General features: G+C 37.5%; 4 protein-coding genes across 8 annotated transcripts; 3 read left to right on the top strand and 1 right to left on the bottom strand.

Annotated features, from left to right (window-relative positions):
- The first annotated feature begins 3,325 nt into the window (after nt 1-3,325).
- On the top strand, nt 3,326-19,229 carry klf3 (Kruppel like factor 3 (basic)). Its single transcript, XM_079615142.1, has 7 exons — nt 3,326-3,813; nt 10,896-10,947; nt 11,835-12,191; nt 12,753-12,897; nt 13,504-13,648; nt 15,035-15,183; nt 16,920-19,229. The coding sequence occupies exons 2-7, from the start codon at nt 10,915-10,917 to the stop codon at nt 17,099-17,101; spliced, it is 1,011 nt and encodes a 336-aa protein (XP_079471268.1). The 5' UTR covers nt 3,326-3,813; nt 10,896-10,914; the 3' UTR covers nt 17,102-19,229.
- A 1,190-nt stretch (nt 19,230-20,419) lies between these two features.
- Nucleotides 20,420-28,594, top strand: fam114a1 (family with sequence similarity 114 member A1). Of its 2 annotated transcripts, XM_079615605.1 has the most exons (14): nt 20,420-20,467; nt 20,548-20,666; nt 21,555-21,872; nt 22,002-22,086; nt 23,821-24,002; nt 24,205-24,339; nt 24,585-24,737; nt 24,873-24,999; nt 25,453-25,538; nt 25,635-25,832; nt 27,285-27,424; nt 27,506-27,578; nt 28,260-28,313; nt 28,456-28,594. In XM_079615605.1, the coding sequence occupies exons 3-14, from the start codon at nt 21,561-21,563 to the stop codon at nt 28,579-28,581; spliced, it is 1,671 nt and encodes a 556-aa protein (XP_079471731.1). In that variant the 5' UTR covers nt 20,420-20,467; nt 20,548-20,666; nt 21,555-21,560; the 3' UTR covers nt 28,582-28,594. The 2 variants fall into 2 exon arrangements, with proteins under 2 accessions (XP_079471731.1, XP_079471730.1); XM_079615604.1 differs by lacking the exon at nt 20,420-20,467 and having other exon boundaries at nt 24,873-25,038.
- A 279-nt stretch (nt 28,595-28,873) lies between these two features.
- LOC307000194 (uncharacterized protein) lies at nt 28,874-41,762 on the bottom strand. Of its 3 annotated transcripts, none has more exons than XM_079615606.1 (12): nt 41,425-41,762; nt 39,053-39,253; nt 38,526-38,939; nt 36,669-36,770; nt 36,446-36,517; nt 34,984-35,031; nt 34,088-34,135; nt 33,908-33,946; nt 31,346-31,372; nt 29,842-29,889; nt 29,274-29,333; nt 28,874-29,161 (listed from the first exon to the last, which is right to left on the bottom strand). In XM_079615606.1, exons 1-12 carry the CDS (start codon nt 41,501-41,503, stop codon nt 29,118-29,120), a joined length of 1,182 nt encoding a protein of 393 aa, XP_079471732.1. In that variant the 5' UTR covers nt 41,504-41,762; the 3' UTR covers nt 28,874-29,117. The 3 variants fall into 3 exon arrangements, with proteins under 3 accessions (XP_079471732.1, XP_079471733.1, XP_079471734.1); XM_079615607.1 differs by having other exon boundaries at nt 28,875-29,161; nt 38,526-38,936; nt 41,425-41,759; XM_079615608.1 differs by having other exon boundaries at nt 28,875-29,161; nt 39,053-39,176; nt 41,425-41,578.
- Nucleotides 41,763-43,680: 1,918 nt separating this feature from the next.
- Nucleotides 43,681-105,138, top strand: klhl5 (kelch-like family member 5). 2 transcript variants are annotated; one of them, XM_079615141.1, is made up of 11 exons: nt 43,681-44,048; nt 71,069-71,251; nt 82,008-82,144; nt 83,023-83,219; nt 85,363-85,575; nt 96,835-97,021; nt 98,911-99,135; nt 100,212-100,374; nt 100,475-100,687; nt 103,754-103,925; nt 104,479-105,138. In XM_079615141.1, the coding sequence occupies exons 2-11, from the start codon at nt 71,109-71,111 to the stop codon at nt 104,533-104,535; spliced, it is 1,707 nt and encodes a 568-aa protein (XP_079471267.1). In that variant the 5' UTR covers nt 43,681-44,048; nt 71,069-71,108; the 3' UTR covers nt 104,536-105,138. The 2 variants fall into 2 exon arrangements, with proteins under 2 accessions (XP_079471267.1, XP_079471266.1); XM_079615140.1 differs by lacking the exon at nt 43,681-44,048 and adding an exon at nt 60,114-60,825.
- The last annotated feature ends 16,758 nt before the right edge of the window (nt 105,139-121,896 follow it).

The raw sequence follows: 121,896 nt of genomic DNA, 5'->3' as shown, positions 1-121,896 counted from the left end.
AGCCATGTAGGCATATCTCGTCGTCTGCTTTTGCGCTTGGCCCCGTAATGGCTGCTTGCAGCTATATTTTCTAAGCTGTTTTTCTCATGTGAAACACTATTTGACATCTATTTGAGTCGTATGACAATGATGCATTCATATTCATAGATATTATTCTTCAAACTGTCTTGCTCTGTGAAAGTAAGTGATAGTTTTTGCCAGCACAACTGTAGAATGTGCAAAAGAATACAACAACTTGTTAAGCATAAAGTGAATCTTGCATTGTCTCACAGAGAACCAAAAGAAGAAAAACATTTCCCTTAACCAAGCATCACTGCCAAATACTTTTTGCCCATTGTTTTGTAAGACAGAACTAGCTTTTGTTTGACACATTGTGATTCAACTGTTATACATATTTTCTCCAATCACTTGTGGTCTTCGTAAATTACATAAGAATCCATGAAAACATTCATTGGCTGTAGATTGTGAACTTTCCATTGTGTGTTGTTTCGAATCTATTCATTTTATTGTCTCAAGTGTATTCATTTCTATTCAATTCGTTTCCTTTTTTAATTAAAAATCTATAATGTTTAAACAAATCCAGTCAAGGACTTTCTGTAAAGTTCTTTGAAACGATGTGTATTGTGAAAAGCACTATACAAATAAATTTGACTTGACTATTTACAATCTAACAAAAAGCAATCATACAAGTAAAACTACACTGTTAACTGCCTATGGTCACGTTTCAAATATTTGCATTTTTTTTTGTCACCATCTCATTTTCTTATATTTTTCCAACATCATCTCAGCCGTGGGGGTTTTGCTAGTTTCAACAGAACATTCCACTGTGCATGTTTTACAAAGTAATGTGGGTGTTTGTTTGGTTTCATGTATATATGTGATAAACGTGTATGTGCTTGTGGACACGCGTGTTCAGATATGTCTATGTTCAAATAGTTTCAAAATAATTGGTTATTTTTTTTACAAAATATTCACTTATTTATTAATGGATTTAATTTAGAAACAGTTATTTCAACAAATATACATCAAATGTGAAGTGTCACGCAGGGAATTGAATGTCAATTTATGTTTTTTGTTGTTGTTTTTTTTACTTTCAAAAACTGTAAATTTAACGGTATTTTACAGTAAAATAACATTAAATGTACCATTATCTATCATAGTTATTTACCATATATAGTAAGGAAAATTTCTGTTAACCAATAAACAGTTTTTCACTGTAGCATTTTTTACCATTAAAATCATTATAATTTTTTTAAATTGACACTACAGAAAAATTACTAGGAAAAATACTGATTATTGAAAATCATTGGAATCTTTCTTGTTGAAGGCATTTTATTCTGTCGTTATTGGCTATTGAGAAAGACAGTTTTATTGTTCACAAAGCCCTGAATGAGATAAGATAAGTGCAAATGTTCCATCCTCCATGACATCATGAGATAAATTGTCATTGGCTGGAAGAAATTAGTCTATGATGACATCATGTCCTTCATGAGATCATGCTTAAAAAACAGTCAAAAAATATTTTAGCATTCTATTTTGGGCTCACAGAAGTTGTAAAGTAATTAGCTAACTCATTTCAAGAGTGTTTAACTTTTACTTTATTTATTTGATGGTGTAAACCAGATGAAAGCACAGAGTTTCCAGGGCATGTTTTCTATTACAGATTTTTGCCCAACTTAACTGACCTGAAAATATTTTAGTTTACTAAATACCTTAGTTTACAAAGCAAAATGGCGCCATTCGCTATTGTTTCACTAATTAATTATTGAGAAACAGGCTGTCACACAAATATCAGAATTCTGAAAATCCTGCCTATAGCTATAGCTTCTCCATAGACATAATGTTTTTTATACTGTACAAATATTATCTTCCCTTACACTTACTCTACCCATGAACCTATGACAGAAAACTTTCTGCATTTACAAAAAAAAACTAATTGTGTATGATTTATAAGCTTGTTTCCTCCTCACACACACACACACACACACACACACACACACACACACACACACACACACACACACACACACACACACACACACACACACACACACACACACACACACACACACACACACACACACACACACACACACACACACACACACACACACACACACACACACTTCATAATCAGTGCACACCCTCTTGAATTAGATGAAAGTAGGCAAAAGCACAGACTTGTGTACAATAATGAATAGCATGCATACAAACAAACTTGCTTGGAGTTTTGCCAGTTCCACTTCCACACCCCTAACTGTCAAAAGAAATATTCACAGTTGTGCAGTATTGGTATTGCAGATGTTTGCGAAAAAGAGATAGAGAGATGTGGGTGAGAAGGTGAGAGTGTTGGGTGCGAGAGTAATTCAAATTCTAAAATGTTTGCTTTATTATTACGGGTAAATAGACACAGGTTGGGTTTATGTGCACTGGCGTCATCAGGTATGCAATATGCTATTGTTGCTGATGACTTGGCATAACTCCAGTCCATTACAGTATTATGAACTTTACAGTAATAACAACACCTTTGACTGACAGGTTCAATAATCTTAATGTGTGTTACAGTAGTATACTTTCACTAGCTATATATTGTATTTTATATATATATATATATATATATTTATATATATATATATATATATATATATATATATATATATATATATATATATATATATATATATAGATATATATGTATATACTGTATATATATATATACTGTATATTGTATATATATAATACAATATATATGCGCGGCCTGGTAAACCCATACATTATGGTGACAAAATGTCCCCACAAAGATCACAGTATACAAGTCCTGACTCCTTGTGGGTAAATTCTTTGGTCCCAAATGTGATGTTTTTTGAAAATGTAAAAATGCAGAAAGTTTTCTGTATGAGTTTAGGTGTAGATTTAGTGATAAAATATACAGTTTGTACAGTATACAAATCATTTCAAATCATTAAGAGAGAGTGTGTGTGTGTGTGTGTGTGTGTGTGTGTGTGTGTGTGTGTGTGTGTGTGTGTGTGTGTGTGTGTGTGTGTGTGTGTGTGTGTGTGTGTGTGTGTGTGTGTGTGTGTGAGAGAGAGAAAGAGAGAGAGACAGAGAAAGAGAGTAAGTGATGAACTCGAACCTGACCCCCTGCATTCTTTATGCACCTTTTATTAACATGATCAAACATTTAACAATAAAGAGTGTATAATTAGTCAATTATGTAAGTAATTTGTCTTCTTTCATTGTTGCAGAACCAGGGGACTTTTCGTTAGATCTTTGAAACTCTGTGAGGCGTGTCTTGTCAGGAAGGGAAAGAGGAGAGATAGAGAGAGACAAACAGAGAAGGAAGGAAAGGGCGGAGAGGGAGAGGCAGGCGCACACACACACACACACACACACACACACACACACACACACACACACACACACACACACACACACACACACACACACACACACACACACACACACACACACACACACACACACACACACCCAGCCCTTTCTCTTCTGCCCCTCCTGTCTCCGGCTGAGCGAGCGTATCTGGAGCCAAGAGCGCGCCCGTGAGCGCGCCCCACCCTCACCTCCCGCGAGCGCCCTCCCGCCCGGCCTTAATCATGTGATAGACGCTAAATTCACTCAGGACACTGTGAACGCTTGGAGAAGAAGTTGTGTCGTAACACTCGGGCAAGTTTTCGTCCTCTGCCTTAATGCAAGTGTGACATTTGGATGTGTTTCATGCTATCGTGATTCGGGTCGTCTGTCGTCTGTGGTCTTTCATAACGGCGTACTTTTAACTTGAGGAATATTTACTGACATGTAAGTAGGCTATGTTACTCTATTCCGTCTTCAAATAAGTAAAAACAAACATATCTGCTGCTCCTGCTGTTGTAGCTAAACTAGCATTTCAGTCCATCTTAAATTCGTATTTATTAAATTATTAAAATATATATTTATTAAATTAAAACAAGCTACTAACACACGTGTGTATAAGTAACATAGACCTAACGTTACACGTGTCCTTTTTAGAATGTGGACTTTTCTACAATAGTTATTCTGACAAATGGCCTGGGTCAATGTCAAATAACGTTAAGGATGTCCGAGATGATGGCAACGAGAAATCTTTGTTTTACATATGTGCCAATCTCTCATAAATGTCATCTTTGTTTTTCATGTTTGGATGGAGACTTTTTTTAGACAATTTTCTACACACACAAATTGTCAAAATAATAATAATAATATAGCCTAATAATTTAATTATTGTAAAATGTCGTGTAAAAAAAGTTTCAAAACAACGCGTGTACACAACTTTATCATTATTCAATAAACGTTTTATAAACATTCTGACATCAAGTCTGTAATAAGAAGTTTAATTGAAGCTTGACCCGGCAACATATTCGTAAAAGGTTAAAATCTGTGATATTTTTAAACAACTAGGCTAATGACTTTGACACACAATCAAGAAAGGGGTCCTTTCTATTTTACAGCAGGCTACTTTTCTTTTTACAATCCTCGGACAGTTAGGCTACACCACCTAAACATTTTTACTTTAACAATATCACAAAGGCAAAAATACTTGAATAGAGAATTTGTCCGGCAAAGAAGAATTCAAGTCATTTAAATTTTTTATTGTATTAATTGCATTTTTGAACAACTTTAAAACAATAAGGGCCATGTCATGGACATGTAGGCATCTCATGTGTTTGTTTTGATTAGTGTGAGTTATAATATTGCTCTTTTGGCACTTTTTGTTTTATTGCTGAGATCAAGCTGTACCTACTGTCACTGATGTACTGTGTGTTCTTGGCTGGACTTTAACTTTAATCTTGTATCAGCAAAATTAATTGACACAATTTACAGTCACCCAGTCCATTTATGATCAGTGCCAGAGCATAGGCTAAATGCAAATGTAATACTCAGGCAAATTAAATGCACTGTACAGTCATAGCAACATAGGATCACGTTGATGTGCGACTATGGCTTAGTTAAATTTTTAAACTAAACATTTATTTTGTCACATTTCTGTGTTAGTGAAGATAATTTCTCTTTGACTCCTTATAATAAGTTTAAATATTAACAATAACAGTATTGCATAAATACTTGTCAGGTCTTCAGTGTATGTACATTCAAACAGTTAAAAATGTCATGACACCTTGTTTTATTAGACCTATATATACATTTTTGAATATGCATTCAATTAATTTGGCAAGATTTTTGTTGAATATACATTCACAGGCAAAATATGTCTTAATGTGGTACCATTCAACTTTTTATTTAGTCAGAAATATGATTTACCATGGCTTCAAGCCCAATTCTGGCTTATGCAGTAATTTATTTGGGTTTTGATCAGCTTGGGCTATATTTGTGTGTGTGTGTGTGTGTGTGTGTGTTCAGCTATTTCTAATAGGCCAGCAGCCTGCATCCACACTTTGGACTGTATGAGTGCACTGTATGTGCATGGTTGACATAGCATTTTAGGTGTAAAAATCAAATACAATAAAACTCATAGTCCAAGGCCCAGGGTCAGCTGTATTTTGAGCTTTGTTTCAAGGCTGAGGTTTGCGTCAGACATTCCATCTGCATATGGAGCCTCTTTTCCTGTTTTCAGCATTTGAGGGGAGGCTGCCTAGGGGAGTGAACACACACACACAACTAACACACACACACGCCTGGACCCTCCACCCACTTACAGACTCTTTCCTTAGATCAATACTCTGATGTTATCGCAATACACACACAAACAACCCACTACAAAAGAGGATCACTTTCAGAGCCGCATTCCATTGTTAAAATGCTCTCTCTCTCTCTCTCTCTCTCTCTCTCTCCTCTCTCTCTCTCTCTCTCTCTCTCTCTCTCTCTCTCTTTCTCTCTCTCTCTCTCTCTATCTCTCTCTCTCTCTCTCTCTCTCTCCTCTCATCTCTCTCTCTCTCTCTCTCTTTCTCTTTCTCTTTCTCTTTTTCTTTAGTTTGAGAAAAGGCAAGAAAGGAAAATATGGCCCCCAGAGCAGAGCTCCTCTATGTGTTAATCTCACTATGGAAACAATAACAGACACATTGTGGCCTTCTCGCTAAATTTGGTCTTCGGTCTAAATTTCTGTCTAATCTGATCTAATCTTTTAGTCAGATAGAAGCCTGCCCTGTAAAGTTTTCCACTTTGGGATCTCTTTCAATTTCAGGTCTAGCTTACAAAAATGTTCTGAGAATGTTTTTGCTCACATTTCCATTAAGTTATAAAAACATTATTTTTGAATGTTCTTTAAATTCCAGTTTTGAGAATGTTTTGAGAAGATGATTAAAGGGAGAATTGTAGAATTCAGAACCCCTTATTAGCGACACCGTTGGCCGTTAAGTGAAACTGCAACTTACAAGAGACTGAAGCGCTAACCTTTAACCCGCAGAAAAACAACAACCCTCAGCAACAATTTAAAAGTAGCCCAGTTACGCAGGAAAACTTACAAAGTAAAAAAACCCCGTAAAGTTAGTTGCCAGGTGTTGGCACTTGGCAAGCGGTTTTGGCAACACTGGAAGAGTGGCTCTCAGGAGCTCGCGTGAACATCACATCCTTTTGATTTTCCCGGCAAAAGCGTCCTGAGTCCTTCACATAAAAATCAGTTTAATAGACAACCTAGGAAGTTTTAAGTTTCATTACAAGCTGTTCACTGGCAATAAAAAAGCTATTAAAACATGAAAAATCTTACATATAGCCCCTTTAAAGACCAGATAACTTTGAAAGAGCGTTCTGTTAACGTTACTGGAGGAAAGTTTGTTCATAACTTTGAGAGAACCTGGCCAGAACATCCAAAAGTTCTGAGAACCTTCCCTGTTAGCTGGGCGAGCATTTCTCAGACACCTGGCAGAAAAAGCTATCTGTTATCTGAGAGCGGCGGTTATTCACTGGTTGTGTGCATTGAACCAGTGCTGTTTAGTTTGGTTTTGGGTTTTACATGGGCTTGCTATTAGATTCTGCACTTTGTAATTTTGGTTTTCGTATTTTCTCCATGTCAGCAAGCTGGACCATTCCTCGCCACTAGGAAACTGCATTAGAGCGTAACACTGCCGTTTATTGGTTTTGAGTGTGTGTGTGCTTTCTTTGCCTACTTCACTGGTCTGCAATGTTGAGTGAAGAGCGTGTGTGATTTATAAAGTATCACACATGGTAGATTTGACAGAGGAACAGTCTGAACTACTCATTCACACCGCCTGAGGTCAAGAAAAAGAATGAATAGTCACACTAAACTCTAAAGAGACTGGAAATGTGAAGTTAAAGTGATAATGTGATATGACAGAGGGTAGAAACAGATTGAGTTATTAACTTACACAAACTATAATTATAGGCAAATTAAGTATTTAAACAACTTAATTTAATTGGTTGTAGAGAATGATAATTATTGTATTATGATTTATGAAGTCTTGCGCAAGTTGGCACACCGTAATAACTGCATCTATTGAAGCGTGTACCAACCTCAGCATTTTATGAGACTGTTAAGTTTAATTGCCGGTTGCGTGAGTTTATCTGTGTGTGTGTATGTGAGTATTTGTTTTGTTGTTTGTTAGCAGAGTAACAGGTTAACTTAAACTCTGCCAAGCCTGGAGGACAGTTGTGATTGTGAACAGCTCTTTATCATTGTCTCATAAAGAACTTCTTCACTCCTTTGAGAAAAACACAACAAAATCCATATAGAAAACTCACACATAAAAACTGTCCCCGTTCAACTACGATGGCGATATAAAAATGGTCTCTCTTATTTGGAAAAGGACTGTTTGTTTGACTAAGATTTCCTAAGAATGAGCTTTGCAGGCTTTGATGCTTCTGCAGACAAGTTGAAAAGAAAAGCTGTGCTTTGATAAGTGTACACTATCGTTTAAAAGTTTGGGTTCAATAAGATGCCTTTAAAAAAAAAAAAATTATACTTTTTTTCATTGCATTGGATTTAATGCATTGAGTCGATCAAAAGTGACAGTAAAGTACATTATTATTAAAAAAATGATATTTCCAATAAATGCTGTTCTTTTTTAATGTTCTATCTAATAATACTGAAAAAACATGTCTCACGGTTTCCACAAAAATATTAAGAAGCACAACTGTTTTCAACATTGATAAGAAATCTTTCTTGAGCAGCAAATCAGCATATTATAATGATTTCTTCAGGATCATGTGACACTGAAAACTGGAGTAATGGCTGCTAAAAATTCTGAATTCCCATCACAGGAATAATTTACATTTCAAAATGTAACCGTTATTTTAAATTGTAATAATATTTTCAGAATGTTACTGTTTTTATGGTTTTGATCAAATAAATGCACCTTTGATGAGCATAAGAGGCTTCTTTCAAAAACGTTAACAAATCTCACTGAACCCAAACTTTCAAACAGTTCTTTCTTACAGGACTAACAGATACAACCCTTATTTTCATCAAATTCCTAAAGATGGTTCAGCTCATGCAGTTTTATAAATGTGAGGTTAGTTCAGCCAATTATTTTGGCAAAACCTAAAGTATGTAACTTTAGCTTGTCCCCCCAACGATCCATCCATCCATTTTTCAAACCATTTGTCCTGTGTAGGGTCGCGTCCTATAGGGTCACATACAGTATGTGTAATTACAAATGAAATATGAGAGGACAGTATTGCTTTTTTTTGTCATTTTTGCAGCTTGGTAGCATGTCCCCATTCACTTTCATTGTATGGAAAAGAATAGCCTGTACATTGTTCTACTGTGTCTAATGAAAGAAAGAAAGGGGTAAGTTATGGGCAGGTTTAGGGGTAGGGATAGGGTTAGGACTAAATGTTCCAGATAGGAATGTTGTTCCAAGATCAACAAAATTTGTTAATGCAGGAACATGTCTTGCATGGCAAAATCACAGGGATAATTTCTAAAACTCTATACTGTTGATCTGAGGTTTGGATGAGTATGTCCGCATTTGTGTGTATGTTCTAGTATGTTGTTTTCTTAATCCACACCTGACCCTGGGGCCAATGTGCTTCCCAAGCCTGTGTGCGTGTGTGAGCGCCATTGTCTCTTGCAATAGTAGTCCTGTTTACAGGTATATGTGTGTCTGAAATCTCAGAAAGACTGAATTTGCTGGGAGTGTATCTGTAGACCTACGAATTGTTCTGCGTGTGTGTGCGTGCATGTGTGTTACCAGCACCGCCCTGGGTTAATGATTGTAAAAAGAGACTACATTCACCCCTCTCTCTTTTTCTTCCTCTCTCTCTATCTCTCTCTCTCTCAGACTTTGGACTGTAAAAGCACTCACATACGGCTCACTGATGAAGTGTGTGTCCCACATCCCGTTTCTGCCTTATGAGTCCACGCACTCCTCTGAATTCGAATGAAAACAAGTCCTGTGGGTCATTTTACTTGAACTTTTGGAAATAGAAATGGTAGCCAGTACCTATAACACCTGTAGACTTTAGCACCTGCATTTTTGTGTTGGCCTTTGTGCGCTCAGACAAAACGCACAGAAAGTTCAGCTAAATATATTTGTCTCTTTTGTGTTCACAAGAACTCATGCTCATATGTACGGTGTCTGATGTGCTGGTGCTGCTGTAGACCTTTCATCTCTTTCCTTTGTGCATTGCAGACTTGTTTGTTAGCTATATTTGTCTTCTACTATGGGCACTTTTGACCCTGTAGACTTTTAGAAAACAAACTTTCTTTAAAATACACTTTTCACACTCTCACTAGTTCATTTAATTTCAGCTTACAACATCAAATCAGGCATCACATAATTTTTTATTTTTTCCATCACATCCAAAAACATGTATCTTGTTTAATAGCATTCTGTGGTGGAAAACGACATTTTAACATATTTGGAATAAAATAGTAAAAATAGACTCTTTAGTCTTGCTGAGATTCATTTAATATCAGATTAATATCCTTTTTCATGCCTCATATTTAATTTGAACCATGCTTTGAATACACTAAGTGCAGATTGTGGTGGAAATTATGAACTGAGAGAGTAATATGTTGTGTAAAATTGTTTATTTTATCTGATTCATTTGTTAAATTGCTATTTTTTTATAAGTTATCGTAGTTTACAATTAATATAATTAATATATTTTATTGAGCTATGTGAAATTTTTATTTATTTATTTATATACACTATACCGTTCAAATGTTTGGGGTCAGTAAGATTTTTCCTATTTTTGAGAGAGAGCGAAAGGGTGTATTAAAAGTGACAGTAAAGACATTTATAATGTCCTAAAAGATTTATATTTTAAATAAATGTCTGAAGGATCATTCATGTGACACTATGTAATGTCTGCTGAAAATTCAGCTTTGCCATAAAAAATATATAATTAAAATAAATCATTCAAATACATTAAAAATAAAAACCAGTGATTAACAATATTTCTCCATATTACTGTTTTTACTGTATTTTTTGATCAAATAAAAGCAGCTTTGTTGAGCAAAAGAGATTTCTTCCAAAAACATTAATATCTTCTGACCCCAAACAGTAGTGTATAGTTTATTATTAATATCTTTATGATGAATGATCATATTTCAAGACTGAAAAAACCCCGGGTCTGATACATTAGTACCTCAATAAAATACACAAAGACACAATAAAAAAACAAAGCTTCCAAGACAGTTTTAATGCAAACCTTATGTAACACAAAGGTTCCCCAAGACCATACTGGGTAAGTGGGTCAGGTGGAAAAAACTTTTTTAATAGTGTTGCAATCTTATGTCCAACCACACACAAACAGTGTCCATTGCCCTGGGCATTTGCACTTCCCCTGTATTTTAAGCGATTAGTGTTTCAGCACTTCTCTCATGCTTCTCTGCTTCCGTGTGCTTGGAATGAAGAATGACTTCCTGATGGCTCACGACACGTCTCTGATGCAGGATTTCTTTGCCACTAACTGATATACTAATGTTTGTTTTCTGTATTTCCCAGAATTCCAGTGGCAGCAGCCATGCTCATGTGTGACTCAATAAATACAGACATGGTGAGTACAGTTTTCATGGTAAATATCCGTAAATAGTTGTAAAGAAATGGTTGGTATCGTACAAATAATTTCTCAAAAGTTTTGTAGAGGTCTCTTCTACAGTGTTAAAAAAGAACATACTGTTTGACAAGCAAACTACTTTAAAATTACTCCCAAGTGTTAATTGCAGATTCTTTGTAATTCTTTGTCAAATGTACTTATTTCTGAGTGACACTTGTTTCTACAGAAACCAATTTTTTTTTAGTGTATTAGCCAAAATAAGTTTTTTTTGACTGATTTGAAATGTTTCTTCACTTCCTGATGCTTGACTAGTTCTTTGCATCCGGTTTACGTGATTTTAAAGAAAACAATGCTTCACTTTCCGTTTCCAATAACAAACCTGCCTTACCAACTAACGCACAATGGGCTGCCTGGCACATGGCCATCTGAACGCCCTGGTCTTGGGACATCGGAGTGTTTGTTCAAGTGCAGAATCCCCATGCATTCTTTGAATTCTGGGTAATAGCATGAGACTCATTTATAGAGACTAATAAGGATATTGTTGAATTGCATGTGTATATTATTTTAACATATTTTTCTAAATGTATGGTATCTCGTTAAAACTCATCTCGTACTCGCTTGCTTTCTCATTTTCTCTCTTTTTCTCTAACTGCAGATGGACATGCATTCCTTTCTTATTAGGTTATGGGTTTATATGGGGTGGGAAGTTGAATTTGGCTCATACTCAGTCATTCAAATTTAGTCTTTTTTGTCAGTTTATAGTCCCCAGACTCAACTGCTGCTCAGCACAGCTGCTTTTTATGAGTGCTTGTGTAATTATGTACATGCAAATGTGTAAATATGCTAGCAAGTTCACAGCGTGTTGAAAGTCTCTCTTTCTCTCGCAGTCATTATACCAGATGAAACCACCATCTGAGGCATTTGGAGTCGTATCATCCGTGGTCACTTCTTCCGCAGCCCAGCTGTACCATCCTTTCTTCCCCAGCTATCAGCACTACGCCTACGGGAGCCCCTCTCACACGCACCCTCAGTCCCAGGAGGTCCATTACTCCCAGAACGAACCTGTCGACTTAACCGTCAGCAAAAGATCCTCCGTTTCGTCACCTTCCTCATCTCTGGCATCGTCATCACCTAGAGCCAGTCCAGTCTCACATCATCTCTACAGCTCCGGCTCTGTAACAGGAAGCACTTGCGGGTCATCTCAGACAAGGCAGCTGTCCCCACCACTGGCCCTTTCCATGCCGGTAAGAATAGGGGTGTTGCTTTACCGTTGTTGGTGCCATGGTGCTGAATGAAAACTGTATTCACATGCCTTGGTATATACATGATAATACAACATGTGTAAAAAAACATGGTATTACCATACATAAAAACAATCTATAAATGTCTAATTTTATTAGCTAGTTCACATGATATGACACTAGTTTAAAAAAACATAAAAAATTAAATTCATAGATACATTTACTTGAATACGCATCTTCTAAGCATGTTCTTAATTTCTGATTTAAAATAGATGTTGTTATTATTATTATTATTTAATATCTTAACATTAACACGATTTGGTGCTTACGTTTTTCCCCCCGTTTTGAACAGTTTAATGGATCCTTGCTAAAAAAACAACAACTTTTGAACAATATTGTATATCATAGAGAGGACCCCTGTAATGCACTGACCCATGTATTAACAATTAATGAAGGCATATCATCAACCATGAAATAGTCTTTGTGGCTCTTTGTCTAAAACTTAGAGGCTAACAGACATTTCTTAAGTCATATATTTATCCGTCTGGGTTTTCTGGTTTACAGTTGACGCAGGTCTTGACACCCATTGTATCGAGTCCTGGCATGATTCCAGTAATTCCATTATCTGTGCTCTACCCCTCCTCCCTCCTGCCTTCCTCCATCATGATTTCACCCATCACACCTGAGGATCCTGCTCACCACAAACAGTGTAAGGGGATGACGCACAGTACACACAGGCATAATCACATTTGATTCTTTAAGGTTGTGTAGGTAAGAATTGTCTAAAGAACTTTTTTTCAAATTGGCTTAAACTGTCTTTATATACCAATACATAATTAAAATGTAAGTACTTTGAAAAAAAGAGTATACAAATTTTGTGACTATAGTGTATTTAATCTTCAAAAAACACAGCTCATTAATTCCTACCGGGACGAAACAAGTGATTGGCTTGCGCGACTGTCACTCTCCGTCGCCATGACTACCGCCGCTATTACTGGCTCTGCCCACGTGCGCGCACTCGCGCACCCGTTTTTAGGTGGGAGTGAATGGAATTAATGAGCTGTGTTTATTGAAGATTAAATACACTAGAGTCACTCAGTTTTTTATACTCTCTATTTCAGAGTACTTGCATTTTAATTATGTATTGGTATATAAAGACAGTTTAAACAAATTTGAATAAAAGTTTTTTTAGACAATTCTGACCTACCCTACCTTTAAGCAAACAATCATGAGTTTTAATGGGTGACAGTTGTATTAATATAGCCTTACATATTTTGTGTGTTTGATTGATTTCTCTCCTGTGTCTTGTCTTCAGTCCATATAATGAAGTCAGAGAATCTCTCAAACAAACATGAGCTCCTCAAGCCAATCAAATCTGAGCCCCACTCTGAACACGCTCAGGATCCCCGCAGCCAGGAAATAAGCTCATCCGTCATTACTGTCGCACCAAGTTATAATGAGTGAGTCCTCAAACCCTATATGCTTTATCTATCTATCTATCTATCTATCTATCTATCTATCTATCTATCTATCTATCTATCTATCTATCTATCTATCTATCTATCTATCTATCTATCTATCTATCTATCTATCTATCTATCTATCTATCTATCTATCTATCTATCTATCTATCTATCTATCTATCTATCTATCTATCTGTCTGTCTGTCTGTCTGTCTGTCTGTCTGTCTGTCTGTCTGTCTGTACAGTAGACGTATAAACATTTCCTCTCTGCATTTAAATACAGGAAGAAACTGCATGACCTTTTAAAAAATGGGATCTCATTTATAGTGGGTTTGGCCTACAATTCTCTTTCAATCCTGAAAGTATGTGTGTTTCTAGATCTCATATTTCTTGCTGTGGATCTGATAAAATCCCCCAGCATGCACTTCAGACAGTGTGTCTCCAAGTATTCTTCAAACCCTCATGGGGTGGGAACGTATCTGTACGTGAGCGTGTCCAACTGCATGCTTTAGAGTTGTGTTTTTTTTTTCATTATTATTTTGTGTGTATTAGTGCACTTCTTTTACGGTGTATGCATATGATGTCTTCTAATGGGTGTGGTGTTATCATCAGTTATGGAGGCATACTGTGTGACTGAAAGAAAAATAAGTGGTAAAATAAAGAAAATGGAGCAATGTTTACGAGGAAGGGTGGAGAGAGAGCGCTTGATGGAGAGAGGAAGGGAGGAGTAAGGTGGGAGTGATCATTTTATATTGGGTACGGAGCCAAAAAAACAACTAATTTTAGGACAAAATGTCAGTAAGTGGGAGAATAAGTGGCATACTGTGTAGACGATATATAGCTTAACCCGACAGGGAGGATAAGGTGTATGGAGAGACGAGAGAGAGAAGCAGGATGTATTTAATTACAGGGCGTATTTAGGCAGAACTTACAGTAAGAGGTATTTCTGTTGAGTAAATGCATGGACATTTTTTCAACTGGTTTATTGTCTTCCAGTCGGAAATTGTAAGTCCAGTCACAGCCTTTCCTTAACAAGTTGCACAACATGTTTATAGCACAAATGGTTCAGAACGAGTTACGTGCTTAAGTGCCTTATTGTGGTTAAGGCCTAAGTGTGAGCAGTAGCAATTGAGTCTTGGTTCAGCAAGCCATGCACTACTAATAAAAATCACGAAGAAAGCACATAACAGCACCAAAAATCATATACTGTGTAATTAAACAAAATCTAATGTAGAGCTAAGGTCACCAATACATACAATACTCAATGCTTTGAGGTCGACTGAATGTTATGGCTCTGACCCCTGGTGGTTAAAGAAAGAGCTGCACTCCAAACAAAGACCATTACCGGTAATAAACACATTCTTCTTTTTTTGTCTTTAACAGGGTAAACACACACTCTGTGATTGTACGTCGAAAGGTAGAATCTCCAGATCCATCGAAGAAGCGTCGAATTCATCGCTGTGACTTCAACGGCTGCAATAAAGTTTATACCAAAAGCTCCCACCTGAAAGCTCATAGACGCACACATACAGGTAAATATATATGCACATCCATCCATCCATCCATCCATCCATCCATCCATCCATCCATCCATCCATCCATCCATCAATCTAATGTTTGAAATAAACTTTTTATTATTATTTTTTATTACATTTTTACACTCATCTATTCAAGGTTCAAAAATACTTATTTAGACTTAAAGTTTAAAACTCTTCACATTTTTTAAATCTTTTTGTAGAAAATGGTATCAATATTTTTCATAGATGCATGAAACCAAAACAATTGCAAAGACTTACACATGTATTTTTTAATCATCAAATTCTCTTTTTACAGTTTTTCTCAGTCGCTTTGGTGCATTTCTCACATCACTATTTACATTTGCACAACAGTTAATGCAGTTCTCAAAATAATTAGTACAAACTGCAAAACCTAGTTGATAACCTGCAAAAGCGTGTCACTTGCTCAAAATGGATAGTTCATTCCTCAAAAGCAAGTATTCATTTCAATGAAAGTGTCAGTGTCATCAAGATGAAAAGTCTTGACACCATTGCTTATGAACAAGATAGTCAAATGGCTTTGTCATGTTTTCATTATGACAGTTTACTCTGTAAATGTTTTCCAATGCAAAAAAGTCAGATATTGGTGACACTACCTGAAAATGCTCAAGACAGCACTATATACTATTTGCACAGCCATTTGAAAAATACAGTAAAGTTACACATTACTGTATTTAGTGAGGTAACTACAAGACACTGAATGTTTCACATTTTTACTGCATATGCTCTTTGCAGTTCTAATTTGTTCACAGCATTGTGCAAAAGAAAAAATACACCCTTATTTACAACAAACATAAACTCCCTTTGGGTAGAGCTGTGCACAACTGTAAACAATATTGCAGTACATATTGGAACTGAACATACAACATACATAGTACTGTAATCATTCATGCACATCCAGACGTTCCTCTCTGTCTGGCCACATCATTTCATCTGCATCACAGCGAATATCATCTCTTGCAATGCAATCCAAAACAACAACATGCTTGCTCAGATGGTCTCCAGTTAGACCCCTCTCATTCTCAGGGATTATGTCCCTGTAAAGAGTGTCTAACAAAGTCAGCAGATGTTGTGTGTTGTATGGAGCAAGTGTGATTGTAGAGAAGTGGCTTATCATTGGTTGCAACTAGTAATGCTTCACACACCCCTTCGCATCAGTGAAAGTTGAGAGTCACCTATAAATTGTTCAATTTAGGAGACATTTTCAGGAAAAAAAAAGATTATTATTATTTTTTTTTAATTTGCTTGACAGATTTTGACAACTAGTTCAACATTTTTGTATGTAATGACTCAAGCAATGAAACGAGGACTATTGGTTTTATATGGAATGACTATTCAGCATTCACAAGTATAGTTAATTTTGACTGACATGACATAAGCAAATGATAATGTTAGAAAACAGCAGAGAGTTGTATGAAAGCAATTGATGCATGTCCAAAAGCATTTGTAATTTGTTCGAAGGAATGAGAAACTGCTACTATGATGTGCACAAATGTCTAAATGTTTTGGAGGTTGAACTAACTGTTGTGCAAATGTAAATAGTGATGTGAGAAATGCACCAAAGCGACTGAGAAAAACTGTATTATCTTAGAGATCATTATTGACCCATATACAGATAAAAATACTAATTTACTCTTACGCTGATACTATTCTTACGGATGAATAAATGCTCTTCTAAACGGTCTTTCCCATCTCTTTGTGTGTCCGTTTAGGAGAGAAGCCCTATAAGTGCATGTGGGAAGGCTGTACGTGGAAGTTCGCCCGCTCTGATGAGCTGACCCGTCATTTTCGGAAGCACACGGGAGTAAAGCCATTCCAGTGCCCTGACTGTGATCGCACCTTCTCTCGCTCCGATCACCTCGCTCTGCACAAGAAGCGCCACCTGCTGGTGTGAGCTCAGCACTGCAACACGTGAACGGAGCAGAACTCGCACCTTCTTTTATGCCGTTGCTCAACTGGAGTTTTTCATCTTCATGATGTTAAAGGCCGTTTTGTGTATCCCGTCTACTCCCTGACCAGGAAACAATGCGTATGGGCAGAAAGAGTGGGACTGATGGATTATACCATGCTAGCTCTTACTACAGGAAAATAATTAGGCTATTGTCCAAATGGATTTTGTCAGCGTTACTATGGATATGGAGAAATGCTGATAGTGCTGTGGATATGACCCTTATAAATACAAAATCAAATGGCATTTAAATTCAAAGCAATAGGCACCTTTAAGTCTTTTTCTTGATACCAAGCACTCTCTCCTCTCTCTCTCTCTCTCTCCCTCCCTTATCTCTCTTAAACACGTCTCTTTCTCGTTTTGTTTTGCCCTCTGCAGGTCAGAGGGCCCATTGTGCCAGTTACAGCACCACACAAACAAGCAAATGCACATGCAGTATGTCAGTAGCCAGTCACACACACAGAACTCAAGACAGTTTCACAGCGTCTCACTTATAATGTTGTTTTAGGCTGCAACTCGGGTCAAACCTGCACAATGTGAATTTTTTCACCTTTTTTTTTTTTTTTTTTAATATTACTTGGTAAATGAATGTGTATATGCAGATCCTGTATATGTATTCAGCATCTGTGTTTCATGTTTCAGTGTAAGGACCAAAGCTGATTGACCATTTGATTGGGTCTGTCAGTCATTACTTTGACATTACTTAAGTTTTGACAAAGAAATAGTTTTTGGTCCCGAAAGAAGCTTTCCGAGCACCTGACCCTATTACTAAGTAAAACAGTGACATGTTTTATTAATTGTAATCATGAATTAATACTGTATTATTATTACCGTAAGTACTATGTACTGTGTAAGTTCTTGCAACATGCACAATTTACGATTTAGTAATGAAATTATAGTAATGATTTTACCCCACACATTCTAAAAATACAGGTAATTATGTTTGAGAGCTCAAAATAGTGACTTAAACGCGAATAGGCTCGCTTGATCCTCCAACACATACATATTAGTTGCAAGGACTTATAGAATGCTTCAGTTTGCTTAATCTCACCGTTATTCATATTTGAATAAGTTCTGTAATCATGAATATTCATATAATCCTAAATATTTTGTTGCGTCTTGTGTTACTTTGATCAAATCCAGTGTCTGAGGCTCAAAAAGGGTAAAATCTTTATTTCACTAAGGGGTGTTTAGGTGGAGAAGTTTGATAAATGTGAACCATTCAATAAAGGGCATTATTTTATTAGAGTGAGTTCATCTAGGTTATGGGTGACATTGTCTTACTGCTAAAACTTTGTTTGTGAGAGATATGTTAAAACACGTGAACAGTCATGGATACATGCAGGGATGAGCGTAGCCTACTCTTGTTTTTCTGTTTGTAGGTTTTGCGAATCATTTTTACGTGAACAAATGTTTGTAAACAGTGCACTTTAAAAATTGATTTGAAATGGCAAATATCTATAAATGAGGGGTTATGAATAGCTTGAAGCTTTGAGCTACATCTCTGTGTTTTTCTCTTTCTTATAGTAGTTTAACAGTTTTAACAGATTCCTTGAACAGATAACTGATTTCTTTTATCAACTGAAGGACATTTTTGACATTTCGAAGGAGGAAAAGAACAAGGGGGCACTTACATAAGTAAGGAAAAAGTCCGTAATGAGACGAAAGAAAGAATTACAGAAAAAAAGGAATGAAGCGTTTGTTTCTCGGTCTGATATAAACCTTGTTAATATACATTTCACAGAAATGAACTAATCAGATAGGATAATGGAAATATTAATATATATATAGTCTATATTTTTAAAGCAATAATATGACTGAATGGGCAATTTATAGAAAGCATGATTATGATATATTTTTAATCCAAAACAAATATTATACATTTTTATAAAGATGTGAATCTTCTGTCTTTTTTAATTTACTTATATTTTTCACAGTTCAAGGGGAATATTATGCTGTGTCATTATATCAAACTGTGAATTTAAATACAAATTGTTCAGACACTTTTTTTTTTGTATTATGTAGATTTAAATATGCATCATTCAATAAACTTTTTATGGTGAATATTTTGTATAAATGTGTTGTCATTGTGTTTGATTTCAGGGGGACAGAAATGTCAGGTCTAATACCAGCATTTATCTGACCTTTGTCTAATTGACAGATTTTATTTTTATCCCAACTTTTGATTTTGATTTGGTAAGATATCAAATACACTATGCTAAACTACAAACACAAACAATGAACTACAAACACTTGTGCATTAAGTCCTCGTGTATTTTATTCAATGTAAAAATTATAATATATATATCACCGAATAAGGCAGAAAATATACAGTGAAACATTACAATTGTTTAATGTTTTTGAAAGAAGTCTTTTCTGCTCACCAAGGCTGATTTTATTCAAGAAAAAAATGCAGCAGAAACTAATATTGTGAAATATATTACAATTTACATAGTCTGTGAATATATTGTCAAATGTAATTGATTTACTTATATATATTTATATTATTTACTTCAGTCTTCAGTGTCACATGATACTTCAGAAATCATTCTAATATGCTGATTTGCCGTTCAAGAAACATTTATTATTATCTATTTTGAAAACAATTGTGCTGCTTAAACCATGATACCATTCAAACGACGATTAAAAAAGAGAGAAATTAACACTTTAATTCATCAAGCATGCATTAAATTGATCAAAAGTGACAGTGAAGACATTTTTATTGTTACAAAATATTTCTATTTACAGTAATAAATTATTGAATACATTTAATGAATAAATGTAATATGCAAAAGAACAATAAACTATTTATAATCAAATATTGATGTTTTGAATATGATTTCAGAAAAAAATTCAGACTTGGAGGAATCATTAAACTGCATGCATGCATATTTCTGTATAGAAACTATTACGTGTAACCTGTGGTTTATAATTCCCTGTTGCATGTCAAAAGAGAGGGCTCGTCCGGGATTTGAACCCGGGACCTCTCGCACCCTAAGCGAGAATCATACCCCTAGACCAACGAGCCGGACCGATCTCACTGAGTCATATGACAACTCACAAAAGTTTAAGGTAGAACGCGAAATTACTAATTATGTTTTATTATTATAAACAGATTTACAGTGACTTATGTATTTTCTTAGTGATAGGAAAACGTGTTTGTCTATTTTTCTAATGATTCAGTTATATCTCATTACTTCATCACATTCCCAGTTTTCCTATTCACAAAACCAACTCTGAAACGCATCGCCATCTTAAAAGCCTAGATCAAACAGATTAATACCTCACTCACTCTGTCAGTCCCAAACAGGAGTTAGTACTACACAACATTTTACTACAATGTTTACGCAATCATGTGATAGTTTGTCCTTTATCTATTTCCCTATCAACAGAGTGCCAAAAGTTCAGGTGACGTCACCGGCCAGGCTGCCACAGCCGCACGCGACCCCGCTGCCGACGTGGCGCGAGCTCGAGCGGAAGGGTTGCGCGAGCGCGACTGTCAGCAAAACTGGTAAGAAGGGATGACTCCATGATTTAACTTAATTGTGAAGAAATAGTACTACAAATGTAATTTTGCATATATCTATCTTGCGCTTTAGCCCTATGCTCTTCTCCATGGAGTACTTGCATATGTCGCGTTTGTTGTTATTCTTTTGGATGATATTTAAGTTAAATTCGCTTCTGCGTTCCCTTTGAAGTCCTCGCAGACTATTTTAAATACTTTAACTTTCATTAACGTTACATATAGAAGAGACAATAAAAAACTGCAAATTATAGGGAAACGAATAAATGATTTATGGTCAAACATAGACGTTTGATTTCAGCTAGTAGAAATGGAGCCTTGGAGTATCATAAAACTGCTTGTATATTTTTGTATAGAAACTGTAACTTGTCACATGTAGTTTATAATCTGCCTTATATACAGTCTGTGTATTCATTTTCTAATGTTTGAATGTTGCTTAGTCATTTACTGAACGTATATTTACAAACTAATGTTTGAATGTTGATTGTACGTGTAAAAAACAACAACCGCTAGATGGCGCCACAATCCGCATCAAACAAAGGCGCTTGACAGTGCGGCACCATTCAGGGACAGTACTGTGTGTGAATGCTGTTTTGTGTGAATGCTTTTCTGTACACACACACATACATATTGGTTTCACAATAATAATAATACCAATAATATAGTGCTTTTTATACAGAAATGAAGATAGTTGCTAAACCCAAATCCTAAATTCAGGACCTAACCATAACACAAACCTGCTGACATAATTAGATAAAAAATAGAAAATATAGTCACACTTTAGATTAGGGTCCAAATCTCATTTTTAACTGACTATTAACCATGACTCTTGCTTCAATAAATTCCTACTGCTTATTATTGATCTCTTTTTATCAGAGCACCATGTCGCAAGATGAGACCGTGGAAGACCTCACTGCAAAATCTCCCCCTTCCCTCCACCCGACTGCATCTGATGAAACTGGCCCCATAGTTGCAGTCAACACAGATGAGGTCCCATCTTTATCACAACTTTCACTAGGCACGTCGACCCCTGACCCAACTAATGTGGCAGCAGAAGAGCACGGTACACCCAAAGCTACTGAAGAGAAGCAGGTACACCAATCAGAAGAAAAACCTGAGGGTCAGATGACTGAATGTGTGGAGTCAGTGAGCTTGGACCCAGATGTTACACAGGAAGAAGCAGATCGAACAGAGGTACATTCAATAGTGTTGAGCTGTGTTTGGTCATAGTAGTATTTTTTGCCATGATACCAAATCCATAACTCAATTTTTTTGTGTATTTTGTGACTGTATCCTTCGGCTGTTGTGGATGCATGTTATCAGCCCCTGGATGAGTCTAAATCTAAAGGCTGGAGTAGTTGGGGCTCCTGGGGGAAGTCACTTCTGACCACTGCTACATCCACTGTGGGTAAGTCACCATAGCAACCTGTCACTACAGTGAGATTGCCATAGTTAAACCTTACAGTAGATCCTTCCACAGTTAACTGTTAGATAACAGTCACAAAAGCAAATTATACATATGAGAAGGGCTGCACGATAGTGTGTAAAATATAATTGAAATTATTTTTAAATATATTTAAAATCCTAAAATGATAAAACCAATATACGTTTCACATTTTATTATTTTCTCTAAAATTTGATACAGAAACTATTTAAATACCAACAACTCAACTTGGTCATATATAGTGATATAAACCTGACATCAAGAGCATCCAGGTAAACAAAAATACCTGAAACTAAGGGTGGACAATTAGTTATTCTATTGTTAATTTATATTATCTCTGTTATTAAAAATAAAAAAACAAAGAGGCAAATTGCAAACAATAGTACAAATACAATACATTAGACCCGGATAATCAAGTGTAAAAATAAAACACTGCATAGCCTTCACATTAATTAAATATACATTGATTCATATTAAAGCTACAAAATGTATTCAGTCAAGAGCAGTGAGTGATTTTCTCTTTTTCTTTTGTTGTTTGACAGACAGCAGCAGGTATAGTTTTTTTTAGACCGCAATCTCTTTAAGACCTAATGCAAAGATCCTATAGGCCCCTTTTGCGCCAACGTCACAATTACGTCATGGCACTAGCTGGTTGCAAAACAAAGTGAAAACTGGAGGCGGCCAATACAAACCAGCACAGATTTGACTACATAATAAGGAGCTTAAATTATTATTATTATTAATAAATGTCATCTTTTTGGGTTTTAGAATCGACGGAGTGGCCATTCAGCACAAAGTTATAGGCATCTAAAGATGTATTTGCCCTCAGTTTCTCTTTACGTTCGGTTTCTCTTTACGTTCGGTTTCTCTATCGGGTAGGTGTAGATGTCAGGCTTCTCAACCAGAGGTAGCGTTAACGATAATTGTGTCAGATCGTCCATCGCTGAGCGTGTACGGGTCAGCCAATCTGGTTCCGTCTGTTAAAATGAATTTGTGCAAATAACAATCGCGGTCCTGGACAGTGCAGTGGACCTTGCACATTAAGATAAAATCGGATTTTCTCCAGTCATTGTTAAAAAACAAGCTAACAAAACTTGCAAGCTAACGTTAGTGAAGCGGCCAGGGGGATCGTTCTGCAGCCAACTAAGCTCCGCCCACAAAAAATGTCACCATGTTTACTAACTGAAAAGGGGTCTATAGACACGCATCCGATTTCTTTCACAACTGTTTACTTTCACTTAAGACATAACCGACTGTGTTTATGTGAATATTCTCCAAGACATGCATTTTGACATAACTCTGTGTAGTTGACCGTTCGAGTGCAATAAGCCGCGAAAGAGAATTGAATGTCCGAGAGGCGGCTTTCTGTACGCTCGCTTCGTGTGTGTCAGACAGCACGAGAACCGCAGTGAGTTGTTTTCCGCACTTTATTGCACTTAATAACTTTTTAACATCAACCAATCACACGTAAGGAACAGTCGCGTGCCCAGTCTGTTTTCTGCTATATGCGAATGTGAGACATAATGCTAAAAACCCCCCGATCTTAGCCTAATAGTAGGTATTATAGTAAACGCAGTTGTGTGAATGTAAACTTTTGGGACAATAAATCAGATTATTTGTCAATATCTGTTCTGTGCATCAGGCCTCGCAGAGTCAATTAAGTCCTAAAGTTTAATAATAATTTAATAATGTCCTTAGGTCAAGGGTTAAGCTCTGTAAAAGAGAAAGCAGGCGTGGCGTTCCGAATTCGTCAGAGCTCATCGTGTGAGGAGGCAGAAGAGGCCCATGAGCATTCTGGGACAGAGTTGGCAGAACACGTTCATTCAGAGGAGGTGCACAGAGGAGTACTGTCAACCATCAGCAGCGCTGTTCAGAACACTGTGAGTCAGCACAGGGACATAACACACTTCATTAGTTTTAACATGAATTACCATGATCACAGAACCTACACTTGATGGTGCATTTAAGATAGCACGGGTTTCGGCTGACAACTTGTGATTGAATCACCCAAAATTAATTCATCTTTCTTGTCCCTCCATCTTGGACACATTTTCATGCACCATTTTTTTCTCCCTCTCGCAGGGAAAGTCAGTAATAACAGGAGGTCTTGATGCTTTGGAGTTCATTGGAAAGAAGACCATGATTGTCTTGGCAGAGAGTGATCCAGGCTTTAAAAAGACTAAAATACTGATGCAGAGAACTGTCTCTTTGTCTCAGGTAAGATGGTCAACAAATTCTCAAATCTTTCTTACATGATGTAAAACCCTAGCCTAATGTTACTTTACAATAAGGTACAGCAGAGGCTATGCTATATTGTGAATATAGTCCTACAACTGTCGTACTGTAGAAGATTCTTGCATTATTGACTTTAACAGTGGTTTTGTGGGAAAATCCTGCCATATTTTCAGTATGTTTGTCTGATACTTGCCTCATGTATGTCTTTCTGGTGTGTCTGTCTGCAGATGTTAAAAGAAGCAAAGGAAAAGGAGAGAGAGAGACTGAGCAGTCAGATGGTTTCAGAACCAACCGCCCACTATGGGATCTTGTTTGATGATTACCAAGGCTTGTCTCATCTCGAGGCACTGGAGATTCTTTCCAATGAGAGTGAAGGAAGGGTTAGTAACACTCACGACATACTGTACATTCACCCATAGTATCTGTTACTGTCCAAAAACAAGCTGAAATGAGCTGTGTAATACAAAAAAGGTCCTTATATATTCCTCTTTTCATTGTGTTTCTCTCTATTTCAGGTGCAAGAGTTCTTGTCCTCTTTGGAAGAGGAAGATTTGGAAGTTCTGAAGAAGGAGCTGATTGCGATTAAAGAGATCTTCATCACTCGTGAGGAGGAGGAAGCTGATGCCGCCTCTGGGGAAAACGGTGATCTTAATTCCCAAATTCAGTGTTCCACTCCTCTCTGTGAGTCTTTAGTTGCTAATACATAATTAGACAAATCCAGATCACAATCTGGTGTGAACAAATCCAAGACCACAATCAAGATCCTGTGAGGGATAAATCTTTATTACATGTTCTGCATTAATGGATATTAATCAGGTTAAATGGTCAAGTTCACACTTTAAAATTTTAAATCCATTCACAGATTTAGAGTTAAAATGATTAGTTATATAATCTACATAATTATTAAGGCTGTGAAATTATTATAATTCTGGTTGAAATCACCTTACCACAAGTATTGGAAAACCCAGTATTAGCAATCTCAATGAACAGACATTGATTTGATATGACAGGTGACTCAGTCAGAGCACTATAAATATTTTAGTCCTTCTCATTTTTGCCCATGGGTATTGCATTTATGTGATCTGTGTGTTTCAGCTGCTGATGGAGAGGAGTTTGTCAGTGTTCTTACTGAGCTACTCTTTGAGCTCCATGTTGCTGCAACTCCAGACAAACTGAGCAAAGTACAGACACACACACGCACGCACGCACGCACACACATACACATACACATACACATATGTTATTCTCAAACACTAATCAAACCGTGTGCCCTGCAGGCCCGAATAAAAGCTCATGATTGGGTGCGAGAAGTGGAGCAATCCCGGGAAGTTGTCAAGAATGTAACAGAGGAGTTAAAGGAAGAGTGCTCCACCCCTTGCCCCGATCCAGAAAAAGGGGAACAAAAAGAAGAAGAAAAGGGAGAAGAGGGAAACGATAAAAATAATACAAAAGAAGGAAACTCGGATGATGTTGAGGTGAGAAATGTTTTGAGTGTGTCGTTGAGTCTAAACTATATGTACTGTATGCATATATGTAAGTTTCTTATTCTCCGTACACACAGAATGTGTTCTGCACTATTTTTCCATTGTTTTACTTCTAGACTGTAAAAAAAGATGGGCGACATGTTTCCACTTCCTTGCACTATAGAAAAGTTAAGCCAAAATATCCCAGAAATGGTTGTTGCCAATATCGTAATTCCGGACCCAAGTCTGTGCAGAAGTGATCCTGATCCATCAAGATCCCTTCCATACTCCCACTCCCACAGACTCGATCACAAGCAAAGCTGTCAATCATGATGTTACACCACATTTTTATAGCATCAAATAACTAACTAAAACCAAACGTATTGGAGAAGCAAACACTTGAACATATGTCTGCGTGACTACCTTAAATGAAAGAAACCATCTTTGGAAAAAAATGATTTGAAGTGTAATTATATTTGTTAGTTAGACTTGCATCCTATTCGATTACATGGAGGGGGCGGGGTTTAAGACCTATACTGCAGCCAGCCACCAGGGGCGATCGAAATACTTTGGCTTCACTTTTCAGGACGTGTGTGACACACTCACCCTGCGTCGCAATGTGCATACTATCCATCCTAAATAGTATGTGAGATTAGAATAAGCAAGGCTGCCAACTCTCACGCCACATGTCCGTTTTCTCACGACGCTCAAGTTTAAAGTTCAACTTTTAAAAAATGCGTCTCTAGAGTCTAGACCATGTTGGTTTTTTGTCGTTATTTTTTTTCTTGTTCCACTGACCTGCATCTCACGTTTTTAACTGCAAAAACACATTCTGTGTAAACCGGCCCTTAGGCTGTATTTATTTGAAAAAATGGTTAATATATTTTGGTCATTTATTCCTGTGATGGCAAAGCCTTCAGTTACTCCAGTTACTAGTGTCTATTTAAATAAATAGTTCCCCTAAAAAAAATTTGTCATCATTTACTCACCCTGATGTTGTTGCAAATTTTCTTTCTTCTGTTGAACACAAAAGAAGATATTTTAAAGAATGTTGTTTATCAGACAGTTGACGGCAGCCATTGACTTCAATAGTATTTTTTTTCAGTCAATAGCTATCGTCAACAGTTTGATTACCAACATTCTTTAAAATATCTTCTTTTATGTTCAACAGAAGAAAAACCTCATACAGGTTTGTAACAACATGAGGGTGAGTAAATATAACATTTTCTTTTTTGGGTGAGCTATCCCTTTAATATATTTGTGGAAACAGTAGATACATTTTTCTTTTCAGGATTTCTTGATGAATAGAATTTTGAAAAGCATTTATTTAAAACATACACCTTTTGTAGCATTATAAGTGTCTTTACTGTCACTTTTGATCAATTTAATGCTTCATTGCCGAATAAAAGTATTGCTTTCTTTAAAATAAATACTTTATTTTAATGTGTACGTTTGTGAATGTAGAAGGTGTACCTGTCATCAGTGGGCAGTCTTGCTGAGGTGACCGCTCGTAGTATAGAACAGCTACACAAAGTGGCTGAGCTGATTTTACACGGACAAGAGCTGGAGAAGCCAGCCTGCCAACAGGCCAGTATACTGGTCAGGTGAGTTCCTCAGCCGTTTCCAACAGACAGTATTGGACAAGTCCTTTTATTAGCTGTATAGTGACTGTTGTGTATGCCCAGGTTAACCAGTGCCATGTGTAAGGAGGTCGGATGCCTGGCCCGGAAGTTCTCGGACACATTACTGGCTGTAGGGGTGAGTCTGACTGACCCTAACGCATGTTCCTGGTCTTATTTTGAACTATGTATCAGTGGATGTTATTGCTAAAAACGTTCAAATATTATAACTAATACCTCCACCTCTGAACTGACTTCCCTTTTCAGTTTGACTTCGGTTCGGCTTCCTTCAGTTGATGCCCTCTTATTTTTCAGCCCCTCTCTTCCAATCACATGTCATACAGATATTTCATGATCCAATCAGTTCCTGTCAGATAAAACATGTCCCAGCTTACCTTTTTTTTTCCTTGTTGAAAAAGCAGCTTCTACTGTGGCACAGCACAGCTAAATTTACAGAGCAAACTAAATGTGTGTAGCTAAGCAACGGAATTAAGCCACAACACAGTAGGAGCAATTGCTCCTCAAAATTGGACAGCAGTATCTGCATGTGTTTCCAGAACATACATTTGCATTTATAATGTTCATTTTACAAATCTTTTGTTATTTAATGCTAGTAAGAATTTGTATAGTCTTGATTTCCCAGTGTTGCCCCTGTGATTTTGTGGTGTTGCACTGTGGGCCACTATATCACTTTGAAATGCGTCACATTATGGAAGTTGCATATGCGGTTGCATGTCAGTGTTATTGTTAAACACAACGCTTTATTTCTCCTGAAGTGAACATCCTGCTGTTTTTTGTCTCTCTATTTTTGTCCCTGTAGAATCAGAGAAAGGCAGAAGAACTAAATCCTCTAGTGGACAGTGTGATGCTGGAGGTAAAACTGAATATGATCATTTTCATAATGCCCAGCTAACCAATGAGGAGATGGCTATCAGGGTTTTGATGATGATGATTAGAATGACTATAGTTATGATAATGACGACCCTTCATCACTGCACTGTGTCTTGTTTCCCCAGGGTTGTAATAGCACTACTTACATCCATAATGCATTCCAGCTGCTGTTGCCTGTTCTTCAGGTCTCACATATTCAGACCAGCAGAACCACAGTCAAGCCAGTCCCTGAACCAGCATCCAAAGAATAGTGCCCTCATTCTGTGTGTGTGTGTCTCTGTGTAGGTATGTTGCTTCAATATGAGAGCTTAAACCAAAAAAAGTGCAATTCTAGTCTATATATAGACTCTTACAAAGACATAATTAATCAAATAAGATTGAAACTCCTAACTTATTTAGGAAGCTGCTTGTCAACTTTATATATATATATGTTTGTTCTTTTTTAAGTGACTTTACTAAAAATGAAGATTATTAATCATGTGTTGCATTGTCTGAGCAGATTTGGAGGTCCAACCGACATTCGCTTAAAATAATGAACAGTTACACGATTACCAGTGTTTATTTTGAATAAAATTTACAAAGAACATAATCTGTAATATAAATTATATGAAACTAAAGACTGAAATGATCAGTGCAGTAATGTTTTTTTTTTAGCGTGTGAAAATGTCCAGTTCTCACTGTTCTCAGCACGTCACATGTTCATTAGTTTAAATAAATAAACTTTCAATTTTAAAAAGTGCCTCTGCTGTTTCTCGATGATTTAAAAGGGTTAAAGCTCCCCATTTTCTTAATGACCGGAACAAGAAAAGTTGTTTCGATGATGCAGATAAGCTGGAGATGGAAAAAGAGAGAATGGAGAAGGTGTAAAATTACAGATATATCAAATGAATAATTCTGCTTCTTGATGATTAATGACGAATGAGAGGCTGGAAACGTCACTTACTTGATGGTTCACAGTTGCCTTGTGCTGCCAGATGTTGGAGCTGATGTGATTTTTTAAACTCTGTAAAAATAACAATATTTATTAAAAATGTATCTTGTAGAATTCTATGCATGACAACATTAGTCTTGCCAGGAGTCCATCTTTAGTGCAATTTATTTTGCCCCAAGCAACATACTGGCATCAAAGATCTACCGATCATTAGCTTGTGTCATCATCACTGTGACTGGATGAGACTTTGTGCAAGATTCAAAGAGTGTAAGAAAAAGAGATTCAAACACTGTTTCAGGCTATACTGGATAGGAACTAGTAGTGACAAGATAGTATACCATCATCAGACAGACTGTTTTACATCAGCTGAAGGATGAGGAAATTAATGTGGACATCTTTTTGAAGTATTAATCTGCTTTGTAAAGTCTCCACTTAGATTGAATTTAAAGCATACAAATGCTGTTTAATATTCCAAACACATGAAATGCTTGAGGGTTTGGACTTATGAGGCATTTTTTTATCCAAACTATAATGATCACTAGTATACCGAGAAAAGTTAGACTCATCCTTTTATATTTACCTTCCTTTGTTTCTGGGGCATTACATTGCTCCTCTTCCTCATTTTCATCTGGAATCAAGTCAATTTTAAAGTCAGTTTTATTTTATTTTAAAAAGAAAGAAAATATAAAGGTATTTTCACAATACACACTGTTTCAATCAAATCAGCTTTACAAAAAATCATGATGTTAATGTTTATAATATCTTAAAGAGGTCCTTCTATGCCCTTTTTCAAAGTCTTGATTTCGGTTTTTGGTTCTACTAGAATAATTTTTCATGCTTGATTTTTCAAAACACATTATTTTTCACATATTTTACATGATTGCAGCACCTCTCTTCCTAGTCTGTCTTTAACGCTCTTGGTTAGTTCTGGTCTATATGAAGCCCCTCCTTTTCGAAAAACGCAGTGTGCTTTGAATCTAGCGCGTTTCGGAAATGTCAACCCTTGTCATAACCACAAGTTTCAACACACTGGCCATGTCTTAAAGCTTTAGGCAGCGGACTTGTTACCTTGCTTCCCTATCAGGCAATGACTTTGCAGGCAGCATTTGTGCACAAAGGAACCTCACAAAACTAGTTACGGACAGGCTTCTAAGGCAGCGTGAGGCTTTAATATACTACAACACAGTAGAGCGAGCTTTAGTGATAACCAAGCAAATATTTAATTATTACAATAGTACTTCTCACTAGAACTGACATAAAAAGTGGAAAGCATTGGTCATAAACATACATTTACACACAAACTGACAACCAACCGCAACTTTCAGACGCCATCTTTTATTTTAACTGTCACGGAATGGAATGCACAGGAGTGTGGGATATCAAAGGATACATCTATGCTGCCTTCAAAAATGTATCAGATGAAGGTATCTCAAAAGACAGCAAGTGAGGCTAATATTGGATTCGGACGTGCCCTGATGCCTTCCTACCTTGGAATGCATCCTCCAAAGGCAGCATTTTTAAGCTTTCGGATGAAACATCCTGGCCTTGTCCCTTTTTTGCACCTGAATTATTTAAAGGGATATAGTGATGTCTATGGGAGGAAACCGAGACGAGGCGTTTCAGGGAGTTCAGAAACGGTGCTTACTGATATCAGGAATAACTCCCTGGAATTTTGTGCATTGTAAGTTTGCAGACCTCTTTCATGCTCAAACGTCAACATTACACACTAAAGAAAGTTGAAAATGTAAGAAAGCATAATACGACCCCTTTATTGTCTTCATGACTTAGTTGCATTTAGCCGAGCTGCATGGGCAATCGTATATTTTATATTTTGCAAACAATCAAGCATTGAGATTTGCTATACAGTACATATTGCTGATGAGGTTGGATGTACTATATATCCAATTTTAAATATATTGCTGGGCGATAGTAATATTTACATTTTGTGACAATATAAAGAATCAAGCAGTTGTTTCAGTTATGCTATTTATGTGATATGTGTAGGTCTATGTGTATTTAATGCTATTCAATACTACTGTGTTTCTTGAAAGAATATGTAAATGTGTTAAATGTCTCATTCATACCTGTAATCTCAACGATTGGTGACAATCCTAGAACATGAGAGACCATAATAAAGAATTAAACACACATAGCCTACCATTAATTTACATTTTACATTTATTCATTTAGCTGACACTTTTATCCAAAGCGACTTACAATTGCTATATATCAGAGGTCGCACGCCTCTGGAGCAACTAGTGGTTAAGTGTCTTGTTCAGGGACACATTGGTGTCTCACAGTGGATTCGAACCCGGGTCTCTCACACCAAAGGCATGTGTCTTATCCATTGCGCCATTAATAGGAATACATGAATACACTGTACAGAAGACCAGTTCCTCAATACAGTATATATAACCTCATATATATGTGTATGGTTGTATATGTATATGATTGTCGTCTAATAACTGTAAGACTTGAGAAATTAGGAAATGTCGGCAGTCTGGTTGAGGATCGACCAGTCCCTGAGAAGACAAAGGACCTTGCTGGAAATTAACATTTGAACTCTCTCTTGTGAAGTTAGTATCTAGTAAGTCTCACCATTTGAGACGAAAAGCTTCTTCCCCTATCCCTTCTCCCTCATGCTGAGATCCCCAAAATTCAACCAAGAATCAATATGGTTTAATGTGAATAATTATCACACAGTATAACACGTTTATCATTTGAAATGTCTCAGTGCGACTGGCACAAAGGTCTCATTCCCAAAGAAGTAAAACCAAAAGGTAATAAAGTTCTTAAGAGTTTATAAATATCTTGCACACAGGAGGGTGTGTCGTACAGGCTAATGGCCTCCTGCTCCCAAAAGGTGTTAACAAATGTTTTATCAAATTCCCACTGTGAACTCATGTTTACATTTGAAAAGTAGTTTCTGCCTTGGTCTGAGTATTCAGGGAGATGCTGAAAGAGGCTCGGCGAGATTCTGCAACCCGGACCAGCCCGTGATGCGAAGTGTAAGCAAAACACTTTGCATCATGATTTTATAATGTCAAGGTATTGCATATTCTCTCTTTATTCCAGAGCATTTGATGTTTTGTATCTATTATTATCTTTGAACTGATTATGAAATTGGCATGATACATTTATCTGACATAATAAATAGTAAACATTTGATTTTATTCTAACTGACTCTACTGTCATTTTATTCTAACTGATTATTTTCAGAGTTCAAAAGAATAGTCAAACATTCGCTCACATTTAATGATGCACAGATATCATTAAAACCTTTTCATTTATGGAGTCAGATGCAATAACGAGTTAATACATGAGAAAATGTATTTCATTTTATCAAATTACAAATTCCTTCACCCGCTGATTGGATGCCTCCATTGGGCCGATTGAGCCGGGCTTCTCTCTCTCTCTCTCTCTCTCTCTCTCTCTCTCTCTCTCTCTCTCTCTCTCTCTCTCTCTCTCTCTCTCTCTCTCTCTCTCTCTCTCTCTCTCTCTCTCTCTCTCTCTCTCTCTCACTCACACACACACACACACACACACACACACACACACACACACACACACACACACACACACACACACACACACACACACACACACACACACACACACACACACACACACACACACACACACACACACACACACACACACACACACAGCTGCAAGTTTTAAGGAATAACCCATCCAAAATGAAATTTTAAATTACTTTCCTTCTTCCTGGCATCAAAAGGAGTTATATATAGAAGAATGCAATAAAAGTAGATGTGACAACGGCTCACAAAATGGCATACAAAGCTATCATATGGCTTCAGAAGATTTGGAAGAGTCACATATGGTGCTTTTATGTCCTTTTTTGGAACTTGCCGTTTTCTGGTCCTCATCCACTATATGGTTATGAGCAACGTGAACATTCTCAAAACTGATGTTCCACAGAAGAATAAGTTATCTCAGTCATATGGGTTTGTAACAACTTGAGGGGAGTAAATGAAATGATGACCGAATTTTCATCATTAGTGTCCCTTAAATTGCTCCAAGGACATATCTGTTGTAATTACTGTATAGGTGCGTCCCAATTTGTGTACTATTCTGTGCCATTTTGTAGTTTAAACAGTGTAATTAGTGCGTTCACACTGAAAAAGTGCACTTTTTCAACCGAAAAACGAAGTGTGAAATCCTGGAGACTTCATGTACTTTTTTTATATAGTGGATAACACAGTCTCACCCCAAAACGTCACATACTGACGGGTCTTGACCATACGGCAACATACAACGAAAAGGGTACCCTTTAACGTCCATGTGTGACGATTCGGGTTATGGGTAGGTTTAGGTATGCGTTAGGGTACCGCTAGGAGGCGCTGCTGGTGCACTTATGTCTGCGTCTCATATTGACGTTATAGGGGTACCCTTTTCGTCGTATGTTGACGTATGGTCAAGACCCGTCAGTATGTGACGTTTTGGGGTGAGACCGGGCTGTAGTGGAGGGCGAGGGACTATCAGAAACAGATGTTGAGTGACATAACTATAAAATTCATACTGTACATGGCTGAGTACACAGTGTGAGTGCATAGTGTAGTGCGTCATTTGGGACACAACTTATGCTTGTCTCTGCATTAAAAGAAATCCAAACAAACACTTACTTCTCGTGTACATAAGGTCAGCTACCCTGAGCAGGTTTTCTGTGAAAGTATAGATTGAGAGTTAGGTTGGTTTGGAGTTAGTCAGTGCTGGTAAAAACATACAAGGTTACCTTACAGCATTTTGATAAAGCACAAATCTCTTCTGGGTAAAAAGAGTGTATGATAGAACAGTTTGTTTACCTTCTGTTCTGTTCTCAGTTGAAGAGCTCTCAAAGAATACATCATCGTCTATATGAGAGAAACAGAAATACATCAACCATTAATATCTATGAAACAAGTATGATATAAACAACAACAACCTTGCTGCATGTACTGCTGGACTAACGGAATGGTCACGGCACTTGCATATTGTTGCCCTGTTGTTGGTTTGATTGCGACGTCACGTTTTGGCCTTAAAATTTGAAATGGGATCTGAACAGTTGCGATACACAGTGTGGACATAATTTTAGATCTCTTCTCTTTAACTTTTGACAGTCTATATACCTCGAAATGTTTTTTTTCCCGATGCGACCGATTAGTAGGCCTACAGACCAAAACTCGTCCATTTTTCATCAGCAATAATCAGCCAAATTTGCGAGTCCGTTCAGTTCAGTGGCATTGTATGCGTTCAGTGCCTCCAAAATGGCCGACTTCCGGATTGATGACATGTAGTGAAAACTATGCGGTGCTATGAATATGCAAATTAAGAATTAAATTAAAAAAATTAAAAATAGGACACACAAGTCTATTAGCAATCTTTACATATATAGTGCCTTGTAAATATACTAAGACCTTTAACACTTATTTAACATAGTTTCTTTATTACTAAAACTAAAACTAATACTAACAAATAATTATTTTACAAGAAAAAGTATGCATTGGCCTACTTTTTTTTTGCTGTGGCATTACCCTATTTTAATTTGGCCTGTACCAATGGTAATATCATGGTATTCTTCCTAAGATGACCATGTAAATATCAAATGTTATTATGAATATCATAGTATATTTCAAAGACCACTAATACCATTCCTGTACCATTTACACAAATTTAGCAAGGGTACATTTGCCAAACAATCACAAGACAAACACTTGCTTACCACTCATGCTGTACATTGCTATGGTCACATCAGGGACATTGCTCATCACTGAAAGCAAAAATTAGAAAATGAATTAGCTGTCACATCTGATCTGTATTTGTGTTTTTCTTGAGTTGGACTTTCAGTAAGGGTATGTTTACATGACAACAATGTACTAAAAACAGAAGACAACATTGTCAAAACGATCCCCGTTCACACGGATCTGCGAAAATGACAATTAAGGCTGCATTATGAATGCCCAACGCATTCTCATCCTAGGGCGTCATATACTGACACTTTTGACAAATCGTCTACATCCAACGCACATGGCACCCTTTAGCGTCAATATGACACGCACGGTTATGGTTGGGTTTAGGTCTGGGGTAGGGTTAGGGTTAGACCGCTAGGAGGCGCCTTCTGGCCCATATCTATCAGCGTCTCATATTGACGCTAAAGGGTGCCATGTGCGTTGGATGTAGACGATTTGTCAAAAGTGTCAGTATATGACGCCTTGGGATGAGATCGGGCTGGAATGCCAGGACAGTAGTTGGCGATGTCACTTTGTCAAGACAGGACTTGTCAACACCCAGCGAACACATAATATGCATGCGTGAACATGTAATACATTTTTGTTGTTTACGTGGAGACGGTAAAGGCATTGTTTTCAAAACCCTGAACTTTGAAACCCATTTTCAAAAGCTTGCTTTTTCAGGACCCCAAATCACCCCTGTAATGTAAATAAATGGCCAAAATGCATAAAAAGTTTTCCGATTTCAGTTTGTTTTCGGTTCAGTTTCCTTTGTTTTCTTGGTTCATGCTCTATTTTGCTGCCATGATTTTTGATTTTCTCACCTGTGTCTTGTTAATTATCTTGTTTAGTCCCAGTGTATTTATATCGCTGTTTTGGGTTAAGTCTTTGGCTGCGTTCAAAAACTGATACATGCTACCTTTGGAGGACGCATTCCAAGGTAGGAAGGCATTCAAGACATGTCCGAATGCAATGTTAGTTTCACTTCCTGTCTCCTGAGATACCTTTATCTGATCGATTTTTGTATCCTTTGCTGCCTTTGATATCCCACAATCCTGTGCTTTCCATTCTGTGACAGATGAGATGGTCATCAGTTTGTATGTAAATGTAAATTTTTTATCCATATTTTCCACTTATGATTTCTAGTGAAAAATCACTATAGTAGCCATTCAATTATTCACTTAGTTTTCACTAAAGCTCTCTCTATTTTGCTGTAGATCATTAAACCGTAACACTGCCTCAGAAGCCTGTACGAAATATATGGATAGACCTAAAACCAATCAGAGCGATCGTTTGTGATTGGTGCCTCGATTTGGAAAAATTGGAAATGGGCTTGAATGGGGTCTTGGCCAGACGGACTTGCCGAGCAAATCTAAATTTGCCAGAAGTTCGGCAGGGTTTTTCCAGGCTAATAGAAAAGCTTTGCGACTATATAAACTTGTTAGTGTCACTCACAATTTTCTGTTGGCTTGCTGACCTGATGTCCGCTGGCTGAAACTGGCACAATTGTGAACAAATGGGACTTTCCTAAAGTGAAAAGACCAAAAAACAAGATTGATCCAAATAGATTAATCCAATGTGATGTCCATATTGTCAATTATATTATCATTATGGATCCCAAACTGAAAACACCCCAGTGTCAAAGGGCTGTTGATTGATTTGTAGAAGTGATACTCACTATGTTTGCTCTTGAAGATCAGGCAGCTCACACTCAATAGAGTTACCACAATCACAGTCAGTACCAGAGCCAACCACACCGAAGTGATCACGCCCCAGCCCACTAGGAACAAGGAAATTAAGTATAGCAACAGAAACTTTAACAAGAGTACAGCGAATCATAATACATGAAGCTTTAAAAGTCTTACCAAGTTCATTTTACACTTACATTAACCCAAATGACCTTGTGTGAGTCTGGCAATGTGCTGTCTGAAAGGATTTGTGGTTTTGGACGAGTCAAACACTGAATAGACTGGCTTGATGTATTGCTATAATATATTTATCAAAAGTTAGGTTGAATTATGAAGTCCTGCTGTCTCCTTCCATACCCGAATCAATAGACAGGATAAAAGAGTCTCAGCTCTCCTTCAGAGGGAATTTATGAGAGAGGTGGAGATGCTTGGGTGAGAACGAGTCACTGTGTATTTGTAAAAACATATTTGATATGATGTAATCAGCATGGCTGAAAGAAATATATATGCTGAATTATTTGTATTTTATTTTTAAAATGTGCTAAAAAGTCCAAAGTTTGGTATAAAGCAATTATTTATTTAAAAAAAATAAAGTCTTTTTTTTTTTTTTTAAGAAAAGTTAGAAAAAGCATTTATATAAATATGCTTCACACATGCACACACACTGTATATATATATATATATATATATATATATATATATATATATAAAACAGTTCTTTCTGGTTCTCGAATCTGATTGGCTGAGAGCTTTTTTTCAGCCGTTTGATATTCATCCAGTAACGGCACTCTAACCTCTCCACCGTTTGTATCACTCCGCTTGCGGTGACTGTCATAGTGGTCAAGCAAATCCACCATATATCTTTTAAAAAGACTACTGTTGTTGTGTCACGAAAGGTAGTTCATAAGCCCCCCCTGTGATGAAAAACAAGCGTTTAATGTTGTTGGATTTTTTTTTTTGGCCTTTTATTGGGACAGGACAGTAGCTAGACAGGAAGTGAGGGGAAACGGGATCAGGAAAGGTCCACGACTCCGGGACTCGAGTCGCCCAAAGCACAAAGGTATCGGCGCACTTGCCCACGGTGCTATCGCTGCTGACCTATGTGGTGTTTTTAATATGCTTTAAGACAAACCATATGTAAATTCATAAGTCAACACCATTGCTGAGTATTTTCTCCCTAAAACTGCAGTGAACCAAAGACAGTCTCAAAAACGCGGTTTGAAATCGCTGGTGTTTCTGACATCACAAATTACCTTGTAACCAATCATGTCAACTCATGATCATTAACAAGTGGATCTCTGAACTGGTGTGAGTGAGTGGAGGGAAAATTCATAGGGGCATATTCATAGAACCGCGTATACTAAATGAGGCAAGGGTGTTGGGTGTAGAGTTGCCAAGGCAGGTTGCCAAGGCAGCACTTGTATTGTGTTGACACGCCCCATGGAAGAGAGTGGGGTGAGCAGTTGCTCATTATCATTTAAAGAGACATGCACCGAAACAGGTCACAGTGAACAGAGCTGTTTTTGAGGAGGTAAAAGGGTGTTGTTTTACACAACCATTGAGGAATTTTAACCAAAGTATGTTACAAACTTTACTTGAAGACCCTAAAGAATCACACTAACTTGTGGAAAATGGGCATCCGATGACCCCTTTAGGGAATAATTGTTTTTCAAGGAAAAAAAAAAAATTAATATGGTGATCAAAGATTAGTTTTAAGGGATATAATTATTGACTACAGGTGGACTTTTATTATATTGGCCTCTTAATGTTTAAATCTAGTTTATTATCATTTGTCTTGTGTGTAGCATGGCGTTGTGAAAAATAACAGTTCTCTGACGGTTTCTCACCTTTTTTTGTGTGTGTAACTGGTAACGCAGCAGATCTTGCTGTTTCATTGTGCTCGTGGTAGTAAAAGAGGAAACTGCTGCTAGTTGTTTGGCACTGAAGCTCATGTGTAGAAGCGGTTACTTGCGAAGATATTGTAGTTGTTTTAAGCGAAGAGGTGATTGGTTTGGCAGAAGTGGTTTTTAAAATGGAGGTGTTTTGTCTTGGATGACTGCTGTTTTGTTGTGTGGGTTCTTCTGTGGACATGTTCAGATCTAGACATTTGCTGTTGTCTGGTGTGAGGTAGCAGTAGAATAGTCTCTGGTCATTTTGGGGTCCAGTGTATAGTTCAGTGTTGTTGAGATGCGCAAATACGCTAATGTTCCATCCAGTGAGATTGCCTGCCTTCATTGTCAGAAGCACCATCACATCCTCTACTATGAAATGTACAACATGCACACAGTTTTTATTATTGGTTATTATTGTAGACAATAAACAACAAGCAGCAGTACATTTCACAAATACAATAATAATAAAACAACTATCCCACCTGACTGTGAGGTATTGTTGTGGAGAAGCCGCAGATCAATTTCAGCCTTACACAGATACCATCCTTCATCACGTCTGTGTTGACTGCTGGCATTTATAAGTTCTGTCGCACATGGAGGGACAGCCTGACCACAAAACTTTGCATCATTTTCAGGTCGGCAAGGGTCAAAAGGCTCACAGCAAAACTGCATTTTTGATTCTTCTGAGAACCCAAAAAAAGGAAGAAAAAGAAGAAAACGCTCTTACTTCAGATTTTAAGTCATGTGCAATACCCACATTCAGTGAAAAAAGAAGTTTAAACCCATGTGCCAATTGTTCTTAAAAAGTTTGCTTTGTATTCATGTTGGTTTTATAGCATATTAAGAGTTTTTATTTAATGTTTTTTAATTACTTAGTCACCATGAAATCAAAATGATTATTTTATAATATTGCAGTAGCCTATTTATTATAAATAATTTATATGTCCACATAATTTTTTTATATTTGTGCCCTTATAATCTTAAGTAAAAACAACTTCTCCTCCCTCTTGCAGCAACATCTCTTCTCTGATGATGTGTTTCCCGGTGGGAGAGCGGGACAACCTGTCACTCACTTGAGATCATAGCAATAGAGTGCAACTGTGACCTTTTTTTCAGTTGCCGGAAGTATTTTTTCCATTCATTTTCCCATAGGGATTTAAAAAGAGTCTTTGTTAAAACATTATGAACCAAGCCAACCTAGAAGGTGAATCACAACATTACAAACTTTGATTCGGAAAATCGGATAAAAAGACAAAGGTACTCAGACTGTGAACTTAACGGCTTTAGAGAGTGAAATAACTACACTCCCATGAAGCATTGCAAACAGCCCAATCAAATAAAAAACAAAGGAGAAATATAAAACTACGCATTACAAAAGGTGGCGTAGGCGGGACAGGGAGCCTTTATGGGCGGTACCGGCAATAGCCTACAGTAAGCAAGGGAGATGCTGGCAGTTCAGGGACGGCCTCCAAATTCATTTATTTTTAAGGGAGTAACGCAATATTGTAATGCATTATTTTTCAAAGTAACTTTCCCCAACAACTTGTTAAACCAGGGATAAAGTTGTCTGGGAAAAGCATGAAACGTTAGGTGCTATAGTCTATGGCCCTATTGTGTCATTCCACTTATTATTTATATAACACTTTATACAATACAGGTTGTTTCAAAGCAGCTTTACAGTGATAACCGGAAAAAGTGTGATTGGTGTAATTTTCTGTACAGCATCATGGGTAGTATAGTTTTTCACAAGGAATTCCACAGTTAAACATGATTATTAAACTGAGTTGAACAATGACATCACTGTTTTTCTGCTTTATAGATTAAATTAACTAATTTAATAATTGATGATCTTGTTTGATGCCCTTGTTTGATGCCTACACACACACACATGTTGGTGCAACTACATTATGAGGACTCTTCATAGACGTAATGGTTTTTATACTGTACAAACTGTATATTATATCCCCTTATACTGCCCCTATCCCTAAACCTATACCATCACAGGAAACATTCTGCATTTTTACATTTAAAAAATAAAACGTGAATTACGAGGACTCATGAAATGTCCTCATAATCCACGTTTTGCACGCACACAGACACAGACACAGACACAGACACACACACACACACACACACACACACACACACACACACACACACACACACTAAAACATTACTTAAACGAAGTAATCATAAACACTATCAGAATCGTTTTTTAAGTTACAGCAAAAATGTAAGCTATTATCAGTTGCTAATTTTTGTACACTTCATTTGACACCTTTATCATGTGAAGTGTAATGTTTTGAGAAGTTGTTCTTCCTGTTTTCTCAAACACCAGCGTGGTTTTCTGTTTCTGTTGGCAAGTTAAAGTGACACTTCCTGTCTAAAAGTTAGAAACCTAAACCAACCTAACAGTTTTGTGCTCAGAGTGTCACCGTGTCTAAAACCATAAAAACAAATGTGTATTGGTACTGTAGGCTATGTTTGGATATAATCCAAAGTTTTACCTCATAAACACACACACACACACACGCAAACTCAGTGGTGTTTAACACAGCGCACCATGTCCAGACCACAGGTGTAATAACCTGCGACAGAGAGCCAACTGTTTTAGCCCGTATTAAAGTTTAATACTGCTGAAATTTAGACATACAGAAGGCAATGCAACAATGCACCTTAGTATATATTTCTAAAAGACATTGACAATACTGAAGTTTACTCATGCTGTCAATCATACAAACATTTTCTTTCTGACCACGCTTTTCTCTGAAACACACATCCTCATATACACACACCACTGCCTCACGCTTGCTCAAGGACCCCCAAAACATCTTACTTTACAATTTTTACTTACTTGGAAAAAACTCTGGTAGGCACAAGATGAAGGTGAGAATGAAGACGAGGATGAGTTTGAAGGCACTTGATCTCGTCATGGTAAAAGACGGTGATGACTGCACCACTGTAAGCTCGACAACCTCTCAACTTGTTGAACATACATTGGAAATCTCACACACTCTCACATCTCACCCTTTATCTTATCTAGTCCCACATTTAGTTATCTAGTCCCACATTAATAATCCTACTTAACCTACAGATATTTTCTGCATGTCTCCTTCACAACTAACACTTTCTTGATTACATAGATGAAACGTTTTACTGTACCACTTCCTGCTTGTCTTCCTGTTTTGTGTCATTTTTGAAACAGAAAGAAAAAAAGAAAGACATTTTAGGTAATGTATTTGCTTGTCTCACAAGGATACAAATATTTAATTTAGAGCTATAATCGTGTTTACAACCTTTTTTTACTTCTTCATCAGTGGGGCTAAATTACTGTATTGTTGACATCAAATTTGGCAGGGTTATGGGGTTATTAGGGTTATGTAAAAAAAAAATGTATGCCTGATTTAGCATTATCATTGTTTTAAAGTGGCCATAATTAAAAAAATGCATGCACTTAAAAAATAAATAAAAACAATGGGTGATAATCAAACTCACCAAGTAGCTTCCTTTCAGTTACTTCTCTTTGTGTTTAATTATTTTATTTATATATATATATATTTATATTACACGTATATATATGTAAAGACACTACACAGAGTGAGATTTCTGTATTTGTAACTTATATTTCACTACTTTTCTTAACAACAATACAACACACACTTATGGTAATATAATATTATAGGAATTATATATGTGTAATCTGAAACAAATAGCCAAAGTCATCTCTTGCATATTATTATTAAAATATCTACATATTATTATTTTTTACATTCATATTTTCTTATTTCCTTAAGGTTGTCGTTTCTTTTTTCCTTTTTGAACAGGGAGCGTTTGGTTATCACGGCAGGGCAGGAGGAAGGTTCTCATCAGGACGCACACTGGGATTAGGAGAGCTCTCAGCACCAAGCGCCTTATCAGCATCATCCAGTGAGAGGACCACTGCTGCATTTAAACCCTTTGAGCTGCTGTCACACCAAAATATCAGTTAACACACCATTTAAAAGTTTGGGGTTTCAATAAGGATGCACTGATATGAACATTTTGGCCAATACAATAACTGATAATTCTTTATATTTGCAAGCAATAACCGATATATTGGTCGATAAAAACTATATCGATTTTGAGAACCTGATTACAAAAACAAAAGTCTCGCCATTAAAAGCCCTGTCCCAAGCACACAATCATAATGTTCTTATTAAAATTGTATGTATAGCCTATATGACAGACTCTATTTTCCTTTTTTGAAGTGATTTTAATCATATTTCAAACTATTCAAAACCATCATGACAAACAGTGCTCATCTGAAGTGTCTCAGCTGAAGGAAATAATTTATCGGCTTTAATATATTGGCCAAATTTTCTTATTGAGGCTATAACGATAACATTAAACATTATCATATATCGGCCAATACCGATATGGTGGCTGATATATCGTGCATGCCTAGTTTTTAGTGTTTTTGAAAAAAGTAACTTAATGCTCACCAAGGCTACATTTATTTAATCAGAAATACATATTTATAGGGGGAGGGGTGGGTAGTCTTGACTGGACTGGATGCCCAGTCCTGAACACCCTTATAGGGTGAAGTGTATGCGAAATAATACACGCCTCTCCTTTCCTGGTTTAGTGATCGCCGCTTGGCCACTGCCTGGTTTCCTTTCCACCAAGTTGGCTATAACTCAATGAAATATAAGTTGGCATATAGGTCATATATAAGAAACCTGTGTAATTTGGTTTCATGAAGGATCATGACTTTAATCATAACTTATTTTCTTTCACTTTACTTTCAAGATGACAATACTCGGTACCAATCTAATGGTGTTTCATCTTGACTGAAGTTACAATTCCTAATGTTGCAGTTTCTCACTTTCTACTTAATTTATTGTGTGAGGGTTTGGATTGTTTTTCTTTTTTACATTTACACCAGTTATAATAAAATATTTAAAGCTACTGTATATTAAAACTATATATTGACATTGTCAACTATCAATCTTCGTGCTCATCTGTGCAATACCCACTAGGTGGAGACACTGTCTCTCACCCCCCAAAAGTTTAGTAGATTATTTGCAGATCGATTATTGTATGATAATGAAGTGAACAGTCAAGCCCCATCACTACATTATTTATGAACGGTTCTGTCACACAACAATACGTGCAGATTGCGTAGGCTATTTAAAAGGACAATCATAAGTAAACCCATAAAATAACTAACTCCACATTGAGTAAAGTTACAATGTAACGTTAGTCCACGATTTCAAGTGAGAGTGGATTTTTTTCTTTTCTTTTTGTGCATAGGCTATATCAAGGGGAAACATACTTTGCTCTCTGTTTCAGTTTTAGGGCTCTAGTCATAGCCTATAGCTACTCCACGCCTTTTCACACAAAAGTGAATCACGCGATTAACCAGATTAAAGATGTTCAACTTCTAAATGTGCAAATTACATCCGAAACAAGCGATAACAGCAGCTATTAACCCGCCAGGTAAGACAACTCATTTCACGCGTTATGATGTGGGGTTATTTTGGTTGACAGCTGAAGCCCATTAGAAATACGTGCAGCTACAAGTTCGCAGGTAGTTATGCGGTAAAAGGGAAATGAATAAGCCCATAAACGCTTTTAATGTGCGGACTCATTCAGCAGGAAAGCACGGGGTTCAGACCGGCCTGTCTGTTCCGATAGTTTTGATGGAAAGAAGATCTAATCTCTAACTAAAAGTTATTTCATATGCACGATATTTCCAGCTTGGATTAGCTCTTCTGACAAAGGAAGTGCAGAGAGGTGGATTTAGCTGATATACCCAACAAGAAACGAAAGTGTTTTTGCTCTGGTAAATAATGTAGGCTAGTCATTGGAAAATATATTAATTTAATATTTATCGTAAACGGTCTCGCGCAGGTATGCTCACAATGTCAGTCAAACTAATGTATCACAATTGCAGAGCGTGGAGTTACACAACTCCATGCACATCCACGTCAGTAATGAAACGTCGGTTTAAATATATTTGAGATTTTAGAATTTCATAGAAATTTTTCTAAAAAAGGGGGAACAGGTTCAGTCTGTTTTCGTATAATCTAAATCCATGGATTCGTTAAGACATGGGGCAAATCTTCTGTTGTGCTGTTTGTTAAGCTCTGGATTATTGGAAAGATTTTTCTAGCTTATAGATGTTATAAATAGAGATGTTTTAGAGCGTCTCGGGTATTTGTCAATAAGAAGTGTCACTGTGGGCAGATGTTGCATTTTAGGTGGATTGATTCAACAAGCCGGAGTCAAAAGAGATGCGTTCCATAACAAGACACCTAGAGACGCCCATCCTCGTTGTTGTATTTTTAATTAGTGTCTGACTATGACCCATCCGAATATAGAACAGAGAAACAACGAGAAAGGAGATTTGCAGCATGTCCCAGAATTTAGTCGTTTTCTGTCCTTTTTTGTGCCTCTTGTTAAATCAGCCAGTAGGCCTAATGATTTTATCATGTTTCATCCATGTGCGTTGTGAGTAAACAAACAAATTAGTTTGAGGTTGTTTACACATCAGTGATGGAGATTTAGCTTAAAGTCACCATGAAATCAAAATACATTCATTGCAATTCATTGACTGGCCGCTAGAGACATGCTCCAAAAGAGAGTCAATGCCATGCTAAAATGCCCAACTTTACAGCAGTAAAAAAATATGTTAACAGTACAATCCGTTTAAACTATTTTAAGCCTTAAAGTTCTGTATAATTAAGGACGTGGCCACTTGAGTGAAAGGTGGATCGCCGATGCTATCACTAGCCTACTAGCCGTTTGTCTGCTGTCTGTTAGCCGTTTTTTTTACAGTCTATGGTGGAGACGAGTATACAGAAATGGTTTACTGAATCTGAAGTAGCTTGACTAGTCCTCACAAAGCCCAGACCTGGACCTCATTGAACACCTTTGAGATTAATTGGAATGCAGACTGCAAGCCAAGGCCCATCACCCAACATCAGTGCCTGAGTTTACTGTGTCTTAATGGGAGCAAATCCCAGCTGCCGTGTTCCAACATTGTGGAAAGCCTTCCGAGAAGAGTGGAAGCTGTAGCAGCAGAGGAAGAGAGAAGTTCATATCAATGCCAGTGTTTTTACGGGTGTTCACATACTTTTAGCTGGGTGTTAATCTAATCACTGTTTCCAAAACCTGTTCTTTTATCCATCCTCTGCTCTGAGCTCCTCAGGATTTGTTGATTTCTCTCTGTCTCTCTCTGTGAAAAGGGACATTAATAAGTCATAGCAGATGAATTATGGATTGAAGCGAATTCAGCCTGGGAAGTTTATATAAAGGATGGACTGCTGGATTATATCATTGTGATATGTGATTGTAGAACACATGAACATGAACAAATATGTGCAAGGAAAAAGATTTGAAGTCTAAATGGCATGTGGGGACATAAAAAAAGGTATTACTACCAAATAGAAATGCACCGATACTAAATTTCTCTGCCGATAACGATAGATGATTTTTTGACATTTTTTTAAGGAAAAACAATCTCACAAATAATGCTGCAAACTATACATGGATTTCGGTAAATTTCCTTAATCGGCTGATTTTAAACTGGCCGATGGCCGAAAGTGATCTCTAAGAGATTATTTTAATATGCTAATTTGGTGCTCAAGTAACATGTATTATTATTATTATTATATCATAACTTTTTTTTTCAGGATTATTTGATGAATAGGAAGTTAAATACCGGTAGTAATTAAAAAACAACAACTTTTGTAACTTAATAAATGTCTTTACTGTCACTTTGGATCATTTTAATGAATAATTGCTAAATAAAAGAATTTTCTTTTGAAGGGTAATGTATTTATTAATCTCTCAGATATTACTTTTTAAAGGGATAGTTCACTTTAAAATTAAAATTCTGTCATCATTTACTCACCCTCAAGTTGTTTCAAACCTGTATGAATTTATTTCTTCTGCTGAACACAAAGAAAGATATTTTGAAGAATGTCAGTAACCAAACAGTAGACAGTACCCATTGACTTCCATAGTATTTTTTTTCCTACTATGGAAGTCAATGGGTACTGTCTACTGTTTGGTTACCGACATTCTTCAAAATATCTTCCTTTGTGTTCAGCAGAAGAAATAAATTCATACAGGTTTGAAACAACTTGAGGGTGGCTTTGCGGCAGTTTAAAGAAAGAATTGACAAAGGAAAAGATGAATACTTTTGATGAATTATATATGAATTATTAATACTTTTGATGAAGAATTATGATACTGCACCCCCCCCCCCCCCCCCCCCCCCACACACACACACACCCCCACCACAGACAGTATCATAACTCAAACTAGCCACTGCTCTTCTAGTTTACTGTTGACCCTGTCTCCAGTACCGCTGTCGCTAACACTGGACAGATGTGCAGCCATTATGGTTCATGTTTTCCTCCATGACAGCTCATGACTAATCTGTCCCAGCAGGATCTGCTCTGCACCATGTTTATATACAAAACGATAATGTATGCATCATTAATTGGCACAACTGCCTGTTTCAGTGCTTGCTGTTTACAGCGTTCATGCTAGTATTTTAGCAAGTTAAGGTATTGTTCGCTAAAGTTTCGCTCCCATCTTAGAAGTGGAAAGTGGTTTGTAATGCAGTTTTTACCCCATGCACCGTCATTTGCCTGAGTGGTTTTATTCAGTAGGTCACTGCAGCAGTAGATGTACTTCGTCCTCTGGAGTCAGATTCTCTCTCTCCCTCACACATTCTCTCTCTCTCTTTCTGATCAATTCAGCAGGCTTTAAGGTGACCTTTGTGAGGTAATGTTGGTGTGTTTGGCCCTCTGCATTTGTTCAGTCATCAAAAAGGTGGTTCAATAAAGCAGACAGTCGCTCAATAGACCCTCTTTGCATTGTATTTCACAGGGTAATCTGGGACTGTGGCTTTCTTTATGAAATATCCTTATGGATTTTTTTCCTTGTCAGGTTTTTGTCTAAAAACTCAGCATGATTATTGCAATGCAAACAAAGAAATCAGTTTTTATTTTCAGAACTGTGGCCTTGTTAGTGCATATTAGTACATAAAAGTGTTGATTTGGCAGTAAGTGCATGTACTCCAAAACATTGAGCTTTGGTTCTCATGTGAGCAATGTGGGTTCAGATCTGGCTTGTACATAGGGCTGCACAATCAGTCGCGACAATACTGAAATTGCGATATCATATGGCGAAAGGCTGCAATTTAATTAAATACATGAGCTGGGATTGGGAACACAATGTGCACCAACCGTCTTCCCAAACTTGAAATGAGAAGCACTTGTCCGGCTATCAACAAAAGAGAAGCTTTTTAGGCTCTGCGGTTTTTTACCAAAATAAAAACGTTTGAAAATGAATTTATTAGTTGTATAATTTTACAGCATTGTATTAGTTTTACAGTTAATTTCAACAGATATTCAAAAAATATTTCAACAGTATTTAATATTTAGTAAAAATAATAATCATTCTTATTATTATTTTTTCGCTTATTATTTTAGTCATATTGATGAATAATGAACAAAAAATTGGCCAATTTTCGTAGCCCTACAAACAATTCAGGAACCTAATTTATAATTTCACCAAAAGTTATGAACAGATTGGGATTTATAAAGGCAGAAACGAGTACATTTTCTTATGCCGGCTTAGCCAATCAAAAAGCATACATGCATACAAACATTTTGGCACTGATATACAAGTAATTTAATTAATAAAGCATATGAAAATGTAAAGATAAATAGGCAATCACATTCACAATATGTATTTATATAGTTTTATGTGCACATGAAAATTTAATCACTAAAATTAATTCATTTGTATGAATTACTTCCTGAAAATTTTAATAATAACAATACCACACAATTATAAAAATGTAGTTGATGCGCTTGTACACATTGCGCTTGAATTTAAGATGAACTGCGATTTACAAAGAGGCATGCATTTAGGAAAGCTTTTTTGTGCATATTTTATAAATTATGGGAACATGTCGTGCATTCACATTTAGGATCCTTATAGCCTACACATCTTTATAAATGTGGCTCCAGGAGCTTTTTTTATTTTTATTTGCAGGCACTTTTAACAGAAAAATGCAAAATCGTGCAGCCCTACTACAGTTTCCATTATCATCCACCTCCCACTTCTCTTGTCGTGTCATTTCCTGTCCTCTCTTCACATATCATAAAGGTGGCAAAAAGGCTCTGACACATTGAACTGTGGTGCTTATGTATTTGAATCCCGTGACTGTTGTTGTGTGACTAAATTGTGGCAGAAAGACAACAAATAAAATAAAATATATGCTCTGTCAAAATGACTAGCCTACATGAAAGTCAATATATATTTACACTACACAAGAAAGCCATTTTCCAGCACCACATCCAGCATATGGCATGTTTTTAGAGCTCCTTGTCTCATATTCAACCCTGTTTTACTTACACTTACCTAAATAAAGGCTCATCGAGTTCAGTAATTCCAGTATTACGATTTACGAATCATAATATTGTGGTTGGTGTGTTAATTCGTTAATTGCCGCGTGCGTCTCGGTGGATTGTGGACTGAAACGCAGACAAGGGACAGATGATGAAAGATGGCAGGGAGCTGTCTAAACACACCAGTCCCTGTCAGCGCAGATGGAGGCTGAATGGCAGACTGAAAGAGGAAAGGGATTTTCTTGGCATTAAGATCTTTCTTTTCTTGGCAGAGCTCTCTCTTTGCTGGTTGTGAAGGTCCATGGGCGGAAAATTGGCTTCTCAGACTCACAGATGGTCCAAGGCTCAGTCCACACACACACACACACACACACACACACACACACACACACACACACACACACACACACACACACACACACACACACACACACACACACACACACACACACACACACACACACACACACACACACACACACACACACACTCCAAAACGTTGAGTTTTTGGTACACCGTTGAAGTTCTCCTCCCTTGTTTGCCAGTAAATGTTAGTTAGCTAATCTTGTTATCGAGTGGGAATTACATAAGTGTCTGTCAAAATTACTCATGTACTGTCATGTAAGACGACCTCGCACTACAAAATTTTGACCTTCTGAGTATGTTTGGAAAAAGTGCTGATGCTATCACTGCATTCTGCATGTGAACATATGGAGAGGGAGCAGAGCATAAATATACGCACACACGCTTGCACACATATGAAGGCCTTGTCTCAGATTTGTAGATGACACCGTGACACTGTTTTTTTTACACTATTTTTTCACACTTATACTATCTTTATTAAAAAAAAAAAATCCAGCAGAGAGATGTGAGGTCCCAGCTGACACTATTATCACGGGGCTAAAGTATAAGTAGTACTTCATATACTTAAGTAACTGATTTTTTTTTTTTACTCAATTAAAATCATTTTAGTTAATTTAGATTGCACAAAGTATATATTTCTATGGTCATTGTTATATAATAAATCTGTCCTTAAAAATATTTTTGTATGCCTTATTGAGGCAAGTCATTTGGACCAGTCAAGGATGAATGACTATAACTATGGTCATTAATCTTGATGAAGACAAACTTGAGTGCGAACATGGATGGTGATTTGTATCTATATATTCAGGTATCAACTATAAAATCAGCTTCTGCTGAATTAAGTCTTACAGTAATTTAGCAGGTACATTTTAGATGTTTTATACATCTGTTACTTTAATGGGAAAATCTGTTCTGTCTACATCCCGCATGTTGTCATTTTTCATGGGCGTCAGTTGCGACAACACTCCTGTGGCCTCATGGGATAGTAAAGTGTTAATCAAATGTGCACTTCGGAGTCTCAGAGAAAAGTAATAGGACATCTGGTAACTTGCTGTTTTATGAATACTTCAATTTTGTTTGATATGCTGTTTGATGATTAGCTTTTGAGCATGTAACTATTTTTTTCTAGTTATTTTGATTAATGTGCAGTGCAAGTACATTTATGATACCGCATTAAAATGAACACTTGCTGGGCACCAAATGCAAGTAATATGTTTGTGTTTACATAATATGTATGTGTGTGTACTGTGTATAATTATTTTATATATATAAATACACACATATATATGTATATATTTAAGAAATATTTGCATGTATATACTGTGTATATATATATATATATATATATATATATATATATATATATTTACATAATAAATAAATATATATATATATATATATATTATATTAATATTTTATATATAAATAACACATTTTTCTTAAATATATACAGTACACACACATATGTAAACAAAAACTTTTCTTTTGGATGCGGTTAATCGCAATTAATCGTTGCCCAGCACTAATTTTTTTATAAAAATTTTATAATAAATTATAAATTATTACTTTTTTTTAGTTAGTCTAAGATTAGAATTTTCAGAAATGATATATATATATATATAATTTGCTATATATGTGCTATAAAGAAATGCATACGAATGGATTTAAATAATCTGCAGCCATACAGACTGAAAGAGCAATAGATAAAGATGAATAGAACAAGTAGTTGAAGACGGTGAGCAATGGAAATGAGAGGAGCAGAGAAACTGAACTGCTAAATCAGCACTTACCTGACTGTCTCACCTTTCTCTCTCTCTCTCTCTCTCTCTCTCTCTCTCTCTCTCTCTCTCTCTCTCTCTCTCTCTCTCTGTCTCTCTCTCTGTCTCTCTCTCTCTCTCTCTCTCTCTCTCTCTCACACACACATCATTTGTGCTCAGCGTTATGCCGCATCAGTGTGTTTATGCAGGTCAGACCCCAGGTGTTCACATTCTCGTTCTAGCTGTGCACGTGTGTTTCCCTCGTGGCCGGTAGAAGAGGGGAAACCTGAATGATCTGTATATTTACAGTGTGAGGTTGCAGCAGTATTTATGATCCTTAAACGATAAGCCTTCGGGAGACTCGTAAAGGAGATGTGTGTGTTTGTGTGTGAGTGAGTGGGGCTTGACTCAAGTAAAGCAGAGACTAGGGACAGGAATATTTATTTCTTTGTTTATGTTTGAGAGAGAGAGAGAGAGAGAGAGAGAGAGAGGCATTGTAGGAGTTCAATAATTCAGCATGTGGTTTATGATCTCTTGAAGATGCTCTAGATCTTTAGGGTCTAGAGGTTTTAAGCTTGTGTATTAATTTCATTTTAAGACCTTTCTGTTTATTCCCTGTTTGATGGAAAGCAAACGGTGTCAAGATCTCCTGATCTTCAGCACTTATCTCTAGGGTCTCAGTCTGTGTGTGTGTTCAGCTTTGCTGCTGTATGTACGTTTATCAACACCATAAAAATAAGCTATGAAATATTATGAGTCTCATCGAGGACAAATCTGTCTCCTAGGAAACATATGCCTAGCAAACACAAACACATACTTGTACACTCAAACACACTGTTCATGCCTTACAAAAGCGTACAGTGGCAGTACTAATCGCATCAGATGGTTATACCATATTACTTAGATATATTAGATACTGCATTACTATATTCCATATACAATGCTATTTATTCCAAGATCAAATACCATAGTAACATCATGGTTTTGTAGCCTACTGTATATCCACATATCATGATGTTACTATGGTAACATGTCTGCATTACCATATTCAATGTACCATGGCATTTATTTTTAGGTAGAATGGTATGAATACCAAGAATAGCAAGGTGTTACTATGGTACGCTGCTGTTCAAAAGTTAGAGGTCAGAATGACTTTAAAAAATTTTTTTTTAATTAATTTTATTTAGCAAAGACACATTAAATTGATCAAAGGTGGCAGTAAAGACATTTACGTATAATTTTACAAAAGATTTCTATTTCAAATAAATGCTGTTCTTTTAAAATTCTATTGATCAAAGAATTCTGAAGAATTCTGTGGTTTCCACAACTTTTTTTTTTTCAATATTGATTATAAGAAAAATGTCTTGAGCACCAAATCAGTATATTAGAATGATTTCTGAAGGATCATGTGACACAGAAGACTGGAGTAATGATGCTGAAAAATTATTTGTCATTGAACCATTACTATATTACATCCATGGTGTTAACTTTTAAGTAGAATGGTCTCTACCATATGATGAAACAGGTAAACAGGTAAGGTAATATAATGATACTCTGACTGGGAATACCATAGTAATACCATGGTAAAATAGCAGAAAATCATGGTATTGTCATGTTAACATCTCTGAATAACAATTAAATGTACCATGGTGATAGAATAGCATAGAATATTATCATTTTACAGAGGTACAGGTCTGAAAAAACAAGGTATTTCCATGACGCATATCCAAGAAATGGTCATTTCATGGTAGATTTTTGTCAGTGGCATGTAGGGCTGAATGTTTTAGTGTGTCTTTAAATGTACGTCCTGGGCTGGAGTTACAACAGACATCCTGAGGATTTTCAGGCTCTTCAGTATATAAAGAAAAAGAAGAGGGATATTGTTTCTGGAGATGGTCTGCCAGCCAGATGTGTTCGTTTCTCTTAACCACGAGCCTGCAATGGTTTTTCTCAGAAGGAATTTCTTTTTCTTTTTTTAAATCCATTCCTCCGTCCATCTCCTCTGGCATCTAAACCCTGCTGGCTTGCCCCTGTATCACCTCCATCTGCATTCAATTCCCGCACTGCTTTCTGTTCAGCTTAAGGGAGACCTATGAGAATCAGTAAAAGGAAGGATGAAAATGTCATTGCTATGTGCTAAATGGGCCTGGTGATATGGCCTGGCTGATGAGTTTGAAGTGAATAGAGAGTGTGTGTGTGGTGTGTGTCTGTGTGTGCGCGCATCCGGATCTGTCCTATAATTTCATCCATTGGCAGTAGAGGAAATATGAATGCACCAGAGCAGGAAGAATACTACCGGTATTTGGAAACGAACACACTCTGAATAGTAAGATGTTTGTGCGTATAGGCTTTTTGTAAAACAGAAATGTGCACACATTATCGTCATGCCGTGTGTAATGCATACTGTTGTATGACTATAAATACCCATAGTTTCAGGGAAATGGGAGTTAGATGTGTGTAGTTCTTTTCTCTTAAGGAATGAAACATATTTCCTCCCACGACTGTTGCAGACATGAATCAAAGAAATGAGATTTCTAACCTCTCAGCCCGGTTCAGCTTGGGGTTTCAGGGATGAGATTACATGGTATGTGAGTGTAAGTAGGTTGTGTGTGTGTGTGTGTGTGTGTGTGTGTGTGTGTGATTTTGTGAGTGTGTGAGTTTAATGATGGAATGGATGCAGCTGAACTGAAATGTGGAAATCTGTATCATAGCATAACCTGATGAGACAATACAGACATTACAGTGTGTGTGTGTGTGTGTTTGTGTGTGTGTGTGTGTGTTTGAGTGTGTGAGTTTAATGATGGATGCAGCTGAACTGAAGTGTGGAAATCTGTATCATAGCACAACCTGATGAGACAATACAGACATTACTGTGTGTGTGTGTGTGTGTGTGTGTGTGTGTGTGTGTGTGAGTGAAAGACAGGAAATGAGGACTCTGCTGTAAAACCCAGCCCTGCTGTCTTTTCTCCACACACACGTTTGCAGTCTCACTGTTTAACCCTCTATTGGACATGTTATGAAAGCAGTGTTGAAAATATAATTGATTGATTCAGTTTTGTTTCTTTTATAGGATGTACATTTAATTACATAAAAAAAAATCAAGGATGAGGCTGCAAAAGCTTCTACATTATAGACACTATTAGAATTGGCTCCTATAGGTTAAATATATTCCATGTATTGTATTCACTTTCTAAATGTTATAAATGTCTTAAATATATATATATAAAACATATGATACCGCAACTGTAATCTATTCTCTGTTGTGGCTGTGTTCATTGCATCCATCCATATCCGCCAATATAATTCACTACTGCACAAATGTTGCTTGTATGCAACCAACAAATGAATGCTGTTCCTCCCATGACATACAATGTCATTAACTTTAAATGTTTTAAAAAGGAAGTTTAGAGTTGCCAGAAACCAATTATGTTTACATTTACATTACATTTACGTGACAATTTCAAATCAGATATAAAACGCTAAAAATAACACAGCTACGATTATTTTCTTTTTATATTTTATGAATAGCTTTTTTTTTTTTTTTGAAGAAGAAGAAGAAGAAGAAGAAGAACACAGTTCTTGAAACTTCTGGAATCACAAAATGAATAATTTTTAATAGCAGTGTAACACAGAAATATATATATATATATATATTTAAGACTTTGTACAGAGAAACAGAGTTTTAGTTTACCACACATATCTCACCTGTGTGTTGCATGTGTGCAGGTTTGTAGTCCTACAGCAATCCTTCTTTTTACACCACAAGAAATGCTGAATCATGCGATAGTTTAATTAGTCTGCCCAGCATCTCCTCCATATGCCCATTTGTGTGATATATTTGCTGGACGGTTTTGATTTACATGCAGGAAAGATGAAAAATGAAATCAAGGGGTGGAAAGAAGGAGAGGGAGAGACGGAGAGACGGATTGGATTAACCTTGAGAAAATAAGTAGGGGCCATAAAGAATAAATTGCTTAATCATCCTTCCAATCACTCAATGATGTTTCGTGCAGTCGCGCTAGCCATAAAGCTTTGTGACAACAGTGTGTCTGAATGAATGTGAGTGTGTGCGATCACGCATAGAGAGGTTAACACTCCTGTCAGGCTTGCTTCCTCTAGACCTGAATCAGTGTGAAATAAAGCTTTGACCATCACAGGGTCACCATTGACTCTCTCTTCGAAGCTAGTATGACTACTGGCCTGAGACCTGTGTTTTCACGCACTGCAGTCTCCGTTCCAGCTGACAGGAGTGCAGCATTGCTGTCAGGGAACAAAGCACTCTGGGACAGCATTAAATTCCTCCTTGGAATTAATCTCCTCCCACATACACAACTGCCACATGCATTCCTTTAAAGTGACAGCTCGCCCAATAATTAAAATTCAGTAATTATTTTTTCACTCTCATGTTGATGTAAACACCTTGCATCCTTCTCTGGAAAACATAAGGAGATGTTTTGAAGAATTTGCATATTTCCTATTTTTCACACTAAAGCATACATTGACCACAAAAAGCTAAATAAAATATAGTCAAATGCCATTGGCGCTCATGTCTCTCATAACTGATTGTGACACAGCAAGATTGATTTGTGCGTGAATGACATTTGAGATGAGATGTAACTGCAGTGACAGATCTTTTCTTCCGAATTGAAACAGATTCTTCACCCTCACACAAAATTTGTTATCGCTTAGATTCTTGTTGAATTTGGATTATTATTGACTGGGTTTTGCCTGCGAAAATTCACCAAACAACAGTAAATGTGACGATCCTTAAGAAAGGGGCGGGGTTTAAGCGGATTAAATGATTTTGGGAGAAGTTATGACATTTTGATTAAAAATTACGAGGTCCAAAAAATAAATAAACATGCACAGTTGTTCACAATTCGATCAATATAACATGTAGATAATTTTTGCAGATCACTTTATTGTCATTGTTGGAGCTTGTCAGCCCTTACGAAAAAGACATTTATTCAGGTGTGCTATTAGTATACTTCTTTTAAACTAAAAATATGAAAGTATACTTTCCGTCTACTTTTTTGTACTTCTCAGAAATATATTTAAAATTGCACAAGTATACTTGACTTGTAGTGACAGAAAAGTGTAAGTATGTTTGGCCTATACTTAATCTTTTGATCGAGATATAGCCTACTTAAAAGTAGAATTAAGTAGCTATTGTAGTTGTGTTTACTCTTTTGAATGAGTATCCTATTAAATACTTTTTTCACATATTTTTACATATTGTCATATAAACTTACATTGTTTGAAAATATATATTTTTTTAATTTAACTTACCCACATTCAATTGTTGATAAAAAATGATGCATTAAGCTACAATAAATAGTTTTTTTAAAAACAAGGTATATTTCAAGTATAAAAAATGAATACCTAAATAGGAACATGGTATATAATTAATGTGCAAAAATAATATAGTAAACTTTAAGTATGATGTTATGTTCACTTAAAGAAAACGGTAACACTTTACAATAAGGTTCATTTATTAAACATTATTTAATGTATTAACTAACATGAACAATACATTTGTTACAGTATTTATGAATCTTTGTTAATGTTAGTTAATATGAATAAAGCTGTTCATTGTTTGTTCATGTTAGTTCACAGTGCATTAACTCATGTTAACAAGATTTTAATAAAGTATTAGTAAATGTCGAAATTAACATTAACAAAGATGAATAAATGCTGTATAAGTGCAGTTCATTATTAGTTAACGTTAACTAATGTAGTTAACTAATGTTAACTAATGAACCTTATTGTAAAGTGTTACCAAGAAAACTTATAAGTATATTAGCTGTTTACTAAACTACAGTTTAATGAGTACTTCAAAGTGTACTTCTATACACTAAAAAATGTGCTACAAGAATTAAAATAGTAAACTACTAGTATACTTAAGTTCACTTGTAGTACAGATGCAGTACAAACCGAGAAACGTAGTTGTGAACTTGTACACTTACACTTATAGTACATTTTTATATACTTTATATATACTAAAAAGTGGGCCAATTTAAGTAGGCCTAGTATTGCAATAGTACACAAGTTTATTACAAGTACATTATAGACTTCAAGTATACTTAAAAATATACTTGAATGTTACTTAAGTATAGGCCTACTTAATAAAATGAACTAGAAGTACACTTATTTTTCGCAAGGGAGGCCATGCTCTAATTGTATAGAAGAAAGCAGAATAAATATTCTTCAAAACATCTATGGAAGACTTCCATAAAAAAGTAGAACAACATGAGTATGAGTAAATAATTACAGACCCCCCAACCCTCCTCCTCCCCTCCTCTCTCCATTATTTTTATTTTTAGGGGATCTATTCCTATACCCTGCAGATCTTTCAGGGAAAGCGCTTATTTCAGGCATAAGCTATATTTGGGAAGCATTATGGGTAAGATGCTCTAAAATCTGCCTCTTTTGCATTATGTGGTTTGTATTTGGTAGCCCGATGAGAATGATTCAGCTCTAAAGCAGTAATTTTCTGGGACATGATGATAAAATGAAAGAATCCTGGTCTCCATTCCACAAGTATACTAATGTTGTGCTGCTTGTCAGTGGCACGTGGGCCTGGCTGTGTTTATTTAATGCGCCCTTAGAGCCAACATCTGTGAATAATGTTACAAAAGCAGGCAGAAATTCCAGCTCTCTGTTGTGGTTTGCATGGCCAGAATTGAGACCAAACTCACTGCTGATCCTACTGTGAACGATTTACCCTTTGTGTCACACACACACACACACACACTGCAGTTTGCCGTGGTGGCATCACATTCACTCTTGCACAGAACATAAATGAAAGACAGGTTTGTGGCAAAGAAAATACTTAAGCTACAGAACCAAAACTCCTCCCTTCCCCCTTTCTTTCTTTCTTTCTTTCTTTCTTTCTTTCTTTCTTTCTTTCTTTCTTTCTTTCTTTCTTTCTTTCTTTCTTTCTTTCTTTCTTTCTTTCTTTCTTTCTTTCTTTCTTTCTTTCTTTCTTTCTTTCCTAGCATGTGTGGGACAGCACATACACAACACAGTCATTTATGGACTATCTCTGTGTGGCAGATGGACATCTCCTTTTGCATCGTTGTCTGTTACAATGAAATACAACAAACATCTATTGACTTGTTAAATCTCTTTCACACTTCATAACTCAGTTTCTCTTGTTCGCATTCATTCCTCTCACATTTTCCTGCCATTCATTTCTCCCATCATCGGTTTGCCTTTCTTGTCTATGTGTACCGTTGTGGTATTGACAAATTTGTGTGTAAGCGATATTGAACTTAATGTGTGGTATTGATTGTGTAGAGCGGTTGTCTGGTTTGTATTTCCATTGACTAAGTGAGTTCTAAGTAGAAAAGGTCAAGGAATCAACAGGCGTAAAATTTGAGGGGGATGCGTGTGCTAAAAACAGCAAAGTGATGTATTTGTCATGGTACTAATTTTTAAAGTGTGGTGAAAATAAAGGTTACCTTGAGACTCTGGGGGTGATGCTGGTGGAGCAATTTTAGTGGTATATTTGCTGATGCGCAAAGTTACAGTGTTTTAGGCTTACCTTAAAAAAAGATTGTGTGGGTGTGATGTGACTGTGGGAGTAGTTGTGGTTAATGTAGGCTTAAATATTCATTTAGATGAGGACCTCATTGTAGATTTTTTTTTAAATGACTAATACAACACCCACATTGCCATTCATACAGAGATGAGGTGTAACTTTTTTTTAAATGGTTTTTAAGGCTACACTGCACCATCAGTTTTGTACATCAAGTATACGAATATGCATACTTTCATAGGGGGCGAAAAATTTCACAGTATTCACAAAACAGGCAAAACAGTCCCCAGATGACCTACCACTTCCGCCGAGATTCTAAAGTGTGCATCCGATGGAGACTTTACCATCCATGAGGCCAGAGGACAGGAGAGGATTTGTGAACTGAATAAGATAGCTATGAGTAGAGCGCCATGTGTTGTCATCACGAAATGATGGTAATTACGACATGGCGTGAACGCCTCAAATCAAGTGGTGCTCACTGCAGAGCCAAATGACGGCTTCCAAACGACGGCTCCCCATCTCTGGATGTAATGGGTGGAGCTTGACCTAGTCCAGATCCACCTCTGTGGACCTAAAGGGTGGAGTTATGTTTAGCAATAAGGTGTAGTGTTAGGGTGTGGTTGGACCATCTAGCTCTACCCATTACATACAGCGAGGGGGAGCTGGACGTCAAGCTCAACCCACTGGATCTGCAGTGAGCAGCCTCTCCAGTAAATGCCCATGAGGTGACCTGCTCCAATTAACACTGCATTTTCTAGAATTGGGTTTCCCAAATTGGGGTTAGTGAAAGATAACATAATATATATATATATATATATATATATATATATATATATATATATATATATATATATATATATATATATAGGCCTATATATTAGAAATATTTTATTTGTTTACCTGCATGTAATTTGACCATGAACCGACATAGGATAATCGTGAACATGCAAATGTGTTTTTAAATTATGGAAAATGAACTTAAAATCTCAAGGACTAGGCTACTTCAAATAAATAGACAAATCTGGAGTTCAGCTGACAAAATAGTTTGTGAATTCCTCTCCAAAAAGAATTATAGGCTAATCTCATGTGAGAGAACGCCATACTATTTATATTTTTCAAAAGTGGTTTTAATTGATTTATTTGTAAAACTTTTTAATTAGAAAAATAATATAGAGTGCACCTTTAAGGCTAATGATTTTCCATAACACCTTTAGACTCCAAATGTCATTTTCTGAATTCATCATCACACATAATGATCTTATCATGCCAATGAAATAGTCATGCCAATAAGGTTCATTGAATTGCCATTTGGCTGACAGATGTTACCTTGAATATTTTTTCTTTCTATTGATGTAGGCAGGTAATTGAAAAGTGCCATGTGAGGTTTTACCGCACAGATTACGTGTTTGACTCTTCCGTGAGAGTGAGAGAGAGAGCGAGCGCGCGCGAGAGAGAGAGAGGTGTGAATTTTCCTTTCCCCTCCGTACTCAGTCTCACTCTACACGTCGCCTCCGTGATCGTCGCCAGCAGCGCTCGCGTGCTCCGTTACCAAGACAATCACGGATCACGGATCACGAGGCTCGTCGTTTCTTCCCCGCGCCTCCCGTTACCGGAGTCTCGGGCATGTCGAATCCCAGGAAAGACTTTGACGTGAAACAGATCTTGCGCATCCGCTGGCGATGGTTCGGCCACCCTGTATCACCTCCTTCTCCCGGTAACCAGCCTTCGGGAGATCTCTTCAGCAGCATCAGCGGTGGTAGCAACCGGGGGACCTCATCCGGCGGTGATCAGCCCTCACTCGGCGGCTGCAATAGCCCCAACGCCGCTGCCGGTGCCAGCTCGAGTAACGGCAACTCTTCCTCCAACATCAACAACAATCGAAAGTTTGCGGATTCTGGTCCAAACAGCGGACACTCAGCGGCGGCAGTGGTGGTTAATGCCTCCGCGTGTCCTCGGTCCATGAGCCAGCAGGAGTGCCGGAGCTCCCCGCCGGCGCCTTGGGTCTTCCCGGCTCACTCGCGCTCCAGCGAGAGCCTGGAGCCGCTCCAGCAACAGCAAAAGCAGCAGCAGCAGCAGCAGAAGCCGAAGCCGCAGAAGCAGCAGTCCACGCGTGTATCAGACGCCCCTGGCCCTGGAGACGAGGAGAACAATAATAACGTGGAGTCTGACTCCAGCTCCTGCAGGTATGGGAAGTATTACTGGTGTGGTTCCAGTAGAGCACAGCAGGGCGCTTGTACCGAACTGGTACCACTTCACAACAGATGCATCGCCAGCTGTTCTCTATTAAGATTAAACTGTTACCACGAAGCCCTCCTTTTTGTTTCCTCACACTTTCTCTGTATGATAAATAGTGCATATGGTATATTCAAATAATTAACTGGATTTCAAAAACATTTTACAGACAGTAAAATGTGCTTGCATTTATTTTTTCCTTAAATATGAAATCATTGAAATTTTCTTTTAGTGCGTCCTTTTTGTGTACAGTGTATTTGTGGAATTTATTTATATTAGGCTGTGCCTAGTGTCAATTGTGCTAAACATAGTTGGTGTTGGTGAAAAGAAAAGAAAATACATTCACACCTTAATTTAATGATGATGTTGAATACAATGCACTAGTATTTAATGCAGATACAACTGGGCAGTTGATATTAAATATTTTTTGGAAATCTGCAGTGAAATAATAATTTAGAAATGATTAAGCATGACGCTTTTATGACCTTATATTAACTGAGACATTGCATTGAATATGTGTACTTATATAATATGTGTAAAAGGAATTTGTCACACCGCAGGACAATTTAAGATGAGCTATGAAGGCAAAAAGGATGATTAGAAATGGTGAAAAAAATAATATCTTGACCAGTTATGAGAAGAACCGCACCCCACCTTGTTTAGGAGGTTGAATAACAACAGCAGTCATATGTAATAGATTTTGGCAAATGTCTTATCGAAAGTGTTCTCCGTGGCTGTTATGTGTTGGGTGTGGTGTTACATCACCTAAGAATGCCAATTTTCTTGTCATTTACTCACCATTGTGTTGTTCCAAAACCTATAAGACTTTGTTTTCTCTGCAGATCAAAAAATATTATTTTTGAAGAATGTCTTCATGCAATGACAATGAATAAGTGACTGATGTCAAATCTCAAAAAGGATATAAAAGTACCATAAAAGTATAACTGTTATGTGCTATATTCCAGGCCTTGAGAAGCCATACAGTAATTTTGTGAGTAGCGACCCACATTTAAGTTGTAATTCACTGCTAATCTTCTGACCTGTGAGTTATTAAAATCTACGAGCAGATCGAGTCAGTGAGCTAAATTCAGTTTGAATCATGAATGAATCATTTAGGGCTGTTTCCCAAAAGTACCATAAGCCTAGATCATAGAAATCAATGGCACCAATATGCTTACAGTGCTTTTGGGAAATGCAGTCCTGGGCTGCGATTCCAAAAATCGTAAGATTAATCAGATTGTAGAACCATTGTCACCAATGGTCTCTTTTACCGTAGTTGTCAGGTCTTTGCAACAAAAGTAATGGCCAGTCAAAGTAGCCCGAAATATAGCCCAATGCGATTTTCTCCGTCGGGCGGCCAAATTATCCACTGAATTTGTACGTCTGGGGGATGTTTTGGGGGTGTTGGAGCGCCAAAATCGTACGGGGGTAGAAATCAACACACGGGGAAAAACAATTAACCCAACAAGCAACAACTTAAAAGTAGCCCAATTTGTGGGAAAACTGCAGACTAGGCATCACTGGCCTCTATGATTAACTTAGCTCACAATGATTTAGAGGAATGCAGCCCAGAGCAGTTTTGTGAATTAGGCTAGATCAACCGATTCATTGAAAAGATTAGACTGAAACACATAATTTGTTCACTAATTAGACATCCATATCTCGTATGATTGCTTCATACAAGAGTAGACTACGGCGGATGTCAAGTTTGTCGGGATCTGTTTCTCACACAATCACTACTATATGGCTTCAGAAGACTTGGAATACAATACATGACTTGTTGGACCACTATGATATTTGATGTTTTGCATCCATTAGGATTTCCATCATTTTCCATCAAAAAAAGTAAGCCTTGGAACAAAACAAGGTTTCACAAATAATGACAGAATTGTCATTGTTTGGTGAACTATCAATGTGAGAGAAAGAGATTTTAAATTTATACTCCTTTTGTGACATGAAAAGCTGAAAAGCATCTCACATTTGAAGCATTAGCTCACTTGGGTGTAGTAGAGCGAATATGATGTAACGTCCACTAAACACTTTTGTTTCAGTAAGGAAGTGATGTGTACATAAATTGTGCTTAATGTTCCCTCACAGATCCTTAGTGTGATGAACAGCTGTGAATCTTTTATGCGAGAGTTCAAAAGATGAAAACAGACTTCAGTTCTACAGTATGTTAGGCGATACAATGCTTTATGGGATTGCAGAATGTTACTGTACATGCTTTGTATGTACAAGGGTGTCTGTCTTCCTGATCTGATACCCATTCTTGGGGTTGATTAATTCTGTGGTCGTCTCTTATTAATGATCATCAGCTTTGTTCCTTGTTTGATTGTACTGTGGACTTCATACTCTGGTACTAGACTGTGAGTGGGTATGTTTACTAGGGGTTTTTATATGAGAGAGAGAGCAAAGGATGTGGGTATGTCAGTGTGGTGTAGCTCTGAAAGGCACTTAGTCCCTCATCACCTTGGAGACGGTAGATTGAACCTATTGCTGCTGCTCCTTACAGTTCATACCAGGAAGAGATAACCACACAAACACACACACGAGAGACTGAACCTGAAAACGGTGAGAACTGTCTCTCACTACCTTGCTATTTACCTCAAATAACAGATTCATACAGATGCACACATCATAATGCAATTATAATACGATTTAGGCAATAATGGGATTGAATTTTACCTCATGTAAAAACAACATTTAACTTTGTTACAATTGATGAGATTAAGCTCATAATCAATTGAAAAATCTAGCATAAACCAACATTCTCTGTTGCTCCAGGCTGGTTTATGCTGGTTAGAGCTGGTATAGTGCTGGTACTGGTCTAGTTGGTGGACCAGCATAGTCATGCTGTTCTAAAGTAAAATTGAGCTGGGAGCCGGTCCACCACTCCTGTTTCCTTTACTGATGACCAGCAATCAGCGTCCCATGCTAGTCCCAGCATAGAAAAAAAAGCCTTATTCTGGTGACCAGTAGTGCTGGATTTTTCAGCAAGGCAAACATTAATCTGTGTAAAATATGTGGCATATGCCACATTTAATCCCAATAAACAAACAGTAGGTAAACACTTAAATTAGATTTATTCCACTCTGACCAAAGTGTGCATGTACTTCTGACGTCATCATGCGCAGATTCGTAAACATGGCGGTAAAGAATGCATCACATTTTTGGGTTGCTAAAGAAACTGAGCATGTTGACAATGTTGTGTGACATGAATAAAGACATGCAGGCGTGTCACCGAAAAAGGCTAAAAAAAGTTTCGCCAATAGAAATGCGTTTTGAATTTGACGTAAATAGACTAAAACAATGGCCAGTAACACACCTACTGTATGTGAGTTCATCATTGTGCAGTGGGGTATGTGAATAATGTCGGTAAAAATAACCATCATTCTTCTTCATCTTAAGTTGGAAATAATCGCATTATTGGTGCACATTTAAACGTAGTCTGTGAATTTTTTTTCTTCTTTTTTCCCCCATCCTCCAAATGTACTTTATTGAAAATGGCCCTCATCATAGCTTTCACAAACCACATATGCATGTGCCCTTGACTGCCACATCTTTGTTCTTTCAAACACAATGTTTGTTATAGTATAGAAGCACAAATAAGTAGTGACTATTTGGGAATTCAAGTAGGACTCCAGGCCCTCTGGCTGTTTATGACTTACAGGAAAGTGAGAGAGTGATGGAGAGAGAGAGAGGAAGATGAAGAAAACCGTCTAGCCGACTGAAAACTGCAATTACGATCTTGAGATAGTGGAGCAAAACATCTGATATCCGTTGAACATTCGAACTAGGGCTCTCCCTTTCTCTTTGCCTCCGGCTCACACTTCCATTTATGTGGACATGCGTAGATTTTACTCTACAGTCAACTATAGAGCAATGGAGAGTGTGGGAGGAATCCTTTATTTTGTGGTTAAATTCTCCATTTTTTTGTCTGGGATTAGAGAAAGATGGGTTTTATTTTGGTCTTCAATTTATAGGCTTCGTTTTTTATGTTTAGATGGATGAGTAAAGCAGGAGAACACTTTCAGTGATCAAATCTCAATTCAAAACAATTTTTTTTCGTATTATAAAGTAAAAGTAAAACGTTGTTACCTAATAAATTAGGCTGTTCTGTCATCATTTACTCAGCCTCATGTCGTTCCTAACCCTTTAAGACTTTCAGTCGTCTTCGGAACACAAAATGCTTCACACTTGGGCTTGTCTAGAACTTGCAGTTCTTTAATAAAAATTTTAATACAAATGTTATGTCAGGGGCAATCATTTAACAGATTCCTTTAACTCAAATGGGTAATCCTGGACTCCTTATTCCTCCGTCAATTCGAACCCTGAAAACAGTGTTTTCTTTCAAAAGTTTCTTGTGAGAGCTAGAAAAGAGCTTCTGGATTTATGGATAAAGTCAAGTGAACAAGAGCAGAATGTCCCCAGAAGGATTTATAAAGATGATTTGTTTATGTGTGCTCTATCAGGCAGGTTAAAACTTGTTTCTTGTTTGCTGGTTTGGAAGTGTTGAATTGATATTTTGGACTGCTTGTCTTTAATTTCCCACATGACACCATTTTCCCCTTTCAGTGCCATTTCCTCCTCCTCTTTCCTGTTCCTCTTTTTTCACTCTTTTCCTTCTCATTTTTTTATGGCTTTCTATGTGCATGTCTCCTCAACTGCACAAGTCGTCAATATATGAATGTGTGGTTATGTGTATCCATTTGTAGAATAAGACTCAAAGTCTTGTAAGATGCTGTTTGATATGCTACATAATTCATGTTTACCAGAATTTTCTAAAATGTAAAATCTCTTTTCCCCCCCTCTCTATCTGATATATTCCCTTCAGAATTGGCCTACAGAGGCTAAAATCTGATCCAGATCTCCAAATGGTGTCGTAATCCCAGCTCAAATCCATTCTGAAATGACAGCTCAATGGAGCTCATTATAGCCTGGAAACCACCTCACTTCTCTTTACCCTCAACTGAAGTGATCTGACATGAATATGCATATTTTAACTTTTCATTTTGAAGGACTGAATGTCAGATCTTTTGACAGCATGATGTTTAAAAAATAGAGCAGAATACTCATAAAATGAGAAGGAGATGGAGTTGTAGAGAGAGAGAGCCTTATGCTTGTATTCAAATGGAATCTAACAATAGCATAGACTGAATAAATTGAGTGATTAGGGAAAAGAGCCAAATGGCGAGAGAGAGGGAATTCTGAAAGGTAGAAAATGAAGTTCACAGAAAGTAAAGAGTGAAAGACAGCAGTGTCTCCAACATTGTTGGTGAAGCTGCTTTGAAATTGTAGATTTTCAAGCTAAATGCCACTCATAACATTTAACTTTTTTCGAGCTGCTTGATTAACATGAATCATACCAACCGGTTCTCTAAAATGAAATCTCCAATGGGGGTGGTTCCATTCACTGGTCATGTCAATAACTACCCACACCAAACACTGATCCCTAAACCTACACGTCACTGTAACCTCAACCAATGAAAATTGGCTGCAGGGCGTAATTTCCTATGAACTGTTTTGGAGAAAAAAATAACGCTGTCCAATGCCATGTAAGAGGGAGGAAAGTTTAGAAATGCTTGTTTAATTAGTGCTTTAGTTTTGTTGGCACTGGTGCATGTTCTAACAATGTGATATAAAAACAGCAGTGTAGCGTTTTCAGACTTTTGTTTGTTGGAAAAAGAAGCTCTACTGAAAAATCATTACTGTGGATACTGTCATGCTGTAGAATGTAGCTATAGTATGTTAGTGTCACTACTTTCAGTTACTGTTACACCCCAATGTTTGACAGAAAGAACAGAGGAGGAAGACAGGAAATAAGGAGAATGTTCTCTGAAAAGGGAGCAAGAAAAAGAGTGGACGAGTGTCCACTGGGGATGTTCAGGAACTGGCAGGTGTTTATCTGGCTTTTTGAGATAACTTGCTGCCTCTCTCCTGTGTGTTTTCGCTCATGCAGGGGTGTGTGATGTTTACTTAGGTAGGTCGTGTTTAGAGGATTGTTAGTTTGCCCGTGTGTTTGCTGTGAGTGTATTTGTGTATGTGTTTTATGTTGCCTCTAGTCTCTGTTTTCATTTGAGACTAAATAATTTTGGCATTGAGAAGAGCCAGAGGGTGAAAACCTGCTACCCATAACTTACTAAAGCACTTAAGAGAGAATCTCGGCAGTTCGACTCGGCATCTGCACTCTTCTTCCTGTCTGCATCTCTTACTTTCAAAATTCCTGTCTTAAAGGAACAGTTAACCCAAACATAAAAATTCAAACCCACATGGCTTACTCTCTTCTGTGAATGAGGGATTTTAAAGAATACTGTTACTGCTCTCGTCCAGTGTTGTAGTACTTGAGACCGGTCTTGAAAATGAGTCTAAGACCCTATTTACATGGTTTTCGTTAGGGATGCACCGATGTGAAAATTTTGACCGATAATTCTTTATACTTGAAAGCCAATAACCGATATATTGGCCGATAAATCTAAATCAAAGTTTTATATAATTTTTGAAAGCCTGATTACAAAAACAAAAGTCTCACCATTAAAATCCATGTACCAAGCACACAATTGACCCTTCACAGGGAGTTTGATTGACAGGTGATCTGACCAATCATAATCCGCCATCCGCCGAATCCACCATTTTTGTCCGTCAAAGCAGTCAGGAGAGTTAGTAGATTAACATTGGAGGATTTGAACATGAAAAATTGAGTGTACTGACGCCTTTCCGCATCTAAAAACACATTCCTTCTTATGTTCATTCATGTTTATTTGATGCTATAAGTGAACTAGAAGGAAGAGATGATCGGTTCACAAGCAGCTTTAAGAGGCTCTACAGCGACCTGTCACGACACCTTAAAGAGCTACAAAACGTTATTAATTGTTTAAATTTCTTTAAAAAATGACCAAATTTGAAAGTCGAGACTTTGTTTCATTTCAAAAGTAATCTGCTCCGTCCTGTCGGTCAGTGCGTTGTCACTGTCCTCTTTGCTCCGCGATGTATTTTTCACTGCGTGAGAACATGGTGTGGCGTGAGAGCGGCATGGCTTGTCGGACATAGCAACAGTAACTAAAGGGGGCGGGTCTTTGCGAACGGTCAATTATAACGGTCCATTTTTCAATTATATTTCAAGCAATTCGAAACCATCATGGCGAACAGGGTCTCAGGATCTGAAGTGTCTCAGCTGAAGGAAATAATCCATTATTTATCGGCTTTAATATTTAATTGGGCCGATAACAATAACATTAAAAATGAACATATATCGGCCGATACCAATATGGTGGCCGATATATTGTGCATCCTTAGTTTTCGTCTTGTTTTGGATATTTACCTCTCCAAATGAACTGATTAACTAAAACGAAATGCTATTTCATGCTCAGGTCGTCATATATGGTTCATGTAAATCAGTGGATTGAACTTTTTTGATTGATTAGCTTGATTAATATGAATCGTCCGCACTAATTCTCGAGAACTACAACGCTGCTAAACTTTTTTTGTGGTTCGTGCCTTCTTGCACATATATGATCTGTTCTGTACTATTATGTCTCTGTACCAGAGAACACTGTACATGACACTGACCCGAAACCTGGCTTCATTAGCTGCAAAGGAAAGCATATTTACACTGTCTGAATTGTGACTTGTCTTGACTTGACCCTGTTTTGGTCTTGGTCTTGACTCCGACTGAATCAGGTCTCGACCTTGGACCTAAATGAGCTGGTCTCGACTACAACACTGCTTTTGTCCATACAACGGAAGTGATCAGGAACAAAAAGGACTAAAAGCACCATAAAAGGAGTCCAGACAACTTCATCACTATGTTCCAGATTTTCTGGAACCATACGATACTTTTAAGAGACAAATTTGAAGAATTATCTAAATATCTGGCCCTCTGCCATATAGCAAATCTCAAATGTCCATGAAGACTTTTCTTCTCCATGATTTTTTTTTCCCCTCATCTCTCTCAATCTTTCCCTACGGCACTTGATAGACTAGGTTCTGACTCTCGTCTGACTGCAAGCCTTTAATTGCGTTTAGAGATTTGGAGCTGAGAGCTCAAATATACTCACACTCTCTCTCATCATTTCCCCATCTGTCTTCTTTTCAAATGGTGTGATTGAAAGCTGTGTGTGTGTGTGAATGAGCTCTGTTTTGAACTTTCTGCTTGAATGAAATAGATTTTCCATTTGATCATGATCTGTGAGGCTGCAGAGGTCTTGGCTTATAAAAGGTTGTAGTCTGACTGCTGTTATCTCCTGCTGCTGAGAACATTGAAACCCCAGAGATCATCACTGTGACTGACACACTGCTCTTCCCTGGACCGATATTTGCCAATAGCATAACCAAGACTCTAGAAATGGATTAAACTTGTGTCATTATACCAATATTGATGCATTTCACAAATAATCACCATTTCACCATGTCAATCACAATCACAAACACACAAAAAGTAAAAACTTTAATTATGGTTCTAACATGTCAACCACACACAGCTTTTCTTCCAATCTTCCAAATGGCCTGTTTTATTCTAAGTATGTTGAACAATAACTAATACTATTTTCTGTTGTGCATATATTTTATTACAACAAAGATCAGTTTTGGATGTGTATCCAGAATTTAATTTCACCTGTAATATGGGCACACATCGGTTTATTCAAATGATTTAGCTGATATATCAGTCTCACAAACCTGAAGTTCTGGTTCTCAGTAACGGATACCGAAAATGACTTGCATTTCAGTGCTTGAGCGTGTTAGCCTGTTAACTTGTGATTCATTGAAAAGAACGAGCAGTTAGAGTTTACTATCGTCTTCTCCGCAGGCTCACTTGCTGGCTATTGTGATTAATTACAGCAAGAACTATTCATTATGAAGGATTCTGGATGAGTCAGGAGCTCAGCGGCCTTAAATGTGGACAGAATGTTTACTATAGACTAGAGATGTGTTCACAAGAGCAACATTAGGAGAGAAAATAAGTGTGAACATGGGAAATGGGGATTGCAAGGCAATCTGCAGAGATGGAGAGAGAGAGACAAGAATGACAGGAAGCAAGTGATAAATGGAGAGAGAGCGAGAGGCAGTAGAGACGACAGCCGTTTGGGAACCGGCTAAATTGCTTTGTGTATTTCATGGCAGCTTCATCATCAAAGCTAATTACTAACAGCTCTCTAAAGCCCTCTATATTTATCCATCCATTGATCGTGTGCATGTGTGTGTAATTTTAAGCGTGTCATTAATTTTGCAAGGAAAGCTCATGCCTCCATTTAAAATGGTTTAGATTTTTTTTTTCTAAAAAGAAATTTGTTTCTGTTCTGTTGATATTGTTGACCAATTAAGCATAAGTTAGTGTTCGAATTGAGGTAGGACTTGGCAGAGAGGCTGGTACTTTGTGGTGGACTTGGGGGTCCTCAAATACCAATAATTTTGTAAAGGTTCTCATCCTTTTACTCAAAGGCCCCCTATTGGCCAACACAATATTAAAAAAATATATTATATTGTTAGATATTTCTGATTTCTGCTGTAGAGTTATATAAAAAAAAAATTACAAAAATGACCAATCAATATTTTAGATTTCCAGTTTAAATATTATATTATATTATATATATATTCATTTAACTTAAAATGATTTCAGTTTCAGTTATTTGTTGTTTTCTTATTTCTTATTTTCATTAATATTAATATTTTATTTTATTTCAGCTTCATTTCAATTAACAGAAATGTTTTAATAGTTTTGTTTTAGTTAACGATTATAACCCTGTTTGAAATTTGAATATTTTATTATTTAGGGCTGTCAAAATTACGCATTCATTTTGTGATACATTTTATTCTTCAGTTTAACGCATTAAATACATTTAACACAGTTAATGTAACATCCATTTTTTTTGTCATCCTTTGGCTGCGCTACTGTATATGATCACACTATCATTCATTCAAGTGCTATTAAACCACTCAAGCACCATAAGATGCAAAAAAAAAAAGAACTAAAATTTGTATTAGCGTGCTGTGAAGTTTCATTTTAATATATTAATAATTATTTTATATACTTTTTTATGCTTTAATCAGTCAGCAAGATGGAGAATTTGGTGAATTCCTTGTTTACAATATATGAAAGATTTTTTATTAATAATACTTAATAAAACGAATGTGAACAAATACTATAATGAACACATACTCATCATTTCATTAAGTCTGGTTCTGATTGACTGTTTTCAGGACTTCTAACAGCAGTGCGACTTTGTCCTCATGTGCGTCGATGGAGCCGTGTGTGTCAGATGAACATTTCCAGGCACACAGTCACGCTGAACACACCTTCAGACGCATGGAGGCCTACCTGAGGACCAGGAAACTCTGTGATGTCGTCCTTCTCGTCGGAGACCGCAGAATACCGGCTCACAGGTAACAAAAAAACTGTACACATGATTCAAATGATTCATATAACCAAACCAAATGTTGAACCAAATGGCCTCAAACCGAACCGCACAAACTTTAGTAAATCCAATGACAAGTTTTTCTTGGGCCTCTGACACAAGATCTGAGTGGATCCAGTTCATGCTGAATCACAAATGCCCTGGAGATGCTGGAGATGAGTGATGGTAGTTACATTTTACTGCTGAATGTAGCAGCAGTGGCACATTTATAGCACATTTCATTGTCAGCAAGTATTGCCGTTTCTGAAATAAAACTTTGGACTTTTAAAACTCTGATGGTATTATTTTGAGTATGTGGAGTGTTTGTTATAGAGATGGAACAAGGTATGATTACAACATATGAAAACTAAATTTATACGAGTTGAGTAGATGTGTGTCTTCTCTGTTATAAACTGCATTGTCTTTGTCTGCTTACTGGATTGTGTTTGCAATTATTACAGTACATGGACACGAGGATGTAAATGTTGGTCGAGATTTGACCAAATCATAAAAGGGTCTCTCTTTATAATATTAGTCAATGTTTCTTGGACCAAAAACATAATGTAACTTTACTAGGGCTGTCAATCGATGAAAAAATTTAATCGCGATTAATCGCATGATTGCCATGAGTTAACTCGCGATTAATCGCACATTTTTTATTTGTTCTAAATGTACCTTAAATTAATACTTTTCAAGTTTGTTATACTCTAATCATTATGGGCATGGATAAATATGGATGCTTTATGCAAATGTATATTATTGAAACCATAGTCAACATAGAGCATGAAGACGAGACATGTTTCAAAGGTCATAGATGTTTTTCAAAGAACTTGTTCATGTCTATTATGGTGCGTTCACACCGGACGCGAATAGCGCGTCAGGCGCGAGTGATTTCAATGTTAAGTCAATGCAAAGACGCGTTACGCGCGTAAAATGCGTGTAACGCGTCTTTGCATTGACTTAACATTGAAATCACTCGCGCCTGACGCGCTATTCGCGTCCGGTGTGAACGCACCATGAGACACATGAAGAAAGAACAAAGAAATACCAGGTTCGCATTACTTCTCTTTCTTTGCAGCAATTTACTAAAACAAACATGTTTAGATTTTTGCATGACAGGGCAGCTCTTCTGAAAATGCTAAATATACATTTATTATTTATTATTACATTAGTTTGTCTCTCTCTGTGCCCATTTTGATGAAGCTAAATTCTCAATAAAACTGTTTTCATTGGTATATTTTACTGTTTCTGTTGTCAAACAACGGAATGAATATGAAATAGTGACTGAAACGCGACCCATTAAACATAACCAGCTCTCCCTTCAAAGATGTTAATCTGCACAACAATCCTGATAATCGAGCTGTCGTCTGATGAAATCAAATACACATAACATCCTTTAACTTTTCTGCTAAGACAGTTAGCTGGTTTACATCTTATCTTCAGGACAGACATCAGTGTGTTAAGGTTGGTCAGGATAAGTCACCACTCTTACGCATTCAAAGGGGTATACCACAGGGCTCTATGCTGGGACCTTTGATGTTTAGTCTTTTTATAAATGATCTGCCAAAAATCTGCCCGGATGTAAATTGCCAACTTTATGCGGATGATGCTGTTTTTTATGCACCCGCTAAGTCACCGGAACAGTCAGCGGAGGTTTTGACCACTTGTATGGCTGAGGTCAGTAAATGGCTCATTCAAAATCAGTTGGTGATAAATTCAACTAAAACTGTAGCAATGTGTTTTTCTATTAAAAGACAAGATGTGAAACAACATTTTCAGATTAATTTGCAAGATACAGCTTTAAAATTGGTAACAGATTTTAAATACCTTGGATTGATCCTTGACCCTCAATTAAAATTTGACAAACATCTTAAGAAAATTTCAAAAACCATACAAAGTAATCTAAACTGTTTCAAACTAATTAGACAATATATTCCAAACCAGGCCGCCCTCCTGTACATGCATGCTATGATATTCTCTCATATATCATACTGCATGACAGCATGGGCACAGGCCACGCCTGCAGCAACTAAACATATCAGGTCATTATATAATCAAACAATAAAGACTATGGATAAGAAGCCAATTCGCTACCATCACTGCAATATTCTCCAGAAGTATAAATTGCTAAGCTTTGAAAGCTTTAGTGATTTATGTTTTCTCAAATTAACTTTCAAATGTCTCAATAATATAGCACCTGAGCCACTCAGTTCATTTATGCAGAGACAAAGCATCAATAGAGTCACCAGAGGCTCTATCAATAACAACTGTACAGTTCCGTACCGCAAGACTTCATTTGGTCAGTCTGCTTTTTCATATAAAAGTGCAAAGTTGTGGAATTCATTACCCACTGAATTTAAAACCATGACTGAGCTTAAAATGTTTACTTCTCGAGTTAAGTCTTGGATGAAATCGAAACAGGAATGTACCCATTTGTAGTTAGCTGGTTTGTGTATGTAAGTGATTTATATGGTGTGTCTGTAGATATGTTTTTAAGATGAAATAGTAAATGTTGTAGTGTAAAGGCCCAACCATGGACTGGAGTTGAAAATTAGCAGTAGCTATAAACTCCTTTTGCATAGCATCAGTCACAGACTTGTTTTGTACTATGTTTAATTGCAATGTCCATGTCAAATAAATGAATAAATAAAAATAAAAATAAGATAAAGACAATATCTGTGCTGTTATTTCTGCTATAAGTGCGTGTAAAATTAGAGAAGCAACACAATATCTGTTTAACTGAATTAAAGCGCTGCTCCTCTCTACCGCGAGAGGGAGAGGGAGAGGGAGAGGGAGAGAGAGAGAGAGGTGCGCGCATGCTGGGAGAGCACCGGCGATTCTCAGAAACTAAAGGTTTGTGGGCTTTATTGAAGAGAAAAAAATCGCTAAAGGTGTCTGCAATGTCGCTAAGTTGGCAACACTGTGTATCTCTATTTCTCAAACTAGGGGTTGGGTCACGGGTCAAACTGAAAATACGCGCTGCGTTAATCGCGCGCTAAAAAAATTAGTGCCGTTAATATGATGTTGCTAGCTTAGCTTAGCTTAGCATAATGAATGGAATCCTTTGTTTCCGGATAGCATGTCGTGAGTAAAAGTGATAAAAAATAAAAACCTAATTACTACTTGTGGCCGCGTATTCACAACGATGACAAATAGCAATACAGATTAAGACTAGGTGTATTCCTAGGCAGATATTGACTTGGGACTATATTGGGGTGAAGCACTGCTACTTGGGCGCTACTTGGGCGCAGAGATATCACGCAACACCTGAACCAATCACCACGCCTGATACCTCTGCGCAGGCCACAAGAAGTAATTCGTTGTTTTTTTTTTTGGATCACTTTTACTCACTACATGCTATTCGGCAACAAAGGATTCCACTCATTATGCTAAGCTAAGCTAGCGGCGGGGCTGCCAGACTAAGACAATACATGCACTGAGACAAAAATGCATTTGCCCACTTATCTAACGCTGCATTTACACTGCAGGTCTTGATGCCCAATTCCGATTTGCTGACTATATCCGTTTTTTTGATGACCCACTTACATCATCTTTTAAAAGTGATTAAAATACACTGTAAAATAAAGTGATTTAAAATACACTGCCGAAACAAACCAATGTAGACGTTCTGACCTGGAAAATTAAGTAAAACAGCGCGATATGTCCAGTAATAAAAATAACATTCTGATTAATTTCGGGTGGGTCGCGGGTGGATATGATAAATCATTATTAACGAAAATATTAACTGCATTCTCTAAAATATGAGCATGTTCCATTGCAGTTTAAGTTTCAAGGGAGTAAAGCCTGTTTATGCCATTAAGAAATGAAATTCTGTCAAATAAATGTTGTTTTAAAGAAATGTTCATTTAAAAGCAGCACTCATTCATCAGTGTATTATACCAGAGATGCACGCATCAACCGTTGCTGAGTCCGCCGTTGAAGGTGATGATAATCAATTTATCCTCACGCGTTACAACACATAAGAAAACTAGTAATTTGACCAACAGGTGCGGATACTTAAATCAGAGAAAATTATTGTTGCGGGTGAGTGGCGGGTGGATGATTTGTTTTTGGCTGCGGATTCGGGTGATGTTGGAGCTCATCCGTACATTTCTAATTATCCAGTGTTTTACTTTCCGCACTATTTTCAAAGGTCAGCAAAACATTGGTCTCGTAAGGTGGAGAAAAACTCCACTGTGTTGAGCCTTCGTCCTCCATCGCACCATTGATAAGTCATGTGATCACAGTTGGTGTCCATCTGAGTTGATGTCCCCTTTTTAATGACGTACGACTCGCATTTACTGGGGAATATCCGATTTGTCTGCTTACATGGCAGACGCAAATGCACGTATCCGATTCATATCCGATCTGTGCCACATGAAAGGAAAAAAATCGGAATTGGGTCACTTGAACCATGCAGTGTAAATGGGGCCTAACTGTAGGGGAGACGGTGAATAACCCCTATTTCAAAAAACGGTGGCGTGTTCCTTTAAGGGTTCTTTTTTTAGACTATTTTCATCTTCTTGGTTTGAAATCAATATTGAGAGGATGTCATGTGGTTGTGACATTCATGTTTTAGAGATAGACTGCACTGAACACATACATCAGATCTCGATATTATTCATGAGACTTTGGACTTTGACAAGTGAGATTCCCCTGTGATGCTGATAGGGAGAGACAGGTGTTCAAAAACCATTTATCATGTGAGGCCCTGTTTACACCTGGTATTAAGATGAGTTTTGGTCGATCGGATCACAAGTGGACGACGCTAAATACAGGTGTAAACTAAAGACTCTAAAATCTTTTGAGCTTGTCCACTTTTGACCACTTCCAGAGGTCAAAAATGCATTAAGACCGGATTGCGTTCGTAGTGTAAACGTTCATGTCACCCTCGAAGAAATCAGGGCAGAAGTGTGTGTTGACCGATTAAACGTATTTGTTAATCAATGTTGTGGAATACAAGTATCAAAAGTTATTGAAAATTCAATAAGGCATTCACATATATTTTCAGTGCAGAGTACAAATGCAAATGAATTCATGAATTTGAATTGAATTCAATCTGAATTTATTTCAGATGACTTTTTGCTTTCAATTTGCTTTCAATTGCTTTCAATTACAAAAATCAAATGATCTGTGTGTGTATTTGTGTAATGTATTGTGATTGTACAAAACATAATTACAAAAGTTATGTTACAAAATATATTTTTTGCCTTTTGTTGCATGTAAGAATATTTTATACTGTTAACTGTTATTAAAGTGAAATAAAATGGACTGATTCAGACACAGTTGTTGTATCCCCCCCACCCCCGTTCCACAGATTTCCACTCATGCTGTTTTTACATTTTTCCAAAATGTTTTCCCAGCTTAGTTTCTTAGGGTCTAAATCCAGCTTAGAGAGTTTGTAATTTTTTTTAAGTATGTCAATTCAGTGCATCAAGTACATCAAAGGTCTTTCCTCCATACACAAGTTATGCACACCCAAATATTTTTTTATTTTATATGTATTTTTATATTGTTATGTTAATGAAAATGCTTCAGTTTTTAGGTGAAAACATTGGATTTACAGTATACAGTACTACATAACACAACAACACAACAAGTTAGCTAGCTTAATTCTGAACTTGTAAAAATGAAATTATTGTTTCTGAATTAAAGTTATCAAAGTTATCAAAGTTATTTTATCAAAATAAACTAAATAATAGGCCTATATGTAATAATTAGATCTTGCAATAAATTTTTTTCGCTCGTACAGAAAATGGCAGATTCTGTATTTCTGAATCAACAGAACAACAAGGAAATGCAATCACTGAATATAATGCAAATGTGCTGTAATTCAATAAATCAACTTTCACAATTTCTTTAGACTTAATTTTCACATTAACATCTCTATGCATGACAGTATTTCACTCGTGGGAGGAACTTTGTTGATGATTCAATTCTACAAAGAGTGCAAATGGCTTTACCTCTGTTAAACGTCCCATTTGTTATTGATTTATAAATAAATTACCCATATAGATGGTCTGTCTCTATCATTTACTGTTAAATGCATGCTTTGCTATAGGGACTTGTGTGTGTCAGTTCCGATCCACACAGTTTTTGGAAAACACACAAAACAAAATGTAGCCATTATATTGTCAAATTGAATAAATGCATTAATAATGTATTAATCACATGTCATGTGTTAAGTTACCTTTGACAGCCCAACTTCAAAATCATAGAAAGGCACAGAAAAATTCCTCTAATTGAAGAATCACCCTTAAATAGCAAGACCTTGGCATTCCATCAGTCTAATCTGTTCATCCTATTTTCTCCTTCATTATTTTGCCCTCTTCTTTGTGTCGTTTCCACATGTTTGTTGATGGCATAGTTCTGCTGATTGCAAGGCTGCCTCAGGCAGCTGGAAGATTTTGCTGGTGTTTTATTTATAATGATGCACAAATGCACACTCATGCACTGTAGTGAATAGCCTTTGTACTTTTCCTAACTAGAACGCCATCTGCAACCTAAAATGCAAGCCTAAAATCTTGCTTTAGCACACAGGCTTTCAGGCTGCTATGAGAAAGAGCATTCAAAAAAGCTGAATCGGTTATCCAGTGACACTCTAATATGAGCAAAAGAAGCAGAGAACCGCGAGATTATTGTGTGTAAAGTGAAAGGTTTAAAAGCAGTCTGCTCATAAAAGAACATACGAGAGAGTGAAGGAAAGTGGCAGAGGGCAAATGCTGAGTGTTAGTCCTGCTGCTAAATGAGTCTCACAGGCTCTAATGTACGTTCACTCCTGAAGCCTCATTTGAGTTCCCTTTCTTTCTTTTTATTCTCTCGCCTCATTACTTTCCTTTCACCATAGTTCTTGAGTATTCACCATTACCAGCGTCATGTGTTTCCATATCTCTGCGTTTGCATGTACTCGCTTAACAGGAGCCAGTTTTGAAGTGTGAGGCGCAACACCCTCTCAAGGCAATTGTTTTAGATGAATTCACATTGTGGCTGCACGATATATCGAAATATCGCAAATGTACATATTGTGGTATGCATAATGCAAATGGCTTGCGATAACTGCGTGATATTAATAATCCAAAAGTCTAGGTTTTTGGACGACACAGACACTGCTTACATTGACGTTAAAATGACACTTTTTATGTAATGCTACAGTAAAACAAAATTATTCTCACAAAAAGAATGTGAAAATGTTTTGGTAGTAATAATTTTCCATTTTAAATATAATTGAAATTTATTTTACACATATATTCTTCAAAATTGTGCAGACCTAATTCAAATAAATTCGTATGATCTCAGACATACGTTTTTGTACAAACTGCATATGACTCTCTGAATATTAGTTTTATGTGCGGACCATCATGCTTACTTTTTTTTCTGTATGTTTCCAAACTAAGATAAATTTGTTCACTCGGATCACTCAGATTTCATTCATTCAGATTTCACAAACTTCAATTTCACAAACATTAGTTTTCTGAAGATGAACGTAAGTCTTACGGGGTTGGAATGACATGAGGGTGAGTAATTAAAGGGATAGTTGACCCAAATATGAAAATTCTGTCATCCTTTACTCACCCTTATGTTGTTGCAAACCTGTATGAATTTCTTTCCTCTGTTGAACACAAAAGAATATATTTTGAAGAATGTCGGTAACCCAACAGTTGTGGGGCACCATTGACTTACATAGTATTTTATTTCCTACTATGGAAGTCAACGGGGACCAGAAACTGTTTAGTTACCCATAATATTCAAAATATCTTATTTTGTGTTCAACAGAGGAAAGAAATATATACAGGTTTGGAACAACATAAGGGTGGGTAAAGGATGGCAGAATTTTCCCGTCCATAAGCTACGGAGATGACAAGTCAGCATCGTGACTTAATCTCTGCTGCCAAAAACACAGGAAACATTATCAAAATTATTTAAATGTTTAGACAGTCTCCTTCTGTTTTTTTCACGACACGCTCATAATCATTACGTTTGTCGGTGCGCTGTGGCAAGCTTTATGCGTGCGTTTGACCGCTGATTAGGCGAATATATAGGCAATTACAGGCTCATTATTATGATTTATGGCTTATGGCTTATAAATGCGCGATTAGTCGACTAATCGTTTAAATGAACGACTACTAGTCAACTTGAAAAATCTTTAGTCGAGGGCAGCCCTATAGATTATATCAGTGGTGTTCTGTGCTAATCATCTTTTATTCATTTCTAGTTAAGTGTTGGATGTTGCATTTTTAAAGTTAAGTGGTTGTCAGTTGGTAATCTGTTTTGATGTGTATATATAATGGAAATGACTCATCAAATATTTATTATATCTTATTAAACAACCAGCATTCATGCAAGCAGAACAATAAAATTGCTTAGTAACTTAATACGTAAAGCAAACAAAAACAAACCTCACAGATTTTGCCTTCCTTTCAAGCTGTAATACAAGCACGCACACACTCTCAGTTCTTTGATATAGTAATTAGCATTTTGGCTATGAGTCTAATAGATTTAAAGCCGCAAGCTTTGACTGAGTGTGTGTGCATGTGAATATCTTTGTCTGCAGAGCTGGATTTGAATAGGAAATCCTCATTTTACCATGCTTCAGTTAACAGATCCTCAAATCCTGTCTCTTACAGTAATCTCTCTCTCACACTCGCTCTCTTTTTCTCATTTCTGTCTATCCCCCCCCCTCTTTTTTATCATGCTGTAACGTACAGCACACAAGTGTTTATTCCAGGGGTCTCCAAACTTATTTCACTTTCAAAAAAGGAAAGTGGCTGAGAGCTACTGATTTTATACAATACTGAGTCAACTCTCAAATGAACAACAATCCAAACTGATATACACCTGAAAGAGTTATACATGTCACCCTTTATTTAATGTTAGAGAAAAAAAACTGAATCACAGAATACAGTTCTTTATGGAAAACAGTTATTTACATATTATACTGTAGTTGTTATTATAGTGCATCATAACTAGAGATGAAATGGTATGAAAAATTTCACATCACGATTAAGTGACTAAAATTATCACGGTAATCACGTATTGTTAGAATGTGCTGGAAATGTTAAAAAAAGTACTGATACTACACACTGAAATCATTTTCACACCAAGTTTTAATGTTGAAAACCAACAAACAATAAATAAAATTAGCAGCGCTATGCACTTTGCCTTACAACATAACGTGTTATCTACTAACATGAACTGCATGTTCAAATGTTCAAAGTTTTGACAAAAAATATATAAAATGATAAACCTCATGAAATGGATGAGTCAAAATGATAAATCATAGGCATTTTATCTGCTCCATAAACAATTCATAAACATAAACAATTCTACATGGCTACCTTATTATCTGAAGTGTTGAGATTTTTAGAATGCACATTAGCTAATTTTCCACCTACAAAAATAAAAATTGTAACTGATTTTTGTATTGGTCTGAAAAAAAAGAGACAGACAGGCTGAATGTAAATGTAAATCCACTCTCTGGCAGGTGGTGCTTATGGAACCCCCCAAGAAAGCGCCTAGTGACAAATCTTGCAACTTCTTGGGACAAAACTTATCTAATTTCCGAGACTTGTCGGCAGTGCCACACGAGCGCGAGGTCTTGCTTTCTGAAGACAGTTGGTTACCCCTTTGAGATACATTCATTTAATTCATTCATTCATACATTCTTTCATATAATTTCTCTCAGCAATGCTGCGCCTGTATGCGCGAGAAGTTTGCTAACTTTGTTTAATGCTGGACAATATACTGTGAGTTTTTCAGATCACAATAATCAAATACGGTTTTAATGATGATTAAAATAATTTAATGCTATTTTTTAAAACTGCCTTGTAGCTGTAAAAGCGTGAGGATGTGCTTGACTGAAACTTCAACGTCATGATAGTTTTTTTTAATTGTTGGTTGTTATTCTGTTATATTGTAATTACATGTTCATAAACAAATAAAAAACAACCTTAATGCCGATATGTCAAATAAATACTTGATTTACATTGGAGTGGGTGAGACATTCCTAATTCAGAGGCTGCGTTCTTCGAAGGACGGCTTCGCTACGCCTTCGAAGGCAGAGAAATTCGGACCGAGCTTTGGTAAATGGGACGGTCTAGCCTACGGACGATTGTTCTTGTCGCCAAGCAACTGTGACAGCTGTCGTTGACAAACGTTTGTACTGAACTTTTTTAAATGTTATATTCAACTGTCTAAAAATAAAACAGGGCTCACTTCACAACAGGTCTAAATATGTTCACCGTGGTCCATTTCGGTACATAATAAAGAGTATAAACGATATAAAATTGCATCTTAGTAAGACATTATAACTGCTTTTTTGTTTTTACATTTGTATCAATTGTTATTTGAGTAAGTTGAAACCCAAAACCCCCAAATTCTGTGTTAGGCTAGGCCACAAAGGACCCATCTGTTGTATCCTTCATTGCCCGGGAAATTAAGGACTCATTTTGAGGCCGCTTTAGAAGGAGCATTCGAAATGGGACTGCCTTCGTAGTGTCGCGGTGACGCAAATCGGCCTTCGAACGCGGCCTTCGAAGAATGAAATCTCTGAATTGGGACGCAGATTATAGTAGCTTACTCTGATGAAAAGTACATCTTGGCGAGCTACCTCCAACCTGGCCACGATTTACTGTGTTGGAGACATACTGTATATGCTGTGAAAAAACAAGAGCATGTAAAACATGTGGGCACTCAGTGAGATACAGTATTGTGTCATCTCAGTTTCTCTCTCTGTCTTTCTCTCTTAGACTGGTTCTCTCATCAGTGTCCGATTACTTTGCGGCCATGTTCACCAGTGATGTCCGAGAGGCAAAGCAAGACGAGATCAAAATGGAGGGTGTGGACCCAGATGCATTATGGGTCTTGGTACAGTACGCTTACACAGGTATGTGTTTATCTGGAAGAGATGTTTGGTTAGATATATTTACATGTACACATACTAAGGATGCACATTCAAATTTTAGCTGATAGCCTACAGATAAGTGAAATCTGTGGGTGAAATGATTTTGATGTTATGGCTGATATTCAAATTTTATACAATTTTGTGCAAAAACAAAACAGAAATGGACTTAAAAATAAAATGCTTTTAATTGTAATGGTGTAATGTTTTGCATTTAAAAGTCTGAAGGACTGATATTCATTTTGAAATCTTTTAAAGATTACATTTAACAGTTTTTACATTTTAATAATTTATTGTGATTAATTGTACATTTTAAGTTAAAAGATTTGTTTTAATTTGAATGTTAGAGGACAAATGTAGTGTTAACTTAAACATGGAAAATTACCATGCGCAATTAAATATTCAATTTCAGCTGTTATACAGTATATATATATTCAATATTAGCTGATACACCACTGTTTACAAGTTTGGGCTCTGTAAGATTCTTTATGCTCACCAAGGCTGCATTTATTTGATGAAAATTACAGTAAAAATTGTAATATTGTGAGATATTGTTACAATTCAAAATAACTGTTTTCTATTTTATTATATTTTCAAATGTAATTTATTCCTGTGATGGCAAAGCTGAATTTTCAGAATCCTTACTCCAGTCTTCAGTGTCACAATTATCCTTCAGAAATCTTTCTGTATCATACACATGGTGATTTGGTGCTCAAGAAACATTTCTTATCATCAATGTTCAAAACAAGAGCAAACTGTGAAAAACTCCACACCTTTGAATGGTACTATACTTACTAAATAAATAAACCAATAAGCACTTGTTAACAGATCTGCAGACCTGATCTCAGTCTTTCTTTCTACAGGGCGTTTGGAGTTGAGAGAGGACACTATAGAGAGTTTGTTGTCGGCTTCATGTCTTCTGCAGCTGTCTGCGGTGGTTCAGGCCTGCTGCAGTTATCTAATGAAACAACTCCATCCCTCCAACTGTCTGGGCATTCGGTCCTTTGCAGATGCTCAGGGCTGCCTGGACCTTCATAAGGTGGCACACAACTACACCATGGTGAGCACACACACATTGAGAAGAGTTACACGCTCACTTAATTAGTGCAAAAGATATGCTGGCAAAGTCAAAAGGAGTTCCTGCTCCTGGAAACTGGATACTAAACCTAATTTTTTCTTCTTTTATCACTTTCCTTTCATTCTTCTTTGTTTGTCTGCCTCCCAACCAAAACGAATACTGAAAGATTTATCATCCGCAGTTCACCGAGTTAAAACTTGGAAGTGAATTAGAGGACACTATCAAGTGTGTGGACGCAACAGCATATGATATGCTTAAAGTTACAGACACGCTGCGTATTTTTTTTGTACGTCCTTCAGCGTTCTGTATTGCATCTATGTGGGCGGCTGCCTCAGTGAGTGTGTGTATTTGTATTCATCTATAGGCGTCTGTGTCCATCTGGCTGTCTGTGCCCTTTTTTGTGGGTTTATGAGTGAGCAATTGAGCCCAATTTAACAGGCGTGGAAGCACTGGTGCCGAAAAAGTTCCCTGAACGAGCCGAGTGTGTTTAATTGGACATGCTACTGTTCCTCTTCGCAAATGTTCCGCTCAGCGTTTGATGTTTCACTGCTCCTGAGGGAAACTCATTCAAGAAAATATAACCCATAATAGCCCGCCCACAGTTCACAACAGGGGGGGTTGTCATGGAGACTGCAGTGAAAACTTGTTTTCCATTTTCCATCAGTGCCTCTGTTTCCTATCTGGCTTTCCTGCCCTTGTTTTTATTGTATCCCCCCATTCCCCAACAATGCGATGATGTCCAGTTCTCTTGTCCACTTTGTAATACCAGGGATGCCCATGTTAGCAGGTCTGTTCTACAAGAATAGGTAAATAAATATTATCAGCTTTTAAAAGTATATGTTATTCAAATGTATATGTTACTAGCAATTACACAGCACAGACTAGTAGTTATCAGCTTTTAAAAGGGGAGAGAATACACTTGAAAATTCTGGGTCCTGAAGCAAAGCCAGTTGATAACTACTAGTCTGTGCTGTGTAATTGCTAGTAACATATACACGTCACATACTGTATATACAAATATACAATAGCTGTGTCATATGAAGTTGCTAAAAACATCAATAAGCTTGGATAAAATGTTATGGTTATTACCAATAAATAAACATTTGTGTGTGTGTGTGTGTGTGTGTGTGTGTGTGTGTGTGTGTGTGTGTGTGTGTGTGTGTGTGTGTGTGTGTGTGTGTGTGTGTGTGTGTGTGTGTGTGTGTGTGTGTGTGTGTGTGTGTGTGTGTGTGTGTGTGTGTGTGTGTGTGTGTGTGTGTGTGTGTGTGTGTGTGAGAGAGAGAGAGAGAGAGAGAGGGGGGTTGTTTGTGCTCACCAAGGCTGCAGTAAAATCAAAAGAAGTAAAACAGTATTATTTAGAAAATGATTGTAATTTAAAATGGTTTTCTATTTTAATATATTTTAACGTGATTTATTTCTGAGATGGCAAAGGTGCATTTTCAGCATCATTACTCCAGTCTTCATTGTCACATGATCCTTCAGAAATCATTCTAATATGATGATTTGATGCTCAAGAAACATTTATTATCAATGTTAAAAATAGTTGTGCTACTTTTATATTTTAGTGGAAACCATATAAATTTAGCATTTATAGCTATTTGTAACATTATAAATGCTATTACTGCATCTGCATCAATGCTGAATAAAAGTAATAATCTGTATATATGTTATTTATATATATTATATGTGTGTGTTTTTAGATATACATACACATCATGTAGCCTGTATCATCTGTCTAGAATTTTGATTGAGTTATTGAACAGGGCTGCACTGCAAAAATTGTTTTGCTGTGACTAAACATCTACAATCCCGAACCTGATCTAAACATCACGTGCCACTGATCCACCATTCAAATGTGTATTTCCATTTATTCTCTTGTTAGATGGCATCTGTCAAATTGACTTATAGGAGAGTGCTCATTCACTTTGTATTTTGTACGTTGCTATGCTGAAATGCCATTAGTCACACACACACATACTGTGATGCTCTACTTTGTGACAGCCACATCCTTGGTTCCATCAACCAATTTAGATAATCTCTTTCTCCCTCTCCTCTCTCTCTCTCTCTCTCTCTCTCTCTCTCTCTCTCTCTCTCTCTCTCTCTCTCTCTCTCTCCCTCTCCCTAGGAGCACTTCATGGAGGTCATGAGACATCAGGAGTTTCTTCTCTTGCCCGCATGTGAGGTAGAGAAGCTTTTAGCTTCTGATGACATGAATGTTCCAGAAGAGGAAACTGTGGTAACAGCACTGCTCAGCTGGGTCCGCCATGACGTGACCACCCGTCAATCACAGCTTCCTGCTCTTCTCGCTCACATCCGCTTACCCCTGCTTAAACCACAGGTCAGTCGTCCGTCCATCCATCCATCCATCCATCCATCCATCCATCCATCCATCCATCCATCCATCCATCCATCCATCCATCCATCCATCCATCCATCCATCCATCCATCCATCCATCCATCCATCCATCCATCCATCCATCCATCCATCCATCCATCCATCCATCCATCCATCCATCCATCCATCCATCCATCCATCCATCCATCCATCCATCCATCCATCCATCCAGTCTTTTATTCTGCTGTGCTTTTACTTGTTCAGTCAGCTTGATCAGTATACCCATAATGCCACATCAGAAAACCATTAATCTGCATTTATTCATTTATCAGCTAATCAGTTGATTGAGTGATTAGTCAGTAAGTCGGTCAGTCACGGTGATTAATGCTCACATGCTTCTTGACGTTTTGCAGTAGAATGCTAAACAGCCTTTTAGTCCTTTTTTTTAGGCAAGTCGGCCCTCTTTGTGACCACCGTCTTGATAACACCCCACCCAAATGGCTCTCAAAATTGATAAAAAGGTTCACAAAAATGCATAATAAATACTTTATTAAAGATAAATCATGTTAGTTAAAAGCCTACAAACATTAAAAACACATTAACTGATGTTGGCTGAATGGCTTCTACTTGATCAGTGAGCTTCACAAAAGTGCTTTATTGCTTTTAAGTAACTTTAATAAAGTGCTGTGCGTTGTGCATAAGTGTTGTTCATTGTTAGTTCGTGGTAAATAATGCTTTAAGTAGCATGCACCTCAAATGTTAAGAAATCTAAAAGTAGAAATGAACATAAGCCAAGATTAATTCATGTTGTAAAGACAGGTGTTGTTCATTTCTAATGCACTAATGCATTAACAAATGTTAACTATTTAAGCATTTAATGTAAAGATACATTAGTCTATGCACAAGTTAACATTACTAAAGATTAACTAATGCTGTATACAGGTGTTGTTCATTGTTAGTTCATGTTAACTAATGCATTAGTTTATCCAAAAATGAAAATTCTGTCATTAATTACTCAACCTAATGTCGTTCCAAACCTGTAAAACTTTCCTTAATCTTCAGAACACAAATGAAGATCTTTTTGATGAAATCTGAGAGCTTTCTTCCCCTCCATTGACAGCTATGCCGCTACAACTTTGACGCTTTAAAAAGTTCATAAAAAGAATGTGAAACGAATCCATATGGAGCGGTTTAGTCCAAATTTTCTGACAAGCCTCGATCGCAATAAAAGATGAACAGATTTAATTTAGGCTTTTATTCACATATAAACATTCATTAACTCACACATCAGTTATGATAAACAGAAGCTCAAGCATGTTCGCTTGACGTGCAGGAACCAATGTGGTTTATTCTCGTGTGTTACGCAGCACGTCTGAGCTTCGGCAAGAACCAATAAGCTTTATTCGTGTGTTACACAGCAAGAGATGCAATATGTACAAGGTAACATTAATAAAGATTAAATAATGCTGAACAGAGCTGTTGTTCAGGTTTAGTTCATGTTAACTAAGTAATGTTAACTAAAACAACCTCATTGTAAAGTGTTAGCAATTATTCAGATCACTCCAATTCCTATTATGGAACCGAGTACATAGTTGCATTCTGACGCATTTTGAAATGTGTTAATGCGTAAAATTGAGCTTGTGTAGCTAAAAGCCTTTGCATTTATGCGTTTGCGTAGACGTAGAGCATTGCTATTTGGCCCTTATTGTATCTCTGGTCTGTATGTGTGTGTGAAGGTCAGTGCTGTTCTGCTGGCTCTGCCATGAGGCTGCGTACTCAATGATGAGAAGCTTTTGGAGCCTGGAGAGTGTGATAAGGAGGATGTTGTTGTGTCTTTTTTTCTCTTATCACATTCTTCACTTCTTACACACGTACACACCACAGAAATGTTTTGTTGTTGCCTTATACACCTTTAAATTTTATCGTTTTTAAACAGGTCCTTTTTAAATGTTGCAGTCCAGGGCTGTGTGGCAAAAATGATAATTGTTGATTATTTACCTTGATATTATAATCGTGATTATTCATTGTGATTTATAGAATTGAACTACTTTTTGTATTTGTGTTATGTTGTATGGAGCATTGTTTTATTTAGCATGCCTTCTTTATGCTATATATCTCTAAGCTGAGAACTGTGTTCCTGAATTACTTAATTGCTTTTTATATATTGCTGTAAATCAAGAAGATTGTTAACCGCTCAACTTTAACAGAATTTACTGCACAACTGTGTTATTCATATTTTGCCTGATTTACACTATGATTATAATAGGAGAGTTGCAGTTTTGTCGCATAGCTCTCTGGCAGTGCATATTGTAGTGTGTATGTTTTAAATGAAACTACCGGTACATATGCTCTAGTGAATCCAAATAATTTGCAAATAAATGTTTTTTTGCTTTGGTTGTAAAGCTATTAGAAGTAAAGCATAAATTAGAAGTACAACTACATGGCATGGCACTTTCAACACTAAGGTCACGGGTTCAATTCCCAGGGAATGCATAAACTGATCAATATAAATATATACCTTGAATGCAGGTTGCTTTAAAAGCTTCTGCCAAATGCATAAATGTAAAATAAAACAAACATTTATGAGTTAGACCACTTACAACCCGTGCATTAGCATTGGTTGTCATTAAAACACACATTATACTGTAAATAGATATTTTGATGCCTAAGAAGTAGACAATTTTCACAATTTGTAATCTTGGTTATTTATCTGATTGTGCATCCCTACTGCAGTGTTTTAATGTTATTGTCAAGCACTCAGTCTGTGGCTTCAGAACATGATATTTAAATGGATAAACAGTTTAATTGACCTTGCCATCTTTCTCGTCAAGACTCAAAGCTTTGCACTTTTTTCATCTTAATGCATGATGAATTCCACTGAACTCCCTCTTCTCGCTTTTTCTCTCCTTCTACCTTTCTATTTCTCTCTTCCCCCCTTTTTTCTAAGGTGAAAAAAAGGAGAAATATTTAAATAATTCCAGATGAGCGTTCTCCCACTCGTGGCTGGCTGAGCAGAGTTCGTTCAGTTCCATCTAAATGTAAATTGCAGGTTGTTCTGTGCTTCCCAGTGAAGAAAAAAAAGGCCTTTCTAAGCCACCGTCCAGCCGTCCTAACTCAAGAACATTAATTTCTATTCCACGCATATCCTCAGTATTCACGTTTAGTGGAGATGATAGATTTTGTTCCATGACAGATGTGATTGTTCACTGTATGTGACATGGGCGCTTTTATGAAAGAGGTGGCAATGATTAGCTTTTGTTTTTAGCACAAAGAGGAGAAGAGAAAGGGTGTAGTGGAGATACATGGAGAGTGGGAGGGAGGTGAAAGCAGAGACTGAGGAGGTGGAGGTGGTGTTGAATGGGTGGGATATTGGAGCTCTAACAAGAAAACTCTGAGCGCAGTGATGGATGGGATTATGGATTCAGTGAGATGGTGTATGGCATGCACATATACTGTATGCATGTGCTTTTGAAAATTTGTATGTGAATACATGTTGTTTATGTAGTATATGCCAGTGATATTTTAGTACTTCTTTATGTTCTTTTTTAAATATATTTTCAGTTTTCAATTTAATTTGAGTCATTTTGTTATGTGCTTTTGTCATTTTTATTATTATATTATTATATTTCCATACAGCTTCATTTTTATTTTAGTTTTAGTAATTGTATTACTTTAACTACAACTTATTTATTTCAGTTAGTGGCGAAAGTTAGGGAACAATCCTAATTAGCGATTACATTAGACACAATACATTTCTGATGTACCTTCTAATGTTCATTCATGTTTATTTCGTGCTATAACTAGTGAAGAGGAAGAGATGATCCGTTTATGTGCGTGAGCTACAGCGATCTATCACGCCACCTTAACCCCCTGAGGTCGGCAAACGCGCGGGCGCGTTTTGCTCGTTTTTTTTTACATAGCAGCAAAATAGACCTAAAATACTCCGTCGGTTTTGGTCATACAGACTTAAGAAATATGAAAAAATAAGCTGTTAAATGTCTACTTTTTTATGTATCCACTTACAATCGAAATAAAACATTGTGCTTTTGTAAAATAAAGAAAGTAAACAGGGAGTGCTTTATGTCTCTCCGTCTCCGTGAACTTTTTTTCTGAAGCACTTCTCTAAACTCAAACAAAACTCAGCGAATACTATTCACTCAGACATGAGCTATATATCTCTATAATCATTTAAGTGTGTAGTTTTAAATTATCTAATTCAAATCTAAAACAAATATTCTCTGTTTATGTAATCTATATAAAAAGAGCGAGAGATCAGCTGTGCTCATTATCGTTCTGGCACCTCATTACTCCGCTAATGTGACACGCCCATCGAGAGCGCGCGCTATTCAAACACAGATAATCTGAGGCAACACATGCAAACCAGTCAACGCCCACAACAGCTGGACAACACACTCGCTGTGAGGAATAGCTCTGCTAATAATATCGTGATTATCCTGGAAATTTTACCTCAAACTTGCTGGAGTAGCCGAACAACGGATCCAGCTGCAGATCATCAGTAAGTGCTTTGTTCTAATCGCGATATGAACTGGTGTCTGTAATCCGCAAAAGACTGTTTAAATTTGAATCGCGTTTCTGTGTTTGAATGAATGAACGGCACATGTGCATGCGTTTGTTTACTAACGTTACAGCTCGCGCGTGTCTGTGTGTGTGAATGAAATATCTATTGCCTACTGAGATGAGTAAAAATCGACTGAATACGTTGAAATAAAATGTCTTTGTATAAGCAACATTTTAAACTGCAAATTAACATTTATGCCCTAATATAGGCTATATTATAAAAGACGATATGTTACAGACGAAGTATGAAAGACAACATTTCGTTTTGGATAGATTATAAAGTTTGTACTGCCACATCAAAACCTAATTTCCAAGGTGCAAACAAAATCTTAAAGAGCATCAAAACGATATTATTATATTATGATTTTTTTTACTTTACTTGTTTTATATAAAAAGTAACAAAGCCAAAAGCTTATTGTGATTATTGTATGGTTTGCACGCTGCAATATTTTTGTTTATGCATCAACTGAGAACAGCATAGACTAAACTATCTCAGTTCATCAAAATAAAGAGATCGATTAAAATGAAATTGATATCGTCAACTCAGCCCCTTTAGCATCAACACAGCTGACATGTTTGCCTGTTGTAGCTTATCCACATTTTGTGCACAGACAATGACACAGTCAAAACGCACCATCAGAGAAACGCTACTGTTCAGTCAATGATTTCTGCCCTCCAAAACCATTTTAGCCTCAACTGAAAATTCTGTACGGGTATTTTTGTTTGCCAAAATTTTCTGTGCATCACTAAGAATGATTGTCTGACCTGCACGATTGTAATCAAAAACATACAAATGTCTACTTAAGAAATGGTCTCTGTGATGACACAGTACGTATAATTAATCACATTGTGTCACATAAATATATATAAAAGAAAAATGATTTTGTTTTATACATTTTTATATCTAGCATAAAAAAATATTAACATTTACATTTGGCTGACACTCTCATTTTAAAACAACTTATGTTAAATAATTATGGATGCTAAATTTTCCCAATTTCCCAATCCCAATGAGAAGCTAAGTTTGGACCCAGGGTATGTTGTACTTATAGGGTGTCTCTATAGGGCCATATCACCACAGCAGAATTCATTAAGCCATTATTATTATTGTGACTATCCAAGACGCTCTTCTAATTAAAACCTTTTCTATTCACTAGCTGAGAGAGGAGATAAACAGAGCAGATGAGAGGATGAATGTGATGAACGAACACTCATTAATGGCCACGAGAGGTGTCATTTGAAAAGGATTACGAGAAAAAGAAAAAGAAAAAAGACACAAGAGGAAAAAGAAAAAAAGAAAAAAAGAATGTCCTGTGTGATATGTATGAGCCGGTAATGATTTAGAGTTTCTTTAGAACTTGCAGCAGGAAACGGGTTGTGTGTGTAGCTTCTTAAAAGCTTGTTTGCTCAGGAGTTGTTGCCTATGTAAGAGTATCTGAACTCTTTTAGAGACCCAGAGGGACACTAGCTCTGTCTCTCACTGGGATTCCCTCTTTTATAAAAAAGAGGAATGTAGGTTGGACCTTTTGTCAGAAGTTTCATCAGAAGCTTGTTTCCTCTCTTCATTCTGTCCCCAGAGTCCTCCCCTCAAGGTCTGAGAAGCTAGGAAGGATTCACTACTGTCAGGTTATCAAAGTGTATCTTTAAGTGGGCGAGGGTAAGGGTTCAATTTGGAACCTATTCTGTAGCTTTTTGTGGCTATGGTGTTTAAAGATCTCCTGCATAAATGTGTTGTATTATAGGTAATCAAAAGGTAATCAAAAATGTCAAAAATGTTTTATTCATTTATCAAGGATGAAGGCCTTAGACTTTCATTCTTTTTGAGTCTTTTCTTTGCCTGGAGGAGCTTTGCACTTTAGTTTGTGAAATCTTTGATAATTTTTCTATGCAAATTTTGCCCCAACTCTACCTAATTGGATAAAGAGATCCTATACGTCAGTTTTTTTTAGGTCATACCATAGATGTTCAAATGTATTCAAGCCTGTTTCTTCATAGTTTTCTGTATGCTTTGGACAATTGTCCTGCTGAAAAATGTGCCTTTTTTCACGTTGTTTGTGATCTCAATAAAATTCCAGTTCCTCCAGCTGACAACAACACCAGAGAATGATTGGTCATCATGGTGTTACCTGTAGAGCTGTAAATGGTTTGTGCCAAATAGACCTTGGAGTAATTCTTGACTATTCTGGTTCTCAAGGGGGGGACAATATACCGTAGAGTAGACACAATAAACCGGTATAAATTTGTCAACCGGTAGATTTTGGATGATCATTTCTATCATGGTTACGCTGACGTTTTCTTCTTACCTTGCAGATGTGCCAAATCTCTGATGTTTTGTTCATTTCAGACTAAAGAACTCTCCAAACTGTCAGTGTTGTGACTGGTGTCTTGGTCACTCCTCTTATAAATACCCTTCCTGTCTGGAAGGTTTAAAGCTTTTAGCTAATCTTAAAGCTAATCTTCTCCAGCATAAATCAACATCTTGAAGTTGGCAAGCAGCTTCTTGGTCTTTATGTCAGCATGACTGATGTGATTTCAGTTTTTAGAGAAGAAATTGAACAGCAGTGGGTTTACAGTAAACACCAAGGTGCCCTGAAGTGTATTTTTTTTTATCCTAGTTTATTATGCAGGGAATAAAATCAAGGAAACCAAGTAAAAAATACATATACATTTAGCAACATTAGCATAACCAATCACGTGTGTTTAGGGCAGGCATTTGAGGCTTGAGTTTGTTTCACCCAATCAGTGGCAGTGTCACGGGTCAGGTGCGGGTGAAGAATGGCAAAGGCAGAATTCTCCAAATCAAACTTTTACTAGAATAAACTTACAAAAAACTGGTACAGGCTGAAGAGTAACACTCAATACCCAGTAACATAAACATTGACCGACAACTGAAAGGTGAAAGACAGGAACTTAAATACACAGATGATAACGAGTGACGACAGGTGATGATGATGATGAACAATGACTAATTAACTAAACACAGGTGACAGAACTGAACTAATGATGATGAACTAAACTACTGAACACAGAGATAAGATGAAGAAAACAAACAAAGTCCATAATAAACGTGACATAACGCCCCCCTTCAACAAGGCGCGACCTCGCGCCGTAGAACAACAAAGGGGTGGGGGGGTGGGCGCCCTGGAGGCTGATGAAGGGGTGGCCGATCTGGAGCAGGAAGCCTCCAAGGCGGAGCAGGCCTTTCTGGCGGCCAGGGCGGAGCAGGACGTGCAGGCGGCCAGGGCGGAGCAGGACGTGCAGGCGGCCAGGGCGGAGCAGGACGTGCAGGCGGCCAGGGCGGAGCAGGACGTGCAGGCGGCCAGGGCGGAGCAGGACGTGCAGGCGGCCAGGGCGGAGCAGGACGTGCAGGCGGCCAGGGCGGAGCAGGACGTGCAGGCGGCCAGGGCGGAGCAGGACGTGCAGGCGGCCAGGGCGGAGCAGGACGTGCAGGCGGCCAGGGCGGAGCAGGACGTGCAGGCGGCCAGGGCGGAGCAGGACGTGCAGGCGGCCAGGGCGGAGCAGGACGTGCAGGCGGCCAGGGCGGAGCAGGACGTGCAGGCGGCCAGGGCGGAGCAGGACGTGCAGGCGGCCAGGGCGGAGCAGGACGTGCAGGCGGCCAGGGCGGAGCAGGACGTGCAGGCGGCCAGGGCGGAGCAGGACGTGCAGGCGGCCAGGGCGGAGCAGGACGTGCAGGCGGCCAGGGCGGAGCAGGACGTGCAGGCGGCCAGGGCGGAGCAGGACGTGCAGGCGGCCAGGGCGGAGCAGGACGTGCAGGCGGCGTGGACCCTTCGGGCGGCCATGGCGGCGTGGACCCTTCGGGCGGCGAAGGCTCTGGGCTGGACGGGACCAGCGGCGAAGGCTCTGGGCTGGACGGGACCAGCGGCGAAGGCTCTGGGCTGGACGGGACCAGCGGCGAAGGCTCTGGGCTGGACGGGACCAGCGGCGCAGGAAGCTCTGGGCTGGACGGGACCAGCGGCGCAGGAAGCTCTGGGCTGGACGGGACCAGCGGTGCAGGAAGCTCTGGGCTGGACGGGACCAGCGGTGCAGGAAGCTCTGGGCTGGACGGGACCAGCGGTGCAGGAAGCTCTGGGCTGGACGGGACCAGCGGTGCAGGAAGCTCTGGGCTGGACGGGACCAGCGGTGCAGGAAGCTCTGGGCTGGACGGGACCAGCGGTGCAGGAAGCTCTGGGCTGGACGGGACCAGCGGTGCAGGAAGCTCTGGGCTGGACGGGACCAGCGGTGCAGGAAGCTCTGGGCTGGACGGGACCAGCGGTGCAGGAAGCTCTGGGCTGGACGGGACCAGCGGTGCAGGAAGCTCTGGGCTGGACGGGACCAGCGGTGCAGGAAGCTCTGGGCTGGACGGGACCAGCGGTGCAGGAAGCTCTGGGCTGGACGGGACCAGCGGTGCAGGAAGCTCTGGGCTGGACGGGACCAGCGGTGCAGGAAGCTCTGGGCTGGACGGGACCAGCGGTGCAGGAAGCTCTGGGCTGGACGGGACCAGCGGTGCAGGAAGCTCTGGGCTGGACGGGACCAGCGGTGCAGGAAGCTCTGGGCTGGACGGGACCAGCGGTGCAGGAAGCTCTGGGCTGGACGGGACCAGCGGTGCAGGAAGCTCTGGGCTGGACGGGACCAGCGGTGCAGGAAGCTCTGGGCTGGACGGGACCAGCGGTGCAGGAAGCTCTGGGCTGGACGGGACCAGCGGTGCAGGAAGCTCTGGGCTGGACGGGACCAGCGGTGCAGGAAGCTCTGGGCTGGACGGGACCAGCGGTGCAGGAAGCTCTGGGCTGGACGGGACCAGCGGTGCAGGAAGCTCTGGGCTGGACGGGACCAGCGGTGCAGGAAGCTCTGGGCTGGACGGGACCAGCGGTGCAGGAAGCTCTGGATCGGCTGGTGTTACCGTGAGGGAGGAACCACAAACCCAAAGAGCTCTGTCCATAAACTCAATAAAAGGTCGATCTAAGTCCCTGAGCAGCAATATCTGGGCTAGTGGATCCTCAAGTCCTCTCCAGAACCGTTGCTTCAGAAACTCTTCCTCCCAGTAAACATCCTGATGAAGATGCAGGTAAACGTCCACAAACTCCTCCAATGAACTCCCATTCTGATCAAACAGAAATGCCTCCATAGCGTCCTCCTCCATTACTTTATGGTCGGTCAATCTGTCACGGGTCAGGTGCGGGTGAAGAATGGCAAAGGCAGAATTCTCCAAATCAAACTTTTACTAGAATAAACTTACAAAAAACTGGTACAGGCTGAAGAGTAACACTCAATACCCAGTAACATAAACATTGACCGACAACTGAAAGGTGAAAGACAGGAACTTAAATACACAGATGATAACGAGTGACTACAGGTGATGATGATGATGAACAATGACTAATTAACTAAACACAGGTGACAGAACTGAACTAATGATGATGAACTAAACTACTGAACACAGAGATAAGATGAAGAAAACAAACAAAGTCCATAATAAACGTGACAGGCAGAGTGTTTGGCCTTTGATTTTGGGATGTCTTTTTTTTCCCACAATTTATTTTTAAGGGGTTTAGTGTGAATAATATTAGTGTTGCAATAACTAATTGATAAATTCTTAATGATTGATATTGAAAATAATCAACAACAAAATCCATAATTTTTTTAATTAACTATAAATTAATAGTTTGCAAATTATTTGTTAGTAAATATTATAGTCAAATATTACTGTATACTTAATATAACGTGTTACCAAAAGTGATTTTTTTTAACTTATGACCTAAACTTGTATTCTAATTAACAAGCATATTATGACACCTACATTTTAGATACCAGTGAAATTTCACAATTCTTAAGTCCGATTGCGATACCACAGCAAAAACTACTAGCCTAACTAATATAAAGTTCAAACTTTATAGAAAAGAAGAAAAGTAAACAGTCAGTTATAAAATAAGAACAAATGACAAGTAATAGCACAAATAGTAATACAAATATACAAATTAAATAAACAGTGCTTTAAGGTTTTCAGTTAGGTCTGGCAGTAGTATTCAGGTACATAGAATAATTAAATGTAAAATGACAATGCATAGTCTTCACTGTATAAATTAAATATAGATTCACCCTTGTTAAAGCTACAAAAGTTATTCAGTCATGAGCAGTGAGTGATTTTCTCTTTTTCATTAGTTATTTGATGAATACCTATCTCACAGATACAATATAAAGATACACATCCGATTTCTTTCTCAACTGTTTATGTTCACTTAAGACAAACGACTGAGCCTTGACATGCATTTCGACATAATGCTGTGTGTATTTGTTTATTCAAGCGCAATACAACGTAAAAAATAACTAATTTCGTGAATGTGTTCCTGCTGTACGTTTTACTTTTCTACCACTTAGTTTGTGCTCCTGCTTTTCTTTGCTATTTTTTTATATAGTGAATTAAACCACCTTTCTGATTCAAAACTGCAGACAAGCCATTGTTTTTATAATGTAAAGCTTATTTTGAGAATTTTTTTTGCTCACAATGTATAGAAACATTTGTTGTCATAGCCTTCAGTTTGCACATTGCAAAACTGGAATAGCATGTTATGAATAACAAGGTATTAACCCCCTCCACTAAACATAAAGATATTATATTTATAATAGATTTTATAATATGTTAAATCTGTAGTTTTTGGGTCATACAGTTATTGTCTTTTCTTGATGCAGTTTTTAGCCGATATGGAGGCGAATCCATTGCTAAGGGACAGCGTGGAGTGTCAGCGGCTGGTGATGGAGGCCATGAAGTATCATTTGTTGCCAGAGAGACGGCCTCTCCTCCAGAGCCCGAGAACACGTCCACGCAAGGCCACCGTCGGGGCACTTTTCGCCGTGGGTGGCATGGATGCCACAAAAGGTATTCTTTTCATATCATTTTAATGTTGCTTCTATGGTTCTAAATTCCTTTAATTTTTATGTTTTAAATGTTATCTGGGCTGATAACAAGGTAACCCCTCCTCTTCATTTCTCCCTCATTCACTTTACCTGTCAGATTTTCTCCATTAGTGCAGTAGACTGCTGAGACATTTCCATTTTAACAGGATAGTCTTGAATTAATGGTGCTTTAAACAGTAAGTGTTTTACATTTAAATAGGCCAAAAGTGAGACTGAAGTTTGTATTTAAATTAGTGTTGTGTCATCTTTATGGTGAAAGGTCTGTTATACACTTGCAGAAAAGCTTCTTCAGTTGCAAAACCTGAAGTATGTACTATGTTTAATGAGGCTGAAGGTAAATAGTCTTGGCTGAATTCATAGAGATTGCGTATCATGGTCAATATGTGATTCACATGATTCATAGTTTGTAATGAGTGGTGTATAGAGTGCCACAGTGACCGCCCACATGGTTCCATTCATGTTCTCCATTGGGATTTCATAATATTTTTCAATAAAGAGTTCCAAGGCTCTGAGAAGAAGCACAACATTACAAACTTGGATTTTGAAGCAAAAATGTATTTAAAAATCAGAGGAAGAATATGAAGTCCATTGGAACTTCTCAGTCCATGAGGCACCGCAAATTACATAATCATATAATGTAAAACACTTTGCCTGGAATTTGGCTATTAAACATATTTTTTTAAATTCTGTTGATGTATCACTGACTTATTGCTTCTATGGAACATAATGATATATTTTATATTATAATATATTAACCTCACAGCTTATGGTAAAACAAAAATATATATATATCAAGTTCTTTATGGAGAAATGGGGAGTTTTTACTCTTTATAAAGCCAGTGACCTGTAAAACTAGGTTCACAAGGTTTTTGAATCTTACTCGTTCCATGCAATTACTGTACATTTTTAGAAGACAACTAGCCAATTGTCTAGAAAAGAATCATGGTGACTTCTGCTTCCACAGTTTGGTCCGCTTTATACTTCCTGTTGTTCTTTTCTTATTTTAGCCTATTAACTGAGAGAGATGCTTAAAAAACAGGTTCATCTGTGTTCCCAAAGTGTTCCCTGTACCCAGTAAAAATGCCCCAGCTGCCTCAACGAGGTAGCCTTGAAAGCATAAGATCCCACCCTCCCTTCAGAGCGTCTTCAAAGCCACATCTCCTTCAAAACACATGGACGCGTACAGCAGGGAGCAAACAAAAGCGCCTTGAGAGAGGGCGTTAATTTACATGTCTCATGCACATAACATAACAAATAATAATGAACATGAACAACTTAAAGAGCACTGATCTGTGTCACCTGACTACTGCAGATTAATTTCGGCGTTAATAGTGTTGCGCTTAAATTCGAGTCACGAAGTATAATTTGTCAGAGTATAACGTCACGGGTTTCCATCTCTTCCAAATTACAGTAGTTATTATGGCGTGAACGCAGCATAAGCTTCTTGTTTTGGTTCAGGAGGAACTGTAAACGGTGGCTTCTTTTTCGTCTGCGGTGCTCGGTGACTGACGCGGAGGTATGAAAATATATACGTTGACAGGCAGGTAGGAGATCGAATGCAATAATTGGACGGACATTTTATGGTCCTACACCTCCCACAGATGACCCACCTCCTATCAGGATGTGAAGAGACTTTCAACCAGCATAACAAAAAATGTTTCTGGAACTAATCACCTATCCTGCCTTTAATAAATATATTTTATATATTAGCAAATTAGCAAGACTTTAAAGAGCTTAATTTGTTCTCTATATCAATAGGGAAGGTATCTGAATTCTTATTATGTCTGGGAATTCAAATGGGCCCTGCTGATGTACAGATGTCTTCATAAATGATTGTAATTGTTTTTAAAGGGGCCACTAGTATTGAGCAGTATTGTTTGCGGAGGGACACATGGCGGCAGGTGGCTGTAATGAGTGGAAGAAGGCTGCAGTTCGGCGTGGCGGTTCTCGACGACCGCCTGTATGTGGTTGGAGGACGAGATGGCCTCAAGACTCTCAACACAGTGGAATGCTACAACCCCCGCAGCAAGAGCTGGAGCGTCATGCCCCCCATGTCCACGCATAGACACGGCCTAGGTGAGGAATAACATTTGCCTTTAGTGTCGACATTATAGTTTTTATTTTATATAGTTATTATAGTTCTTGATTGCTTGACACAATGTTTTTGGCCCTATAAAATTCTTTTTTAAACCAAATGTACTGTTCTTTATTAATAATTATCACAATTTTAACAATAATCGTATACTATTAAATGTTTTACTTTTTCAGAAATTCTGTCCATTTAAATTTTATGTTTTATGATTTAATAAACATTTGTTATAAAAAATGATGGTAATCAAATGAATGCCTAAAATTTGAACAATTTAATTAATATTTTTAATATATCATATTTCATATATATCATATTTATGTACTAATCTTTAAAATACCTGTATAATCTACTGAAATTTGAACAATACCTTTTAATTTGGGGCAAACAAAGTGCTGCACAAACTTTTTTCTATGTAAATTAAAATGTGGATGAACAATTGTGAAACGGTATTGTGTGCGATTCCTTAAAAGTAATGTTTTAATAAACTGTAACTATTTTGTAGTTGTTATTATAAGTACTGTCTTCTGTATAATAATGAGATATTTCTGTCATAATTTCTTCAATTTAAACTGAACTTTTTGTTTGGCAGTTTGTAGTGAAGACCTTTGAGTTTTAATGTGTTTTTGACAATAGTTTTATCAAATTAAATTGTGAAATGCTGGTGAAGTGACTCCCACAGCATCTCTGGTGATGAGATGTTCATATAGTGTTCATATAGTGAGACTGCATTGAGTATGTTTATAGTAGACGAGACTGTGCCGTTCATTCACACAAAGACGCGCAGAACATGGAGACTTGGCAGTCTTTTTGTGGTTTTCTATTCACAGACACACTAGTCCATATCACAATTTGAGGTCTATAGCCCTACTTTTGATTTATTCATACAAATTTGACCAAATTTAATGACATTCCTTGTTATACCATAAATTCTATCCATCCATGTTTTCCGCATTGAAGAAATCATTGGACCCTTCATGATATTTTCAAGCATATTGCACACTTGAATTTTGCTTAAAAAGCCAAATGAAAGCTTATACGATCTGTGATCATGTGTTTGTAGGTGTTGCGGTGTTAGAAGGCCCCATGTATGCAGTAGGAGGTCATGATGGTTGGAGTTATCTCAGCACGGTGGAACGGTGGGACCCTCAAGCTCGCCAATGGAGCTTCGTTGCATCCATGGCAACACCTCGAAGCACTGTGGGAGTTGCCGTTTTAAACAGCAAGTAAGCATGGAAAGCATCAAATTGTGTTTCTAATTGAATAGACTCACTGTACGTCTGTCTGTTTAATCTATAATTCTCATTCTCTGTCTCTCTTTTTAAGGCTGTATGCTGTGGGTGGCCGGGATGGAAGTTCATGTCTGAAATCAGTGGAGTGTTTTGATCCTCACACCAACAAATGGAGCAGCTGCGCGCCCATGTCTAAACGCAGAGGCGGTGTTGGCGTAGCGACGTGGAATGGCTTTCTGTATGCGATCGGTGGACATGATGCCCCAGCCTCAAGCTTAGCATCTCGACTGTCAGATTGTGTCGAAAGGTAAAAAGGGCCGAAATCAAAGGGACAGAAACGGGGGTCAATGTTCTTATATATCAGAAAAATTGCAAATTATGCAGCACTATGAGATGGAGTTCAACAACTGAGATGGAGTACATGGTGCTTTCTTCTCCCTATTAAAATTTTTTTTTGGCAGTCCTATCCTTTATCCACAATTATATGGTTAGTCACAGACTTGAGAGACCTATTCTTGTCTCACAACCCACCAGTTGAGAAACTCTGCTGTAGTCTTAACTCAATATTTATGATTTTTGCAGACCTCCAAAGAAAGACAAGACGTTTCTCATTCTTGTGTAGGTGGCAAATACCAGTATATGTCACTACAAACAGTCATATGCTATGGTTAGGTCTCAAAGCCCAAGGCGAAGATCAAGATGACAATATAGCAATCCCAGAACAAATGTGTTTACATCAAAGTGCTACAGATGAGTCCCTAAAGAGAAACCGACTCAATGAGCGCAGTACAAACTTATGGTAGTGCAGGTTAGTGAAGGGTATAAGATATTTCCTTTGTAATTGTTTCATAGTTGAAAGTCAGGGAATGTGCAAACTCTGATAAAGTATCCTGAAATTCATTGCCACTTGATCTCTGTAGAGTTCTTTTTGTGTGTGTATCATTTAGAGAGCATTAAAATGTCCTTAAAGTGTCATAAAAACAACCATTATAGCACAGCTTCATTCTCTTTGTTTTGAGCTAGACTAGAAAGACAAAAAAGAAAAAGCATCTATCAAAGCATTAGGTCATTACCTTCTAATGAATAATATGAATATGTACTGTACCGCTGGCATAGATATGAACAAATCTTATGCTGCCTGGGTCCGACTTTTGAGTTTGGATGTCATAATTACAGCGTCAAAATCGATGCATTGCGTACTTAAATATAATAAATGCAAGCTCAACCGTACGTATTTGACGCATGAGTAAATTTGGTAAACGGAAGCTCAGATGTGCTGCCGTGAGAATGAACCTCATTGGATCTCGCAGAAATCACTCAGATTTCGTTAAAATATCTTCATTTGTGTGCCAAAGTTGAAAGTCTTATGGGTTTGGAACAACTGGTAGTAAATTATGACAATTTTTTTTGTTGTTGTTGGGTGAACTATCCCTTAATTACAGAAAGTATTAAATGCGATCCTACGTAAGAGATGGAACATAATATTATTATTGTTTTTATTAGCATCAGACTAGTCTTTGACACATTCTAGTAATTGATCATGTTGCTTAAGTTGCACTTCTGAAATGTGCCCGTGCGTTACGTGTTTGAGTCTATTGATTTGGACAGCAGCAACTTCATGACGAGTGAAGCCCGTGTGGGAAGTGCCACTTATTCCTTCATCACACTGTCTGAGCTCCACATGACACGGGAGCTTGGGTATTAATGAAAAATTGAGAGAATCCATTTGAGCATGAGCATAGGTAAAATCCCACTTTTGATTTATGCATGACCTTGTGAAGAAAGGCTTGTTTTATCCTAGTGAGTTTCCAAATAAATGAACAGATAAAAGCTCTTTTCCAGGAGAAGGAACACCATGCTCTACAACATTTAGATTTTATGAGCTGCTTCTTATGCACTTTTCAGCCTGCCAGGATGATTTTTCTGGGTGGTTAGTGGCCCCTGAGCGTGATTTCCTCTTGGCCATGTCTTGGAAACACTTTGTTGACTAAGAATGCATTTGCTCTTTAGTGTGACTGACTCGTGCTCATCGCCTTCTCTCATCTGTCTGTCTCTCTGCCCCTGTTGCACTTTGTTTAAAAGAGCTGTCTGTCTGCTGAACACTTCCTGCACCCTGACTGCTCTCAGTCTCTGTCAGTCAAAGTTTGCTCGACGGGACTTCTGTTCTGACAGAAAGGAGACTGAACAGATGCAGGTTTCCTTCCTGCGTATCTTTCTCGCCTGTTTAGCGGCACAGTTTTTCTCATTATAGATTTCTAATATTTTTGAAAGAAGTCTCTTATGCTCACCAAGGCTGTATTTTTTAAATCAAATACAGTAATAACAGTACAATATGGTAGTAACAGTACAATTATGAAATATTAATAAAATGTAAAATAACTTTTATATATATATATATATATTAAAATGATTTATTCCTGCGATGGCAAAGCTGAATTTTCAGCATCATTATTCCAGTCTTCAGTGTCACATGGTCCTTCAAAAATTATTCTAATTTCTAATATGCTGATTGGTGCTCAATGTGCTTAATGTTTTTGTGGAAAGAAGAAAGTTTTTGTAGAAAGTTTTAACACGATGCTTGTTTTCCAGGATTCTTTGATAAATAGAAAGTTCAAAATAATACCATTAACAAAAAAAAAAAATTGTAATATGTTTTTACACGGTCTGGTGATTAATCTAATCACACTTACAATTTGGCACTGGAATTAACCCTAAACGATAATTTAAAGTCATTATTGTGTAAAATGAAAAAAGCATCTAATAATAGACTTAACAAAAAGTAGCTTTAGAATTATTTTTATTTATTTAACATTATGAACGAATTATTAAACATAAACCTTTAGGCTTCAACAGCCATTCTATTGGCTACATCAAGCAGTGAGTTGTTGCTTCATGTTCGTCACCAATCAACTATGAAATGTAAGATGAACTACGTAGATTTGGGGCGGGGCAGGTGTGTTAATCATTTTAATATATATAATTTAATATTCAACAATAATATTGATCTGCCTTCATTGACTCTATTATACATGAACTGGACGATGACATCACGGTTTACTCCAGAGCAGCTATATATATAAAAATAAATTAATAACTTTTTTAAAACAAAAATGAAACATCACTGAACTTACTTAAGCTGGATTTTCTTCCAAAATGAAAACAACCTTTTTTTGCATTATTTTCCGGTTATCTCTGTAAAGCTGCTTTGAAACAATCTGTATTGTAAAAGCACTATAAAATAAATGTGACTTGACATGAGGTATAGAGATGGCAAGGTCTAGCGAAATATAAATCTAGAGAATATATTTATAAATCAATATGGCTGATTTTTCCTGTACTTTTTTTATAAGTACTTTTTTACCACTTCTTTCAGGTACGACCCGAAGACGGACATGTGGACAGCAGTAGCTCCCATGAGCCTCAGCAGAGACGCTGTTGGCGTGTGTCTTCTTGGGGACCGTCTTTATGCTGTCGGTGGTTATGATGGGCAGGTGTACCTGAACACAGTGGAAGCCTACGATCCTCAAACCAATGAGTGGACGCAGGTAAACACTTTGTGTTCGTTCATCTGTATGACTTTCTTCTAATATCTGCACATTTACATCATTCATCCATCTTCTGCTCCCTTCATGTCGCACGTACAAGTAACAGCTCCGTTTTCTATTACGGTTTGATTCTGCCTCGTTCCTCTTGCCGCTGTTTGTTTACGGTGCTGTTTGTTCATTATGTAAATGCAGGGCCTCCATCATTTTGACAGAAGCACAGCTCTTCTCTGCATCACAGCGTCTGTTATTACCTCGCGCTATAGCAATCGCCTGATTTCTCCTGGGCTTCATTTCTCATTATGTTTTTAGGCGACATTTCCTTCGCCCACATGCCGAGAGTTCATATTGTTTCGTTTGTAAAAAAAAAACAAGCCTCGGGATGTGTGTGGGTGACGATGTATGTTTACATATAAGTGTATGTGAGCGGGAGAGGGAGCAAAGAAATCAGTGTGTGTTGACAGAGAGAACATCAATCCCACAAATGCACCGCCGAAGAGACCGCTTGTGAAGTCGAATCCATTCTCTCTAATTGGGATTTGTGCTTTTGTTCCAGGTGGCGCCGTTGTGTTTGGGTCGAGCCGGAGCTTGTGTGGTTGCTGTAAAGCTTTGAAATGCCTCCTGCTGTCAATCATCTCCATGGTCACCATCAGTACAAGCCTCCGGTGCTCTTGTTGTAGTGTTTCCAGAGTCAGACAGATCTGAGCTTGTGCTGACCAGAGCAGAGCAAAATCACACTCGCTGACATACAGCTGAATACTCAACTGTGGTCTTCCTTTATGCCTTCTAGTATGTATTTACTATACTATATATAGTAAATATAGCTATATAGTACATGTAGCTATATAAAAATATTTTTTTCTATTTATTTATTCTCTTTTATTCAGCAAAAATGCATTAAAGGGATAGTTCACCCAAAATTTAAATTCTATCATCATTTACTCTCATAGTATCTTTCATAGTTTTTTTTTTCTCTGGAAAAAATGGAAGTCAATAGGGTTCATCAACTGTGTGGTTACCCATATTCTTTAAAATGTCTTTTGTGTTCAGCACAAGAAAGTAATTCGTACAGGTTTGGAACAACTTGAGGTTGAGTAAATGGTGATTTTTGGGTGAACTATCCCTTTAAATTGATCAAAAGAGACAGTAAAAACATTTATAATGTTACACATTCCTATTTCAAATAAATGCTGTTCATTTGAACTTTATATTCATCTAAAAATCCTGAATTTTTTTGGGGGGGTTTTCACAAAACTAGTAAGCAGCACGACTGCTTCCAACATTGATAATAATAAGAAATCTTTATTGAGCAGCAAATTAGCATTTTATGATTTCTAAAGGATCATGTGACACTGAAGACTGAAATAATGTCTGCAGAAAATTCTGCGTTTCCATCACAGGAATAAATTCCACTTTAAATCATATTAAGATAGAAATAGGTTATTTTAAATGGTAATGATATTTACAATATTACTGTTTTTACTGTATTTTTTTATCAAATTAATGCAGTCTTGGTGAGAACAAAAGACTTCTTTAAAAAATATTTAAAACAATATTACTGATCCCTCCCAACCTTTTGAACGATAATTTACAACCAATTATTACACCTAGATAACGTTACTTTGGCGGCTTATTTACAACAGCCGGATTTAAAACTACAATATTTAATACATCAAAGAGAAGAAACGGAGTGGTAATGATAAAGAATTATTAAGAGAGAGTCAATTAAAACATAAATGTAATGTGCACAGCCATATTTTCTCTGTAGAAATGGTCTGTCGTCTAAGAATAGCCGGAGTGCAGTAAAGTGTCTCTAGGGAAAAAGAGTGCTGGAGAGAGAACCAGACAAGGATTGTACTGTGTATGTATGTACGTATGTATGTGTGTGTGTGTATTTCCTTTCATCTATTTTAAAATCAAGCATTATTATGAATGTTTTAACAGTGAAATCAAGGGTGACCGCGGTTCTTGATTAGATTTGGTTGTATTCACTAAGCATGTGGATTTCCTCACAGAACAAGTCAGAAGAACAATCCTAACAGAAAAGAGATTTTGAGATTTGATCAAACAGTACTGATCAAATCACATTCAATCTAGCAAATGTGTCTATATTAGACAGGCAAATACAATGGAAAGTATGAGGAGAAAAGATAAGAGAGAGGAAGCGGATAGAAGGACCAAAACAGGGAAGGAAGACAAGAGATGGAAATCAGGCCGCATGCTGAGAGTGGAGATCACTTTGACATTTTCAGCCCATTGTGAGCGAGTATGTTTTCGATTTATATTTAATTCACCTGCCCAAACACCGTTAGAGCATATCAGCAATATTGCATGCGAATATGGTAATTATACCTACAAGGGAGCAACACAATCCTTCATTATACTGTGCCCTTATTCCCCAACTCGCTTCAAGCTCAGAGAAAGAACATCATAACGAGGACTAATGCATATTCAGAACTCGGAATCATTCTTTCTATTTTTTTTTTAAAATTTAGAAACGCATCCCATTACTCAGCGGAGGAAGTTAACCAGACAAACTGAGATTTCTATAGCTGTTCCCCTGCTGTGTAAAGAAAAGCTTTAGCAAAATATTAAAAAAGATCTTCGTAAATAATGGTTATTGTGGGGTGTTTCCCTCATGGCTTACACAATGTTTTATTTATGGTATTTCTATTTTTGCACAGTGATTCATCTCCACAATAACAGCTGGATTCTAGGTCACTGTCCATTTAATGGAAATAAGTTCTGCTGGGGAGGCAAAAATACCAGATTAACCACGATTTAAATTTACATACCACATTCCATCTTTCAATGCACACAAATACCTGGGAAATATCAAGTTAATCTGGATGGAACATGAATAATCAGTTTTGAGAGACCTTTTAAAGTCCAGTCGTAGGATATTATTTTTACCCAATTAATGATTTTTCTAACATTTCCTCCCTTACGTGCACTGCAAAATCATTTTCCTGAACAGTTTTTTTGTCACTGTTTTTTTAGTAAAGATATCTGAACATTCTTACAAAATAACTTGATTTGAAAAGCAAAATTGTATAATAAATTAAGGCTTGCTTTCAGAGAATGTATCTGGAATAAATATCATGGTTCTTACGCCATTGGCAGTTTTTTTTTTTTTTTTTTTTTTCTTTCGTAAATGTAGCCAAATATAGCATGGTTTATGCATTAAACAATGAACAACAATTTGCCAATGGGTTTAGGAAAATAGATTGGACTGTTTTGCTTCCCAAGTAAATTTATAATGTTCAAAGGATGGTGTAAAACAAAAATATTGATTTAAGAAAATAATTTCTTTGCGGTATACCCAGAGCATTTTCTTTGATGGTGAGATAAAATGTTTGTTTTTGTGTGCATGTGTGTGTGTGTGTGTGCTGTTAGATGCAGAATCAGAAGCGAATTCAACAGCAGAGTTTTAAACCAACTCTTTTGATCGCTTCAGTGCACCCGTTTGTTTTTAAAAACTACAGCATGCCTGGTTTCCAGGGTATCTGTTCCTGTCTGGTCATTTTTTTCTCTCCTTTTCCGTCAGGTGCGTGTGTGTCTGTGAATCTCTGAGTTTGTCTTAGGAAAAGAGAAAGTATCTTGTGTGTGTGTGTGTGTGTGTGTGTGTGTGTGTGTGTGTGTGGTCCTGGTAAACCCTACATTATGGGATCAATATCCAAAATCCTTAGTCCTTGTGGGGACAGCTTTATAAATCATAAGTGATATTTTTTTGAAAATGAATAATGTTTTCTATGATGGGTAGGTTAGAGGACAGAATATACAGTCAGTATAAAAATCATTGTCTCTATGGAATGTCCCTATAAAACGTGTGTGTGTGTGTGTGTGTGTGTGTTTGTTAGTGGCACACTCTTAAACCCCATACTGAGTACAAAGTGCAGCTTGAGAAGTTGGAGAAAGCAGTTTTGGTATTTTGATCTATAGTTTTCTAAATCCCAAGATCCTTTTCAGTGTTTTAAACGAAGAACGAGAAGTGTACAGACTTGCATATAAAGAGAAACAGAATCAAAACAAGGGAACGATTGAGATCAGAGATCGCCACATACCATTTAGGATATTCACATTAGATTATTCAGTCGATATTAGAAACTAGAACACCATTGTTGCTGTTGCTTTTTTCTACATCATACTGCTGTTGTTATTATATTTCTTCATTAAACTGTAATATATGTACTTTATTTTATCATACTGCAACTATGATATTTTATGCGATATGAGATGAGTACATGAAAGACTTCCAAAGGAAGGGTTGTATTTGTTTGATTCGTTGGGAGAGAACAGGATAATATAGGGTTATATCCACGTTACATCTCTAAAAATCATATCGGTCACAGTTATTTATATTTCATTGCATATTTCAAAAGTGTCATGGTCCCTTTATATGTGTTCTGTTATTGACAGGTCATCATATATGAATATATGATCTTGTAGCATAATCATATTCAGCCAAAGCAGAGCCTTTGTGAGGTTTAGTAGTTTTTTTTTTGTTTTGTTTTTGTAGATGTTGAATATATTTTAAAAGAATCAAGTCACCAGAGCAGGTGTTTGATTGGCTAATCACAGATATACTTCATTTGCTTTGGATGCCATACATATTGGGAACATAAGTAGATAGTATCTAGAAAAAAAAAAACAATCTCATGTGAACATGTACAGTGTACAATGCACATACTTATTCTATACAATGTTAAATTAAATCTTATGGAAAATGTAAACAGTTTGTTTTTAAAAAATGATGCAGTTTCATTCCGTTGTGAGAGAATTCATTTGATCTCATTGTAAATACCTCTGGCTTAACACCCACACACACACATATATGATTAGACCATTTATATATTCATGAGGCTGCATTACATCTGATTCTGCAACATTCTCACTGAATGTGAATACACTTCTGTTTTTTGTATTTGTCATCTTTCGCATCTTAAATATTCGGAGCTGTATCAGTGAAAAGAGTGACTGACCTCATGAGGAAATCTCACTTAATGTTATGCATATTGTTGCATATTGTTATGTATATGTTGTAGTGATGATCATGGATGCATTTCTCACTTGTGCAGAGCTTGCTACCTGTATGATGATGGAAGGCACACACTTTTTTTATTGTAATATGAATTGCTGTCCACACAACTGTTTTTCTTATACATTTCACACTTGTTTGATTTATGAATATTTTTGGTTATTAAACTGTAAAAGAATGTAATTTTGGCCCATGTTTGTGCTTTAGTGTGCGGCAGGTCTCCTGGGACAATGGCTCAACACAGTTATTGGTTTTAACTGATTCAGGTTGCAGAAGAACTAAATTAGACATGACAGGGAGAGGTGGGCAGCTTCACCATTGGGTCTGACAAACATATGAGGTCATGCCCTCATGCATCACTCTGTGACTAGAAAAAGGAAAGAGTTAAAGATGGGTCAGTGCTGCAGCCGAACTTCAAATTATTCTTCCCTCTTTCCCCTCTGTGCTTTTAAGGTGGATTTAAAGGGATAGTTCACCCACATTTTTTGTCATCATACTCCCTCCAAAACTCAATGTTATTGTTAACTAAAAAAATAAATAATAATAATTAATTGAATTAAATGAAATAAAAGATGAAAATTAAATGAAAAACATAGAAATGTTGCCATTACTAAATGATTAAAACTAAAACTGAAATATAAATAAATTAAAGCTAATCAAAAATGTAATATATATTATAATTAATTAACATTAATAAATACTTTATAAATAGTATATAAATAATGCTAAAATAACATTGCTAAGCCGGTAGTCTGTGGAAGATAAAATAAGGTTTCAAATGTCAAATGTATACATCTGAAATGTTACACTGTCTTATACTGCCCCCTAGTGGTATTAGGAACAGGAGATAACCATTTCAAAAATTTTAAAGTGGTACTTGAGGCCCACTCAGTGAACGAAACCATTCACTCCTATACCTAATCCTCAGGCCAAGTCTGATGCAAGCACATGATTTGTTTTACACTATAACAGTACACTACTGTTTACAATATTGAATATACATACAAGTCAAGTCGCCTTTATTTCTATAGTGCTTTATACAATACAGATTGTTTCAAAGCAGATTCACAATAGTAACAATTTTAAATCATGCTCTAAAGAAGCTCTAACAAGCCAATAGTGTCATTATTCAGCTCAAGTCAGTTCAGTGTAGATTCAGTTCGGTTCAATAGACTAGAGAATTGCACTGTAGCCTAATACATTTTCATCTCCAGAAAATGTAACATTAAATCATATATTGTTTAGTGGCTACTTGATCTGTATGGGATCATAAGGGCTTTATTTATTTTGTGAGATACATAAATGCACTGAGTGAGTGGCAACGGTTTTAACTTAGCTAAGTGTGTGTTCATTCACATGCAGATTAGGTGTTACAGAATATATTCATTTTTGTGCCTTATTCATGTACCAAGCAGAATCATTTTCAGGGTAAATTGTACATTAACCCATTTGTAAGTTGATGCATTCAGACTAATATGTAATACAATCACATTCACACATTTTATTTTATTTATTATATTAATTATAGTGGGCACGACATGGAAGTTGCGGTCGTCTTTTCTTCCCTATTGTGACGTATATCATAATGTGGGACTTGATTTTGTCCATCAGGAATTGATTGGATCACTGTGGTTTATTATTGCTGTCATCTCATGCGAGAGATCACGTCATCAGAAAAGAGATTCCGCTGTAAGAGGGAGGGGGGAAAGTTCTCATCGACCAACCTCACCTCATCTTTAGTCCCGATGAGAGAAGTAAATATCTCTGACTGCAGGAACTCTGCTACAGTTCATACACAAAGACAAATATTAATGTTGCGCATAGCCATATATGTATTCGTTTAATTAATCAGTTCTTGCACGTTTATTGTAGCAGTTCAAGTAAGCATCCTAGAAAGGCTGATTTCTTGGCTGCCATGTCATCAAGCTCCGCCTCATTTTGAAGGATTCATCAAGTGTATCCTTCGCATCCTTAAATCACCCAATCCTTTGCACACATTCCAATTCACTAAAAAGAACTGACGGATAACGAGTCGATAGTGAGCTTGTCTGAATTCATTTTGAAATGTAAGGTTAATGTAAACTTTTCGGAGATGAAGGCATACATGTTATCTCGTAAGCCACTGGGAGACCACAGACAATTAGCTTTCTATTAATGCAATACAAGAAATGACATTTAATATAAAGATTTTATATGCGCACTACTAGAGTAGACCGTCTCATTCTAATGCTGAGGAGGACCCTACCAAAAAAGCCTCTGAAGGACTGGAAGGACACGTCCTCACTAGGATGCAGCCTTCGTTTGAGAATAACCATATGGTTTTAACGCTAGTTCCCGTTTGTTTCTCTGACTCCTGACTCCTGATTTGTATCACCTGCTCCTTGTTATGCCAAGTGGTTTCTCTGTGTATTAATAGCCCTCAGTTTGTGTTCTCATTTGTCCGTTCTCGTCTTCAACGGGTGTTATTCTCCTGCATTTTTGTTATTTTGGTTTATAGTTAAAGAGGTGGTAAAATGCCATTTTCACAAGATGTAAAATAAATCTCTGATGTCCCCAGAGTGTGTGTGTGAAGTTTTAGCACAAAATACCCCACATATATTTTTATAAAGCATGTTAAAGTTGTCACTTTTTGAGGATTTGCAAAAACTCACCGTTTTGTGCCTAGCCCTTTAAATGCAAATGAGCTGCTGCAGAGGGCGGGGTATCAAGAGCTCGCGTGTGTTAGCAGCTGCGATTACCTCACGCAGACACACTAAAATGACAGAAACTGTTCTGCCTTTAATGTTAAAACGGAGTCAGACAAAGATGGAGAGACTCAAGAAGAAGTGACAACATGTAGAATGCAACAGGACGTCTCTGAAAGGTTAGTTGATGAATTTATGTTGCTGATGTGGAGTTAACTATCTTCAATTAGGATATTCTGTCATAGTAATCTATAAATCGCTCATATAGGAACTGTTGTGAGATGCACACAGAGTGGCTTTCGATTTCATGTGAAAAGATGGATGCTAAAGTTTGAGCTGACTCACAAATGTACTCTTATACAACAACTTTTCCTCTTCTCAACATGGACTGTGTGTTCCCGGGGGCAGGGTTTATGTACATTTTAGACTTGCTGATGTCACTAAACCTGGAGGAATGTCCTGTAATCCCTACCAGCCGTTTGTTGTAGTCCTTTTCTTTAAAAGCAAATATCTTCCTTTGGTTTGAACTTTGAGCGTTGTAACTTTGCAGATGTTGTTTATGCTCAAACAGCAACATTTCACACTAACTAAAATTAAAGTTAGAAAAGTGAAATCATACTTTACCACCCCTTTAAAAATGACTGCTGCGTGTAGATCCTGAAACACAATGCTCATTTAAGACATTTGGCAGGTGATCTTTAGCCTGGTTCAACCAGACTCACGTACATTTCATTTGTACAGAGAGTCTGGCCTCTCTCCATTGACAAGCGTTAACTTCCTTAAAGGCGGGTACTCTGTTGAAGTTTAAAACTATTGGATCTGCTCAGAGTCACTCTGGATCTGCCATAACCAATCGCTAACGTTTGGTCATGACGTTTGACGACTCAAACTAGCGCACTATCCTCAACGCCATCGCTCTCAGCCACTCCCTCTGTTCGCTGATTGGACCGGTAAAAAATTGACTGGAGAAAACCCAAGAATATACCGCAAGCCCAGACGTAGTTCTGAAGGAAAATGAAAATTGGAGCCAGGCTAGGTGATCTTATAGGCCTATATAATAATATCAAATATCAATACTATACAATGCATGAAGCTGGTTTAGGTGGATAGCCAGTTATTTTTCAGTTTAGTTTGGGTTTTATGCACCATGAAAGTGGCTCGCCTTTTAGTGGTGTTCCTCGCCATAGTAACTTGTGCTCAATAGAGCAGGTTATGTTCTAGGTAAGAGATTGCAAACTACCTTTCACTTGCACTGATATATGCATTTATGTACTTCATATCTCCTAATATTTGGCAGAAGAGAGAAAATAATCTTGCTTATTCTCCCACGAGAAGTGAAAAGGCATGTGATTGGCTGTTCGCTATGTATCACACTTTCATGTGCATGCGCTCCATGAAATAAGGATCAAAAGGCTGAGTTGACAGAGAAAGTTGAAGAACAGTGTCATGGTACCAACAAAGCCTCATTGAATCGGCCTTTATCACAGAATGCGTGTCATTTATTAAAGAATGTAATGGTGAAATCTAAATTTAACCAGCAAAAATTTACAGCATATGTCCTGGTGAAAGAGTGTAAACTTTGTTGCCCTTTCAGAACATAGCTCATGCACTATATTGTAGATGTATGTATATTACTGCCATATGGACTTATCTCTGGCTGATAACAGATTACTTCCTAAATTGTAACACTGAAACAAGCATTTTCTGTAAATCTACTTTAAAACAATATGTATTGTAAAATACGCTGCGCAAATAAACTTGAAATATTTCCTTATTTTTTTCCTCCATTTTTAATATTCTCTACGTAAAATAAAATAGCATTTATATTTTCAAAAAATAAATAAAAATAATAATAATATACATTTTCTATTCAACCCAAATGTAAAGACTGAAAATAAAATTTACTCTTTAAAGCTGCAGTCCGGCACTTTTTTGGGTTTAAAAATATCAAAAAAGACATTTTTGAAAAAAAACGTAACCAGCCAGTGTTCAAAACGATCTGCTTGCCTTACCTCGATTCAAAACGGTAAGCTTGTAATAATACATTTAATTCCAGTGGTACTGGTGGATTTCCGCGGGAATTTCGAGCATGTCTTTGCGTCATTACGTCACTTCTGTACACATAGAGAAGGAGTCCCCGGCTAGCGTGTGTGGATGATGGAGGTGGAGATTTAGCTTAGCACTTGGTATGGCGGATCCCGAAAGTTTAAAGTTTAAAGAATAATTCTGTAAATCTACTTTAAAACAATATTTATTGTGAAATACGCTGCACACATAAACTTTAAATATTTCCTTTTTTTAATCCATTTTAAATATTTTCTACGTAAAATAAAATAGCATTTATATATTTTTTAAAAAAAAGTAAAAATAATAATATACATTTTCCATTAACTCCAAATATAAAGACTGAAAATAAAATTTACTCTTGAAGTAGGCTACATTTTCTTATTTTAGCATTTTAAGGTTTAAGAAAATATAGAAAATTTCAATTTTGCTGATTTTTTTCCTTCTGTTTACAACATTTATTCCGAATATTTTTATATATATTTTGGTCATTCAAAAAAAAAAGGAAAAAAAAGATTTGCTGTACGCAAAGAAATGACATACCCAGAAACTGTCATAATTAAATTAACTTGAGTCCATGAAATTAATAATATGCACACTCTTTTAATAAACAATAACACAGAGGAGTTGCAGTGGGGGCCGAGAAGCATCTAGGTCTCTTATAGGATGATTCCATCTTCACAATATCATCTGTATCCATTCCCTTCAAATGAACACAAATAGAGCTTTAATGAATTAGAATCAACACTACTTTTAAAAAATGCCCTTAACTCTAGTTAAGCTCATGGACTGTGGTGTACAACTGTACCATTCTGCAGAAGGCGTCAGAAGCAGAGCGCTTGTAGGAGCGGATCGTGATCGGCAGAGAGACAGACGAGGATATGGATGGTAATTCAACAGGAGGAGAATACAAAGCCTCTACTTCCATAGGCTCCTCTCTCTGATAAGCTGGAATGAACAGGTCTTTAGTTGGCTGCCTAAAGCTGTTTGCTCCAGTCTTCGCACCCTCCAAAGCAAGAGCAGGGGTTTGCTCAACAGTTGGGGTGTACGTCTGGGATTTAAAGTACGACGGAGATGCTGCTCCAAATCTTTCAGTTCCTTTCCCAAAATTCATCTTCTGGAAGGCTGTGGTCAGTCCATCAATGGAGGATGATGGGTGCACAGTTAACCTACCCTTCTGACCAAAAGCAGCAGTCTGGCCAAAGAAAACCTTGCCTGTGCGCTGTCTAAAGGCAGAATGCTCAGGCAGTTGAAACCTCATAAACTTCATTGCAGGGCAAATGGCTCCAGCTGTACTTAAGAAAAATTCTACTATAGTTAATACTGTACTCCTGCAGGATGTTTATCTCTCAGAAGATGATTTCAAAACTCCAACTCAGTAACAGTTGCTCAAACACTCTCTTTCTCTCCTTTCTCCCAAATCAACACTTTGCAACACACACCATCCTTTGCTCTATGATGGACAAAAGTGAAGATTCTGTTTAAGAACGCATCACTGCAGATAGCCATTGCTTGTGACATCATAGCCACCAGTGTTGGAGAGTAGCTAACTAGTACATGTAACTGAGTTACGCAATTTAATTACAAAATAAATGTAATAATCAGTTAGTTACTGAGAAAAATGTGCAATTAAATTACAGCTTAGGAAAAAGTTAACAATTACAAAGGGTGCATTTTCTGTAAAAAGCTAGGATATGTTGAATACCGTAATATTCATTTGTTGCTTTAGCTGTTTTTTATGTGCATACTTTTTAAAGCGATGCTATTCTGATGCTTTTGATTGGTTCTTTAGGCTACAATCTGTTGCCACCATGGCGAGTGATAAAAATGCATACCAGTGCTGGAAATTAGAAAAGTAATCAAATGTAATCAGTAACATTACTTTAATAAAATAAATTAAACAGTAACCTATTACATTTTCAAAGTAGCCTTCCCAACAATGTGTATTAAAAACCTTCCCTATCTCACATATATATACAGAATATATATATATATATATATGTATATATATATATATATATATATATATATATATATATATATATATATATATATATATATATATATATATATATATATAATGCTATAAAATATATTTACTTTATGCATATACATTATGGGGTCTGTTTTTAAAAAATATTTTAAACTTACGTGTGAAAGGGTTACCAGCAAACCAAAGATTCTAGAACACATCTCTTTAAAATTCATGTGCCCCTGTAATCTTTAATCAAAATAACTTATCCTCAATCTTGCAACGACCTCTCTTCTCTTCTCTTCTCTGATGATGTGTTTACTGGCACGAGGGTGGGAGAACCTGTCACTCACATACTATCACAGCAATAGCAAATTACAGCAATCCATTGATCCAATCAATTTCCTGATGGACAAAATCAAGTCCCGCCCTACATTTGTTATAGTTTCGAGAAGCCGCTTCACACAAATATACTTTACAATAGGGAATAGAATAGAATAGAATAGAATAGAATAGAATGAGGCATTTATATAGCGCTTTCATATGTACTACTGTACACCCAAAGCACTTTACAATCATATCAGGGGGTCTCTCCTCAACCATCACCAGTTTGCAGAATCCACTTGGATGATGTGACGGCAGCCACAGTACAACGGCGCCAGTGCGCTCACCACACACCCGCTAGTGGAGAGAGGAGAGAGAGTGATAGAGCCAATTCAATGGATGGGGATTATTAGGAGGCCATGATTGGTTGGGGCCAATGCGGGTGGAATGTGGCCAGGACCCCGGGGTTACACCCCTACTCTTTACGAGAAGTCCCATTGGATTTTTAATGACCACAGAGAGTCCGGACCTCGGTTTTACGTCTCATCCGAATTACGGTATAGGGAAGAAAGGACTATCGCAGGTTCAGTTTCATGCTGACTTTAACAGGCCTTTTGGAAAGCAATATGTGCCATGTTCACTGTACTTAGGTTCATTTTCATTTTCATTTTACAGCATTTTACCAATATGCCTCTAAAATAGGAGGATATGACATGCTAAAAGCTGAAGGATTAATGTTTGAAAGTGAGGAATTTAAGACATAAATATGTATTGTAACTTGTAGAGTTAGTTGGTTCTTGTAAAGAGTGAAGTATGAATACCCATTAAAAGTAACTATTTCCTTCAGCTTTGTTCTTTGTGTCTTTGTGCATGTCTATATAAAGAAGCAGTAGCAATATATTCATATGAAATAAAATATCATATCACAGTTTAAACAGCATCAGGCTAAATGACAAAATAACCACAGCATAATTTTGGTTTACTTGCACGTCATGTGACCATTAACTGACTTGTAAAAGACTTGTAAGACTATTCAAAGCAGTTTCTGTTCTGAGGTGAAGGGGATGCACTGCCATGTGATATACAGCAGAGAGCGCCATTGCATCATAGTTGTTGAGACCAGATCAAAACTTGAACTGCAGTGGACAACAGTAGTAGGCTAGAGAGAAAAGTTTATTAGGGCCCAAGCCTTGAAAAGGCGAAGGCCCTATTGTTTTTCTTAGGATTATTATTTATTATTCTTCTTCTTTATTAGGGCCCAAGCCTTGAAAAGGCGAAGGCCCTATTGTTTTCCTTCGGATTATTCTTCATTATTATTATATTACTACCTTTTGGGCACTTTTGGGGGCCTTAACGTGCTCAAAAACTCTTGAAACTTTGCACAAATGTCAGAACCCGCGGCCATTAGAGCCGGACTGAAGCTGGTACCCGGGCGTGGCAGGGGGGCTCGACAGCGCCCCCTGGAACGCGGTCCGAAAACTTGGTCCATAAATCAAACACGCTTGCGTGTAATAATATGAAACTCGGTACACTTATAGATCTCATCGGTTCATATATCCTTCGTGCTCTGACTTTTTACCCCAGCCCAACAGGAAGTCGGCTATTTGGCGTAGTTTAAAAAACACATGCAATGGAATTTAAAATACTCCTCCTAGACGATTCAACCAATCACCACGAAACTCGGTGTGCATGAAGTCAAGACATGGAGGATGATAAATTGCGAGGGGATTTTTGATATCTCGAACGGTTTGGCCGTGGCGAGGAAACGAATTTATGGCGAATATTGGAAACAGGAAGTGTGTTATAACATCCTCATACATTAATTGATCTTGATGAAACTTCAGCAGTGTGTTCGTTGTAAGAGGCCGATCACATGGATGTGACTATTGTGAGTCAAAGTTATAGCGCCACCAACTGGCAGCAGGAAGTGTGTCACTTTCAAAATGCTTTGAATTCACCCTCTTATTTTTACCCGATTTGCTTCAAACTTTATGTGTATAATGTAAACACACGGCAGATGTAGACCTGTGAAAGAATTATTGATATCTTAAATACTGTTGCCATGGCAACGCTTTAAACTTTTATATTCTTTTTGGGTGCATTTGAGGCTCTTAACATGCTTCAAATTGCATGAAACTCAACATGCATATCAGATTTATTAGGTACTAGGCATGTGTGAAGTTTCAGAAACGGGCGTGGTAAGGGGCTCAGTAGCGCCACCTTTAGTCAAAAATGGGATATTAGTTTTACCTACAGTAACAAAAATCGGTATTTATATTTATCTCCCCGAGCCGGACAACTTTCTAATTTACAGTCATTAGCTCCGACCAACAGGAAGTCAGATATTTTGGTTTGAATGTGATTTGATGGGAATTTTGCCAGTCTCTCTCAGTGTCTGTGTGTGTGAGAGAGGAGGGGGGCTTTATTTTAACCCTTTCTCTGCTGTGTGGGACTTCTCGGGCACTTTTGGGGCCCTTAACGTGCTCGAAAACTCTTGAAACTTTGCACACAGGTCAGAACCTGCGACCATCAGGGCTGGGCTGAAGCTGGTACCCGGGCGTGGCAGGGGAGCTCAACAGCGCCCCCTTGAACGTGGTCCGAAAAACTTGGTCCATATATCAAACACGTTTGCATGTAATAATATGAAACTCGGTACACATATAGATTTAATCGGGCCGAACAACTTTCGTGCTCTAAGTTTTACGCCAGTCCAACAGGAAGTCGGCTATCATGGGCTGTATGAAAATGCATGCCCCTGGAATTTGATATACTCCTCCAAGAAAAATTATCCTATCGCCACCAAACTCGGTCAGCATGAAGTCAAGACATTGAGGACGCTAAATTGCGGACGGATTTTTGATATCTCGAACGGTTTGGCTGTGGCGAGGAAACGAAGTTATGGCGAGAAAAGAAAAACACAATGTGTTATAACGTCTTCATACATTTATTGATCTTGATGAAACTTCAGCAGTGTGTTTGTTGTAAGAGGGCGATCACATGGATGTGACTATTGTGAGTCAAAGTTATAGCGCCACCAACTGGCAGCAGGAAGTGTGTTACTTTCAAGATACTTTTGACTAAAGTGGGTGGGTTATTTTTACCTACAGTCACAAAACTCGGTCTCTATATTGTGCTTATTGATCCGGACAACTTTCTCATTTACAGTCATAAGCTCCGACCAACAGGAAGTCAGATATTTTGGTTTGAATGTGGTTTTGTCTCTCTCTGACAGAGTTCCCCCTGCCATTCTCTGTGTGTGTGTGTGTGTGTGTGTGTGTGGGGGGGGGGAGGGAGGGCACACACACAGACAGCCCCCCCCTTTTCTGCGTGTGTTTGGAGGGGAGCAGAAAGACTCACACTGATGCAAGCTCTAAAGCAGACTTCTTCTCGACAGTCAAAGCGGGGTTACGTTATTGCCCGTCGTGCACAGGAACCCGAAAGGCAACGGGGTGGCGGCTTTTTATATATATATATATATATATATATATATATATATATATATATATATATATATATATATATATATAAATATAAATAAATATAGCTGCAAGCAGCGATGGAGGGCCCAAGCCGGTGGCAGCGCCAGCCCGGTGCCTTTAGTGTAACTAAAGGCACCAGGGTGGCGGTGCCACCGGCTTGGGCCCGTAATCGCTGCTTGCAGCTATATTTATTTATATTTATATATATATATATATATATATATATATATATATATATATATATATTTATTATTATTATTTTACTACCTTTTGGGCACTTTTGGGGGCCTTAACGTGCTCAAAAACTCTTGAAACTTTGCACAAATGTCAGAACCCGCGGCCATTAGAGCCGGACTGAAGCTGGGACCCGGGCGTGGCAGGGGGGCTCGGCAGCGCCCCCTGGAATGGGATTCAAAAACATGTCCATATATCAAACACGCTTGCATGTAATAATATGAAACTCGGTACACATATAGATCTCATCGGGCCGAACAACTTTCGTGCTCTAAGTTTTACGCCAGTCCAACAGGAAGTCGGCTATTATGGGCTGTATGGAAACGCATGTTCTGGCATTTGAAACACTTCTCCCAGAGAATTCATCCGATGACCACAAAACTCGGTGTGCATGAAGTCAAGACATGGAGGATGCTAAATTGCGGACGGATTTTTGATATCTCGAACGGTTTGGCCGTGGCGAGGAAACGAATTTATGATTAAAAAAGGATGCATAAAGTGTGTTATAACTTAGTTATAGTTTTACCTACAGTTACAAAACTCAGCGTGTGTTTTGATCTTATCAAGCCGAACAACTTTCTAATTTACAGTCATTAGCTCCGACCAACAGAAAGTCAGATATTGTGGTTTGAATGTGAATTGTGTCTCTCTCTGTCTCTCTGGCATTCTGTGTGTGTGTGTCTGTCTGTGTGGGGTGGGGAGGGGAGGGGGGGATCTGTGTATGTGTGTGTGTGTGTGAGGAGGGGGGCTAGTTTAGTTTAACCCTTTCTCTGCTGTGTGCAAAATCTCGGGCACTTTTGGGGCCCTTAACGTGCTCGAAAACTCTTGAAATTTTGCACACAGGTCAGAACCCGAGGCTGAAGCTGGTACCCGGGCGTGGCAGGGGGGCTCGACAGCGCCCCCTGGAATGGGATTCAAACACTTGTCCGTATATCAAACACGCTTGCATGTAATAATATGAAACTCGGTACACATTTAGATCTCATCGGGCCGAACAACTTTCGTGCTCTAAGTTTTACGCCAGCCCAACAGGAAGTCGGCTATTGTGGGTGGTATGAAAACGCATGCCCCTGGAATTTGAAACACTCTTTCTAGAAAATTCATCCAATCGCAACCAAACTCGGTCAGCATGACGTCAAGACATTGAGGATACTAAATTGCTGACGGATTTTTGATATCTCGAACAGTTTGGCCGTGGTGAGGAAACGAAATTATGGCGAGAAAAGAGAAACACGATGTGTTATAACGTCTTCATACATTAATTGATCTTGATGAAACTTCAGTAGCGTGTTTGTTGTAAGAGAGCGATCACATGGATGTAACTAATGTGAGTCAAAGTTATAGCGCCACCAACTGGCAGCAGGAAGTGTTACTTTTGACAAAAGTGGGGGGGTTAGTTTTACCTACAGTCACAAAACTTGGTATGTATATTGTGCACATCGAGCCGGACAACTTTCTGATTTACAGTCATTAGCTCCGACCAACAGGAAGTCAGATATTTTGGTTTGAATGTGGTTTTGTCTCTCTCTGCCTCTCTCTGACAGAGTTCCCCCAGCCATTCTGTGTGTGTGTGTGTGTGTGTGTGTGTGTGTGTCTGTGTGGGGAGGGGAGGGAGGGCACACACACACACATAGACAGCCCCCCTGTGTGTGTCTGTGTGGGGAGGGGAGGGAGGGCACACACACAGACAGCCCCCCCTGTCTCTGTGTGTGTGGGGAGGGGGGCAGAAAGACTATTAAAACTAGGTATATTGTGCCATCTAGTGTTTTATACTATGTATACATGTGTTTTTTCTTTTAAACAAGTGTTTTAAAGTACAGTAATTTCAATGAATATATATATACCACACTTCATAGGAATTTTCGGTGTTGTGTACTTACAATGGCTGCTGATTTCATGTGGCCGTTAAGTCCATGAGACTGTAGGGTGTCTTATTTTTCATTTTAGGTTTCAGAAGGGTGCTCACGCATACTTTGTGGTTGATATGTGCCCTCGATGCGCACTTTTGCAGAACCCACACTGATGCAAGCTCTAAAGCAGACTTCTTCTCGACAGTCAAAGCGGAGTTACGTTATTGCCCGTCGTGCACAGGAACCCTAAAGGCACCGGGGTGGCGGTTTATATATATATATATATATATATATATATATATATATATATATATATATATATATATATA

The sequence above is a fragment of the Phoxinus phoxinus genome, assembly GCF_949152265.1.
Source record: "Phoxinus phoxinus genome assembly, chromosome: 6".
In the NCBI taxonomy this organism is placed as follows: domain Eukaryota; kingdom Metazoa; phylum Chordata; class Actinopteri; order Cypriniformes; family Leuciscidae; genus Phoxinus; species Phoxinus phoxinus.
Note: the sequence above shows the minus strand (reverse complement) of the source record. Positions and strands in the feature narration are given on the sequence as shown.

Excerpts from the sequence above, each read along its gene's own strand:
- klf3 (XM_079615142.1), top strand. The coding sequence starts at position 10,915 with ATGCTCATGTGTGACTCAATAAATACAGACATG. Across the intron at positions 13,649-15,034 it reads GTCGCACCAAGTTATAATGA|GGTAAACACACACTCTGTGA; the intron begins GTGAGTCCTCAA and ends TGTCTTTAACAG. Across the intron at positions 15,184-16,919 it reads TCATAGACGCACACATACAG|GAGAGAAGCCCTATAAGTGC; the intron begins GTAAATATATAT and ends GTGTCCGTTTAG.
- fam114a1 (XM_079615604.1), top strand. The coding sequence starts at position 21,561 with ATGTCGCAAGATGAGACCGTGGAAGACCTCACTGCAAAATCTCCCCCT. Across the intron at positions 25,539-25,634 it reads CTCCAGACAAACTGAGCAAA|GCCCGAATAAAAGCTCATGA; the intron begins GTACAGACACAC and ends TGTGCCCTGCAG. Across the intron at positions 27,579-28,259 it reads ACACATTACTGGCTGTAGGG|AATCAGAGAAAGGCAGAAGA; the intron begins GTGAGTCTGACT and ends TTGTCCCTGTAG.
- LOC307000194 (XM_079615606.1), bottom strand. The coding sequence starts at position 41,503 with ATGACGAGATCAAGTGCCTTCAAACTCATCCTCGTCTTCATTCTCACC. Across the intron at positions 36,771-38,525 it reads AGTTACACACACAAAAAAAG|TGGGCTGGGGCGTGATCACT; the intron begins GTGAGAAACCGT and ends CCTTGTTCCTAG. Across the intron at positions 29,334-29,841 it reads TGCCCCAGAAACAAAGGAAG|AGTTTAAAAAATCACATCAG; the intron begins GTAAATATAAAA and ends TTATTTTTACAG.
- klhl5 (XM_079615140.1), top strand. The coding sequence starts at position 60,266 with ATGTCGAATCCCAGGAAAGACTTTGACGTGAAACAGATCTTGCGCATC. Across the intron at positions 60,826-71,068 it reads TCTGACTCCAGCTCCTGCAG|GACTTCTAACAGCAGTGCGA; the intron begins GTATGGGAAGTA and ends GACTGTTTTCAG. Across the intron at positions 99,136-100,211 it reads CACGCATAGACACGGCCTAG|GTGTTGCGGTGTTAGAAGGC; the intron begins GTGAGGAATAAC and ends ATGTGTTTGTAG.